Source organism: Homalodisca vitripennis, chromosome 5 (genome assembly GCF_021130785.1).
Source record: "Homalodisca vitripennis isolate AUS2020 chromosome 5, UT_GWSS_2.1, whole genome shotgun sequence".
Classification (NCBI taxonomy): Eukaryota; Metazoa; Arthropoda; class Insecta; order Hemiptera; family Cicadellidae; genus Homalodisca; species Homalodisca vitripennis.
The window spans coordinates 183,002,668-183,146,846 of NC_060211.1; the positions used below are offsets into that span (position 1 = coordinate 183,002,668).

General features: G+C 34.4%; 5 protein-coding genes across 6 annotated transcripts; 3 read left to right on the top strand and 2 right to left on the bottom strand.

The window, feature by feature from the left end:
* The first annotated feature begins 1,833 nt into the window (after positions 1-1,833).
* On the top strand, positions 1,834-10,962 carry LOC124363301 (pre-mRNA-splicing factor RBM22). Its single transcript, XM_046818529.1, is given in 7 exon segments — positions 1,834-2,062; positions 4,735-4,788; positions 6,493-6,612; positions 6,614-6,757; positions 8,291-8,520; positions 9,295-9,438; positions 10,273-10,962. Coding segments are annotated over 7 exon segments (1,356 nt in total). The 5' UTR covers positions 1,834-2,008; the 3' UTR covers positions 10,883-10,962.
* Positions 10,963-12,343: 1,381 nt separating this feature from the next.
* On the bottom strand, positions 12,344-38,296 carry LOC124363771 (cytosolic carboxypeptidase-like protein 5). The gene is given in 10 exon segments (XM_046819033.1): positions 12,344-13,082; positions 18,783-18,944; positions 21,582-21,789; positions 24,097-24,235; positions 25,486-25,676; positions 27,285-27,443; positions 28,449-28,708; positions 37,510-37,519; positions 37,944-38,122; positions 38,219-38,296. Coding segments are annotated over 10 exon segments (1,746 nt in total). The 3' UTR covers positions 12,344-12,722.
* Positions 38,297-40,940: 2,644 nt separating this feature from the next.
* LOC124363302 (histone deacetylase 6-like) lies at positions 40,941-85,202 on the top strand. The gene is given in 24 exon segments (XM_046818531.1): positions 40,941-41,061; positions 41,705-41,812; positions 44,061-44,191; positions 51,158-51,341; positions 54,957-55,062; positions 57,331-57,499; position 57,646; positions 58,696-58,764; positions 58,766-58,810; positions 58,812-58,889; positions 59,859-59,918; positions 61,676-61,765; positions 65,054-65,160; positions 65,940-66,184; positions 67,639-67,720; positions 68,979-69,066; positions 70,586-70,786; positions 72,352-72,509; positions 76,402-76,597; positions 78,478-78,607; positions 80,324-80,973; positions 82,692-82,859; positions 82,988-83,116; positions 83,484-85,202. Coding segments are annotated over 24 exon segments (3,333 nt in total). The 5' UTR covers positions 40,941-40,998; the 3' UTR covers positions 83,559-85,202.
* A 5,880-nt stretch (positions 85,203-91,082) lies between these two features.
* LOC124363303 (jerky protein homolog-like) lies at positions 91,083-92,867 on the bottom strand. Its single transcript, XM_046818532.1, has 2 exons — positions 92,742-92,867; positions 91,083-92,471 (listed from the first exon to the last, which is right to left on the bottom strand). The coding sequence occupies exon 2, from the start codon at positions 92,469-92,471 to the stop codon at positions 91,233-91,235; it is 1,239 nt and encodes a 412-aa protein (XP_046674488.1). The 5' UTR covers positions 92,742-92,867; the 3' UTR covers positions 91,083-91,232.
* Positions 92,868-94,552: 1,685 nt separating this feature from the next.
* On the top strand, positions 94,553-115,263 carry LOC124363304 (cytosolic carboxypeptidase-like protein 5). 2 transcript variants are annotated; one of them, XM_046818534.1, is made up of 6 exons: positions 94,553-94,822; positions 98,795-98,916; positions 102,498-102,617; positions 105,966-106,111; positions 106,562-106,721; positions 114,361-115,263. In XM_046818534.1, exons 2-6 carry the CDS (start codon positions 98,826-98,828, stop codon positions 114,468-114,470), a joined length of 627 nt encoding a protein of 208 aa, XP_046674490.1. In that variant the 5' UTR covers positions 94,553-94,822; positions 98,795-98,825; the 3' UTR covers positions 114,471-115,263. The 2 variants fall into 2 exon arrangements, with proteins under 2 accessions (XP_046674490.1, XP_046674489.1); XM_046818533.1 differs by lacking the exon at positions 114,361-115,263 and adding an exon at positions 114,215-114,350 and having other exon boundaries at positions 94,560-94,822.
* Positions 115,264-144,179: the final 28,916 nt, after the last annotated feature.

The following is a 144,179-nucleotide window of genomic DNA, read 5'->3' on the forward strand; positions in this document are numbered from 1 at the left end:
AACCCCCGTCATTTCCTGCAATTAGAACAAATATATTTAGGCATTCAGGTCAACAGAAACATTTAATGAATTAAAGAAAAATGCAGAAAAGAAAGATATTGAAGTTTTCTTAAAAAGTATTTTAAGCTTCTATGTGGAATTGGTCACACAAATCAAATCTAGATTTGATTTTTTCTGATGAAGTTTTTGATGTCCTCAGTGTCTTGGAGCCAAAAAGTGCCCAAACCTTCAAAGTAAGGTCTTTGGCTCATGTCATTAACAGATTTCCCGTTCTGAAGAAAGTTGTTGATGTCCCAAAAACTCGACAATCAGTGGAAAAGTCATGCTTTGCTAGACTTCAAAGAGCATAAACTTGATGCAAATGAGTCTGCTATGCAATATTGGAAGGCTGTATTCAGTCTAAAGACAGTCGCTGGAGATGCTATGTTTACAGAAATACAAAAAGTGTTTAACTTACTTTTTATACTGCCATTTTCAAAATTCATCTGTCGAACGAATATTCAGTGAACTGAAGCATTGCAAAACCAATGACAGAAACAAATTGAAAAACAGAAACAGTCGTTTCATTGATGGGTACAAGGGAAGGAATCCGAAATAGCGGTGGATGTGTTTAAATTTGAAACCTACCAAGGAAATGCTCACAAGAAATATATGGCAATAAGAAATTAGGCCTTATTATTATTATTTGGCTTTTAAAAAACTAAAACTGTGTTAATATAGCCAAATATATTGTGATTCATATTTTTGGTCATCAAGTGATATATTGTGAAATATAAATTTTGTGTGTATATTATATATATATATATATTTATATATAAATAAATATTTGAACCTGAGTTATAGAGTAGGCTAAACACTCATGGTAATGCTAGCCTTCTAAGGTTTTTAATTTCAAGACTATGTGTGCCTAGCACTTTGCCTGACATTAAAAAATTGTGGTTAACACATTTAAAAACAGTGATCTAGTGTTAATTTTTTCCATAAAGCTACAAGTTGAGTTAAAGGAAAAAAGTGGATTTTTTAGAACAACACATAACAGTTCATGTGAATTTATCATACAAATTTATTAAACTGTACATCAGTAAACAACCTATTTTGGAGGTAGGATATCATGAAAGAGTGTTGTAAGTATTTTTGCTTAACCTTGCATGTTTGGTTTTGGTAGGCCTTTCCTAAAATAATACTTTGTAGGCCTATAGTATGTTCAAACCTAAAGCCTGTGCTTAGCTGGTTGACAGTGAGATTTTAGAAGTCATTTACATATTATATTCCTTTACTCCTTCTTTGAATCACAGCAGGATTGCATGATTAATGTCTGCTTTATCAGTTTACAAGTTTTCTATTTAAAAACTTTGGCATGGATCCAAGCTCATTGAAAGTTAAATTTGTTTTTCTGAAACTAACTTTTTCATGCAAATTGTCTCTGTAAAAAAAGTAAAAAGTTTAATTTTTTTACAATATAAGTTATGATATTATGCTCTAAAATCAACCATATTCAATGCAATAAAAAATCCTGCTCGTTAAGCCAATTTAAGAGTGTCTAACCTAGAAAACCTGGAAAAGTCAGGGAATTTTATATGTTCAGTTTGGTAGACACCCTGCATTTACAAATATAGACTGTCATACGATGTCGATAACACACTTTAGTAGCCTAAATATACTTTTAAAGCAAGGTGGTAATTTGGGCTCATAGGTGGTATTTTTTTCAGGTACTGGTGGGAATTTTCCAAAAGATGGATTGGCAACACTGCTATTGTGGTTCCATGCCCATATGGTAGCAGAACCAGCTACATTTTGGTAGCTAAGAAAGAAAGAAAGAAAGAAAAAGGTTCAGATTTGTGTTGTGGGCTGTCGTCGGTTGGTCCAGTAATTTTGTTTCTTTTTCTTCTTCGTTATAAGCAGTTTTGTGGTGTTAATGATTTCTCTTAGGATTAATAGTAAATAAGTTAGTGAAGTGACGATATTATTTATTAAAAATAGTTTAAGTTGAATGTAAAGTTTGTTATTCATGGCTACCTCAAAGTCAGCTAACACCTACAACAGACAGAATTGGGAAGATGCAGTGAGTGTTTCTGAAATTTTATTATTCCGTTGATTGTAATTCTAATTGACTATAATTATTAGATTTATTCCTTAATTTTATTTAGTTCTAATTTTAGTTTTGTGGTAGAAGAAACTCATAAAGAGGAATAAGAATAACGATTAGTCTTACGTCATGGAATAAAAAACGTATTGCATGAAAATTAACCTCACTTATTTTGAAGATTCCTAATAGGCTTGCATGTTTAGTCCAAATCACCATATCTTTTTAAAAATAGTTATATATTTCATATGTAGGGGCAATTATAATTGTTTTACAGGAAGCTGTATGTATTTCATATAAAACAACATAACCTATATTCTGTTGTGTTGTGATAAGCACAACCTCTTTGTCTGTGATGAACTATTTTGTTGTTTTGTTATGAAACTTTCATCAGCAAAAAGTCTTTCATAATTCAATGAAGTTTATTAAAGTGAAAAACATTTTGGCACTTTTTCAATAAATTCATCAAATGAAAATTTCTGAAATATAGGCCCACCCTTAATGTGTGTTTTTTTTTTTTTATTAAACTGCACAGTTTAGGATTTTGCGGCATTGTATTAAACTACATCCCTTTATTTTAAACAACTTTTTTGAATTTGAATTGGATGCTTTATTGATTATTATGATCTAGGTGGTATTATCACTGTTATTTCAGAGCGGTCCACTGATCAGTTTGGAATGAGCTAAATCCTTGTCCATGTCATGATCATGGTTCATATGATTGTAATAATCTCCTTCACATGTTCCTGTAGATTATGCAAGAGAAACCTCATTTCACCATCTGTGTAACAGCATTATGGCCCTCTCTAGCCTTTTTCTATTTTCTTTTAAAAGCCTTAAAGGCTGTCGTCATATGAAGGGATAATTAATACAGGGTTTGTCCGGAAAGTAATAGGACTGAGTCAATTAAAAAAAATGTATTGAGCAAATCGTTACAATTCTTTAAAAACTTTCAAGATAGGCTCCTTCTGCGTCGATGCAGCGCTGCCAGCGCGATTTCCAAGCATTGAAGGCGTCACAGAAGCCATTCTCCGGAATAGCCTTGAGAGCCGCGGTACAAGCTGCTTATATCTCCTCTGTCGTCTCAAAATGCTTGCCTTTTTAGGCGAGAAAACAAAAAAAGTCTGGGGGGGGCCACATCTGGGCTGTAGGGCGGCTGTGGAAGAGTTGGGATGCCGGCCTTGGTCAGGTAGCTATTCACAAGAAAGACAGTGTGAGCCGCAATTTCTGGTCGCCAGTGAGCACTTTTGGGACCATCTTCGCACACACTTTGCGCATGTTCAAATGCTCCGTCACAATTTCATGAACGACAGATTTCGGTAAATGTAACATCTGGGCAATTAAATGAATACTTAGTCGACAGTCTGAGTTCAAAACTTTGCGCACACGAGTCACATTGTCGGTGTTTGTCGAAGTCGAAGGTCTTCCAGCAAGGTCTTCATCAGCGACCTCTTCCCGGCCCTCCAAAAAGGCCTGGTGCCACCGAAACACACCACTTCTTGCTAAAGCAACATCTAGGTAAGCCTGCTTGATTATATCAAATGTCTCTGCTGCAGATTTACCGAGTTTCACACTGAATCTAATCGTGTACCTCTTCTCTAACGAACGCTGCATTTTCAGCTTGCACCACTCACAAAAACACGTCACTTGAAAATGCCTGTTCTGACTCTTCAGGTGCTCGGAGACAACTGACCAGCCGCTTGTTCGTTAGCTAGGAACACCCTCTACCGAATTCAGTCGTTGCGCGCGCACGCTCCGAAGTACAGTCTCGGCAAAAGAAAATCAGTCCTATTACTTTCCGGACAAACCCTGTATGTAAGATTCACACTAGGAAAGTCCTCTGCTCATATGCTCGTTTTATACTGGGTAAATTGTTAATCCTTTCCATTCTAATGTCATCAGTTTCAATAACAATGTTCTTATTGTTTTCAGTTTTTTTTTCACTGAAAACCTACTGAGGCTAATATTTTTCAAAGATTACTCAACCCCAAACCCATCTCATAGGCCTAATTAATGTTGAACATGTGTTTTACAATGTAAGAGTTATAAGCCAACTGTCACTTTTGACATTCATGGTTGGTCCTTCTAACGATACGTTTGTTAAAGTTATATAGTTAAATTATTTTATTTTTTCTGTTGTAAGTTTCAGGAGTTGTGAGGGGTTCTGTTGTAACTTTGCCCTTCAGCAGAAGCATCCATGCCATGATTTTATTTTCAAAGTTAATTTCCTCAGTCATTGTCTTTGAAACACCAAAAGCAGCAGCAAAAAATCACAAGTATGAGTGAATAACTCAATTCGTAACTAATGAAATTGACTATTTACTCAATCTTAATATTAAACAACAGGTTACATACTAGATCGAGTAACCCACCTGTATGCAATTGCATGCATATGACACTTAAATCAATACTAACTTAGACAGAGAGTGTCTTTTAGAGAAGATAAACACATGATGAGTATACAGATTGCAACGGGCCAAACAGTCTGAGAATGTTCACAGAACAGTTCTTACATCAGGTGATCCACCTGTCCCCTGCAACAAACCGCTCGGCTGACTAGGGCCAAACCTTCAGCATGCGATCTGTAGACCTACAGTATAGTAATTTCTTACCAATTACATACAAATTGACCTGATGTAATTTTGTTTCAGGAATTCCCAATTCTGTGCCAGACATGTCTTGGAGATAATCCGTACATCAGAATGGTGAGAATTAGACCGAACAAACATTAATCTTAAATAACTTTTTGATGAATTAGTACAGTAATACCAAGTCAAATATGTAAGATTACCTAGTCTAGTACTGTTACAAAATGAGGATTGTTATGATTTAGTTTAATCCATGACTAAAAAATTAACAGGTGAAGCACATTATTAACTTTATTCATTTTGATTATTTCTCTAGGTTGTATAACATGTTTTTAAATTTTTTGTTTTCATAACATTTTTTAAATTAAAATTATTGTCTATGGTATTTAGTTGTTTTAGTAGATAAATCAAACAAAGTGTTTAAAATTATGTGACTCCTCATTGATCTTTCACAGGCACTTTAATCACTAAAAATCCCAATATCTTTAGTGGCAACAATTTAATATCTTTGGAGTTCTAACATATTTGCTACCTACTACCTTTATTTTACTTTTAAAACAGACTAATTTTTTGTATTTATGATAAAATGATTTTTACTACAGATCAAAATTATATATGCACATATGCATGATGTTCTGCACGTATACTACAGCATGATGTAACACATATGTTATATACACGCTTTCTGTTATTAAATAGGTTTTATCAGTCGGTCTATTTTTTTGTCCTCATTATTGGGAATGTGTCACATATATAAGTACATTTCTTTTTCCCAATATAGGTCTCTTTGTTTTTATTGGCGGATTGTATTAATAAACGTGCTTTTCTGTTATAGTATTTATAAAATTTGTTAGTAAGGAACAAAAAAATGTACTCATCTTTTGGTTTTGATTTATTCACAATAATTTTCATGTTTACTCCTTATTATGGCTATTACTTTACTTTTACTCAGTAGGCCTGTCTATATCTCCTGTGTGTTTAACTTATAACATAAACATGTTTCTATGTCTTTATTACGTACTATTACAAATGTGTAACAGTTTGGAAAAAAGACATTTTTTACACAATCACAGATTTATGAAGGTTAAACTTCAACAGATTATTATAAGTAGACAGTTCTAATTTAAATTAATAGTGACAGAGAAACAACCTTAAGAAGATCTCAACAAAAATTGCAGTGCCACATTACATCTGCTATGTGGCTTTTAAGGCTTAAAAATTATAACAAAATGATTTCTAGATCCTTAATTGAGTCAGACTGGTTTAACAACTACCCCTCCAGTTGGTAGCCAATATTATAGGATATGCTGAACAGTGGGATGATGCAATGGTAGATTTGGAAGTGTTGATGCCATGCCAATCATTCTGCAGACACCGGACTTTCTCCCTGCCCTAGGTAAATTCCTGGTTGATGGGACTTTGTGTCATTTTATAAATTATTTAATAAACTTTAAAGAGTTTAATATTAATCGGTAATGTCTGCGCACTTTTTTAACAAAAAATTAAAAATTTTATTTCTATACAGGAAGTACTGGATGGATTACGTCTATATACATACCAAACTTGGTAAAAGTTAGTCAATTCATCAGGTCATGAATAATTTTTACTGAACCAAATATTTGAAGTTTTGCAAAATTACAATATTTTTTCATATTACGTACTACGTTTGGCGAAAAGGATCCGTAGTAAATTTGTAACATGAAAAACATTTTTAATTTTAAAAGTTATTTTTTCTAATATAAAAAAATCCTATTTGATCAGTTATATTAACTTGTATTCTTCTGCAATATGTAATGTTAACAGTGTATTCCTTTGTTTTAGACCAAAGAAAAATATGGCAAGGAATGCAAGATTTGTTCAAGACCTTTTACAGTTTTTCGATGGTGTCCAGGTGCAAGGATGCGCTTTAAAAAGACCGAAGTCTGTCAGACATGTTCTCGACTTAAAAAATGTTTGCCAGACTTGTCTTTTGGATCTGGAGTATGGACTGCCCATACAAGTGCGTGACACAGCGCTGCGCATCAAGGATGATCTCCCGAGGTCTGAGGTCAACAAGGAGTATTACATACAAAACATGGATAATGAGGTAACATGTTCCAGCAATATAAGTTATTATTAATAAATTATAGAATGTAAAATACGAGGGAGAAAACATCTAATAGTGCTATATATGTATATAAAATAATATAGGTATCTTTATTTTGTTGTTTATTTGGTTCAAATGCAGAAAATATTGACAAAGGTAGCTATTACATGGTTTTCAATTTCTTTCCAAGTGTTGTAAAATATGTGTTTTTCAATTAAAAATCATAACAAATTTGTGATTACTTAGAGTTATAGTATTCAGTAAAATAAGTATTTTTGGCTCTTGAATCTTTTTTAAATGTGTTTTTCTAAGATAAAATGGATTTCTTTTTTATGTAAGTAAGTGATGTATTATAAATTTCATATTTTTATTCGTTTCATGTAATATTTTTGGAGCTAAAGAATTTAGTCTTGTACAAAACATCATTAATTTTTAAAATAAAATAAGTTATTACCTGTAAGTTCCAAAAAAATAAGGAACTTACAAGCAATGATATAAAAAGTGCACTATGGCCTGAAATGGATCCAGAAAATTTAAGTTTTGTTGTGCCCAAAGGGTTAAAATTGTTATGGAAACAATAACATAATTTATTACTCCATAACAAGTTTATTACTGTGTATTAATTATATTTTATTTTTTAATGCTGATATTTATAACTTATGGCCATCCAGACCTAGTCTTAGATGGTCACATCAGAATCAGTAATTGCTTTATTCATAAGTTTGTATAACAGTGAATAGTGTGTCTTGAATACTAATACTATGAATTTGTTATACAACTAAGGCTAAAACAATGTTTGCATTTTTTTAGGTAATACAATTTCATTTAAATTCAAATTAGATGCCGCGATATATAAGGGGATACCATACAATATATTTTGAGTGCACAAGGACAAAATAAATTTGTTTAATTGTGATTTCATCACAGGATCATTGCCATGTGAAATCAACCAATGGTCTGGACCTTGACCTCTCAGATTTTTTGTAAAAGAATTGTACCTACCCAGACTAGATAAAATGCTAAATTTGACATTTTTCTGCCTTGTGGTTTTTGAGTGACAGGCTTTTTTAAAAATTCACAAAAAGGCAGTTTTTGGTCATGACTCACTTTTTTCTGAACAGCGTAGCTAAAAAACTAAAGCTAAAGAGATGAAATCTATGGCTTTCTGTTCCATTGAAATGCTTTAATTTTAATTTTGTTTTAAATTTAAGTTCAGGGTATGCAAATTTAAAAATTGTTGAATATTGGATAATTCGATAATTGCTAATAATTCAATTTCTTCCTGGAAATTACCTGGTATTTTCATATCTGCATTCAAAAATAAGTTATTTTGAGGAACAGCAGACAAACCGTATAGGACTCCTTTAATGTAAAATAAGAGAATGGAAAAGAAGAGGACCAAGAATTCATCCTTGTGGAACTCCTGCAACGCATTGCTGTAAGGATGCATGTTCTATTGTAGTTCAAAATATTGGTTCTCAGAAAAATGTTTCAACTGTAATTCTACAGTAATTAATTTTGTGATGTTTACAGCTGGGCAAGGTTGATAGTACAACCCCGGCCGGCACTATTGGAAAGACGCAGGCTGCCAGTGACATGCTGATGAAGTTGGCTCGGACCACTCCGTACTACAAGCGTAACAGGCCTCACATCTGTTCCTTCTGGGTAAAGGGCGAGTGTCGGAGAGGAGAAGAGTGTCCTTATCGTCACGAGAAGCCTACAGATCCTGACGATCCCCTGGCTGACCAGAACATCAAGGACAGGTATTTAGACATCATTACATCATATTTTATGCCTTGGCTTTAATCTTTTTTTGATAAGAAATTTAATGGAAACATCATTGAAAGGTTACAATAATATGTAACTCGCTGAAGATGAAGGTTACTTCAGATATAATGATTCCTTTTATCTGAAGTATGTTCAGGAAGGTGCCTTTTATGGTAAAGTAAGTTCTATTGACAAAAATGTAAAAATACAAATTTTTGGACATAACAAATGTATTTTTTTTTTAGATTAATCCGAAAATATAAAAATTAACAATAATACAAAGTTTTCCTTAAAAACTATTTAAATATATTTAAAACAACAAAACGAACATAAACTAACATTTATAGTTTTTGTCAAACTTGCCAATTATGAGTTAACACTAATTTAATACTTAAAACGTTAGGTTTGCATGTAAAATAATTTAAATGAAAATACATTTTAATTTTGTAATTAACATAAACCTATATTAATTAGCACTGTGTTTTTTATGTAGTTTTTTGTCAAACGTGTAGCGTAGGAGGGCTATATTAAAAATCCAAATTTTAATTAAAATCTAAAAAGCACAACCAAGTATTACTGCTGATTTTCAAGCAGAAGTGTCAGTTTTAGACCATATTATAATTATAATTAGATTTACAATGCAAGTTGTGTTATAAACTATTATGCCAATGGGTTAAAAATGCAAACCAGTATGTATAAATCACAGTGAAACAATGTAATAGTATGCTTATGCCTCTGACATATTAACGTAACATGGTTTTCTTTTTCAGATATTACGGAGTAAATGATCCAGTGGCTGAAAAACTTATGAGGAGAGCTTCTGCTATGCCTAAGCTAGAGGTTCCGGAAGACAAAAGTATCACAACCCTTTATATCGGTAACCTAGGAGAAAGAATTGGAGAAAAAGAATTAAGGTGGGTTTTTATTTTACTTGGAAACAAAAGTTATATTTCAAAAATATGTGCTTAACTAATCACCTGTACACATTTCCTTTATTTTAAACACTTCAGGATCAACAAGTGATCTACCGCCTCCTTGTCCAGTATTTGTAACTTCTCATAATCGGACAGAATACATTTTATACTTAGTATTTGTTGATCAAATCCAATATCATTCTCTGCATTCATTTCTCATACAATATGACTTGTGTTTACTCTATGCCAAGGTATTGAAACTGTGGTATGTTGTCTGATTTTGTTCAGTTACTCAAGAGTTCAAGTTTGTCCAAAAATGTTTAGTTTGTCCCCATTTCTGTCACCGGCGTAGTAGAAGCATGCTGGACCTTTAACCCAGAGGTCCGTGGATCGGAACACGGTCTGCTACCATTATTGTAACATGAGGAGGTTTTATTTATCTATCAAATTTAAAATCCAAATTTGTTAAAAGTTAATTTATCTTAAAAGGGTTATTAATTTTATTAAAAATTAATATCGTTTTATGTTTCTAAAGTGTGTTAATGTAATACATGTTAATAGTTTAGTGTATTTTATTTGTCCTTTACAGCCTTAAAGAAATTATAACTCAGTATGTATGGAAAGGATATAGCAGAATATAATATGTCACTATATTTTATTTAATATTGATTTTAAGTTTGTTGTCAAATGTATTTCTCTAATTTTCGAGATCATTAAGTTAGTAGTGAAAGAAAACCTTTTACATGGATATAAATAATAGACATTTTAACAGAAATGCATACAAATAAGGTAAGACTGAAAAGATTGTACTAATCTGGGTGCGTTTTGTTACAGGGATCACTTTTATCAATACGGAGAGATAAGGAGTATAACTCACGTTGCCCGCCAGCAATGTGCCTTCATTCAGTTCACACAGCGGTCGGCAGCTGAGTTAGCTGCAGAGAGAACTTTTAACAAACTGATTCTGGGCGGACGTCGCATGAACATCAAGTGGGGACGCTCACAAGGGCGACAGAACTCTTCGTCTTCTGCTGCGGACAATGCAGAGATCCTGGAACCAGTTCCTGGGCTGCCGGGTGCCTTACCCCCTCCACCGACCGATTTACAAGACAATTTTTTCAATTTGGCCCAATCGGAAATCATTCCTCACCCTCCCCCTCCACCTTTTCTCCCCCCTCCGATGCTTCCCCTTCCTCCGATGCCCCGTCCTCCCACTGGGTTACGTCCTGCAGGGCCACCCCCTCCTTTCTTCTTCCCTCCTCATATGCGTTTACCGCTTCGGGCTCCTATATTTGCCCCACAGCCGCCGCTCTGCCCGCCTGGGACGGCACCGCCCCTTCCGCCTGAGCCGACTCCTCTGGCCCCTCCTGGCACGATACCTATACACTATCCATCTCAGGATCCATCCCGCCTGGGAGCGCCTCAGAAGAGTTCCGTTGAATAGTTGTAAACAAAATTCACTGTGAACTGGCAAATCTAAAATGTAAGTGTGACATCAATAAATGAATCAATTCTCTTCATCAATATACTTGTGTATTATTCTCCCACTATTATATTTGTTGCACTTGAGCATGTTAACGTATATTGATGTTCAAACGTTATTACACCATACATTAGTAAATAAAAACTAATATGACCAACATTTAGTTGCAAATTTTGTTGGAAAGAAAAGGACGTAAAATTAGTAATTTATTTATTAATAAGGCTTTAAATATATTATGTCAAGTTTCAATTTTAACATTATTTCATAAATATAGGTTGTTCCTTTTTAGTACCAATGTCCGGGTAACTGGACGTTTCTTAAGAACTTGTGTAAAATAGAATTTGGTTATTTTTATTTTAAGGAGATTTTTGAGTTTACAATGTTAATATACATACAAGGGCTATTCAGAAAGTAAGGAATGTTTCCACCTGACATGAACGAGACGAGTGAACATCCAACCATTGGGACTGACGATCTGGTCACCAGAGTTGACGTAAACATTCGTGAAAACCGCGGTTTCATAATAACCGACCTTTTTATTGATTTTCTGAAGCATGGTGCAACAATAAACTATTGAACTTGTTCAACTGGGAAGTTTTTCCTTATCCTCCCTACAGTCCTTATCTTGCACAAGTGATTTTCACTTGTTCCCAAAAATAAACACCTGGCTAGCAACACAGCGTTTAGACAACGATGAGGAGCTTCAGGTCCATGTCACTGACATCACAGGTGGCAGAATTCTATGGTAAAGGAATTTCAAAGCTTGTCCACTGCTATGATAAATGCCTGAATTTGTATGGTGATTATCTAGAAAAGTAGTATTTTAGTCCCTGTTTCACATGTATATAATAAAATGTTTTTCTTGTACTTTTTTTAATACCAAATGTTCCTTACTTTCTGAATAGCCCTCATATCTTTTTACAAAACAAAATTGGTCAAGTTTTAACATTTTTTTTAGTCACTGTATATAAATCGCTAAACATGACTCTTTGCGACTTATAAATAAAATTGGTTTTCTTTCTTTTCCCTCCTTTGTTGGGTACCAACAGCACTGCACACAGAATTGTTTTTCTGCATACATTTCAGGGTACCAAAGCCTCTTGAATAAATAAAATAATTAATAATTTAAAATAATATAATCTATTGAATATTATAAATTAGGCCATATTTCAACTAAACCAGTTGTTTATGAAAGCCAAAAGTTATTTAATTAATAAATAATAAATATTTACTAAATGAAAATAAATTAGAAAATTGGCATTATTTCAAATCAACCATCCTAATACTTTTGATGTAGGTACTCAAAAGGTTAAATAAACTACCATGTTAAAATGTGTTAATCATAGTGATCTTTGTAATGTAGTTAATGTGACTAAAATCAGATAATGGACAGCTTTAGGGTTGAATATAAAAAAGACAAGATTGAATTGGTCTTCAATTTAATGAAATAATATAACTTCAATTTAACAATATAAATATAACAAAAATCCATGTCAATATACAAACATTTTAAAATTATGTAAATATAACCAATAAATAATATGTTTAAGGTTTCAATACTTCACTTACATAAATATCTCATCTCGTTATGTATTTGATTATGTACACTGAATTAAATACAAGTACTCTATCTAGATATCATGTATATTTACAAATTTCTATATAAATGTATACACTTGTACTACTAATGTTTAATTCATTATCGGTTAAAATATAAATGGCAGTTATTTTATTTATTGATACAATTTATTTAAACTACAAGTAATTTTGGTTTGAATACTGTAGGTTTCCTGAGACGTGTTTATTTAGGCTTGGGCTTTTTCCTCCTGTCCGTTGTACTGAATCTTCTACTCGAATCGGCAACTGATTTTTTTTCTAGCCTACTTCCGGATCGCCACGGGACCAGAGGCTCTTCAGATCTTGAAACTTTCCATTTTGATTTATTGTCATCTGATACTTTGATTCTCTTTGAATTTTTCTTATTAAGAATTTCGTCGGACACAGGTTTATTCCTACGCAGAACCTGGCTTGCTAGTATAGCTGCGCACTTGGTCCGGACCTTCAGGACAACCGGCAAATTTCTGGACCGGCTGCTCCCGACGGTGTTTTCCTTGGGAGGTTTCACATCGACTATAGGAGTTAGCCTTATACCAAATCGTACCTGAAAAAGGTGAACGTTACAACAAAAATTACTAACACAATAATTACTGTTCACAATACTAATTCTCCTACAGCAAGTCAAAATATTAACAATTAGTGGTTTTGTCAACACATTCACTGCAATAGAAAACGCAGACAAGAAAAGATCAAAAGGACAAAGAATGTGAAAACCCATTTGCCCTTTAGTGAAATCAACCTGGGTTAAAGCCTTTAAAGTTAATTTTAATGTAAGAGGGTGAGCCACAACTGTACTGAACCATTTATAATGAACAAAATGTGTATCAAGGAGCAAATTTCAACTCAGTAATCAATTTTCAGTTATGACAATTAGAAAAGTATATTTACTAGGAAATAATTTCTGTGCTTTGTTTTCTAGCAAATCAGAGCCATTTTCAGTTACTTTTAACCCTTTCAGTACCGATTTCCAAGTGACCGGACGTTTTAAAACGTGCATAAATTTGTTAAATATTTACGAACAAAATGTATTAAACATATAGTACATTATATTTGTATGCTTATCAATTCGCATTAACAATAAACGTTTTTTTCTTATATCTGATAAGCATTTTATTTAGTCCACAAATACAGCTGATCAATCTGTAGCAGTAACAATCAAATGGCCAGTGTCAATGATATTGATCGCAACATTAAAAAATGCTGTAATATTTTAATTTTAAGTGATAATTTGATAAAAATTGGTAGATATGTTGCAAATAAAGTGTCTTAGTGTGCTCGATTTTATTGACTGAAAAACATTGTTGAGTACTTATTTGAGTGTCAAACTAAAAATTAACAAAATGGAAAGAGTTTATCATTGTTATGTTTTATATGTTATGACGTTTCCAGTATATTACAGTATTATTATAAACATTTGTTAACAAAAAAATACAAAAATTGGCCAATAACTAACAAAGTTATTACATTTTATAATAACTGAATGCAGACTGATAAAAATAGCACAGCAATTTTTACTAATACTTCAAAAAAGTCTGGCACTGAAAGAGTTAATTCAATGTTAAACTTTAAGTTCCTTTGTCTTTTTAAGTATATTTTAAATGCTTATAACAATCCAAAACATTTTGTAACTAACAATTTCTTTGTACAGTAGAGCGTCAAAAATCTGGACCATCCATTATCCGTATTCAATTCTGGCTGAAAAGTATTTTGTTTATATATGTACAGATTTAAAAATATCTTCATATATTTTGTAATATTAGTAATCTATTAATCACAGTTGTACGAGGGTCGTCCATAAAGTAACCGCAGTTTGGCCGTGGCGCGATAAGTAGTGGGGGTAGCGCCGCCATTCTCACATCGGTGTGCACAGCCGTTCAGTACGCTTCTAGCTGTGCAAGGGAGAGCATCGTGCGATCGCGCGTTCTTTTGGTACAACGTAAAAACATGAGCGCCGTGATAGAAAATTCCGCCACGTGTGAAGTGCGTGGTGTAATAAGATTTCTGTGGTCGAAAAGTTACACAACAGCTGAAATTCATCGTGAATTGAGTGCGGTGTATGGCTCAAACATTATGAGCGAAGGTGTAGTCCGTCAATGCAATGGGGTCAAACCGCTTCGCCAAGCAAGCCGAAGAAAGCTCGCCAATCTTTTTTCAGCGAGAAAATTGATGGCTACAGTTTTTTGGGATGCTAAGGGCATCTTGCTCGTTGAATTTATGGAGCGTGGTACGACCATTACAGCTGCAGCTTACTGTGAAACCTTAAAACGGCTACGACGATCGATTCAAAACAAGCGTCGTGGTCTTCTGACATCTGGTGTTTTGTTTGTCCATGACAACGCTCGCCCTCATACAGCTCAAAGAACAACAGAACTTTTGAAAAAGTTCAAATGGGACGTTTTTGACCACCCCCCCTACAGCCCGGATTTGGCTCCCAGTGATTTCCATCTTTTCCCGTACATGAAGTGGTGGCTTGCATCTCAGAGGTTTGCGAGTGATGAAGAGCTTCAAAACGCTGTAACATGTTAGGTACGTTCTCAGGCGGCAGATTTTTTTAAAGACAGAATTTTAAAAACTGTTAAAAGATATGATAAGTGCTTGAATTTGTATGGTGAATATGTAGAAAAGTAGAGAAAAGCTGCTGTTTTAACATTTATATAATAAAATTTTTGTATCTCAACTAGTTTATTTTTTATTTCAAAACGGAGGTTACTTTGTGGACGACCCTCGTACATAGATACAGTATATTAGTTTTATATAGCCTAGATAAACTTTACAGGAAATACGACTACTGTATTTTTCTGTAAGTTTAACATCTAAAGCTTGTATTAATAAGGTAATTAATAATTTTATTACCCGCTCCACGTAAACATCATGATTTATGCACGATTGCACATAACTTTTCATTACCACTTTGTCATTACCTCTTTTTTTGGTTCATTTCGAAAAAACGGACATTTCAAAAATCTGGACGGGGTCAGGTCCCAATTGATCCGGATTACTGACGCTCTACTGTATATGAAACGATTTTCTAGATATTTATTGCATATTATAAGTTGAAAAACGGCCATCTCAGTATGTTATTGCAATTCGATATGAAGGTCGTTCAAACTTAAAAAAAATTCACAACTCCATTATTTTTAGACCTAGCGAAAAACAAAAAATGTTCTGGAATGCGTATAATATTTCCAAAACATTTTATAACTAACAATGTTTTTGTATCCAAACGGTTTTTGAGGATTACATACAAATCCAATGAGAATAAATTAACAATATTTCTCCCACAAAATCTACTTACATTTTCAGATTGAGCATGACTACTAAATATTGATAGAACATAGAGAATTGAGATAGATGTGATGAATGGATTAAAATGAGGGGAATTATAAATTTATATATACAGGTACAAGTATCAACTAGTGAAAGTGAAGCGAGTATTAACACCAATTCCTTTCCTTCCAGTTTGAAGAGAAATAACCGTACTCAACAAAAAATCACTTTAAATTTTGGCAAAAACCGTTGGACTTTTGAAACTTGCATACCAAACAATAACAAGGTGAAGCCTCACAAAGACTTGAGGTTAATAGGAATAAACAGAATAAGCGTAAAAAAAAAAAAAACTATTCCATCTTTTGGTGAAAACAAAAATGTTTCTAAATGTAATATTCAATGACAACAGTCTGATAAGTTTGTGTAGAATCAAACTATCTAAACCACAAATCTGTTTCTTTATTTCATAATTCTTTTCAAATTTTGAATAGTAATATATGATATTATAACAACTAATATTACATTTAGTTTGTTTTATACTTTCCTGGTAATCAATAGCTATTCAATTAACATTATTATTATTTTTCTTAAGAATTGTTACAAATTATTAAAAATAGCAATATTATCTAATTTACAACGATATCAACAACCAAAAGCTGTTTCAATAAACTAAACTAGATTACTTGTAAGAAACGTTTATTTAATGAACTTAATTTGGAAAACAATAACAAAATAAGCCCTCAGATATGCAATTTTCTCAACAAACCTATTATAATTGCAGGAGAAATTTTAAAACAAGCCTATATTTTATTTTCTTCAATTTATATAAATTATATTGGTTAATAATTAGTTGAAAATGCTTGTAAAATGCGTAGCGGAATTGATTTCTGATTGATAATGTGGTTTATTTTTTACAAAATCACAATATTTTTATTATATATACAATTAAATAAAAAATATACATTGTAATTAAATTTTATTCTTTACTTTATCATAGGAGATCTACATCTACAATGCTAAAGTGATTTTGAATTGGTTTTCTTATTAATAATGTTTTTATTATATAATCTTTTCCATCACCATCCATTGAGAAAAACATTTTACCCGTATAATACAAATTAATAAAATTTAAAGTGAAAATTCTTATTTTAATTTAGTGATATCATATATATATATATATATATATTAAATTCCTTTATTGAAAAGGAGTAAGGACATACAATTTTGAGATAGTCTAAATGTTATAGTCGAGTAGTTAATTAAGTTAATTACATTGCAAGAAATGTTTACTTATTATATTTTTTAAATAAACCAATAAAAATAATTAACAAGGAACTTATTATTAACAGTTTAAAAAAATTATAAATTAATTAATTATTTGTATTTCCATATATTCATTTCTAGAATAACCTTTAATTAATTTCTAACTTAACTAATGATCTCCAGTAGAAACTTCCAACTAAACAGAATTTATCTAATATATTTAAATAACCTTTTGTGAAAATTAAATGATCTCTCACCTGAGTAAAATTGCTTAGATTGTTGAGGAAGATAATGAATCTGCATTATCTGGATTATTGTCATCTAATGTGAGGGTATAAGCCAAGCTTTCAGAGCCCTGTATGGATAATAACATTCTGAGAAAAAGGCTCAGGTTGATTTGACTAAGATACCTGTCTAAATCGACCTTGTCATTAAATTAGTGTTAGTATTGTTACGTTCACTGTATGAGCTACTAGTTGGTATAAATTGGATTACAAACATTTCCATAAGGAAATAAAGTAATATTAGTGGCTGCAAAAATGTCTTTTTCTTTACAAGTGAAAACACATTCACAAACTGCAAAAATGTACAAATATGAGTGAGTAAGCACAGATTTCAGATAGTTAAAAATGTGCAGTTATAACTAAGTTTAGGCTGCAGCAAGCGTATTATCACTTGTGTATATACACAAAAGAGGTAAAAAAACAGGATGTACTGTTTGTACGCAAAGTTGGTGTTTTACTAGGAGACTGGTTACAACAGGTCTAAGCGTGTAGAAGAGAGCTTAGCTGTGGGAATGGACAACGTACTTCTACCAAGAAAACGTTTTATCATGCCATAGAACGCGTACGTTCACTTGAACATGCCAAAGAGTAAATAGTTAACAATATGTTTTGTTTTTACATTTGTTTACAGTCTCAATTAAAACTTTACTACTTTTAAAACATTAATACTGAAACATTACACAGTTATTTTATTATTAATGTAACAAATTATGATGTTTGAGCTATCCATATGTTTTCTCTTTGTGTTTTATAAAGTCTAAATCTCTTTGACTACTTTTAAAACATAAATAATGGAACATTATTTAATTATTTTATTATTAGTGTAATAAACTACAATATTTGCCATTATTATTTGTTCCATGTAAAGATACTTCACAGTACGTTACAATCTTTTACAACTGATTTAATTTTTAATTTAATTCCTACTTATTATATAAGAGATTTTTTTATTTTACATTAAGATTAAAGCCTTACTTCTACTTTTATAGATAGGTTGTTATTTATATTTGAATGTTTTCAGTCAAAACAATGAAAGGCTTTTTAAAACATACTGACACATTTTCATTGCAGTAATTCTTAAACATCTGCAAACCTAAATAATTAAAACAAATAAATATCGACAATTTACATTGTACTACAATTTATTATAGTTGTTTTCAAAAAGATAAAAGTTCAGATGTTTTCTGGATGCTACAACTACAGCTACTTTTTAGTGTAACAATCAGGGATGGGAATGTTAATAATATAGTTAAAAGTAAATAGATATTACAGAAAAAATACATTCTTTTTCTAAGATTGAACAAGTTATTATAATGAATTATTAGTACATGAATACGCAACTAAAAGAACTGTTTCTATAAACAACAGAACACATTAATTTTCCAAAGCAAGACAGGAGAATGCTGCCAGGTTGTGAGGTTGGAAATTACCTGATTGTGAGGTTTGGGGTGTGGACCCGGATCCGATACCGACACGTACTTTCTCAACCACTCTCTGACTCCACACAACGTCCTGAACTCGGAATTTCCAAGCCGAGAATTCGGGTTAGCTCCCGTAAGATCCAATATAGAGTAGCACAAGCCTTTGCCCACCTGTGTACAACAAAATAATTGAAAAATAGTTTTACATTTCTGTATGTAACTAGTAAATATTTGCTGCTGTTTAAAGTTCACTAAAAATAGAAAAAACTCAACATAAATCAATGTTAACCTAAGATTGATGTTTAAAAATTAAGAAGAAAGAAAATTATATGCTTTAATGAGAAGAATAAATAAATAAGTTTAACACATGTATTTACTGTAAAAGTTTTTTGAAAAAATGTTTAAATTGTAATTAAAAACTAAAAAAGTAGTTTACTTCTTCCTATTTAAACAAAATTAACTAAGGAAAAATTTTTGACCTTAACGTTCAATTTATTTGAAATGGATAAAAGAACTTGTTGGAAACTCCAACAAGTTCTCTAATAAACTACAATTACGCTCATTAAAACCTGATGGAAATTGAATGATTACATCTGATATGCGGAGAAAGCACATTGCTTGAGTGAAGAAGAACTTCACAACTTCATAAAATTAATTTTAACTAATTTTCATTTATAGCTCATATCAATGTAAATCAAATGTTTGGTTACAAATTTTGAGAATTCAGCAAAAAAATGTTGGTTTTTACCAATTACTATGTTTTGAATAATTAGTTTGAACAAATTTTTGTGATTCAATGTTTATTGAAATTAAATAAGGCTATTGCCATTTATACAATTTAACGTAAATAAGAGTCGTTTGACAGGTGTTTGGTCTTCCGATCATATGTTAGTTTGCTTATTTAAACGCATATGTGACAGATACGGCCAAATACAAAATAATTGAATCAGAAAAAGAAAGCGCTCTGTGGTGTAATGGTAGCACATTCACCCGGCAAGTGAGAGATCCGGGTTCGACTCCCGGCGGAGCAAGTACTTTTTGTGATTCAATGTTTATTGAAATTAAATAAGGCTATTGCCATTTATACAATTTAACGTATATATATATATATATATATATATATGTATATATAAATTTATATATATATTATTCAAAAAAGTTTTAATTTGACACTTATTTTTATTAACATTGGTGACTGTTAAAACAGAGTTTTCAAATCTCAAAATACGACTTTTGAATCTTACAAAAATTGATATTGTGTTTCAAATCCCTAATAGATTTTTCTTAAAGGAAGTTTGATTAGAACAAAATTATCAACATACCAACTTCTGCCATTCTTAAAACTTTGCCACACAAAACAAGAATAAGGCAGGAATGCCACGTCATTTTAAAGGGATTTGCAGAAGTTCAGGTAAATATTTGCCTTAAGAACCAAAAATAATTTATAAAAAAAACTTACCCTATGAAATAATGCTTAATGATTTAACAAACATTTTTCTTGAACATGATTATGTGTATAAGATTATACAAGTATCATTTTAAATAAAATTTGTTATTTTTTTGTTATAATATTTGTTACCAAGTTGCTTTTACAAACATTCATTTATTCTACTTTTACTTAACAGATTATAAAATAGACTTTCAGAATATATATGACTTCTTTTGAAAAACTATACGGGCATATATCTGTAATTAATTTAAATTAATGTTTGATCTTTGAATTTTGAATCCTAATAGGTTTTAGGCTAAGCATGATTTACACAAAATCAGCAATCTTAAATGCCCGTCTTAAATGTATACCAGTCTTAAACTGTTGGAGACAGTCTGATAACATAAACAGTAATCCAAGAATATGTCTCTATTTTAAAGAGATATGCAGATAGATATATTTTAAGAACTAAATTGTATCCCCTAACTCATGGCAATGCTCAAAAATAAATTAATATAGAAAATACTAACTAAAAGTAAAATGTTATTTACAAAACTACGAGAATTTACTAATTACACAATATAAAACAAAAACACGTTTCAGTGATCAGTAATTTGCGTACAGGCGATCAGCTGTCGTACACGAATGTACGCACCAGATTCTCGACAATGTATGTTCTTTAATACACAACTGCAAGTAAACTACGGGATTTTATACACAAAGTATAACAAAGTCACGTTTAAGTGATAGGTTATTTAGTGTACTGCTGCTTAGCTGTCGTCCGTGAATGAATGAAGCAGACTCGTGGTGCTACAATTTATGTATTTTTAAAACACAATTTATGACAAAAACACATTTAACAATCTATAATTTGTGTAATGTCGAGCTGCCAATAAGTAATTACACTCTGATGAAAATTGGGTGGATTTTAGATTCAGGATTCGGCTTCGACACATTAGTTTATGTTTTTACTTTTTGTATGTTGTGAAAACTAAGACTCACTCTCCAAATTGGTAAAAGCAACTCTACCCATCCAATCTTTCTTTATTAAATTATGAAGACTTAGGATCAAAGTTACATAAGTAGATGGGAATTCGTTGTTGAAAACCTAGAACTAAGCAAAGCCAAACTGTCTCCAGTTCTTAGTTATTAGAGCTGAAAAGTATAAAAAAGTTGTATAATTGTATTGCAGTTTTAACAGTATTGTATAATAATAATATGTATTTGTCGTAAAACTCATACAATCATAGGCATCAGCTGCATTTACAACTAGTCAAAACATACCATGAATATAAAATGGGTTATTTAAATATAAATCACAAGGTAAATAAAAGCTCAAAATTTTACCATAAGAGGGGAAAGTATTTATAAATAATTACCTCTTCATAAACTTGAGGGTTGTACTTTGGAGGAACTAGCAATGTGCTGCTCCTACGATCCAGAGTATCTCGTTGGGTGGGTGGCAGGACATTCACCATCTGGCCTGTGTTGTAGTTACACTCGAGAGTGTAACTCCTAACAAGCCCTGTAGCCTTGAGTACTGCCACCCGGCCAGACCCTTCCCTGCTCAGCCCCCCGTGCTTGTCCCTGGAACACAACAACATTCACCATCTGGCCTGTGTTGTAGTTACACTCGAGAGTGTAACTCCTAACAAGCCCTGTAGCCTTGAGTACTGCCACCCGGCCAGACCCTTCCCTGCTCAGCCCCCCGTGCTTGTCCCTGGAACACAACAACATTCACCATCTGGCCTGTATTGTAGTTACACTCGAGAGTGTAACTCCTAACAAGCCCTGTAGCCTTGAGTACTGCCACCCGGCCAGACCCTTCCCTGCTCAGCCCCCCGTGCTTGTCCCTGGAACACAACATTCACCATCTGGCCTGTATTGTAGTTACACTCGAGAGTGTAACTCCTTACAAGCCCTGTAGCCTTTAGTACTGCCACCCGACCAGACCCTTCCCTGCTCAGTCCCCCATGCTTGTCCCTGGAACACAACATTCACCATCTGGCCTGTATTGTAGTTACACTCGAGAGTGTAACTCCTTACAAGGCCTGTAGCCTTGAGTACTGCTACACGGCCAGACCCTTCCCTGCTCAGGCCCCCGTGCTTATCCCTGGAACGAGAATAATACACTACACTAATTGATAGTCAAAGTCAAAGTCAAAACTCTTTATTTACATGATCTTCAAGATCAGTAGTTGAGCCAATTTACATAATAATACATTTCGTATACAAAGACAACAAGAATCAAAAGTTGTACACTAAGGGTTGTTCTGTGGTCTCCATTCAAAGAACTCAGTGAATGAGTAGAAAGGGTTGTCTTGCAGCCAGGCTCGCAGATCTTTTCTAAACCGCTGTTGGTCTATCCTCTTGAGGGCTTCTGGTAGTGAATTCCAGATCTTCGCACCGATGTAGCTTGGTTTCTTTTCCGTTGAGGCGTGGGTGTGTACTGGAAGGCAGTAGTTAGTAGCATGTCTTGTATTGTACTGGTGAATTTGTACTCCGCTTCTCACTGTTGATGGCATTTTGATGTGAGCGTAGGAAACTACTTCTAGGATATAGAGGTTGATTACTGTCATAATTTTGAGTTCCCGGAAGGCTTTTCTGCAGGATACTCTCGGTTCCAAACCTTTAAGGCTTCTTCTAACTGCTCGTTTTTGTAGCACAAGTACTCGCTGCAAATTTCCCATTGTAGTTCCTCCCCACACTGCAATCCCATAGCAAAGATGAGACTCAAACAGTGCGTGGTAAGCTATTTTTGCAGTATCGATGTCACTGGTGTTCTTAATTCTTCGTATTACGTAGAGTCCTGTGCTTAATCTACAGCAGAGAATATCCACATGAGGTCTCCAGGATAGCTTGTCGTCCAGAGTAACTCCTAGGTATCGACAAGAAGAAATTTCTCCAAGGTCGGGTAGTCCTGACACATCCTGTTTTTGTCGTCCCAGTATTAGTTGCTGTGTCTTAGTTTCGTTAACAACCAGTTCGTTATTGTGACAGTACTGTATTGCCATGTTTAAGGCCACAAAGCTGTCTATATCCAAATGTTCTGGTCTGGGTCTTCCAAGTAGCAGTACAGTGTCATCAGCATACATGAGTGTATCACTGTATTGTTGGATGGATTGTGGGAAGTCGTTAGTGAAGAGGATGAAGAGTACTGGGCCTAAAACATGTATGTTAAGCTATTCCAGCAAACTTTTCTATCCAAAACTTTGAAGAATTATTATTCTCTCTGTTTTTTCTGATGACAGGTGGAATCAGATAATTGCATCTAAAAAATTTATTATAGGAATACCTTATTAGCAATTCAGAAGGATACTATTTCAAAATGAATTCTTACTTACTTACTTAAGTATAATTAAAGTTACATTTTGCATGTATTTCTTTTATTAGATACACTTTCTTTTGAAGCACAAATAACATTTTTATTTATGAGCTTAGAAAGGTTTTAGCAGCAATTTGCTCGCACGTAATCTTCCGCAAGTGTAAATTTTATGCCAAATTGTTCAGGAGTTGTAATATATGTTTTATTGATAGTATTCTATGTGCTGATTATTTAAAGTAGTATATTCTGAGACATTTTACCAAACCAATCACAGTATGTCGTCAAGAAGATTTAATTTTTAATGAAAACAAAAATAAATAATAAAATGTAAGCAACTGCATTGTCATGATTTCTTGCGTCCAAGAAGAAGGTGCGACCTGTAACATGTTGAGAATTTAGTTTGAAGAAATTCTTTCTATAAGCGTACTTTTCGTTTTCTCGGTTTATTATTTGTAGAATGTACAATACAGAAAATTAACCAATCCTGGAGGATAATTTAATTGTGTTATTAAAGACAAGTGTAAACTGCACCATTAAATGCCTCTGTTATAGAAGTATGTGAGCCTCACCTGAGGTACATGTTCCTCTCAGAAAAATTGCAAGCAGTCCAGTGAAAGTGCTGAGAGTTAATAGCCATCAACTTGGGCAGCAGCATACACTCCACATTCTCTCCTGGGTTCGAGAAGTGGTTTCCATACATAAAAATCCCTGCAATCAACAAAACACAATTGAAGACCATATCTTTGTAAACATATTAATTAATTTTTTTTCTTAACTGAGACAACTTTCTAAAATAATTTCATAACACCAGTGTTGTATTCTTAAACTTTAATTGGCAGACAGTGATACAGATAAGTAATAGAAATCAGAGTTTTTCATCGAACATTACTATTCTTATAACACAAATTTTATACTGTCTAGTTGAGACTAGACTGAGGTCTCAATGATAACTTTTTTTATTCTCTCACCAGGCCATTCTCATTAACACTAAAAGTGTTATCATTGCACTGTGCGATCTTCCTGAACCGCTTTAAAGTGCTATCATTGCACTGTGCGATCTACCTGAACCGCTTTAAAGTGCTATCAATGCACTGTGCAATCTACTTGAACCGCTTTAAAGTGCTATCATTGCACTGTGCGATCTACCTGAACCGCTTTAAAGTGCTATCATTGCACTGTGCGATCTACCTGAACTGCTTTAAAGTGCTATCATTGCACTGTGCGATCTACTTGAACCGCTTTAAAGTGCTATCATTGCACTGTGCGATCTACCTGAACCGCTTTAAAGTGCTATCATTGCACTGGCAATTTACCTGAACCGCTTTAAAGTGCTATCATTGCACTGTGCAATATACTTGAACCGCTTTAAAGTGCTATCATTGCACTGTGCAATCTACTTGAACCGCTTTAAAGTGCTATCATTGCACTGTGCGATCTACCTGAACCGCTTTAAAGTGCTATCATTGCACTGTGCGATCTACTTGAACCGCTTTAAAGTGCTATCATTGCACTGTGCGATCTACTTGAACCGCTTTAAAGTGCTATCATTGCACTGTGCGATCTACCTGAACCGCTTTAAAGTGCTTATCATTGCACTGTGCAATCTACTTGAACCGCTTTAAAGTGCTAATAAATTCAGAAGATTTTGAGAGGTATGAAACAAAAGTCATTGATCCTGTGGTATGCATCAGCTGGTTTAGTCATTTGTTGGCATTTCTTTGTATAGTGCTACAAGGTGATAATGATTTATTCCATATTAAAAAATACAACCAAACTTGAAACTTGAAATACAAACTTGAAATTTACAGTGAAGCTGACAACTTCATAAGAAAAGAAGAGTACAGTTCTAACACTGTATTAACACCATCTTCTGTGCTGTCCGATATGCTTTGTTATAATAAAACATTGGGTATAATAAAGACAAAAAAAGATTATTGTTCAAAAACTGTTATATATACCTTTCTTAGAAGCGTGTCCATGGAGATCTACGTAGAGAAATAGACCTGACTGGAAAGGTTCTGCGCTATCTTTACGAGCCCCAAGAGGAGGAGTGAAGGGAGGTGTCATCTTGCTGGCACCGACTGAGTTAGCCTTGATGTCATCACTCTCATCAGTGCCTTCAGAGTTCGAACTTGAACTGATTGATGATCTGAAAGTAACAGTCAGACACAATATTGCGTTAAGAGAGAATAATCCTCAAACTGTGTCACAGCCTTCATCAGGACTGTTAGTTGTTGGTCAAAATTAAATTTTTTCCAATATTAAAATCCACTGATAACAGAATGTTAAATTTTTTCATATGAAAGAAGGTTCTGACAACTAAAATTTATTACAACTGAGCATAAGCTTGGAATTGTTATTTAGTACAAGTTGACCAACTGCGGATCATTGACGAAATATCTCGTCATGCAACAGCTGGGTCTAGAGGTAGAGCTCCGGCTGCAAAAACATCTGCTTTAAATTTTACCTCATAATAGTTCTAATAATGTCTTGAAGACTACGTGAACATCATTACTATCCTACTGAGTATTTTTAACAATTATATTTCTTTAGTTTCCTCAAACATACGAGTATTCTATAGATTGCAGTTGTATATAGAAGTTGAAAAATTAGTTGAATTTAGTCTCTATTTTGTCGCACTTCTGATCTATTGTTTTCCTCAACTGTTTTTACAACAGCAACCAGTTTTGTATTTTACGCTATCAAATTTAGGTATTGTCATGATAAACACTAAATATTTTTCTATTTTAGTAGTAGGATCTATAGTTATCTTTGTATGTAAATTCACTGTGTTTTCGGCTATAAAAACACTGATTGTGTGATTCTACTGTAAACAAAAGTTACACCACTCTACATTCTTCACTTTAGTTAGGGTTGCCAATTTTCTTGCAAACATTAAAGTTTCACAAAACATGTAAGTTATGTTATCGCATCCATTTGCTTGACTGAAGCTGGTGAATGATTGCGTTATTAAGACATCACAATAACATGGTATGAACATCATAAAATATTGAAAACAACATTCTTCACTTTAAATTAACACGTTCAAGCCCCACTCTATTTCGGGGTATAGCACCAGAAATCCCAACTCAATTTTTTTAGCCTATTGTATTCATTTAGCATTTTAGTTACGGGATATATGTATGTCTTTTATAGAATCATAAACTATTTGACCGATCATTATGAAAATTTGTATGTATATGTATTTTCCCACAGAGAAGGTTTATATGCTATGCCCATTGATGTAACTCACCAGGCAGTGCTGCAAAATATACAAGTTTTAAAGTGCCTGCACATTATAAACTGCAATTACGAGACAGTTACGTATATTACATAGCCAAATGCTATTTGAAGGCACTAAGTTATGATCTTTATTTGCCTTTAAAACAAATTTCTTCTTGAACTTAAAGTTTAAGTGTTAGACTACTTTAAAATAAAGTACATGTGCATGTACAATGGAAATAAAAATACACTTTTGACAGATTTTCTTGATAGTGGCAAAAAGGCAAACTCTACATCGGCATTGGAAATATAATTCACTTGAACCAAAAGTGCTCATACACAAGCAAATCTTACGAAAAGTGTGCAATGCCAAGGGAAACAGCTAGTTAATTGTATAAAAAATTTGTTTTATATAAAAAGTACTCTGATGCTACATCATCACTGTTGTAGATGAAATGTTACTTTTTACATAAAAAGTTCTATTCATAAAAACAGTGCTTTCATACAGATATACATAAAATTAGTGTAAAATCACCTGTTCTCTCCAATTCCCACATTTGCAAGGTTGTTGTTAGACAGATCCAAACTCAATCCTGATACTCTGTTGGAAATCAGATTTAACTTGCCCTCACAGGAACTGGTAATGTCCGCATCAGGTACTTCTACTCCAAAGTGGTGATAACATATCAGGCTCCTGTATCAGAATATTATTACAAATGGAAAAAGTACTTAAAAATGTACCATTTACTCTAATTGATTTTTAGCTTTATAGTTTGCAAAACTAAAAGTGTGCACCTACGTTTGTAACTTAGTTTTACCAAGGAAGATTTTGTTCAAATATTTAACTTAATTCTAATTATTTCATCTGTTACGATTTATAAATTGCTATAATGCTATAATAACATGAAATAATTAAAATTAAGATTCAATAATTTTTAATGAGACAATGTATAATACAAGAATATTATTTACAAATATAATTAGTCTAAGAATTGCATGGTCAGAAATAGGTATTTTGATACTGGTTGCAATGACTTGTGATTTTTTACTTCTTTAAACAAGATAAAATATCGTTTCCAAACATCCAGAACATTCCAAAAGAAATTGTGTTTTGTTAGATCATGGCGTTTGCTGGTCAAGCTGCTGGCATTACCAAACAGTGCAATGAACGGCTGGTTGTTTGGTTGTTGTACAATGTACCAATGTTTGTTTTGTTGTTGTGCATTAACTACTGGTTGGTTGTTATGTATTGATCTGCTGATTGTTTGGTTGTCGTGCATTGACCTGTTGATTGTTTGTTGTGTATTAAACTACTGGTTGGTTGTTATGTATTGATCTGCTGATTGGTTGGTTGTTGTGCATTGACCTGTTGATTGTTTGTTGTGTATTAAACTACTGGTTGGTTGTTATGTATTGATCTGCTGATTGTTTGGTTGTTGTTCATTCATTGACCTGTTGATTGGTTTCACTAGAACAAGATCTTTAGACAGAATTAGCTCACATAACGTGATATGAGTTACTTATAATAATTCTTTATTTCAAAACAATGTTATTTGTAATGTTTGTATAAAAAATACCTAATTTACTTATACATAACTATAAGTCATAACAGTACGTTGAACAGCAGTTTGAAATATTTAATGTAACTACGAGTACATAAGCCTACTTAATAGTTCAACTACCACCACAACACACTCACCTTGCTGCGTAGATGGAAGGATGGAGCAGAGGAGAAGGGTTGTTATAAACTCTGTTCAGATTAACTCCTCTTGTGTCAGTTCGATAATGACCCCTTACAATGCCATCAGGATTCAGCATCGGTATCAGTTTAAATACGTAGCACCTCCGCAGTGCTTGTGCACTGGAATCATCTCTGTTTAGGAGCATCGTTAAGACACCATTCAGAACAAAACTTGAAGGAGTTTCCCCAGGGTGAACTCTAGCACTCAAAAATATCACCTAAAACAAGTAGAGATTTGTTTAAAAATAATAATCAATTGTATTAAAAATTTACTCTACAAGTACAGAAAAACCTGTCATACCCGGCCCTGTCGTGAGGTGGAAGTGAAAGTAAAAATTATAATTTACCACCAAGTAAATGTTAACACAATGTACAATGGTGAATCAACTCATTATTTACCCCCAAAATAACAACATTAACCGTATGTATTATCTGAATAAGTACAATGACTAAAAAGTTACATTATATTAAAATAATAATTAATTCCAGTACTGGTTACCCCATCCGGTTGTGAAAAGAATGGATTTTGGTTATGAGAACCGTGAAATAATATTTAAGAGGCTCGATTAAGAAGGACCACTTCACACTAGGCAGTGAAGACGCCGCCGAACACACTGATTTTAACAAGAGTTCACCAGGTTACACATAATGAGTTTATGAACAGTGCATATTCAAATAAAGTGCAGAAAATAAACAGTTACCTTTGTTTTCATGAGGGGGTAACCATAGTCTGCTGTTGTTGAGGGCCAGGTTGTGATCAGTAAGTGTGGAAATAGGCTGCAGCAGTCCTGTAGGCAGGCGTGAAGACGGAAGATGTCCTTCACGGATTCACTCACGCACAATACGACCGCAAACGAATAGTTCATAACACTGTGGCCAGTCCTGTAGAGCACGGTAGACGCGGGTGTCCGGGAGCAGAGACGTTCTGGTAGAGATTGCCAATCCAGAGCACTGACTTTAATGTTAATGTAAATGTACAACAGAGATAAACTAATATTTAAATAAGAGAGTAACACATGGGGGAGAGAGTAAGTATGGTCAGCAGTGGCTAGAGAGTACATAAGTGCCCCAGGCGGGATCGAGAGTATAACGAGCAAGCGTGCCTACGCTTGCAAGGTAGGCAATTGATAAGTCAAACCGTTGTGATTGGTTGGTGAGTGTACAGTAAACAGCTGATTCAGGAAACAATGGTTCATTGGTCTGTCACTGTACGTGAATATTTTAATCCAGTAAGGAATGGTATTGTAGACACTAGGCCGCAGAAAGAGATATGGAATTAATGTAGTATATACAGTTTAGTAAATAAAGGCAAATATAGAGTATAAGTTGCACAAAAAATATATACATAATTATTATTCAATAAAAGTAGCCTTTTCATATTAGGCAATAAAAAACAAGTTATTTAATGCAATAAATACTTAACATACCGGCCCGCCTTGAATCACCTTGGGATTCAATGAGAGAAAGAGCAACATAGGCTGAAATTACAAAGGTTATAGGCGGTGGTAGAGAGACATTTAATTAATTGTAGAGGTGAGGTTAAGAGAAACACCTTCACTGCTGGACGAGTGAGAGTTCCACTTGAGGTCTTGAGATGTACCACTCGAACTGTACCATCTTGTCCTGGAGTGACATCAGTGACCCGTGCAAGGGGCCAAGAGAGAGCGGGAGTATCCTGATGCACCAGGACGAGGTCTCCAGGTTGGAGGTTGCGGGAAGGAGTGCTCCACTTGAGGCGCTGCTGAAGAGTCTGGAGATATTCTCGCTGCCAACGCTTCCAGATACGTTGGTGCAGCGCTTGAACCAGCTGCCAGTGAGAAAGGCGGTTCGTGGGTATGTCCAGCAAGTTCTCTTCAGGCACGGAAACCAGAGGAGAGCCGATCAAGAAGTGTCCAGGCATCAGTGGGAGAAGATCGCTGGGATCACTGGAGAGAGCGGTGAGCGGGCGGGAGTTGAGCATCGCTTCAACCTGACTTGTGAGCGTCATGAATTGAGACAAAGTTAGTATGTGAAGTCCCACGACACGTTTTTAGATGGTGTTGTTTAGCACTCTTGATGGCACTTTCCCAAATTCCACCTTGATGGGGAGCAGCAGGAGGGTTGAAGTGGAATCGCATTGAACGGTCAGCAGCAAAGTCTTGGACTTTGCGCTGGTCAGCCGTGAGGATTTTGTGTAGGGCATTTTTAGCACCTACGAAGTTTGTGCCACAGTCACTATAAAGGTCTGTGCACAGGCCACGACGAGAAACGAAGCGAGTGAGAGCACCAAGGAAAGCTTCGGTGGACAGGTCCGTCACCACCTCAATGTGAACGGCCTTCGTAACCATACAAACAAAAACACAAATATAGGCCTTAATAATGCGGACAGAGCGTAAATTATGGACCTTGAGCGAAAAGGGGCCACCATAGTCCATGCCGGTGGAGAGAAAAGCTCGGGCTGGAGTAATACGAGCTTTGGGGAGGTCGCCCATGAGGAGGGGCGTTATTTTTAGGCCGATTCTTAAAACATGTGAGGCATCTGAAAATGCGAGATCTCACCACGCTGCGCGTGCAGAGAGGATCCAGACTTGCTGGGAGAGCAGAGAGAGAGTAAGCTGCGCGCCAGCGTGGAGATGTTTTGACATGGACATGGTCAATGAGGAGGTCCACGACAGGGTGCTTCTTGGGCAGGATGCACGGGTGAGACATGTTCGGCGGTGGGAGGTCAGCGTGGCGCAGTCTGCCGCCGACGCGGAGAAGTCCATCCGGACCCTGGAATGGGGCGAGGCGTTGAAGTCTGGTAGAACACGTCTTTCGGTCCCGCAGTAGAGCCAGATCTTCAGTGAAAGCTTCCTCTTGCACGGTCTTGAAAATTCGCAGCTGGGCGGAGTCCCGTTCTGTCTTGGAGAGAGGTCCGAAGTGGCGGTTTGGTGAACGGCAGTTGTGGATAAAACGCAAGACGTAGGCCATCACGTGCAACAATTTCCTCCAGGAAGAGTACTGGATGAGGAGGTCGTCCCACGTAGGCGGTGCTGTGGCCAAGGCAATGACAGGAGTGGAATGCTTCAGCTCCCCTAGCTCCTCCAGAGAGACCGAGTCCAGGCTGGAATCAGGATCTGGCCAGGCCGAGGAGGGGAGACGCAACCAGTCGGGTCCATGCCACCAAAGGGGATGATCCACCAATTGAGAGGGAAGGATCCCACGGGAGGCGCAGTCAGCAGGATTGGAAGCACTGGGTATGTAGCGCCAGCACTCCACAGCAACAAGCTCTTGAGTTTGCGCCACACGATTAGCCACATAGGTTTTGAGGCGATAAGAAGGTGTTTTGATCCACGCGAGGGTCACAGTAGAGTCGCACCAGCAAACAATAGAACCAAACTTGCGGGTGGGAGCTAATTGATTAACACAAAATATTTCACAAGTTGGGCCAGGAGATGAGCTGCGCATAGCTCCAGTCGGGGCAGCGTCACTCTTTTGAGAGGAGCGACGCGAGTTTTAGCCATAACTTGGCTTACGTGCACCGTGTCATTGGAGGTAGAGCGGATGTAGACTACAGCAGCATAGCCTAGTTCTGAGGCGTCAGAGAAACCATGCAAGTCCCAGTGAGTAGCAGCAGAGTAGGGGATAGCACGAGGAATTGTAATAGTAGCAACGTGCTTAAGTTCAAATAAAAAGGCGTGCCATTTTTGGTATATTTCTGGAGGGAGCGGATCATCCCAATCTATGCCAGATATCCATATGAGTTGCATAATATTTTTTTGCGAGCATTATACAAGGTGCCAAAAAACCACAGGGGTCATAGACTTGAGAAATGAGACTTAACACTTTACGCTTAGTGGGGTTTTCACAAGAAAAATTAAAGTTAAACGTAAAAGTGTCAGTCAGAGGGGTCCATTTTAGGCCCAAAATAGAGAAATGAGGCTCCTGAGAGGGTTGCAGAAAAACTGGGATTTCCCGATGATCTTCAGGAAGGTGTTGCAGAAGTCTCGGAGAGTTCGAGACCCACTTCCGGAGCTCAAAGCCACCGAGCCGAAGGAGTTTAATGAGTTGATCTTGAAGTTCAGCGGCGAGTTCTTCAGTCTCAGCTCCGCAGATCAGGTCGTCGACGTAGCTCTGGTGCTTGAGAATCTCAGCAGCATGGGGGTAGCGGTGACCTTCGTCTTCTGCCAATTGATGTAGCGTTTTGATGGCCAAGTAGGGTGAACAGTTCAGGCCGTAGGTAACTGTCGTGAGCTTGAACGTGGACATCAAGTTGGTGGGGTGATCACGCCATAAGATCAGTTGGAAATGTTGATCGTCAGGATGCACCTTGATTTGGCGGTACATCTGTCTGATGTCACAAGAGAACACTACGTTCTGAAGGCGGAAGCGCAGGAGAATGTCACAAATATTATTTTGCAGTTTAGGTCCGGTCAACAGAGTGTCGTTGAGAGAGAGTCCGGAACTGGTTTTGGCACTGGCGTCAAAAACGACGCGTAGTTTTGGTGGTGCTACTTTGTGCCTTAAAAACACCGTGGTGTGGCAGATAGTAGTGGGGAGTGCTTAAGTCAGGAGTAGGGCAGCCCTGCATATGGCCTAGAGAGAGATATTCATGTATAAAATCAGAATATAAATTATAATACTCCACATTAGTGGGAGCGTGGAGCTTGCGCTCGAGTGAATAGAGTCTACTTTCAGCATGAACTTTGGAATGTCCCAGATGAGTACTGGTGTTCTTGAAAGGGAGGCGGACCATATATCGACCCTCACGGTCCCTGGAGTGCGTGGTAGAAAAATATTCATCGCACTGAGTTTCCTCTGCAGACCTTTTACTGGGAGCAGGCAGTTCCTCTTGTGTCCAGAAACGCTGCAGAGAGGCGTGGAGGTCCACCTCAGCAGTCGAGAGAAGAGAGACAGCCATAGTAGAGACAGACTGCGTCAGTGGTGTGCAGGGAGCCGTCCCCATCAGCACGAAACCAAAACAGGTGCCCAGGGCGTGAGGTAAATTGAGACCAAGAGAGTAGGTCTCGTGAGTAAGAATATGTGGAAATAGCGCTCCACCAATAAGCACTTCAATGCCACCAGGGAGGTGGAAGGTTGGATCAGCCAGTATAATATTTTTAACCTTATTCATGACCTCCTGAGATATTTGCACTCGTGGGAGGTCTACAGTGATTTGTGGCAATATGTGGAACGAGTGCGGGGCGGCAACTGGGTGGCCAGCAAGAGTTTCCACGCCAGAGTTAGTTAAAAATCCGCGTGTGTCAGCAGAGGTTTGAGAAAGGCCGGCGACATTAATAGTGGCTGGACGGCGCTGTGTACCCAACAGTTGGGAGGCTTTCTCGCTAATAAAATTTAGCATGCTTCCTGAATCAATTAACGCACGAAAGAACATTAAGCTTGTCCGTTAGAGGCGGTGAGCTTGACAAGAGAAGTACCCAGAAGAAACCGTGGTACTAGGGGCGAGGTCTCGATGCAGTGTGCCATGAGCGTGTAGTGTGGTGTGTTCGGCCGGGCTAGGAGGTGAGAGCGCTGTGGTCGCAGGCGGAGGGCGGACAGCAGGTGTAGGTGTTGCACTGCTCTGCGCAGACCGGCCGCCGTCACGACCGTTCTCCACAACGGTACGAACGCGGTCCGACGTACTAACACTGGACCGTGTTGGCCGATCAGTGAAGTGTATCAAGGTATGATGACGACCACGACATGTTCGACACGTGAATTTAGACTGACATTCACTTAATCTGTGCGTCCCCAAACAAGAAGAACAGCGGTTGTGCTGTTTAATAATCCCGTGCCGTTCTTGAGGTGTCTTTTGGCCGAAGCTGGGACAGCCATAAATTTTATGACCGCTCTGATGGCAATAAAAACATGATGGGCCTTGTTTATAGGCCGAGGAGGGTGGAGAGGAAGCCGCTAACAAGCTCACGTTTTTAAGAGACGATTTGGGTTTATCAAATTTGGGTTTTGACCCAAAATAAGAACTTGAAGCGTTCTTGGGGTCCACAATATTGTCATGTAGACTACTGTCCTCAATGTGGCTGCATTCCAGGTTGAGAAACTCAATTATTTTGTTCAACCGAGGGCAAAGTATGAAGCTCTTCCTTTTTTTCGAAACTGTTCTAGGCGTGTGACCATCCGATTATCAATCTTGCGTAATAACAAGGCTGAGAGAAGTGGGTTGTTACTAGTGATGTCATTGTTTAACGCTTTAAGTGATTGCGTATGTTCGTGAAAAAGATTAAGGAAAGCACGGATATTCTTCACAGATGTGCTGGAGATGACAGGAAGGTCTAGTATTTGATTTAAATGTAGTGTGAGTAGACGCCTAGTATTATGGTAGCGATCCTTCAGCAGCTGATAAGCGATTGCATAATTTTGCTCAGTTATATTTAGCGACTTTATCAGAGAGAGTGGTTCGCCTGAAAGCACGCTCAAGAGATATTGAAATTTCATTACATCGCTTAAGTGCGCATTGTTGTGTACGGCTTGTTCATAAACGTTGATGAACGTACAGAAGTCCAAAGCAGCTCCGTCGAAAGTTTTTAATTCCAATTTCGGTAGCCGGACGTTGACTTGAGGGGAGGCAGGCGGAATAGTTTCGCTTTTATTAGCTTTAGCTTGTCTCTTGGTCTCAATCATAAGCACGTTAGCAGAAATGTAATCAACTAACTCGTCCACGCTCGCTAACGCGGAATAGTTAGGTGTATAGTCGGCATCCACTTTTAATTCCAACTCGTGGCACAAGTCTAATATCGCTGAAAATTCCTGTCTAAGTCTCTGAATAGATTTAGCTCTGACAAGCAACTGCTGAAGTATATTTGGATCGGAAGTCTTCTTAGTTAAATCATAGATACTTTGTATCTGAGAAAAGAGGTGTTCTCGCTTTGCATTGGCCACTTTAAGAGACATCGCCATGTTGAAAGTGTTTGTAGAAAATTAATCAATTTGAGTAAAACTTCAAAGGTGAAAAGTAAACAAAATATTGTCCTCTTGAACTGAGACAGTGATAAAAATAGAAACTAAATTATTTTCCTCTGAAGTATTTTCCCCAAGAAATAAGAAGTATCTAAAACAATATAATACAATGAAAAACAATTTAAAAAATATTTATGATACAATATAAATAAACCTTTTAACACTTTTTGTAAACTTTTATTTTTGTTACTATGTACATTTCGGAATCATTGATTTCATATTCAGGTACCAATTGTTTAGTTTTTTGGGGTAAAAACTCAATAATAATGCAATAAGTAGAGTAGGCTCGTATAGGCCTATAATATAGTTTTGTTTTGAGAAAATAAAATACACTGTTATTATGGAAAAACGTAAACAAGACAAGTTTTTATTAAATAATAAACAAACAATTAAAGGTTATTGTTGAGCTAAATTCAGGTATAATGTAGCAGAGGCTCTGGAAACATTATGCGCACGTACTACATGTAAACTGTCAATGGTAAAGTATGGTAGTGTTGTGACAGTAACCATAAACCATGCATACATATGCGTGAGCAATGTTCAAATAGAAATTATAATAAACAATTGTGAGCAGTAAGTAGCTTTTTTTTCTTTTTAAGCTGAGACTAGAATATAGTGTTGACAAAATAAACATTTAATTTTGCAATAAGGATGCAAGTCCTGCTCAAGGTAAAGTGTCCAATAACCAAGATTGTTTATATTTAACCTGCTTAGAATAATGTGTATTACAAGTAGGGCTGATAACCAACAAGTATTGAGAAGCGGTAACCATTAAACACAGTAATCAGTTCACCTGTGCTGTAACAGTCTGAAAGCTTGTTTGTCAACAAAACAATGCAGTCCGACAGAGCACCACAGCTGATATGGTCAGACGTCACAGCTGATATGATCACAGCTGATATGACTGGAGAGGGGATTGGAAAATCGATATGCACGGACTTTGCAATCGTGAAAGAACCTGAAACCACACTTTGAAATATGCACTGTATATAGCTTATAAGAGTTGAGATTGCACTGATATTCACCAATGGACTAAAGTTCTTATTATCCGGCCCGGAGGACCATGAAAAGAATGGATTTTGGGTTATGAGAACCGTGAAATAATATTTAAGAGGCTCGATTAAGAAGGACCACTTCACACTAGGCAGTGAAGACGCCGAACACACTGATTTTAACAAGAGTTCACTAGGTTACACATAATGAGTTTATGAACAGTGCATATTCAAATAAAGTTTAGAAATTAAACAGTTACCTTTGTTTTCATGAGAGGTAACCTAACCGTAGTCTGCTGTTGTTGAGGGCCAGGTTGTGATCAGTAAGTGTGGAAATAGGCTGCAGCAGTCCTGTAGGCAGGCGTGAAGACGGAAGATGTCCTTCACGGATTCACTCACTCACGCACAATACGACCGCAAACGAATAGTTCATAACACTGTGGCCAGTCCTGTAGAGCACGGTAGACGCGGGTGTCCGGGAGCAGAGACGTTCTGGTAGAGATTGCCAATCCAGAGCACTGACTTTAATGTTAATGTAAATGTACAACAGAGATAAACTAATATTTAAATAAGAGAGTAACACATGGGGGAGAGAGTAAGTATGGTCAGCAGTGGCTAGAGAGTACATAAGTGCCCCAGGCGGGATCGAGAGTATAACGAGCAAGCGTGCCTACGCTTGCAAGGTAGGCAATTGATAAGTCAACCGTTGTGATTGGTTGGTGAGTGTACAGTACAGTAAACAGCTGATTCGGGAAACAATGGTTCATTGGTCTGTCACTGTACATGAATATTTTAATCCAGTAAGGAATGGTATTGTAGACACTAGGCCGCAGAAAGAGATATGGAATTAATGTAGTATATACAGTTTAGTAAATAAAGGCAAATATAGAGTATAAGTTGCACAAAAAATATATACATAATTATTATTCAATAAAAGTAGCCTTTTCATATTAGGCAATAAAAAACAAGTTATTTAATGCAATAAATACTTAACAGGTTGTAAACGATAAAATGTTTTGTAACTAAGTTTTGCATTCAAGGATTATCACACGGCAATATGTCGGGATGGGAAAGGGTGACGAGAGGGATGGAACTTTGTTTCCCCTTACAATGTCCTTGCCTGCACTATTTTTAGTGCACACAAAAATCCTCGTAAAATATTGATATCAATGATAAGAATTATAAATATAGTACATTACTGAAGGCTTCATTTTCAAGACTAAATATCAATCCACATAAATGTTGAAAAATCCATTAGATAACTTTTTGTACGGTTTTGAAAACAGGTGATAAGTTTATAACAATAAAACCTAGGTTTCAATTAAGAAGATTCAGTAGTGTCCTTTTTAATGTAAGACTACAGTTTTCGAATTGTTAGCGAATGTTGTATATGTCTGTATTATTTAACAGACTTTAATGGACCATAGGTGAAATATTAAAGTCTATATTCGTACTATTCGTACAATTACATGTGGTGCGCTTCGGTACTGAAAATATTTAATACATGAACTTAATATTAAGGTTAAACAGCTTACTTTTTTATTTTGTAAACTGGAATGGTCTGAGAGAATCAGACTCGGGGAACAGATGTGAAAGTCTTGGCTCTCTGTTGGTGGTGATATTGTGATATGATGAGATTGTAAGCAGATCTACCCTCCTGCCCTCTAGAGAATAGCACACTGTCTCCCTGTGGTAAATATATGTCGTCTAGCTTTGGTTCTACAACATATACATTCACAAGGCTACGTTATTACGTATCATGTTTCACACAAAACACTGTAGATGAGATGTGAGCAGATCTACCCTCCTGCCCTCTAGAGAATAGCACACTGTCTCCCTGTGGTAATATATGTCGTCCAGCTTTGGTTCTACAACATACATTCACAAGGCTACGTTATTACGTATCATGTTTCACAAATACACTGTATACATAGCAAGAAAAACAGACATATTTCCTAACTAACTTCTAGTAATCTTGAAGTGTAACAATGATTTTACATTTTGCATTAATATTTCACTTAATCTAACCCGTTTGACAAGAAAAACTATCTTTGAATGGTACAAAAATAACTGCAATATCTGTTCTTACAAGTGACTAATCAGCAAGATCACTAAAAGGCACTCTCATTTGTGCCCGTAACATATCGCAAGTTACATGAAAAGTTTTACCAGATACGGTGTTAACCCTCAAAGTGCTAACCATATTTACTTGTAGTGCTACACGGTTTTTAGGAGTTTTGCAAGCACATGTTAAAAATAAACAAATAACTATATAAAAAGTTAGGAAGTACAAAAAATTTAAGAAGTATAAGAAATTATATATCTTTTTACAGCCAATGCAACAGAATAAGAAAATAATTAATTACAATTACTTATCATCGCATTTTGAATGTTATTAACTGTTTTTATGAAAATATTATGCTTACTTTTTCAAATTTAGCACAGCATATAAATTATTAATACTTACTCAAATAAAAAAACCAAGATTAAAAAAATATAACGGTTTGGAAATTTCATTTCTATAAAAAAGCATAGGAACAAAAAATGTGCTACTTGTGCCCACTGAAAAGCTGAAAAGCCCTAAAACCTCGCAATCACTTAAACAAATGAGTTTTATAACATCCAAAAATGGTCCTTTTTAGTATTTTTGACCTGTATTATGATTAAAAAGCTAAAAAATCTAAAATAAAACTCTGAAGGATAACCAAAAGTACTTTAGCTATCAACAGAAAAATTACTCGTTTAAATAGTGACTAGCGTACAAAACGATTCCAGCTGATGATATGCAAAGGTAAAATCATTTTTTAGTCTATCAACAGTATTTAGGAAAAAATAAAGGGCGGCAAAGTGGATAAATTAATGGTCCTGTTTTTTCTAATCTATTATTATACAACATAGATTGAGAATGCCCACCCCCCCCCCCCCCCACCCCCCCCCCCCCCCACCCCCCCCCCCCCCCACCCCCCCCCCCCCCCACCCCCCCCCCCCCCCACCCCCCCCCCCCCCCAATGTTAATCATCGAATAACAGAACTATCAATCAATATCAATGTATCTAAAATACTAAACTAAAGTCACATATTTCAAACTAATAGAAATAGTTTAAACAATTGTGTAATGTCATAATACTAAAAGAATCATTTAATAAAAACCATTAATCAAACAACAAAATTAAGACAGATGACAGAAAAAATTTCATTTAAATAATATAGGAAATGTAACAACAAAACAAAAATCTTGAAACTGAGAAAGTAAATAATCTTTAAGTGTTATTTTGTTTAGTTTTTCTAAGTTAACAATCTTTTAATTTAAAAGAAGTTATAGATAAAGGTTGTGTTTAGAATATGAAGGTCTGTATTACAGTTGGTACAGATGATTTATTTATTGTTCAGATTAATTGCTATTGGTTTGATTATATCGATGTGTATAATAATTCAATACCATTTGATAATGATATAAAAAACCGGGACCGCTTATCATACTCTATATCCAATACCACTTTTGGATTGTATTTTGGAAGTTCATGGAGGAGAAAAATCAACCCAGTCCTGCTGCAATTGTACAGAAATATCTCAAGGAAAGATGAGGGATAATTGATTTTGATAAGGAGATGACCAACTGGTTTCAACAAGGTACTACTTTGGACCCTATACTTTTCTCTACGATGGTGGTATTGTACTTGTGGCTAACAGAATGAGAGCAACTTGTGGGATATCGTGTTGATTCAACATTAAGAGCATTTCTTATCACATTCACAGCATCAGATTGTAATCAAATAGCTTAGGGACTATAGATTGGAATGCACCTGAGAAAATAGAGTCTCTTGTTATAAATGAAGACACATCCAAACACAGATAACTTTCAATATAAATGGAATGTGTTACAAAATTTGCACGGATACTACAGTTTGAACTTTTGGTTTGAACTACTTGGTCTTTTGGTCTTAGAAGAAGTCCGATGGACAGTATAAGGGCTGCTATTAAAACTGAGTGGTTCCTGTCTTAAACAAGAAGTAACAAGGAAGTATTTTAGTAAATAATAGACTGATTTTACTAATAGTTTGAGCTTAGTGTTCTGTGAAGAATTTTCTCCGTCATAGTTCTTTCCAAAGATGTTATATTATTGTGATCTATATGTGTATCACAGAATATTTCCCTCTTATTAAACCATGTAACAAATTTTGTTACGTTTTATTCCAAAATGCAAAATTTAAACTTTTATAACTTGTGGATCTTTTTTATTGGAAACTTTGTTTAAAATGTGTTTTTTAGATTTAGTCTATAAAGGAACAAGTAAAGAGCATTTAATCAAAGGTTGTAACAGCTCAGATCAAAAAAGTATTTGACAAAAATATATTAAATTGTAGGATATAACATTTTTTTTATAAAAAATGCAGTATAAAATATAAAAAGTGATGTAGACAGATAAAAACAGACTTGTGTGTAATCAGAGAAAGTAGAGAGTAGATGAAAGTAAACTTATAAAATATGACCTAGAACTTGTTCACAATAAACAATTTTCCATTTCCTTATTTTGTTTGTTACAGAATTGATGATCAATGCAATATTAATCAATTCTACCAGCCATGAGTAAAAGTCAAAAGAAGTTAGAAGCTCGAGTGGCGAGGAAATCTCCGAGGATTAATCAGGTGTGGTGTAGTAATAAAGATTATTGTAGCGTGCACGAGATTGTTAACCATCAGTAATTAAATATGATGGTACTTTGGTGTTATCTGGAGACCACTATCTCCCTATCTACTATTTGTTATTAAGCTATATAAGTAGGTAAATACTTAGGTACGTATTATAAATAGAAAAAGTTCAAGTTAACATTTACAAGTACTCACATGACCTGAGGTTGAATTTAATACTATCTTAATGGTTGTTTTTCTTCTTTTTTTATCCCAGATTGTCTAACTTTTCCCAACATCAGATCTGGCATGTGATCTGAGGTCAGGAAAATACCAATCGGAAATGCCCCTGGTCATCAGTGCAGGTTTTGGTGGTGCCAAAGGCACCACCAAATTGAAGCTCAGATCATATAATCGAGCTTCAGTACCGTAATTGAAGCTCAGATCATGTGAACGCTCATAAATGGTAACTTTAACTTTGGTACTGCTATTTTTGGTAACATATGTTAAACTAACCTAAAGCTTCTTATTTATATCAAGTAATAATAAGTTGTGGGTAGGGACAGAGTGGCCTCTGGATAATACCAAAGTACCAGTATATTTCAAGTATTGACAATTTAACAGCCAATACATTCGTATTCATTGAAACAATTTCAAACAGTTTCAGGAAGTTGCTCCGTTGGAGTCCAGAGGAAAACAGAATCAAAATCTTCAGAAGTCAAAGCCTCAGAGAAAGAACGAAATGTTCATTGAGGATGTGTATGAGAAGGTACAGTATACTTTGTCACATTTAATATTTGTCTATTGTAGTACAAAGGTAATTTGTGTCTGACATAGTGTTAGTTTTATCAGCTATAATTTCAATATCCATTATGAGTTGTAATTTATTCTCTTTCGTGCTATGTTTTATCCAGTAATTCAAGATTGAATTGTTAATTTTAATATCTTTTTTTTGTATTTTTATTGTTTATTTTAAACAGCTGGTTCAATATTCAACCATGAAAAAAAACAACTGTCTCTCAACTGACAATAATATCTTATGCTTCTGGCTTGTGCAAGCATACTTTTAAAGTGGTCATGCTCACTTTGGCTCAGACGGATTTTGTTGAACAAAGTACTGTTGGAATTGTAACAAAAATTGCAAAATAATTGATATCTTGTGAATTTTTAATAATAATACTGGTGTTTTTTGTTATTTGATTTTTAAATCTTCAGCAGACGACTGGTATATTTTACTGGTAAAGTAAATAATACAATTATTATTTTAAGGTTTCTACATTTTTATTAGAACGTATGAGCAAAGTTTTGGTATCTGTGCTGTACCAATTCTAAAGATATTTTTTTGTAAAACATACAAAATGGGGCTAACAGCTAAACAACATTTCTCAATCTATGTTTATGACATTTTTTGTCTGAAATTATGGCTGTACATGCTGTATTATAATTGTCCCAAGCTACAATCAAGCAAATCCAAAACAATGAATTTAACAATGAAAATATCCGCTAAATATTAAAGGTAACATTGTGCTGTTTACTTACCACTCATCACTATCTCCATTATCAAGCAAGGCATAGATTAATTAAAAATGTATTTTAATACAAGTGGATTGAATTATTATCTACTTGTATTATCTTGTAGGTTTGGCCTTGCAGAATACTTATAGGCCTTATGAGTTGGTGTGCGTTTATTGTTCCCTAAGTTTGTGTACTGTTGAGTGATAAGAGTTACAGTTACCTGTTCCATTTGCTACTTTTTTACCTTCTGTAATGGCTGAGGTAAATATTAGTAATGTGAATGCTCATTTTTAGAGACAAGACTCACATGACTATAACCTAAGTTTTCCGGTTCACACTGAGTAAAAACATTGTTAACACAATTAAAACCTTGAAGTACTTTGGTCTTGATGTGAAGAGCTATCTTAAGTCAACATGTTAAATTGAAAATTGGTTTAAATTTTTGGTTTCAAAAGTTAACATATTGGTTACCAATGATGTATATTGCCCGTCATCTGTTAACATCACTGTAATTACCGATGCTGGCCACTGCTTGTCACGCTAAGTTCATAAATTTTGGAGTTCAAAAACATTCCCAATATATTTGGCATTTGTCTATACTTTTAATAGCAATGGTCTGTTAAAATACAACAGGTTAGATTTTGAAGCTGGTCAACTCTCTCGAAATCGATTGTTGTTTACCGTTTAATCTGTTGATTGTTTGTGTTGATTAGTTGCAGTCTGAAATGAGGTGTTGCGGTAAAATGAAGTCACAGTAAAATTAACATCTTTTTCAGAAGTTTTAGTAACGAGTGAAGACGTATTGTGACCTGTATTCCATATTTCAGTTTTAATGATTAGTGTTTTGTATAGTTTTTTATTAAGTGCATGTTTATAGAGTTAGTGAATTTGACAAACAACATGTAGGTTGTGACTTAGGCGTGCCCACAACGCTTTGGTATGATTTGTTTATTTTAACCTAGTTTGCAGTTATGTATTAGGTTAGTTCTTTACCTGAAGAAGAGATCAGATTGCAGATCTCGAAACGTAGTGTTACTGATTTCTTGTTTCACTGAACGATGGCAAATGTCCGGAAAAATCCTGTTTCCTTCACAATCCTTGTAGCTAGATAACTAAATACTTAAAATATAAGATAATAAACTACAATTTTGTTGTTATATAGATATGGTAGTTTAATACTTTGTATTGACCCTATGCATTCACACAATGATTTCTGTTGGAAATGAAAAATTCTGTACCTGAGGGTATTTGAATTGGTAGTCAATGGGTTAAAGAAATACTGAAAAAAATGTTACAATTATTTCCTAAGAACTACCTGTAGTATTTTGTGTAATTGATTAACGTAGTGGTAGTACGTGTATTTTTTGAGGAAAGTTGCATGCAGTGGATATTTATCTCAGAGGAAAACTGTCACAATACTTGACAATCACTTTAATAACATGTGATTATGTTGTCACTAAGATAGTAAATAGCTATTAATGTCACGTCGCACCTGATTTCAGTCTCAGAGTGCGAAAGATATGATTCGAGGCAGCACAGGGCTTGTGTACGACACTCGTATGGTGAAGCACAGGTGTCTGTGGTACCCAGCTCATCTCGAGTGTCCAGACAGATTCATGAAAACATTAGACAGGTAATTTTATTTACTTTTTGTAGTGTTACTATTAAAATAGATGTACAAAGCAGTAACTTTGGTATGGTATCTTATTTGTAGCATGTTTGTTTTAGAGGTCCGGTTCAACCGTTTAGTACATGGAATATATTATCAGCCTTAATTTCGGCACTAAGATAACAAAGATACAGTAGTATATTAATACTTTGTATTTTTAATGGTTGTTCTGATTTCTGAACTCTGCAAACCTTTGTTTTTCAATTCAAAATATATAAGTCATTCACAAATTATGTGCTGTTTTACATAATTTATAGTCAATAATAATATATTTGTTGATATAGCTGAAAATCTGTTCTTGTTTTTTTTGTACAAATTATGTGAAACGTAAGTATAGTTAAATACATAAAGTTGTGTGAACAAGTAACAATCTATTCCAACTGAAGTGCTGGCTCAAGTAAAATTATCTGGAATTTTTACCATGAGTACTTTGTTAAAACTCCTACATTTTACACCCTTATTTCTTTTTTTGTACCGTAGCACAATACATTTTAAAGATATAAATAATATGCCTACAAATACTTTATAGTTTTTGTTGTAAAGTGTATACTTTTTGAATATTAAAACGATGATTAACTACTGATTAGCATTACGCAAATTGCTGATTGCAGAAACGTAATTTTGTTGTACTTTGTGTATGAAAACCCATAGGTAGGTACCTAATTCACAGATAATCGTAGTTTTGTTAATAGTATTTTACTAGCAGTTCTGTATTTATGTTCAAGTATTGCCATGAGTCTACTGCACATATTCCTGGATGGCAGTTAATCAATAGTATACAACTTACCGTTTGCAAAATGTGTTTTTATTGTACTCTTTGCTTTAAAACCTGTAAATAGGTAACCTAATTAAAAAAACGATCATACTTTTATAGATAATATTTTGATTGCAGTTAATATTTTTAATATTTATGTTCATGCAATGCCTCGAGTTTGCTGCTTCTATTTGTTGGTGACTGATGATTAGTTGGTAATACGCAAATTACCAATTTCTAAAAAGTGTTTTTTATTACTTTGTCTATGGAAAAACGTTAATAGATATCCTAATTAACAAATTACCGCGCTTTTGTAAATAATATTTAGCTTGTAGTTTCTATTTTGTATGTTTACGTTTGTGCAGTGCTACAGGTCTGCTGCGTCTATGCGCGGATGTTAGCTGCTCGACGGGAAGCAAACAGACAATCACTAATTTTAGTTCACTTCACAATTGTTGTAGCCAATACATTTTATATCATCAGACAGTCTCCAAAGCTTTAAGACCGGCTATTATATTTGTAATGTATCGTATATGTATATGTATTGTATTGTATTGTATTTGTAATAATGTATATGTATTATTATTTTTTATTATTGACATTTATATTCTGTTCATAAATTATGTTGGCATTACGGATCATACGATTTATTCAATAAACGTACATTGGCGGAGCAAGTCTTGCGATCCGACTAACCAATCAAATCAAAGCACCATCCCTCTCCAAATAACAAGAGCCTTTCTCTCTCTCTCCTTGTTCAACCATCAACGATGTAACACCACGTCATATGTGTCCGCTCCGCCGGTGTAGTTTGCAAAGTAAATTCGAATATTATTTCACTCCTTACAAGAAATGACATTAATGGTGCAGTGCATAGGACATACAGTTTGGCGGCGACACTACAATATTGATGATGAAATCATACTTAGATTAAAAAACCTAATAGGATTGGAAATTTGAGAACCAGGAATAATTTTTTGTATGATTCAAAATCAGATTCTAGATTTAAAAATTCTGCATTTTTCCATCAGTAATTTATTCCATCAACTAGCTGACCCGGTGAACTTCGTTTTCACTTACCTCTTGGCCATGTTGCTACCTTTGTTAACATATTTACATATGTACTTTATCAATTTTTACAGAGTTACAAAATTCCACATTGATGTGAGTTTCAAAAGTTTTGGACAATATTGGCGAGTACGGCACAATCCAACAATTATCTACATCAAAATTTTGTCCTTTTATCTTCACAATTACAGATCGCCCACCGTCCTCAACTGATTGCCGACGATACAACGGGTAACCATTATTTCCCGAGATGGTTTCAGCAATCAATGCTCTAGGGTATCGCTTAACACTTGCCGTCGTCGACCATACAGGGGGAGTTGTTGAAAAACTCCGCAAGGTCCATGTATCATATGTTTACTTACTACTGCATGCAATTTTGGGTCAAGTGTTTCATCGGGAATCTCGGCTGAAATTATGGAATCAATGTCTTCTGGCCTTAATTTATCAACTAACCAAACTAATATGTGCGCATGTGGCAAGACCACGCTTTTACCACTCAAACAGAGTACATCCAACAACGTAACTTGGCCATACACACGATGCTTTATAATGAAATTCATTAAAGATTTTAATTTTTGCTTAAACACTCTGGCAGTGATGCCATGCCTATCAATTGGTGTTTGGCCGTTTGTAGCAATTCTTTCTTAATTTCCATCCATTGTGGGTTACAGGTGAACGTAATAAATAGGTCTGGACGGCCATATTTTCTAACATACGACATCGCATCTTGCGCGTATTCGTGCATGTGGCGCGGGCTTCCAATGTAAGTGGCCGTCAAAATTGTAATTTTTTTCCACATTTTCTGCATTGCAACGGCATTAATAGCATCACGAATCTGTATGAATAAAAATCATAGAGCTGACTTTTTTGTTGGTTTTCAGCACCTGGAATGAGAAATGATAAACAATGACATTTTTGCATACATTAAATATACACATTTATTGTCAAATTATCATCATTAGCCTATCATATCGGACAAAATGCAATCAATGTATTTGTCGGCACTATAATCGATTTCTGGATCGTAGGAGAATGCTGCTCGTTCCAGGTTCACAGGAGCATTGCGTTTGCGGAATCGGTCAATTTCCTTTTCCCGGGCTCGCTGCTGTTGTGATCGATGTGCCCGAATTCGTTGCATTCTTAGCCTATCCACTTCATTCTGATTTACTGTAGAACGCAAATGTGCCATACCAATACGACTGTTATCATTATCAGTCTCTTGCTGGTCATCAGTGCGATTAGCGCGTGAGGTAGCTCGCCGCACATTCGATCTACTTCAACGACCTAATATGTTAGGTCGTTTTTCTTCTCGGCATTGTAAGCAGTATCTGATATTAATGTTTTCTTGCACTAATATGTTAACTATAATGGCGACAGCTGTTTTACCCAAAATTGAATGCAGTAGTAGTAAGTAAACATATGATATGAGACACTTCGTCATTTGTATTTGTTACAGCTGTAAAACTAATTATCGATACATAAACATAAATCAAACGTTTGACAGGTAAGAACAGTTTGTATGGGAAAATCAAATTGTCGTTTTTAGTATTTTCCTTGCAATTTTGTTATATTTTCTCATCGTTTAAACCTTCCCTGGACTTCCACGAACATTTCAAGACCAAAATTAGCCAAATCGGTTCAGCCGTTCTCGAGTTTTAGCGAGGACTAACGAACGGAAATTCATTTTTATTTATATAGATATGTATGAATAGTTTGTTTATTAAACAAATCTTTCAAATAGGTAGAAGAGAAAAGAAGTAACTTGATAATCTAAAAAAAACTTATGGTCAAATGTATGGTTATTTTATCTAGAGGAACTGTTTTCCGGTTGAAGAGAGATTTATCTCAGTAAATAACTGAAAATAAATAAAAAATAAAAATGAAAATTGTTATTTCAATTTTATTAAGAGAAAATCTGCCTAGTTTAGTTGATCCCAACTAAACTTACAGCCTCTAGAAGCTCTCAGTTTCTGAAAGCTATCAAACTTATATAGAATCATTTCTATTCCATTACGTATTCATACCAATATTGGTTAAAATACATCAAACCACAAATGTTAAGAGCAGTTTTTATAGAAAATGGTTTTGTCCTAGAATGTCTATGTCAATTTTATCCATTACTATATTAGAGTCATTTAAAACTAGTAGATGAAGGTCGTTTAGATCAGGTCAACAGATCAGATTATGAATAATTCATTTGGTACAATTGATTGTAGTTTAATTATCTAAGTTTTTCCTGTTCACATTACATTGAAACATTGCTTACGTAACCATTTTAATCTAGAAGAAAAGAATATTGTCTCTTAAAACTATTACGCACATTTTTTGAAAGTCGCATAAACCTGCTGTATGCACACTGCTTTATTTTTTATGTTTTTGTATAACAAATTATTTTCCCAATTTTTATTCAGTATATTGTAATGTCTATGGTACCAAAAGCCAAAAGTTACAGAAGTAAATTGAAACTAAATAGAGGACTGTAAAGTTTATCAAAATAAATGTAATAATATACTATCATATGTTTTTGTGGGTATACATTTCTTTTAATGTTAAAAAATAACTTTAAAGCCTGACAACGACAAGAAATAATAAAAACTTTTCAATGGCAATCCAAATATTTCAATTCTGCATTTAATTGATTGATTGATTGATTGATTTATTTATTTCCAAAATTTATGTACAGAGTTAAATATAATACATAACAAAAAACTTATAGGAAATTATCCCCACATGGGCATCAGCCTGTGTGTGGGGAAACGAGTTCCTCAGTCTGCACTACCAATAACACACAAAAAACTTAAATTAAAATAAGGAAATGAATTGTCATTAAATAAAAACATTTTTATTAACAAATGAGAAATGAAGATTTAACCTCTAAAATAAACCATACAAGGCCAGAGCATGGAATACATGAGCAAATTCAGTTAATAAATAATCTAAATTTGAAAGGAATATACTTATTTAGAAAATATAATTTGAAGACTTAAAAATGTAATTTTATAAAAAACTTGTAACTTACATAAAAAAAGGGCAATCAGAAAGACTTAATTAAAAATTAGCCGACATATAAGTAGAGAGAGACTTGGACCACACACTGCACACCCACCCCACACACACTAAACACACACACACACACACACACACACCAATCACGCACACGCACACATGCACGCACTACACGTACTCATTGGCCTGCAGTCAAAACGATTGTACAAACTCACCAAACACTCAGACTAACATTGATTGTAATACAAAAATATAACAGAAATTTAATACATAAAAAAGCATATCTAGGTGTAGATTGAGGAAAAATACTGACGAAATCCATCTCGCCCAGCATCTACTAACCATTGACTAATTTTTTGTACGTACTAAAAGTGCAAGGTCTTGGGTTTTTTATAAAGTATGGTAATTTTGAGAAAATTATATGAGCAATATAGTGAGATGATGTTGAATTAAAGGCTTTAACGAGTCTAGGAACAAAAATTCTGTTTTTTCACTTCATGTGAAGAACGCGTAAAATGGCTGTGGTTACTGTGAATGAAAATTGAATCTCGATGTTGAAAAATGTACAAAATTAATGTTCGGATATATAATTGCGAGACGTTAAAAACTTTAAATTCTTCAAATAATAAATTGGTTGGATAAGTACGATTTCGCTTCAGAGCTACTTTTAGCTATAACATATCAAAGCTATAACATATCAAAAATTTAAACCCTAGGGGAAAGAAATACTAATTTATAATAAAATTGTTATGACATAAAATGAGTTCCAAACATTGATCCTATGACGTTTGTTTCATAAAATGGTACTGACACTGAGTCACAAAATCTATTTACAAATTGTTGCTAACGTTTTATATATTTACAATAATGGTAGGCTTATAAAAAATGCTAGGCCAAACTGCAAATATGTAAACGGGCAAACTCATTGGACGGCAGCCCCCTTGACAAGAAGAACAGTCAGTTCTTGATCTTTTAATATTACCCCTGTCACATTTGGTTCCCTTATTTGAACAAACCCAACAATTTTTCACCTTGTTATCAGGTAATTTGATCAACAAAGAAAAACTGAAACTGTGAACATCTAAATACACCTCAGTATTTTTAACAAAAAAAGTCAGACATTAAATAGATGATTAATGTTGATTATTAAATCGCCAATAAACTAAAAAAATACTATAAAACACAATTAAATATATATTTCTTGAGCCAATATATACCTTATTTCAAAACATGGAATCGGTGGACAATAACTTGTTCGCCCGTACGTTTCACGTAGATTTCGGTAGACAAAATATTGTCCGCCCGGGTGAAAATTGTTAAATAAATTCTTTAACCCTTCCCACGCTGTAGACGGATATATTAGAATGATAGACTCTGACCTAAATGGCAACTACAGTTATATCCGATATTATAGATTATGTCTCTTGGGTTATGTTTTTTAGTTCACAAAAGGCCTTTGAAATGCCCAGTGCACGCTTTGTGCTTATCACTGTTGCCAAGGAAGTGTTTATAAACGATCTTCACTCTGCAGTAGGGGGAGGGGAGCAGCCTTTGTTTAACTCTGACCACCTGCTTGTCAGTTCTGCACCTCCTACAGAGCTATAACCAAACATATCCGTGGCGTGTGTATTACTGCTTCCTCGGTTGTCACGAGTGTACGTCTACTATGTATCTCTTTGTTATTCTTCATCGTGTGGTAGTGTCGTGATTAGTTTGAAATATTTATCTTGTTTTATAAAATATAATTAAACTTTAAAACTAAAAATTAAATTTTACAATGAAATTAAAATATATTTGAAACAAACAGTTTTGTAAATAGTTCTTTTTTATTTTCATCAATAAATACACTAGTTTTAAGTAAAATGCCCTGTTTTATACTTTTTTTGCTTTTACGTTTTAAAATTAGTTATAGTAAAAATTAGCTTTGAACTTAAAGAAATAAAATTTTTACTTGTCTTGGCGTTATCTGCAAGTTAATGGATATATTAGTGGGGTGCGTAGGGTTAAATATTTCTACCTTGATGTGGAGAGCCGTCTTAGCCACCAGTGTTAAACCGAAACGTTCGGTACAAATTGTGACAGTTCGTGCCGGATGTTGACAGATGTGAGGAGCTCGGACTGGTGAAGCGCTGTCAACCGGTTGATGTCAGAGAAGCTACCGAGACTGAACTGCTGACGTGCCACACTCAGGCTCACATCGATCGGCTTAGAGAGACAAACAACAACCACGATGTGGACCAGATGGAACAGTTAGCATCTAAATTCGATGCCATCTACATTCACCCAGTAAGTATTATTTTATGATTTAGTTATCTATCAATAGGATCTCGGACATTTGCCTTTGTTATATATTACAAAAAGTATAACACTATATTTTTACCCCTCTTCTTTAAGTGTAAAAAGTAAAAAGTTTGGCAATGGACTGTAGGCTAACTCAAACAAGTGATAATGTAAATAAATTAATATGTAAATCCAGACTACAGAATGAACCGAAACTATGTCACTTCACAGAAGTAAAAGGCACAAACAACAAGTCACTCAAGCACTCAAATCATCTGTCAATAATAAACTTTAAACAAAGAGTATCTATTACCATTGAATTTATTCTTAACATATATATTTTGTTCTTGGAGCCTCTTAACCCTTTCCACTCGGATTTTTTTCACCAGTCTGCCCCCTCAGCTCGTATGTATTTTAGCATATTTTCAGTAAAAACCCATTTTTAGCAAACTGGAAGTCAATAAAGTATATAGATTATTATATTGTATAATAATTTTATTTTATTTGTAATTTATAGCATAGAGATATAAAATTTGATACTTACACTAATAATTTTATATTTTAGCACGGTATGGTATCGTTCAAAACACTCTGCAGGATGAAGACCAGGATTTTTTGAACAGGTTTTACAATAGTAAAGTGTTTCCTTTCTTCCTCCTGGCACCTTTCTATTGCTACAAACAGCACAGTCTTTAGATTTTTTTGTTGGATGAGCTGGGTGTTTGTTTAGCCTTTCTTCTTTTTGTACTGATATTGAATAAGGACGACCCCGCTTCAAACTCATAGGGTTACGGACATGGCCTACAAGTTCAGTGATGAGGATTTCTCTGAAATTCCTGTGTTGAATAGTTTTTTCTCCATGGTTTTGTTCATTCGTGTTTAACAAGAAAAAGCTATTTACTATTCCCACTTCCAACATCCAGAAAAATAGCTTTCTCCACCATTTCAGAGATTTACGGGAAAATTTGTAGGAAGCAATATAGTGGTCTGCTTGGTCCAAGCCACCCATATATTTGTTATACTGACAGATAACTGTTGGCTTTTGTATGTTTATTTGATGTTCCTTGCCTCTTCATTCTAATTCAGCAATAACTTCTGAATCAGAAAGAAAAGATGTACTTGTTAACGACATATCGAGTCACTAATGAGAACGCGTTTGAAAATTGGTTAGGAAACGTGACTACAATGATAAAGCAAAATAAATCATCAGCCGACCAATCGTAGTTCAGCTGTCATTTATTAGTTCCTGAGAATGCTGTGCGATCGCAGCACAAATCGGAAACATTGTAGTCCGCCTAAAATAAAGTAAAGCTGACGTCATTGCAATGTCGGATGGTGTCCGACATACGAGTGGAACGGTAAAATAGCAATGTCGGACGAAGTCCGACACACGAGTGGAAAGGGTTAACTACTACTTGCATTATCTCACAGATTTTCATGTATGTAAATTATACAGATTATAAATTATGCCTACTATTAAATAAATTGTATTTTCTTTTTACATATTGGAATTGGAATTGTTATATATCCACAAGTATCATCTGCAAGTGATCTACCTTTTTATATTAAATTAACTTGTATACATTTGGTACATTTTCGCACTAAATAAGTAAAATCTATCTTTATTTATTCATCTAAGTTGTAAACTAATTTACCATCTGAATTAAACTCATTTAACTAGTTAACAGTTTATATAATAGTGTATGAATTGTAATATTTATACACAACAATTTATACTGTGTGAGTTAAAAGTATGGATACACCCTGTTTAGTTTTGATGGATAAAGATGGAGGGATGGAACTCGGGACACCTTTCTAGGAATTAGAAGTGAACTTTTTAGTCACTGTTACAACTTTGCCTATTTCCAAAAAATGGGTTTTGGGGGGGGAGCTCAAAATTTTTAAATGTGAAGTCCCATTAAGTGACACCTCATTGGAAATGTCTTGATAAAAGAAGAAGAACAGTGGAAACTGCAGCATAGTTTAATTTAACTCTAATGTGTCTGGTGATTGGTTTTAAGTGTGTAAAGTTAAGAAAAATATGATTTGAGATAAAAAAATTTAAATTTTTTAACTGTTTTGATACTCTTAATTTCACCTCCACCAAACGTAGCATGACTGCTGATAAGTTTCGTTCATAGGAAAATCTCCTGTAGCATATTGATTATACAAGAAAAGCTACATTGTGTGCTTATGCAGTGCAAATTGGCTATTAACTCCTGGACTAGGAGGGGGGAGGAGGTTAAAACCTGTGCTAACAAGTTGAAAGTAGAAATAATAAACCCATTTGCTCTACTACAATGTGTTGTATAATAAGAGTAAAATGAAGGCAGACAGAATCAGCATATCTCTGTCTGGCATCTGCATTATACAGTATCCTCTCAGACTGTGATTAGCATATCTATGTCTAGCATCTAGATGAGGGTAGGTCTAAACAATTATTCATCCTGACTAAAGTAGTATACACCTAGTATTACATGATAAATATGTACTTTTATAAACTGCTAAGAATTGCAAAATGAAATTGGAGCTTTATGATTAATTCAAAAAAAATAATTGGAATTCTTTGGAATTAATCAAAGAGAGAGATTTTTTTTTTGGAATTTGGTTTTTTTTTTATTTGGAATTGGATTTGGAATTTGGAGGCTTTGGGAATCGGCCTTTCCTTTTTTTTTAAAAAAAAAAGAAAGAAAGAATGAATTATGACTGAAACTGCATTTATTGAAAAAATTAAGATGCCAAGAGCATTAGATTGTTCTGTAAAGTTCAGATATGTTGAAAATAAGATAAGTTTACTTTTAAGAATTTCCAAGTTATCCTCCAAGTTTTGGATATTAGTTGTAATTTATTTAACAGTAAAAAGGATTAATGAAACATATTTTTTATTTCCAAATTCAGTAACAGAAAAAAATTATTTCACATATAATTGTCAAGATTCTATTCTAAAATACTCTATAAATTAAACCTTTATATTGGCTCTATGAACAATTATCATCTGTATCTTTTAAGAACAGAAAACTAGAATGAATTAATATACAATATAAAACTGATAATTAATAAAATCACCTGACATGCTCAGAATACTTTTAAAAATTTTGGTAAATTAATTTTTTATTTTAAAAATTATGCAGAGTTCTTCGTCTAAGGTCCATATTACTTATTTACTGTGATTTAGAAGATGAAATAAATCTTATTTTTAATATACAACTTTTAATCATTCAATGGATTAATACAACGTCAAAATAAAGTTTACAAGATATTTCATGTATCCAGGCAGAAAAACTTATAATTTACTGGAATGTTGTCCTTCGATTGATACAAAAAACATTGCAACTTCCATATTTTCTATGTACTGTAAGTAAATTGTCCAAAACTGAAAACTGCACTCAAGTTTAGAGTTACAAAATTCAGATATAATAACAATTTTAATCCAGTTGTAGCCTAATCAAATCCAAATTAATTTGGATAATTATTGGCTCTATCTCTTTAATACAGTAACAGTCAGAATAATTTTGAATACAGAAATGAATAGAGAATCAAAAATCAGGTCTGGCCATAACAGTGTTTAATTTTTGTTGTGATAGTTTTAGAAATACATAAACTTGTTTTTGACATTTTCAGGAAACTTTCAACTTGGCTCTATTGTCAGCTGGTTGCACCATACAACTTGTCCACGAAGTTTGCAGTGGCACGGTTCAAAATGGAATGGCTATTGTGAGGTGGGTTGACTATAATTGGTATTATTAAGTTGTTAAGTGAACACTACACAAGTCTGGAGGCAGCTTATTCAATGTCCACTCTTTCAGCTTAGAAGTGGTATTCTAAACAATGTAGGTATCTAAGAAACTACTTTTTTATAGTTTTTGTTAAATTTGAATAAACCATCTAATTGATTAAATGTTAATTATTGTAAAGTAAGAATTTCTTAGATATAAGTTTTAAATATTGTTCACACAAAAAATGTTTTATACAAATGGAAATACGGATAAAATACAATATCCATATTACAACTAAATAGAAGTACTCTACACCACGTATCAGGTAACAGGCTTTACTGAGGTTGTGTGAAAAATTTATAATCTTAAACTCACTTCAATCTTGAGATGTTCTGTGGACAGACAGACAACCATACAGAAAAGAAATTTGTACATTCCTCCAACAAACAAAAGAGAAATAGTGTTAGCCTACCGAGTGATAGCTATCAACGACGCTCAGTTAAATTCCATGGTTGAACATGCACTCATTTTTGTCTATGGAGAAATTAAGTCTAAACATGAAATATAGTATACATACCTTATGGTACATTCACATCATTGCTCATTTAAATTATGTTTCACAACAGTGTTCAAATAATAAAAGTTCCGAGAGTTGGAGGGAGTAACACAACGCAATAAGTGCACTGAAATCAAATTTTGTTCCAATTTTAACATTGATTTTCCACTGAATTATTTCTTTTCTTTTTCTTTTTAAAAAGAAAGGAGGGAGGGAGACAGAGGGTGGGGGAGGGAGAGAGAATTGTATTTAAAAAGTTTTCATCTAGAGTCAAACATAGATACTTAATCTGACAACAAAAAATAAAAATCCCTTTGTAACTGGAGCTAAAACAACAACTAGTTGCTCTCAGAATTGTCAAACTATACGACCAGCTGTAGTTAAGATCGAGAATAAAACTTGGTAATGCTACCGTCCAACCACTGACCAACAAAGTAAAAATGGCAGATGTCACAAAACTTTACAGGCATATGTGGAGTAATCGTGTTCAATGATAATGAAGCATAAAATAATTTTATCCCTACTAATATTATAAATGTGAATGTAAGTTTGTTTGTTACGCTTTCATGTGAAAACTACTTAACCGATCATCATGAAACTTTGTACACATATTCTTGCAGGTATTAGAAGTAACATAAGGTACTTTTTATTAATAAACAAACATTTATGTTTTTTGGAAAAGAACAAAAATCTCAAAATCCAACTACTTCAAAACCATCTAGCGTTGCAGTAATGAAGTTCCAACCCTGAATACTGTAATACTGTCACACTGTATATCGATGGTCACGTTAACATCTAATCCAATCCAATTGATTATAATTTCAGCTGTTTGGAATTCTATGTTTAATGTTATTTTCTTCTGTCATCCAATTGACTCCTTTGCTATGTAATGGAACAAGGCTTCAGATAACGAAATTGAGGCAGAATATACTTGGTGCTACTATTTTAACAGGTGTTGGTAAGGGAGAAAAACTGTTATCATACCTCGGATTCCAATATTCCCACCGATCATACCAATTCCAATTGAAATAGAGTTCAGTTTCCCATCAAGCTTAGCTTTGCTGTTACTATAAACAAAGCACAAGGGCAGACATTGCAGGTAGCGTGAGTGTATTTACACAATTTGCACCTGACGGAAAAACTTGTAATATAGTCATACAAAAATATTCTACATTTATACTCTGTATTTTACCTTTGCTGTAATTCAAAATTGTTTATTTTTGTTGCAGTGAAATATATTTTAACATATGTTGTTGTAAATTTAATAAAGCATATTTAAATTTTTGAAACTTCATTGTGAGTAGTAATTTTCGAGAATTGATAATCCTAGCTAAGCAATAAAATATAGTTATCATATTAATTCATTTCTTAAGTAATGATCTCCGATGCTTATTTAATAGCTTAAATGCGAGGAAAAGCTGTGTATAAAAGCTAGTATTACAATAAAGAAACAGTTATTTTAATTACATTTCCTGTTCTTTTGACATTCTCTGATAAAATAGTGGACATAAATTTTAATGTCTAATGAGTAGCAAATCAGCGTATATTGAACAAAAACACTGTTTTAATCTTAAAGCATCCATTATGAAAAATGTTTTTACTCTGGAGCCGAAAATGGGAACATTTGGAACTAAAATGATTTGTACAAATTATTACTGAATGAACGTACTTTCATCAAACTTGCTAGCATTAATACAATTGAATATTTTTGCAGACCGCGACCGACATCATGCAATGCACAACGAATTCTGTGGCTACTGTTACTTCAACAATGTGGCGTTGGCGGCCCGACACGCCCTGGACAATCTGGGTCCTCTCCGCAGAATTCTGATTGTGGACTGGGATGTTCATCATGGGCAGGCGACACAACAGATGTTCTATGATGATCCCAGGTATACCCGCAAGAAACATTTAGGGTGGAAACATGAGAAAAGTTTATACTCCATACAAAAACCTGTCTTCAATTTCATTTCCACAATTAGATCTCAGTCTTCCAAGTAGTATTAATCACAATCCATTTGAGAATGTGTTGTAGTAGAGTCCGTTATCATAATACATTATAATTATAATATGTTTTGTTATAGACCTAGTAACTTTTTTAGTTTAAAGTTTATGATTGACGATGAATGAGTAGAATGTATAATTGCTATTTAGATGTGTTACAAATAAAAGAAATATGATATTTCAACGACTGGAAGTCTGTCTCTTCTCAGGTGGCAGAAAGTAAAACCTAAGTAAAGTACGCAAAAAAAAGGGAAACAAAATAGAGTTCAACCAGTTTTTTTTTTTACTTTTTTGTGTGTTTAACATATAATTTTAGTATTGTATATGAATTGTATACAGTAATTCCATAAACAAAAAGTCAGGTTTTCGTATAAAGTTTGAAAAATATATATTTTTTATTTAGATTATGTGTAGAGGTATAATTTTCTTTGATAAGTGTATTTGTAAATTCTAAGTTATATTTATTGATTTATTCTTTTGTTTACATTTTTTTATGCTACATATAAACATGTTATTAATATATCTTAAAGGAAATAAAAAGAAACAAAAAACAATTCTTCTATTTAACACCTGAAAAAGAGGTGAAATTGAATTTATTGAAACATTGTGTTTCTTTCATTGTAATGTCTCTAAAAATTGGAACTCACTTAGTTTTTCTATTTTGTTGGTCCTTGTTCTGTTTGATGCCTTGACTTTGCTATCAAGAGTAAAGTGCTTGCTTTATACTGAACCAGATTTTTACTTTTTTGTTAATTTTTGTCTGTTTTTGGGCTTTTGTCTGTTTTGAAAAAGTGTGTATTTTCAAAGATTAAATCATCTGTTTATTTGAACTGTTTTATGATTAAAACATAATGTTTAATAAAAGAACATGACTAATTATTGATTAAAAATTAAGCAAGTTTGTACTACATTGAATAGTTACAATGTTATTTATCTCATAATTTTGCCTGCAGTGATTCCTGCAAATAGTTAGATAGAATGGCCAAAATAAACCGTTTTTTTACTGTACATATAACCTCAATTCAGTGATTAAATTGTATGCCTAATACATTTAAGAATTCATTTTGATAATTTTGTTTCAGAGTTGTTTTATTTCTCTATTCATCGCTACGAGCATGGTGAGTTCTGGCCGAACTTGCGTGAGTCAGAGTATGGACTATGTAGGAGAGGGCCAAGGCGCAGGCTACAACTTCAACGTTCCCCCTCAACGCTGTCGGCATGGCCGATGCCGATTATCTGGCGATCTTCCATCAGCTTCTGTTACCGATGGCCTCGGAGGTAAATATTCCCTTTCTAACTTTATTTTTAATATTTTTCTTATTTCACATGGAGGAATATATAGCTTTTATTTGATTTAAAAGTGAGTGAAATTGTTCAAATGAATCAAATGCCACAGAGACTCACATTAGAAGTCAGTATAGTTAAAATAGTACGGTACATTGGTTTTTAAAATGCTACAAAAAACACGAAGACTACAAATTAAGTACCGTACAAGGAAATTTACATAGATTTTAGATTTATACATGCAAATCTAATATTTTTGAACCTGGTTTTTTGTAATCCGTAACAAGTATGTATGGTGAAGTAGCATAAGAGGGATGTACATCACAATTCAAAATAAAGAATTATTATTATGTGATCAATAAAGAATAAATAAAACAGGATCTTATTTGGAGCCTTGAGGCACTCCTGAATTTGTTTACCAATAACTTTGGTTGACAAAAACAATTTGCATTTGAGTACAATAAGTGTTAAGTTTTATTGGTTTTTCAAAATAATAAAAATAAATAGCTTAAAGATGTTCAATTTAAAAAGAATTGAACATATAAGAACAATAATTATAAAAGTATTACAAAAGAACAAAAACACAATTTTATATTTTTTAGACCAATATAAAATTACAGCTTTACATTCAAGCTCAACATGTGCTATGTTCTGGTATCCAGAAATAGTATTCTATGAGATAAACATACATTTTTTAAGTAATTAGAAAAAAACAACTTATTGCAAAATTATCAAATATATTATAACATTAAATTTTGTCAAGTAAAGTAGATGTTTAATTGGAAAAACTTTTTATAAAGCCAATAATGATTATTGTATAGCCAAAAGTAAGAGAAATAAATCACCATTTTGAACATTGCCTTTTTAGACAGTTTTTATCCTTTGGATTTTTTTTTTTTTTACTTTACTGTTTGAATGTATTATTCTCATTTGTAAATTTTGTAGTAAAATATTTTCCCTCAGTTTCAGCCAGAGTTGGTGATAATCTCAGCTGGCTATGATGCTGCCGTTGGATGTCCTGAGGTATTTTTTTAATTAATTAAAATATGTTTTGTATTGTAATAATACCTGCAACACAAATTGTTATGTTAGTGAAGATGCCAAGTCCGAGATATCTTTAAAATGGACATGTACAGGGTGTTTAGCTTAAAAAAGAGGCCCCAATTGCTCATTAGCTTGAACAAAATTAACTTTTTTTTGGAAATGTATATATTTTTGTGTGAAACAGGTTAAATGCTGTTTTCAAATGTTGGTACAAACTGGAGCTGTAGTGAGGATGGCTGTTTATTCCCTGAGTATTGCAGTTTAAAAAGTGAACTGCATTTACGTAGCAGTGTTACGTTTGAACAAAGTGAGGTTAGGTTGCGTATTATTGTATTGTTGTTTGTTGAAAATGCGTTTAACTGTTGAAAGAATGTGTATTCGTGATTGAAACGTATTTAGTGATGAAATCTCCTGCTTTGTGTCGGGCAACGATTCATGGACAAATTTGAGAAAGAAGTACCAGTTAAAAGTGTAATGTAGAAGTTAGTTTAGAAAGTTTCATGAGACAGGTCAGTGTTAGACAAGCATCGTGACAGTCCAGCGGTCAGTTTTAACGGTGCAGGTCGTACAGGATATCAGAGCATCTGTTACAAGAATCTCCACATAAATCTTTTGCTAAAACTAAGCCTGGGAAAAGAACATTTTCATTAGGTTCAGTCCACACTGCTGTATGGAGAATACTGAAATGTTATCCATACCGAATGCAGGTTTTCCATGAACTGAAGGATGCTGATAATGCCAAAAGGGTTCACTACTGCTGATGGTTCAAGAAATTCATTAGAAGCAACTTGACATTTTAGATCAAGTGTTCTTTACAGATAAAGCTTGTTCCATCTTGGAGGTTATGTCAAAACTGCCGGACCTGGGTTACTGAGAATCCGCACATTTTCATCAAAACTCTCCTACACCCCAAAAAAATAGGTGTATGGTATGCGGTTTCAAGGCGAAGAATAATAGGACCTTTGTTTTTTTGAAACGACTGTGAATGCTGCTCTCTATCAAGACATTATCCAACAGTCCACAGGCTTACTGCCCAACAGGATGGTGCAACTTGCCATACAGCTCACTCTAGTATGGAGATGCTACAGGAGTTTTTTTGATGCAAGAAATAATCTCAACAGGATTGTGGCCATCACAATCACCTGATCTGTCTAGTCTTGACTATTTTGTGGGACTACTTAAAAAGAAATTGTTTACAGGAATCAATCCTCATCCCTAAAGGAGTTGAAGACAAGCATTACTAATGCAGTTAATGAGATAGACAGAGTACAACTAAGAAGAATGGCCAGGGACATGTTGAAACGTGTTGATAAGTGTATAGAAACGGATGGACGTTTTCAACATTTGTTGTAATTCAGTACAATGTAAGTCTGCTGGACTGAAGTAATGCCTTTTGGTGATCCCAGTTCCAGTAGATGAAGTGCAGGAGGTTTTAGTGGGTAAACCTAGGGATCGTAGAGAAAGAGAAGAAAAGGGAGTCCCACACACGGGGAGCTCTAAAGCGAAGACCCTAGGTGCGTAACGCATTTCCTCCTGAAGACCCAATGTAAGTGTTTGTCAATAAATAAATTGTTATTTACACAGATTTGAGGCCTCTTTTAAGTCGAACACCCACTATGAACTGATGGGAGTTTTACTGTACAATTTAATATTTCTCTATAATTCTATCTTTCTAAATAAATAATATAGTTATTCAAACATTAATAATTACATATAATTATTAAAATTTGTTTTAGGGAGAAATGGCAGTGACACCAGCGTGTTATGCACATCTAATATCATCTCTAATGGCACTGGCTTCTGGAAAAGTTGCTGTTATATTAGAGGTAATGTAGGTAATTATTTTTTAATTTGTAATGAACAGTTTTGAATGGTGTCATTATTTTTAATACTATCAACATAAAATCATATTCAGTTAAGGTAAGATTAACAAGATTATAAACATTATAGTTGAGTGTCACAAGAAGTTTAGTATGTTTTAATAACTTATATCAGCTTTCTTCTATAAACTGAAACTCTGAACTGAGCATGCATTAAAGTTGACAAATCTATATCTATATATATAAAAAATGAATGTTTGTGTGTTTGTCCTTTATGGAATCAGAAACTATTTGACTGATCATTATGAAAATTTGTATGTTTATGTATTTCTCCACGGAGAAGGTTTATGTGCTATGCCTATTGATGTAACTAGCCACCAGGCGTCACTGCAAGATAAAAGTTTTCAAAGCACCTGCACATTATAAACTGCAATTATGAGACAGTACGTATATTAAATAGCCAAACACTATTTGAAGGTACTAGGTTGTGATGTATATTTGTCTTTAAAATATATTTCTGGTTGAACTTAAAGCTTGAGTGTTAGAACACTTTAGAATAAAGTACATGTACGTGTACAATGGCTACAAACGTATACTTATGACATATTTTCTTGATCATGGCAACAAGGTAAACTATAAAACGGCGTTGGAAATATAGTTCACTTGAACCAGAAGTGCTCATACACGGGCAAAGCTTATGAAAAGCGTGCGAAGCCGCGGGAAACAGCTAGTATATCTATATATATAAATGAATGTTTGTATGTTTGTCCTTTATAGATTCAGAAACTATTTGACCGATCATTATGAAAATTTGTATGTATATGTATTTTTCCACGGAGAAGGTTTATATGCTATGCCCATTGATGTAACTCGCCACCAAGCGACGCTGCAAAAGATAATAGTCTTTAAAGCGCCTGCACATTATTAACTGCAATTACCTGACAGTTATGTATATTAAATAACCAAATACTATTTGAAGGCACTAAGTTATGATGGGGAATTTCTCTTTAAGATAAATTTCTGGTTGAACTTAAAGCTTGAGTGTTAGACTACTTTATAATAAAGTAAAGGTACGTGTACAATAGCTATAAATATACAGACACTTTGTTGGTCGTTGGCAACAAGGCAAACTCTACATCGGCGTTGGAAATCTAATTGACTCGCACCAGAAGTGCACATGCACGGGCAAAGCTTACGTAGAGCGTGCGAAGCTGCGGGAATCAGCTAGTTATTAATAAAATGTGTTGCTCAATGTGCCAACACATAATTATTGAACAGCTTTTGTTTGTCACAATCATCTCATGAAACCAAATTCTAAGAGAAGGTAATATTGCGGTCTTCAGTGCCTAAATGTATATCAGATTATAGAGCCCATGTTTCCACAATTGCCTCTTAAATTCTTAATAACTGAAAAGCTTTTTTAAAGCAATTAAGTATTTTAAACCACACTCCCTAACCATTATAACCTGATTCCACTGTAAATTGTGCTGGTAGGCCATAAATGTCTATGATATGAATGAAAAATCTCTTAATTCATTTAACCACTAGATTTAACCCTCAGAACGCTAAATATTCAATTTTAAAAAACCTACTACTGTGCTTAATTTTAATTTTTGTTCTAAAGTAATTTTTCCAAGTTTATTTTTTATCGAATATATTGGTCAAATAATATATAAAAACACATTTTATGTTTTTAAAATGTTAGTTAACAAACAATGATTGTTTAGCTGTTGCCTTTGACGAGTGAGTTTACCTGCTTCGAGCGTAGATAGGCGGCAAGTTGAATGCCCAGGCGGTCAAAACCAACAAAAACTAATATTGTGACGGCGACAGATGTTCTTATGCAATACACACTATCAATATCTCCAATGGAACACCAATCAAGCACTCTCATGCATTTGAATGGAATTTTGGGGAACTAATACAATACAATACGATTTCCTTATAATTTCATCTTGGAATCAAAACTATCAGCAGGACCTCTCATTATCATACTAAAATCTGCAAAGAAGAATCAATGTCCCCTCTGCCGTAAATTATTATTAAGTTATTTCCATTGTGTTCTCCAATAAAGTTAAAACTTGGAAATGTTTAATCCCTAAATTAATAAAAAACATCTCATCAGCTCAAAACTATAGTGCTATATATCAATATCTCAATTATTATATTCGAAGAAGTTGAAAAAAATCTGACAGGATCAGCTGATAATATCTGTGACTACGTGTTATTGCATGATCGTTCAGTGATATAGATTTTAAAGACCAAAATCCATCTGTATGACTGTATAGTTCAACTGAGAATTTATTTTTAACTTATCCAATAAAAGTTCTCAATTATTTAAAGTAAAACTTAATTTTTCCCAAATTTTGTGTTCTTGAACTCAGGATAAAGTGTTCTTGAACCTCAGGATTGAGTGTTCTTGAACCTCTGGATTGTGTGTTCTTGAGCCTCAGGATCATGTTCTTAAGCCTAGGATTGAGTGTTTTTGGACCTCAGGATTGAGTGTCCTTAAGCCTCAGGATTGAGTGTTCTTGAGCCTCAGGATTGAGTGTTCTTGAGCCTCAGGATTGAGTGTTATTGACCTCAGGATTGAGTGTTCTTAAGCCTCAGGATTGAGTGTTCTTGAGCCTCAGGATTGAGTGTTCTTGAGCCTCAGGATTGAGTGTCTTGAGCCTCAGGATTGAGTGTTCTTGAGTTTGAGCTCAGGATTGATTCAGGATTGAGTGTTCTTGAGTATTGAACCTCAGGATTGAGTGTTCTTGAGCCTCAGGATTGAGTGTTCTTGAACCTCAGGATTGAGTGTTCTTGAGCCTCAGGATTGAGTGTTCTTGAGCCTCAGGATTGAGTGTTTTTGAGCCTCAGGATTGAGTGTCCTTAAGCCTCATGATTGAATGTTCTTGAGCCTCAGGATTAAGTGTTCTCGAGCCCCACAGTTGTTTTGGACACTTTTGAAAGTTCTACTGATATGGTATTCTTGACCAGTGGGAGAATTAATATAAATATAAAAAGGAAAAAAAAGATAAAGATATAAAGATTGGTGTGTATTCTGCACCCGGTGAGACAGTGAGAATACCTATTCACCTAGATTACACTATGTTTTTATATTTTGTAGTCTAGGTGTCTCTGATGTCGAAACAATGTAAAGAGTTCCTTTTGAGCTTCTTCGTCGCCAAATTTTTTTTGGATTTTTTCAGAATAACTTACTCAATGTTTCAGGAGTCAAGTATGTGACAGCGTCAGACACCTGGAACTAACCTCAATATTCACGTAGTACGTTATATTTGTGTTTAACAGGGTGGCTACTGTCTACGGTCACTGGCAGAAGGTGCAGCTCTCACACTGCGGGCTCTCCTGGGTGATCCATGTCCGAACCTGCCTCCACTCTCTGCTCCCTGCCCCAGGTAGGTGGTAGATGTACTAACAATTCCAGCGTTTTCCCCCTAACATCATTAAATGTATCAAGATGTGCAATAAAAATACAAATGTTATTGATTTAAAAATTACCATAAATCAGGGAAAGAGATTAGGAGAAAATCAGTGACACTTCGTTTTGAGATCTGCAATCTGATCTCTTCTTTAGGTAAATAACTAACCTAACTCATAATTAAAAACTAGGTCAAAATAAACAAATCTATAGCCAAGGTCAACCGATGTCAAGACGACCCACGTCATGAACATTTCTAGTATCGTGAATCGTACTAGGTTTGAGAGCTACAGCCTAACCCCTAGCATACAGTTAAAGACAAGTTGTAAGATAAATTATCAGTACCAAATTTTTTTAAGGAGAGGCTGATTCCCTTTTAAGCCTTGCTCTGACCGTCCTCATGGCCCACTGGTCTGTGCTAGGATTTTATCAAACAGAATAAAGGGGAGAGTCGATACAGTACAAGGTAGATGGTACTGATAAAAAGTGCTTCGGTCACAGACAGGATTTGAACCTGCACTATCTCTAACTCAGACCCAAAGTCCAACATAGACCGCTCGGCCATCGGCACTCCAAATTTAAAGTTTAGGTGCAGACCATCTAGTTTTAAAATGTTACATATATCTTATCAGTTATCAATATTATCAAGTGCTTTTCCAGGAGAGTATTTTGTGTAGGCAACAATTTAGTACTCATTTTATTTCAGATTTTTAATAGAATCTATTGAAAAATACAGAGTTGTGTTACTGTTTCTAGCATCCAGACAACCATACTGAACTGCATCTACAGCCATCGGCAGTTCTGGCAGTGCTTTCAGTGGCAAGGGAGTTATCTGGCAGCAGACCGAGATCCAGAGAGTGAAGGCCAACACTGGCCTGAAGTACATTTCAGGTACAGTGGACCTGCTCACCTGGAAGTGTATCCCACCCGGGATACGTGTCCGGTCCAGTCCCAGGACACAGTAGACCACATCAACCGTACCCTGGATCATCTCATAGCAGGTTTGTGTATATACTAGAGTATCTGCCCATTGCTCTTTAATTGGTTGGACGAATAACCATTTGCTGAAACTTTCCTTAGCTAGCGATGATCAGATTTTAATTTTGTTATTACAGTTCTGAAACCAATTTATCCCTTTTGGTTCCTTATTTATCTCTTTAGTTCAAAAACTAATATTCTCAATCTATTTATTTTAAAGATTTGCAAATACATGGTTTTTTGTTGGTCCTGACGAGTTCTGACATGACATGACATGTCCTGACATCAAATTAAATTGTCAATTGTAATTTTCTAACTATTGTAGGTGTTTTCTATCTTAAGTGTTGCCATTATTTTTCATAAAATATTGCTATATTTAACCACTTATTATGTGTTTTATAATATTAATCTTGCAGAATAATGATCCAGACTTTAGATTCAAGTGGCAGATATTGAAAACCTAGTGTGAAGTTTTGTTTGTAGCTTTATACATCTTAAACTATCTATCAATTGAAAATGTCCATAATTTTGTGGAGAACAAAAAGTTTATTACATACATACAACGATTCATAACATAAAACGTTTTTTTTTTAGAAACTGTGTACCGCACCATCAGTCGATAACGAATAATATTACGCTTATAAACTATACATCAAGATTTCTTATTTATAAACAAAGGAGTACACTGGTACAAATTAATTCTATATCATTTAAGTGTTTTAGTGTGTGTTCTATATAATAAAGTTGGAAAGTTGAACGAAAGCTGTGCTGTCTTGTTCTTTGAAATAATAACACTTGTTCTTTACCACTGTAGTCTGGTAAATACGAATGCTTCTCTTTAGAAAAATATTCAACTATATAGTTTAATCAAGAACTCAGTTCCGTCATGACAACATGATGTATTTTTTACAAACATCTGGTGAAAGTTTCAAAATATTGAATCATTACAGAGTGAAGACCAGAAAACTAATCACGTTACTATGAAAATGTCAGACTCTTCACGGACAATTCCGAATCCGTTACACTTCAATATGTTATAGAGTATTAAATCTACATTGGTTTTACCTATAGTTTATGTCAGAATGCTCTGGTTATCCATTATTTTTTGTCACAAAAGTTTTTGTTTCTACTAACAAGTGGTTTAATAGAACCAAGAACCTGAGCCATCTCATCCCTATAAACTAAAAGATACAAAATTCTATTAACTAACATTATAAAAAGATTAAAAAATTAAGTAAGTCCAAATTTAACCTTTGCCACATTTTCTCTAACACAAAATGTGGTCAGTTAAAACATATCATTTTTACTTTTCCATTAATATTAATATATCAATTTGTTTTTCAAAATAGTTACAGTGCCTCCTTACATAAGTTACTTTATAATAATAACTTCAAAATTACAGTCAACCAGTAAATAAACGTTTTAAGATTGTTTATATTTTTTGTCAATTAAAACCACTTTGTTTGATTTGTTTTAGAAACAAAACTTTTCAAAACAAAGCATGATGTTTGTTTTGTATATGACGCATTAATGATGGAACACAAAAATTTGAAAGACACGTAAGTATGGAATTGTTTTTACAGTAGTTACTTGAATTTTTTTGACACGCTAAAACATGTTTTAATATAGGTAGTGATACGCATGTGCTTAATTCCAATCAAGAAAAGACGAATTTTGTTAATCTTTTCATGTAAAATTTTAAGTCACATTGAATATTTGTTAAATCTCCGAAAGCCTTTTTATCATTTCATTTTATTTGATCAATCAAAGTTTATTTTTCGTTTGCAAACTTCTTAGTTAATTTTAGGTCTCCCACCACATTCATTTAAATACTTTAATTGATTAATTTAAAAATTTACAGTATTTTGTTTGTTCAGTTATATTGGCATAAAGCAGACAGATAAATTAGAACATATTTTTTAAATAACACGAGAAAAGGACATAAAACTGGTAAAAAATTATTACTTATTTACAAATTTTACTTTGGTGTTATTCAATAATTATTTATTTGCTTTCTGGGAGATCAAAAAATAAATAATTATAGCAAATAAATTGTTTTTTGAGTCCATATACATCTCTCACAAAGAAATAATATACAGTAAAAGTTTTTCTCTTATGAACCAATTGTTAACACTATTGAAAACTGGTGAAAAAATTGATTTTCTAGGAAAAATATTTCAACATTAAAAAATGTGTCTGTTTTAAAATATATACGCTTGTTTACATTTATCAATATTATTAAATTATATTCAAAATGATTAATATTCTATTTTTAGTATCTTTGATATTTTAATACATTTTTAAAGTTTAAAGAATTCCTAATTTATTTACAATCACAAAGGTCAGTGGAAACCAATATTTCAAAGAAATAGTAGATACATATAGTAAATACATTTAATTTGATTAAGAAGTAAATAATACAAAAATGAAATTCGGAACGTTCTGATATTTTTTAGCATTTCTTCACATGTCTGAATATCCAAACGTTGGTACCCAAAATGTTAATAATTCATTAATTGATTTTTACATTTGTTACTGTTGTGTGCTAAAATTATTCATTTGGCAACAATTTCTTTATCATTTAACTTGTGAACTAATCAATCATGTGTTGAGTCGTCGTGATTGATTCTATGTCAAATTGTAGTCAGATTCTTTCTTTGTGCTGCTATCTTTACTTGTGAACTACACCACATTATTTATACGTGTCTTATGACTTGTGTCCACTGCCATATAATGATCCAAGTTCTTGCTCTACTGGTAGTAATACTGGAAAAATGCTCAAAATTAAAAGGTTTTGTTTTTGTCTTGTTGTTCCAGGTCACATCCAGAGAGACCTACTCGTATTCTCAGGATCTTTGAGAAGCATTTAGAGTTCAACCTGCACAATAGACTGTTCATGCTGCAAGTAATGCCCACTTTCATCTTGATTACGTACATACTCGTACTTACGCGCTTTCACTCTTCTTTCTAGTCCAGCTACGTCTAATTTTAAGGTCATAATAAATGGCCAACCATAACACACCTATACAAACAACTCAATGTAGAAGTGATTTAAGGACGGATATAAATAAATATTATTTACTCTGTAAAAACCTCTTTTACAGCTTAACAATTGTCAATAACCATATAATTAAAATATTATAAGTAACAATAGTGTGAGGTTGATCGTTAAAAACAATCTACACTATTACTTACAATATACTTATTTCTCTCAATTAATTTCTTGTAAGTATATATAAAACAACTTAGTAGTCCTAAAATGATATTCTTAATCATCAGTAACTTAGAACACAAATTTAGCAATGTAAAATATAAATCTTGTTAAGATACAGCAAATATTGTAACCATTCATCGTAAAATACGTCTGGAATTTTTGACACTGGGAAAATAAAGAACAAAATTCTTCTGTTGAACTGGAAAATATGTAGAATATTATGATGGTTTGAATAAAAACACTCATTTCATTTTTATTCATGTTTAAACCGGCTTTGCCACATAAATTAGTACCTTTCTTGACACAATCTGTGCCTACATACTTGTTTTGTGCTGCAATCATTCATGCTGTGTAAACTTACTTTTTTTGTGCATATAACGTAACTGTTTGTGTCACATCAAGTTTTATTTTTGTTTGTACTTTGAACATTTCTTGATTAGATTATTGGTTGTTTCAGTTATTAAGGTTATAATGTATTGTATATAATACATGATATTATACATTAACACCTTAACGACTTTTGCCTAGTTAATTTGTCGCTGACTTATGCCTAAAAAAGGCCTGCTGACGAGCTAATCCGTTCTGTAACAATGACCCGTTTTATTTTGATCTGTGACGGATGGCTATTCTACTAGTGGAAAAAACATCAAAATAAATAACAGTGCGTAGTTCACTGTTTTGCCCCTAGATGGTGTGGGCATGCTGATTGGCTTACATTGAGATGTGTAGTATTCTCATAGTAAAGCCTGCGCGGAGAATCGCGTTATCAGTGCAGTGATTGTGATGTAGGTTTGTGCACAACTCCTTGCTTTAAGGTTCCCCCCCCCCCCAAAAAACAAAACTATTAAAACCAGTATTCACAATGAGTGGGTGTAAATAATGTGTGAAAAAGTGTTGTACCTCAATTTTAATTTATTTAAAACACACATGTCAATTCCAACAAAAAAGAACAGTTTAAAGTATGTTATTTTTTAGCTTTAAAATTTATTTTTTGAACTTAATATAGACCAATATCTTTAAGTTTGTAATAAAAAACTTTTTGTTGTTTAATAAGCATTTTTTGTTCCATTTTGTCACTTTCAATAAGCCATTAACGGGCTAAACAGGTTAAAAGAACTTGATTTATCACAATCAAGCAATGGGTTTTGCCAAGATTTTAATTCACTTTTTCAAAAGTAAATTAACATTTGACTGTTACGTGTGTTCACAGAGCAGATCTGCGTCTAGGGAAGAATTGCTATTAGTCCACAAAGCAGAGTATCTGAAAGAGATGGAAGAGCTGTGTGCCTCGACTGAACAAATGACAGATGATGTAAAACATCAACATTATGTACTAGAGAAGAAGAACTCAGTTTATGTACACCCCAAGTCATACAAGTGCGCAAGCTTAGCTGCCGGATGCTTGCTGCAGGTATTTCAAATATATTTACAGTTCCTGACCTTCTCACCCAATAAGATAGACTTAGTCTTCTTGAAAATAGCTATTAATATGATGAGATATATGCCATTGTAGGAAATGGAAGAATGAATCACTGCCTAACCTTGAGCTTTCATAAACCTAATTTGAGAGTAAACCAATTATTTCCAACCTTTAAATTCATTCAACTGTTGTTGCTACATAAAGCAAAACAAGCAGGTTCATGACATAAGTGTGATACCTAAAAGAAGAAAATCTATTGTGTTGTGACAATTTCAATTTATGTCAGATGGAGTTTTGTGGATTTAACAAGTTCTTGACGACGTGTACTCCATTAGCTACACGTGATCTTTCACAAGTGATAGGGTACATACCAGGCTTTCGTGTGTTGTGCGCTCCAATGAATTACATGTTGCTATGCACTTCCTTATTGCAGTTTTATTGCTTGCCTGTCTTGGTGGTTTGTTAAATTTGATCCCGTGCTTAAATAAATGCCTCAGACTATCGTGTACCCCGTCGGGCGCACGATTGCTTAATGTTTAAGATAAATTAAATTATTAGGTATCCCTTGAGGTAAACGGAAAAAACGTTGAAAAAACATACTAAAATAATTTTTTGTGTGCAAAATTGCTAAGCCTACATACTTTTCTCGTTATACGTTATACTTAAACGTTTAATGTAAATAAAAAGATTACTTTTTTTGCATTGTTATTGAAAAATTCGACAGGAATAAAAAAGTTCAAAAATAAGCCATTTTTATGAACGTGTTAAAAAGAATTAAGATTTTTATTTACATTATTAATTAATTAAATTTGTGATTTTTCACAGCTTTTACAATGAAAGGCTCAAATTGTAGGTTAAGAAAAGTATCACCATTGGCTGAGTGTGTGTGTAGCTGGAAGATAATACTGATTTTGTTATTAAGTCTGGATTTCCAATCTATTGTTTATCAGGATGTGTAAATTTGGACCTCTGGGGTTTCTAGAAGCTACTAATTGTCACTTCTGCCCCGTTTTCACTGTCGTTTCCATGAAACCATTGAAAGTTAATTTAATATTTGTAAAAGGCTTGACATTTATACAAATACAGATATGTATTTATATTACACTTAAGTACTTTTTTAAGGTGTTAAAAAATAGAACTGTTATATCGTGACAAATTGTTTGAAAACCCTTGCTTACAATTCTAAAGTAAAACTTTAGTAACAATTAGGTGGTAATGATAAGAAGAAGAAACCCTAAAGGGTAAAATCAATTGGTTAGAAAGATAAACCTTGATATTAAAGACGTCACACTCAACCCAGAGTAAAAATGAATTTTGTTGAATTTCTTCTGGTTTAGTTCCTGATCAATAGAGACAAAAAAAAAACAATAAAGACATTTATTTATCCTTCGGCAAGTCACATAACAAGCAATAGACATCGTCAAGATTAGAAACTATTAGTTGACTAATTTGTCACAATAGTGTTTTAAAAAACTTAAGCCTTTATCCTATCGTGATCATTTGTCGATTGGATTAATAAGGGTTAAATACTCAAGTTATACTCTTGACTATTGCAGGTAGTGGACAGCGTTCTGCAAGGCGAGAGCAAGTCTGGGGTAGCACTGATCAGACCGCCAGGTCACCACGCGGAATCGTACGAAGCTTGCGGCTTTTGTGTTTTCAACAACGTCTCTGTTGCTGCAAAATATGCAATTAAAAACTATGGTCTAAAAAGGTAAAACTCCTGCAGACTTTAAAAGTCAAAGTATCTTTATTATATGATCATTAAGAACAGTAATTTGTCACATTATAACACAAAGTTGTTATAATACAATTATAATATAATAGTTGTGAGTTAAAAGTCGGTGTTTAAATGTTGAAGGTCATGTAGTTCTTGCATTTGCAGATTCCAGAAACTCTTCTATAGTGTAGACAGGATGAACAGGATGGGTCCTAGTACAGATCCTTGTGGGACTCCTCTTGTAATATTGGTTTAGGGTGTGATCTGAACATGCTAGTAAGGTTAGATGTTGTATGCTTAATCTCCACAACTTGAGATCTTCCTTTTAGGTAGCTGTCAAACCACTTGTTTTCTAAGCCTCTTACTCCCAAGGCTGCAAGTTTTTTGGAGATAAGATTGTGTCCCAAACAGTTGAAGGCCTTGCTGTAATCTAGAAATAATGCAGTCACAAATTGTCCTACTTCAATACTGTCGATTATGGACTTAACCAAGCTTATTATTGCATATATTATAATAAGCCAACCAAGCTTATAAAGCATATTATTGCAACAGAGTTATTCAGGCCAATAATAAAACCTAAAGCCATATGGTCTGTTATTAAGGATGGCATGAGTACGAATGAAAGGCCTATATGTGATACACATAAACTTGGATTAAAATGTAATGAGTTCAATTATTTCTTTTTAAATAATGTTGAATCTATTGTACAGAATATACCTGGGTCTCGTCATGATGTTACATACTATCTTAATAAGTTAAGTCATAACCAAGGCTGTGATGTTTTTTCTGTTGGTAATGTAAGTGTAGATGAGGTATATAGTGCCATCCTCTCTCTTAGTAATAGTGTTAGTTTAGATGTATATTGTCTCTTAATTCACAAATATTAAAACTTGCTGCACCATATATTGCAGAGGTTATGGCCTATTTGTTTAATCAATGTATTGATAACTCAGTGTTCCCTTTACATTTGAAGTTATCAAAAAGTAGTTCCTTTGTTTAAAAAAGGTGTAAAAACTGATTATTGTAACTATCGGCCAGTGTCCATAATAATACCTGTTATTGGAAAGGTGTTTGAATTGTTGTTGAAATAGAAAAATAGGTGGCTATTTTGAATAACATAAGCTATTTTCTGATGATCAGTTTGGATTTAGGCCTAATAGAGGCACATGTAATGCTATTGTTAAATTTATGAAAAAATTGTATGAATGGCCTAGATGTAAAAAAATACAGGTTTTAGGTAATTTCTATGACATGTCGAAGGCCTTCGATACTATATCACATAGTGTATTATTAGATAAGTTAAAAATATTATGGTTTCGATAAATCTGCTTTTGAACTTAATTAGATCTTACCTATCAGAAAGGCATCAGTCAGTCTACTATAATAATAATTTTTCTTCTTATTTACCTGTACAGCTAGGGGTCCCGCAGGGGCTCAATTTTGGGGCCTACCATGTTTATAATTTACATCAATGATCTATCATCAGCCTTTACAAATGATTATGTAAGTGCCTACATGTATGCTGATGATTTAGCTGTTCAAATTAATTGTAAATATGCTAGTGTAGCTAATCACCTCCTTATGACTTCTAACTCCATAATCGAAGATTGGACAGCTGCCAACTCATTATGTTTGAATAATGATAAAACTCAGAAGTATTGAATTCAGCTTTTAAAACAAGAAATGAGGACAGTGTTAGGTTTTTTTTTAGGCCTGTTCGTGCAATCTAATGTTAAGTGGAAACATTCATGTTGAAACTCTATGTAAAAAGGTTTCTAAAGGTATTTTTATGCTTAGAAAACTTAAATCTTTTGTAAGCATAGATGTGTTGAAAGCTGTTTACTTTGCCCATATTCAAAGTCATTTATCTTATGGGAATTATTGTTGTGGTGGGCATTTTGGTAATGTAAGAAGACTATTTTTATTACAGAAGAGAGCAGTTAGAGTAATGTTTAATGTCAGTAGTAGGACGCACTGTAAGCCACTGTTTAAGCAACTTGGTATTTTAACTATTATTTCTTTATACATTTTAGACTGTTTATTATATATCAAAACTAATTTAGATACAATTCCTACAAATAATTCTATTCATAGTCATTTTACCAGACAAAACAATTTCCTTAGAGTAAATCAGTGCAATTTTCAAACAACTATAAACAGTTTTTGTGAATTTGGTCTGAGGCTTTATAATATGCTACCATACAATGTTAAATTGTCAATGTAAAACATTTTAAAAATGAAATTAGATCTATTTTATGTGATATTTGTGTATAACAATGTCGAAGAATTTGTTAATTCTTAAAAACAAAACAAAAAAAATGTTTTAGGTAGATGTTTGTGTATGTGAACATATTTTAAATTAGTATTTTATAGCTGTATGCAAATGATGCTTATGACACTATTCTCTGTATTATTTGTACAGTTTATGAATAAAGAATCTTTTGACTTTGACTTATGATGGCAGATAAAGTTGATTTTCACTTTTGGAAGCCATGTTGACAGTCGGTAATAAGGCTGCGTCATTAGCTTCTTCAATACAATTTTTTCTATAATTTTTGAAAATGTATAAATTAATGATATAGGTCTATAATTTTTGGGGTCAGTTGTTAGCCCCTTTTTGTGCTTGGAATATACCTTGAAAATTTTAAGTTTCGTAGGAAAAATTTTAAAAACCTGTATTAAAATATTGTTGTTAAGAAATTCTTAGGTAATGCAAGTTTATAATTTGTATCTCTCTGTTCAAAGTTAGGTATTATCTCTTGTATCTTCTGCATTTTGCAATTTATTTTGTTTAAAAAAGTTATTGGGTGTTTTTATTCGCACCTTCACTACGACCTTAGTGTAGCGGGTGTAATAGCAATGTGGGTCCAGTGCAGTCAATGTAATAAATCTGTTGATCACATTGAGTATTAAGAGTGGTTTTAGTATTAATGGCCCTTTTACAAACAGATATTGCGGGGAAATTAGCACTTCCAATAAAATTAGAACATGGTTTCCCTCAGGGATCAATTATTCTTAGTTCTAAATAACTTTTTCTTGTAAATAATTAAAAATAACTCTTGACATTAGGAAATTTAAACTGATATGCATAATACACAATTCTAAACCTAAGTGAATATCAGTAAATGGTTAAGAATTTAAGACTCGAGTCTAATTAAACTCATGTTTGAAACTTTTCTCAGATATATTTAAGAACTAATTTAACAAAACTGATATCTTATAAGTTTCTTGTTCCTATTGAGGATGTTAAAATTAAATTGGGTTTTTGGGTGTAAACACAAATCTTTTAGTATTATATATTGACCATAAGTTGTAAAGAACACTTCTGTAATATATGTTTAAAAGTTTCCTGTGTTGGGTATAGAGAAATTTCAATAAATATTGCAAAACAGCAATATTAAGATTAATGTATTGAGGCAATATATCCTCACTTATTATGGGGATGTTGGAAAATAAATTAATTTATATACAAAGTTCGTAGGAATTATGGAAAAAATACAGTTTAGAGAGTAAGTTAAATCTGCTTCTAGAGAGTTTTTATGCCTTATCTATATATTTTAGAACAGTAATATATTTGCAGGACACACTCTCTCATCTTACTCGTTAAATTAAAATTGTTGTGGCTGTATGTGTAACAATTATTTTGCTAATATTTTTCAGGGATTAATCAAGCCTTGTCCCTAAGACCGTGTGTGACAATCAATGTATCAAATTGCAACTAATGCAGGGTTAATCATGCTGATGCTTTTGGCATAAGCATAGTGAAAGTAAAAAAATTGGAACAACCTTGTAATCCACGTGTAACTTCTTCTTATGCATTCGTATTAATTTTTAAAAAAGTACAGACAATATAGTGTTTAGCAGTAATTATTAAATGTTTGTGCAGGATTTTAATACTAGACTGGGATGTCCATCATGGAAATGGGACACAAAGGATATTCCTGTCAGATCCGCAGGTGTTGTACATGTCCATACACAGATACGATCACGGGACCTTCTTTCCGTGCTCGGAGGATGCCGCAGCTACAGTTGTAGGCTCTGGCGCTGGTATGGGCTTCAATGTCAACATTCCATGGAATCAGGTGTGTGATGAAGTATTTGAGCCAGCTTTCATATATAACATTGACTAAAATCTGTTAGGCATCAGTTAACAAATAATCAGTCAAATGGCAAAAATTTGCGTGCTTTTATTTACCAAAATTACCTGACAACGTGCAGTGTGGAGCTTTCTAGTTTCTAATTTCTTAAATGACTATGAATTTTCCGCTGTCAGTGAGACCATTATTTTCATTTGTATACATTTATAATTCCATAGTTTCATGTTTATTTATACATAGGTGATTTAACCTTTCCCACGCCGTAGACGGATATATTAGAATTGCAGACTTTGACCAAAACGCCAAATACAGTTATACCCGATATTATAGATTATGTCTCTTGGAGAGTTTTTTAGTTCACAGAAAGCCTTTGAAATGTGCGGTGCATGCTCTGTGCTTATCGCGGTTGCCAAGGAAGTATTTATAAACGACTTCATTCACTCAGCGGCAGGAGGAGAGGAGCACCCTTTGTCTAACTCCGACCACCTGCTCGTCAGTTTTGCCTCTCCTACAGAGCCATAACCAAACATATCTGTAGCATGTATTACTGCTTTCTCTGTTGTTACGAGTGCACGTCTACTACATATCTCATTATTATTCTTCATCCTGTGGTAGTGTTGTGATTAGTTTAAAATATTTATCTTGTTTTATAGTGTGATTTAATTTAATTGAAATTTGCTTCAAATAAATACTTCTTTTTTATCAATAAATATGCTAATTTTAGGTAAAATGCTGTTTTATAATTTTTTAGCTTTTACCTTTTATAATTAAGTTATAATAAAAATTAGCTTTCAACTTTTTTACTATTCTTGGCGTTATAGGAAAGTTAATTAATGGCGTGCGAAGGGTTAATATGGCCAGGTTGTTCTATGCTTTTTGACCATGAAAGCAAAGGTGACTCGGAAACGGTTCAAAATCGGTCCTGGATGCTGAACAGCTCACATGTATCGTATAATGAGCACTAAATCAGACTAAATATATTTTATGTTAATTTTTGCTCATAACATGCTTTGTTTTCAGTAGTAGGTATATTTGAAAAATGTTACTTCAATTTTGCATTGCCTTGCAGGTTTTGACTCAGCATACTGAATTTATCCTACAACACACAGTTGGGCTGATTAAATGTGAATGTTGAGTTTAGCTCAGTTCACCTTCCTCTTAGTGCAGCGTCTGGAATCTGATGCTGTCTCAGACTTGACTCCTGGGATGACTACAGTTGCATCGTAGTGACAGTCGATTGTGCACCTGATGAGACAATGAAAAAAGCTATTCACCTAGATTACATATATTTTGTAGTCTAAGTGTTTCTGATGTTGAAATGATGTAAAAAGTTCATTTTGAGTTTCTTCGTCGCCAACTTTTTTTGATCTCATCAAACGACTCCAGATTCCAGGAGTCAAGTCTGTGACAACGTCAGATTTCAGACGCTGCACTAAGAGGAAGGTGAACTGGAGCCGAAATCAACATTCACACAGTAGGGTCAAGTAGTACCTGTAGATTCTAGAAAGTTAATATGACAGTAGAGAGTTAATATGGCTGGTAGAGGGTTAAAATGGCCGGTAGAAGGTTAATATGACCGGTAGAGGGTTAAAGAAAACAGTAATGTTAGTAATAAATTTGTCACAATAAATATATAAAGCAAATTATTTACTTATTATGGTTTTAAGTGCTAAATTTTGACTAGCTGCAAGAATGAAAATTTGATGTGCATAGAAGTAACTTAACCTGTATGCTATGGCAAGACTATTGTACAGATAGTATTATTGTCGTGTTAGGCATTTCTAAAGTACCAAGCAATCAATCTTCTCCTAATGCAATGTGACAATCAATAATCTTGTTCAATGTACACTTCTTTCTGTTGTCAGAAAGGGATGGGGAATGCAGAGTATGTGGCAGCCTTCCACCAGGTGGTTCTGCCCATAGCCTACCAGTTCGCACCTGAGCTGGTCCTTGTGTCTGCAGGATTCGACGCTGCAGTGGGTGACCCATTAGGAGGTCAGTTCTTCCACTGTTGAATTCATCGATGGAAACATTGTCTCGGATAATTTTGATTTAGTATTGGCTTCATGAATACTTTTTATTGGGTCAGAAGGAATTATAATCAAAATGCAATAAAAAGTACCAGAAAGCAGCAACCACTGATTAAAGCAGTCCCATTGCAAACTAGAGAAGACACGTGTTCTCTACATCGTGGGGCCCATTTTGGGAACATGATGAACAACACATATGAGAACCAAAGTATTGGTCATGGTGCTCTAATAAATTGCCCACCTAGATCTTTTTGCCTCTCTGGGTAATGAAAAACATTGCAGCTTACCAGTTGAAAGTGAATGGATTTAGTTGCTCGGATAGTTGAAGCTGATACTCGGATCCAAGACATCCCAAATTTAGATTTATAATTTCATTGACTATGTCAATTACAGCCTGTCCTGTTTAACTGCCAAGCCCGGTATATATCGTACAACTCTAGTTTTGCGAACAACTGCCACGCCCAAGTATACTCGTTTCATATTATCAGTTTTATTTTTGTCTTATCAGCTGTTACTTGGTGTTCTATTATGTTAGAAATGTCTAGAAGATAGCTGTCCAGTTGGTGGTGCAATCTTAAGTGAATAAGGGGGCTAGGGAATCACAGGAATATCTTTGTTGGTCAAAAACTGATTGATAGAGATTACTATGTGACAGGGAGCATTGTCATAAATGGAGCATCCAACGGTCTGAAATGTCCGATCTGACACAAAATAACCTCTTCCTGAGCCGTTCAAGGACTCCTTATTAAAGACTTGGTTAATAGGTTGTCACGGAGGCACAATCCTCCTGATATCACACAAACAAATAAGCATGGTCTTGATTTTTTATTTGCTCATGCAAGCTTTCCTTGGTAGAGGAGATTGAGGAGTGTGCCACTCTTCACTTTGTCGTTTTGTTTTGGGATCATACTTGAAAACCCATGATTTATCACCAGTGATCATATGACTAAAAAAAGTGAGTCATTTTCAATTCTGCCAAGAAGATCAAGGCACACATTCTTATGATTGTCTTTTTGTTCAATTATCAGAATTTTGTACCATCTTGACACACTCATGTGCAAATCTTGTGTCAGAATCTGATAAAGAGTGATCAGATTAGAGTGGTCAGTCGTCGGTCTGACCTCACCAGAGCCCTCACTCGTTCGATATTCTCATCAGTTTTCGATGTTGAAGGCCTCCCAGAACAAGCTTTATCTTAACTAACTCTCAGCCCTCTAAAAATGCCTTATTCCACCAAAAAAACTTGTGCTCTTGATATGAATATCGCCATAAGCTTTTTGCGACTTTTCAAAAGTCAAAGTCACAGATTCACCCAGCCTAACACATAATTTATTGGCACAACATTGCTCCAAACTGTGATGTTCCGTTTTCAAAACACCACACTAGAAAAACTTCACTTATCACATGCTAACGAGTCATGTGGTCACTGGACAAGGTTGAAACTTGTACTGGGTCTTTGGGAGAGACCAAAGTACAAGTTGTGATAAGGAGAAGGTTACAGTGTTGCCAGATCGCTCTCAGTGATTCCAGTCTCATTACTTTTCTGCCACACCTCGTATTCTTACAATAGTTTGTAATAAATAACCAATCAAAAAATTTCATAATATTTTATCTTTGCAATATTCACTTACTTCCTTGTAATTAATGCTTTGTTTATTATAATAACAGTAATTCTGTTCAGGATGCAAGGTGTCACCGGAAGCTTACGGTTTGATGACATCATGGCTGGCTCCCCTAGCGATGGGTAGAGTGATCCTATGCCTCGAAGGAGGATATAACCTGACCTCCATCTCCCACTCGATGACAATGTGCACCAAGGCTCTGCTGGGAGATCCTGTACCCCTGGTGGACCTGCACTTGCCTATCAAGGCATCAGCTGCAACAGACCTCAAGACAGTACTCACTGTTCAGACCAAATACTGGTCGGCACTGTGCTTCAATAAAACCTTCCCCAAAGAAGACGTCCTCGGTGAGGTGAAGATCAAGGAAACCGTTCCCGCAACAAATAACAAAGAACTGGCAGACAGACTTGCAGCTCCAGACATGAATATTGATAAGAAAGAAAAAGAAAACGACCTGCAAGACCTTGAACTTAAGTTCAGTTCTGTGATGTCCATTTCAGAAGATCGTATAGCTAATAAGGAGACAGTGAGTCCAAACAGTTCAGGGCATGATACGCTTGTAAAGCAAGTCCCTAATGAAGAAGGACAGCAACCATCTAGCAGCACTTGTAGAGATGAAACTCCCCAACCAGGGTCTTCTCAGAGCTCCTTGGCCAGTAGAGAGGGAAAGCAGATGTTGATCTCAGTAACCCTTGACACCATCTTAACGGTATGAAGTATTGTTTAATGTGTTCTATTGAGTATTGTTCATACTAACATAAAATTACAAACAGTGTTTATTAAAATAGAGATATCTCTCCCCACAAGGGCCAGAACTTCTTTTTTCTTTATAATTTCTATCTCAAGGATGGAGTTATTTGCACACTGTCAGTCACCATATTGTGAGGGCTGTCTGAAAAGTTATATTTTTTTCCATATAAATACTGCAAAACTTTAGTGCAGTAAAATTTAAAGATACAATGTTTCCATCATTATAGACAGTTTAGACTATGATTTTTATCATAATATCTTTGAAGATGAAAAATTATCATGATTTATTCCAGTCTGATAACTCCCCACTTCCTCCAATGTATCTTCTTCAACCCGAAGTAGAGGTTAATTTACCGCAAAAGAAATGTTCACTCCTGCTTGGTTTATACCTTCCGGTTGAACCTGAGTATAGCAAAAATGATGTTCATTTATATGTGACCAGCCGTATTGATGCCCAGGATTGGCATATCTCTAATCACAAATGTCAAGATATTGGGGTGGAAGGGTAGATTAGGTTTAGTCTATCACGGAGGATGATTGTTAGAGTGGGTAGAGCTCCCTTAGTGTAAAGGCCTAAACATGAGGGGGGGTACTGACCCAAACCTACATTGACGAGAGTCTGGAACAGAACTCTCCTTTTATTTTGTTTTGTTTTGTACTTTTTCCACTAGAAGTGCAGTCTGCACTGTGGTCGTCAAAATGGATTTTGTTGGCCTATTCTTCAGTTAAAAATTCTTTTACAGAATAATAAGGTCTTATAAGGTATTCTTTTAGGGCTGACTTAAATTTTCCTATGTCTTCCATATTTCTTATTTCTTGAGGAACCTTGTTATAGATTTTTGTACAAGTATATCTTGGTCTATTTTGGGCCTGATTAGACTCAACTTATAGGTGCATGGATTTTCTTCTTTTGTCTAGTAGGATACCTATGTACATCTTCATTTTTTATAAATGTCTCAGGATTTCTTTTTACCAACAATGCTTATTCCAAAATAAACAACGCTGGCAGGGTTAATATTTTTAGCTGCAGGAACGAAGCTTTACAGTGTGTCGGATAATATTCCTTGCAAATTGTTCTGACTCTATGTTTTAGTAACAAAAATATGCGTTTGGATACTGGGCTATTTCTCCAAGAAATAATTCCATATTTCATGATGCGGTCATGCTGGAACCTTCAAGTCGAAGCAGCGGAGTACTTTCTGGCTTTTTACGGCCATAAAAAGTCAAGGCTTTGGTTTTCTTCTTATTCAGCAACAATTTATTTTTCCTGCTCCAATCACTCATCTCATTCAGTCCTACCTGTGCCTTATTCCTCAGTGACTCTTCATCTTTCTGATGTATTAAATGGCCGACATCATCCGCAAACAGCCAAACCTTGCCTTCAGAGATTGAATCTGTTAGGTCATTAACATAGAGAATAAAGAGCATAGGACCAAGATTTGAACCTTGTGGCACACCCGTATTTATAATAGGAGACACAGATAAACAATAATGCTTACACATCCTGATTATCTCACTCTGGAAGCAAGTACAAAGGTCCTTATAGGACTAAGTGCAATGAGAGCTTTTTCACAATTTTTTGTCCTAAGTGGAAAAAGGAGATTACTTTCTGCAGAGCTCCCACACTGAATGAATGTATATACCGATTGTGTTTAACATCCGCTTAATGTTATACAGGAACTAGGCATGGATGAAGGGTTCGCAGTACATCCTCGACATGACTGTCCTCACCTCCCAGCCGTCACAGGTGTACCAACTACAGGCATCAGCGTCAGCTCACCTTGCTCGGACTGTACTCCTGACACTGCCACGCAGGAGAATTGGATATGTCTCACATGTTACTCTGTAAGTGTGTTCTGTGGTCTTTACCAATGAATAAATTACAGACTTACCCTGAAATGGAATTTTCTTATTTAATTTTTAATATAAAACTTGAACAGTAGTACGTTTTAGAGCCGTTATATTATGTACAGGTCCGCTGCGGTCGAGTGGTCAAAGAACATATGTTGTTCCACTCTGCTGAGTTGTCACATCCGATTGTACTGGGCTTCGAGGATCTCTCAGTCTGGTGCTATCTCTGCGAATCTTACATCGAAAGTCCTGTAAGTCATTGCATACCTTTGTAGTTAATATCTTTTGTACAGTAATTTTTTTGTAGTTCTTAGTAAACTGTCTTGTTTTTAGTGTATAATATTGACAATGTCAAATGTTTTTCTAACTGTGCTATGTTCATAACCTAGTTTTGTAACTAAATTGATTTACTGTTTGATTAATTTTCAAATTGCAATAAATAATTATTTTCCTCTTTATTATTTCATTAAATGTTGTAAATATTTTCACATGAAGTGGTTTTGAGGTATACATATTTCTGTGATCATACTTGGGGATGTTAATTATTGAGTTATTCATAATTTATTACATTTTTCCAGGAAAATTCTCGAATTAAAATGTATGATTTTTATTTTTCAGGTTCTTTACGAAGCAAAAAATGCAGCTTACATGAGTAAATTTGGAGAAACAATGCCCAACATCTACCCCGAATGACACAGCTTTGTTTACGGAAATGATCAATCTTGTTATATTTGTTTAATTTATTTAAATATTTTTAAAATGTGTTAGCAAATAAGTTTTTACTTACCCAAAATAATATTAAATGCAAGAGAAAAATTATATTGACCTGTAGTGTAAATGTTGTTATGTTTAATATTTTAATATATTTTTACTTTTAACCGATTCCTGCTGTGGCCTGATAACCAATTTAAGTACTGAAAAAAATTACCTTTTACTACCAAATACGTAACGCACAGTTGTAGTACAAATAATATAATATACGAAAGTTCATAGTTCTGTACATATGCCTTTTAATTAGTTTATGAGATTTTATTATAATAATGTACAGTATATGCTTGTATATAAGTTATATAACAATAATGAATGTGATAATAAATGTTGGATTAGAGGTTATTTTTGCCATTCAAAACTGATTATCATCCTTTTATATTGATGAAAATATTTTAAAAAAATTAGATGGGTAATTGTGAAATGAACACAAAATAGTAATTGTTACAATTGTGTCAGTATTGTACTTGAAAGAAGATTATTAGAATGATGTGGAAAACTTAATCCAAAAGTACTTAATCTAATTATTGTTAGTATTTCCTTAAACAGGAATTGTCATCGAGTCTGCCCAACCTCTATATTTTATATTATCACTTGAAACAATACCACCATTCAAACGTTTATGATTTAAAAACATGTATTGTTTAATCAAATTATTTTTATTTAGATATAAGTAGTAATTATAAGCACAATATTATTGTCAAAAATGTTTTTGCTGACAATTAATGTAGGTGTTCATGTATGTGTATATGTTGTGTATAACGTTGATCTCAAAGAGATGATTGGTCAGTTGAAGATTAGCCCAAGTCATATGACAACCCTCCACAAAAAGCACTTAGTTTCCGAATTGACACTGTCGTGAAAATAGCAAAATTAGCTATTTTAGCTGAGTGTTTTATGCATTACTGCTGTAAAACTATAATTTATTTGGTGACAAAATAGTAAAAATTAGTTCAAAATTACCAGAGTGCTATTATTATTATTAAATGTGCAAATAGTAAGAATTATTATAACCTGTCAATTTGTATGTTTAATCAAATTAAACTAGGTACAGAATATTTTATGTTCTGCTACATGAATTGAATATTGATTATTTCTAGTACATTAAAACTGTAATTAATTTTCTTTTATGACAAAATAGTTGGCACGGAAATCTAGTTTGATTTAATAATATAAGTAGTTCTAGAATTTTTTGTTGCAGTAGTGCATATATTTCATGCACTAAAATATATATTAAAATGTCACTAAAATAGCAAATAAAAAAATTTAAAATGTATTGATATCTCAAAAATTACAATATCTTTATTTTTATTAGCTTATAAAATTTCTTTCGGATCGACTGATTTATCACTTCTTTGAATGGGATACCATAAATATTGAAAGACTGTTCTCAAACATATTCTCAACATAATAATGTGTAAACTTGCAGAGTACACAAGAAGTGTCAGAAGTGAGTAATGATATTAATACAACTTTCATACAATGATATTAATACATGTAGTGGTTGATTTAACTCCAATGTAACATAAGGTAAATAAAAATAGAATAAATGATTCATAAAATATTGTATTTATTTTATTACTTGAGCTTCAATCCAGTTTACATCCTTCCTGATCTGTTCTAATATTTTCACCTTTAATATTTGATTTCACACTGAGCTTTATCATTGAAGGTGTAAGTGGCAACAATTGTTTAAACATTACAAGCTAAGGATGTTTTTAAGGGTTTTTTCCCTAGTTCTGGCACACACAACGTTATGTTTTATTGAAATGCAATATCAACATAGCATTTTTATTTATTAATGAAAATTATCTTTTATTAATTTCTCTTTAGAGAATACTTTATTACATAAGTTAAATTAAATTTGTCTAATTACGGAAAACCTATTCTACTAGAACATTTTTAAATACAAAAACAAAATTTGGTATGTTGTAATTCCAATTTTTCGGAGTAGACATAAAAAATTTAAAATAAAAATAAAATAACAAAAAATACTTTTTTTTACTTTTGCAAGAAGAATAATGTAAAACAAAATAAAAATCTACTAAAAGGTAAAATTTATTGTAATACAGTTATAATTATTCAAACAATACCAAAATAGTGCCCCTTTTAAAACTTTATTACTACATCTAAATTGCCTTATATAAAAAGTTTGCAACAAACTAATGGGTTCAAAGTTGGAAATTGGCTGTTTCCTTTGTTTGCTCAATTAGACTTTGAACTCTACTTAGTTTTGTGGGTCCTTTATAGATGTTTTATAAATGCCGTACAATAAATCTTATTATGTACTCTATTAAATGAGGTATTTCTTGCATTCAATCACTTTGATTCTCTGAACCTGTGAGACAATAATGAGAACACCACTTTGTCTGGATTATATTTGTTTGTAGTCTAAGTGTCTCTCTCTGATGTCAAAATGTGTAAAGAATTCATTTTGATCTTCGTCGTTGAATATTTTGGATCCCTCAGATGAATGTTGATTCCAGGAGTCAAGTCTGTCACAGCTTTTCAGGCGCTGCACTAAGTGGAAGGTGAACTGAAGCTGAACTTAACATTCATTTTGATTCTTGAATTGCAAATTCTCTTCTGTATAGTTTTGAAGACACTTTCAAATTTGTGTGAGTTTTATTTGGAATGCTTACATGAACATTGAGCTTATCCTCAGCAAAGTTAATACAACATAAATATAGCGAGAAACAATATTTGTAACAATTTCATTACATAATTTCACTGGAGAAACTCTAGATCACCTTTTAATTTTATTCTTTTCATTTTAGGGTGTTCATACAATGTGTTAAGAATACAGTTCGGAATCAAATTACAGTAAAACCTGTCATATCCGGCCTAGTATGTGCGTTTATATTGGATTTGATTGATTCGAAGTTCTTTAAATTTTTGTTTACTTTAGTCTTTTTAACCAACACTAGAGATGTAACGTACAGGTGTTTTGTATTAATAGAATTTTATTCGTGCTCTTTTTAAATGTATTTCCCCATATCTCAATATCATAAACTAATTGGAAGTAAACAAATTCAAAACATACCACTTTGAGGCTTTCTCATTGCAGAATTCAGACAGTTTTCTAATCATAAATATTACTTTAGATAACTTTAAACAAAGATTACTTTATATGTTCATTCTAATTAAAAATTTTGTCAACGATCAGTCCAATACATTTTGTAGAATAATAAGTTTGTGGAATCTAAATCGTCAATTGCTATTTGAATTTCAATGGAAACTTTTTTGTTTGAAGTAAAATTTACAGCTATTAATTTACATTGACTGTTAAAAAGTTTGTATTTTAAAGTAGCAAATTGCACTGTATTAATAATTTGTGTATTTACTATGATTTCTAAGTCTAAATGTTTGTAAAGTATAGAAGTTTTATCTAGATATACAATTGTCTGCTTAGGATTACTTACATTTCATATGCCAGTAATATATATTGAGAATAACAATAGATCAGAAACAGGCCTGAACCCCGGAGCACACCGTACTTAATATCTGTTATTTTAGATGTGACTTCTGCTTGATCATTTTTTATGATCAGTTTCAAAGAGCATTCAGACTAAAAAAAAGCAATTAGAGTAATCGCAAAATCAAATTTAGAGAGTCATGCAGAGAAGCCTTCAAGAAATTGCAGCTGTTGACTCTGCCGTTCCTCTACATTTTGGAAACAACTTTGTTTTGTATGAGTAAATGTGCCTTAACCAGAGGCTAAGATATACACATGTATGAGACGCGTGGCAGAGCAAACTACCGGACTAGGAGGCACAGAACGGTGGTTTATGAACGCCTACTCTCGCAAGTGGGTGTGCATTTCCTCAACAGATTGCCCAATTCAAGTAAAGGTGCCCCAACGCCTAAGGCATTAAAGACTCGCCTCAAACGCTTCTTGGTGTCTCAAGCATTCTATAATGCGGGTGAGTTTTTGGCATTTGAATGGGAAACCGCCCAATTAGAAGACTGACTCTGCTGTACTAAGTTAGTTGCATTGGCGATCAATGAAAGAGGCATGATTGTAAAGTTGTATGTATGAATGCCTGGAATTTTAGAAATTCCGTATTGACAATTTGCCATACAATGTATATATTGTCGCTGCAATAAAAAAGATTTTGATTTAGATTTACTAATAAATTATTTCCAACAGACTAAGTAAGATCTCGGTAAATAGGTGTCTCTCTTATTCTGTAGTCTTCTAATCCATATATATGTGTTTATATATATATATATATATATATATATATATATATATATATATATATATAATCAGTCAAAAACTTTTTGTAGATTCAGAAACACCACAAATTAATAGAATTACCATTTTTTTTACTCCTTTCATTATTTCAGAGGGAAATTTGGTTATGGATGACAAAATTGGATTTCCCCCTTGTGAATCCATGTTGATGTACAAAAAGTATGCTCAGCTTCTAAAAATCAGTTAACCTATGACAAATTGCTTTCTCAAAAACTTTAACAATAACATGAAGTACAAAATTGGTCTTTAATTAATAAGTTCTAAGCAGTTTTCCTTTTTGAAAATAGTCACAATCTTGGAAATTTTAACATTTTCTGAAAAAATCCCTAATTCAAAACCTGTATTAATTATATATGACAGGATTTGCTATAGCATTTGAAATATTCTTTAATAGATTAGTACTCATACAACAACAACCAACTGCAAAAGTATTCTTTGAGTTCTTTATTATTTTAACATCTTTGTCAGAAGTTGGGTAAAGAAACATGCTGCCGCCAATTCTTAGATCCTTGAAAGAGTAACTCAGATTACTAAAATTATCATCCAATAGTTCAGGGATGCTTTTAAAAGTATTCATTAAACTGACTGACAATAACATTGAGATCAGTTATAATTTCTCAGTGGAATGTTAGCTTGATTTTTTATATTTTTTTCTAAATCTCTGTTCACAATTTTACATGTATCAACTGTTTTTATAATTCAAAATGTTATTTGCCTTGTATTCTTGTTTTCTTTGTTTAAAGGTTATTTTTGACGATGGAAGGATTGTGAAGGAAACAGGATTTTTCCGGACATTTGCCATCGTTCAGTGAAACAAGAAAACAGTAACACTACGTTTCGAGATCTGCAATCTGATCTCTTCTTCAGGTAAAGAACTAACCTAATACATAATTACAAACTAGGTTAAAATAAACAAAACTTACTAAAGCGTTGTGGCACGCCTAAGTCAGGAATCACAACCTACATGTTGTTGTCAACTTCACTAACACTAAAGACATGCACTTAATACAAAACTATACAAAACACTAATCAAAATTAGTGCTTTAGTAAGTTTTGTTTATTTTAACCTAGTTTGTAATTATGTATTAGGTTAGTTCTTTACCTGAAGAAGAGATCAGATTGCAGATCTCGAAACGTAGTGTTACTGTTTTCTTGTTTCACTGAACGATGGCAAATGTCCGGAAAAATCCTGTTTCCTTCATTCTTGTTTTATTTTTCTTTGCATATTTTCATATTTTGCTTTGCATTTTCAAGAGATTTTTAAATGTAAATTATTATGATTTTAAACCCAAAGTGATTAAAGGGAAATTTAAATATTTGTTATGTCAGTAATGTCTAGTTATACAAGAGGTTTAATACTAATCTATTTTTTACTAAACAACAAATATCAAGATTGTAATTTTAAATTTCAACAAAATTAAAATATAGCTTGTTGACATCACAACTCACTGTTATAGTACTCCAGGATTCTTTTCGAAGAAAATAATATAGCCTATTATTCATGAATTTTCTGCATTGAAAGTCTGTGCTTTTGTAGGTTTATTCATATGCTTCAACGTGATCTGATAATCCTGTAATTATGACTTAAGAAATTACATTTTTTATTAATAGGCTACCTTATACAAAGCTAACTGTTTATTCTGTGTGGGTGGTTTATCAAATAACTAAAAATGAATTCATTAATAAAATGTATTAGTTTAGATTTATTGGTTGTAGTGCCTTAAATACCAGTAGTAAAATCTCCTTACTAGAATAGTATTACAACTAGAACCAAGTGAGTCAACTATTTTGGATAGTTTACATATTACTCTGTCAATGTCAGAACTGGGCTGCCCGTAAACACAAAAATAACTATGTGCTTCTCATGGTCCAACTTAGTTATGATTCCTGTAGCTTCAAGCACTTCACATGAAGTTACGTCAAGTTTTTAAAATGATACAGAATTCTTAGTGAAATTGTAGCTCCACCACCTTTAAGTTCTAGAACAAGAATCAGCAAATGTGTATATCCCATTATTAAATTTTAGACATTCAAGAATGTTATCAATTAACCAATGTTCAATGTGTGTGATATCACGTTTATTTCTGAAGGAAACTTACAACACAATCACACTCATAAAAATACAAGTATATGTATTACTTATTGTAACACATATTAAACACCACATTTTTAGTTTCTGTTGCAATTAAAAACGAGCTATTGCATTGGTAGACAGAACAAATATGTTATTGCTCTTTCTACATGAACACTCATCTCCGATCAAAACAAATACCGTAATACGGGGTGAATAGGGACAGTTTTTAAAGTTATTTAACAATATTTTAACATCCAAATGACATCTGACATAACTCACATGGTTAATAGTTGGTACTAATGTCTAGGCATCTAATCACACTCCTCTCCTTTCTCAATCAGTAATACCGATTTTTATATTTATTTTATTAATACTGTCCCTATTCACCCCAGGGTTGGGGTCAATAGGGACACCTATTTATTTTACATTAAAATGCCTATTGGGTGTTACTATGGAGTGTATAGGGACACTTTTATGTTTTTTTTTATTCCATTTTAGTTATTAAACATGATTAGATATTCTGTTAACCATTATTTTGTAAACATATTGTCATAAATAAGGATAAATGATTTTGAAAATCGTTGCAAAGTACAAAGTTTTTATTTGTAAAGTAACAAGTTTTACAGTAGGCTACTTACGTTTCAATGGTTTTTAAATAGGCCTAGATATAAAATAATAAAATTTATGAAAACACACTTTTTACATTTGTTTTGGCCTACTTTAGGGGGTCGGATTCAAAAATATACCGTCCCCTCTGTGAGTGTGGCGGTTTTAAAACTGCCAAAACGTCATCCTTGTTAAATGGGAACTCATCAGGCACATTGGGAAAATAAAAAATATTGTCACATTTACTGGACTGCCGAAGGAATGTCCCAATAAATTCTGCATCTTCGATTCCTAAAACCTTCCCAATAAAAATCTTTACCCCCTTATCATACGTAAATCTCACTTTCACCCAGTCTCCTTCACTGATGCACTCCGCTAAATCTTCAGAACGCTCTTCATCGCTCTTTTCCATATCATAACCTTCTTCATTAGAATCATAATTGGAAAATTCTTGATTGTCTGGTACATCTTCGTTTTCAGATCTTTCATTTTCTGTTTCTTCCTCGTCAGGGTCATCAAAATCTGCAAGAGTGATGCTGCGGCCAGCCGGAATGTTCAGTTTTTTTTTTCGGCCTACTGCTTGTTTTTCACTCCCATCACCATAACGCATCTCTTTCAAGAAAGTTGTTAAACTGTCATTTACACTAGTGCTGCTATTAGCCTAACTGCCATCAACATCTTCATCCTCACACAGCTCAGGGGGCAGCCGGTCCAACACACGTTTTCGGTTAAGAGGAAAAATTCCTGCCTTGTCAAAACCTGCAATGATGTCTTTCTGTAAGTTAGGCTCTAGTTTTTGTAGGGCTTTCCTCACATGAGATGGAAAATATCTCTTATCAAAGGCATTGCTATTCCTTTCATGAAATTTTGCTTCTTCCATAACATTACGCCAGCATTTTTTCATGGGACCAAACAGTGCTATATCCAGGGGCTGCGTCAAATGGGTTGAATTAGCCGGCAGAAAAACAAACTGGATGTTGTTTTGTTCACTTAGCCGAATAACAACCGGTGACAAATGTGAACTTAGGTTGTCACCTATTACAACTTTTTTCCCATTTGATCTGCGACAGTATGGGATGACAACTCTCTGAAACCAATCTAAAAATGTGTTTCCGTCAATCCAACCTGACTTGGTGCGGTTGTAAAAGCATCCTGAAGGTCCACCTTGGCACCTTAAATCGTACAAGTTAGTGGCTTTATAAATTATGTAAGGAGCCAGCATTTTGCCAGAAGCAGTGGCAGCAAACATCACAGACACATTGCTCTTACTTTCGTTCATAACTCGCTCAGGGTATTTACAACCCCTTTTAAAAATTAGTTTGCGACGGCCTGGGTCATCGGACAACGCAGTCTCATCATAATTGATTATCATATCGGGAGGAACATCTGTAACAGTGTCCTTCAACTCATCAAAATAGTCATTGATTACTTTTGGAGATAATTTCGCTCTACTTCTTTTAATGTTTTGGCACATTCTTTGGGACAGAATGGCCTTGTGTCTTGATAAAAACCCATCAGCCCAGTCTGCACCAGGAAAGTTATTTTTAAATTTTAATACATTCTTCCCTTCTCTATCCAAATGATATTTAACAAAACACCGAACATCAAATGTACTCAGAGGATAACCCCATTCACCACACTTAGATAGGCTAGCACTGATTTCTTGCTCTAACTTTGAGTCCAACGCGGTCTGTCCTCCTTTCTTTTTAAAAGTCAACTTTCGTCCACTTCTTGCTTTTTTTGCGTATCGGTGCAGCGCTGATTTTGAGATTTTAAACTGCTCTCCAGCTTTTCTAATAGACATGCCTTTTGCCACGGCATCTAGTGCTCGTTTTATGGCTTCTTCATCAACAGGGCGGTGATGTTTGGCCCTCGGATCTCTTTTATAAGTCCTCGGCATCTGAAATCAAACGACACAGATTAGGCTAAGTCTTAAAAATATACTTTAAGACTGCATAAATATCATTATAAAAACATCTAATAAGCAATTTCTTTCATTGAAGGTAACCTACGCAACAAACTATTTTATGTTAGATCACTTGGCTTTGACCACAAACAATGTCCCCATTCACCCTTTTTTTTCTTCGAAGTACGCTTTCTTTTTGTTTTAAAATTTGTAACATAACAAATTATTATCCTATTTCTACTTATATTACGTTATTTTACTCACCTTGAGGTATTTAAAAAGGCTAGATTATTCTTGTTTCATAGAAACATCAACTTGGTTCACACCACAACAAACTTTTGAGGTTATGACAAATTCCTAAAAAGTCAACAAAACACAGAAGTTGTAAACATAGAGTAATAAATGTCAACAAAGTTTTTTTCAGACACGTTTTCGTAGGGTATGTTATGGCTTAACTATTGACACTTTGTTTACCACTATTTGATAAAAAACATGTATGTAACAAAATAAAACAAAACTTTTTCCGTTTTTGTCCCTAATCACCTCGGCGTCCCTATTCACCCCGTAATACGGTAATACGTTAATATCAAAAATAGGTAACTAAAACCCTTTTTAAAACATTTATTTGCCATACACTGTCTCGACATTAAGCCATCTTCAGTGGACATTAATCTATATAAAGATAACCCTGTGATGTGGAGTTAATAACAATAAATTATACGTTATTTTGCCTTATGTTTTATTTTCAATTGTGAAGTTAAATCTTATAATTATTTTAAATTTATTATATTTATTTAGTTTATACATTTTCAGTATCAACTCATATCTGTATATTGCTTGTTATTGAGCCTATAGCTTCAACTAACTATACATGGCGTTGAAATATTTCGTATAAATTTGCTATATCACCTGACTCACTTTGCCAGAGATTTCAAAATGATGTGCATTCTTATCACACCAGAAATAGTAGTAATATTTCAAGGACGCATTCCAGGCTAGAGAAAACACTCAATAGTCACGTAGAAATGTCTTTTAAAATCTATAATAAAATTAATAAATATATTAAAATTAGCAATTACTTTAACAATCAAAAGTTCTTATTAACAAAATTTTATGAATGGCTGTTGAATAATCCAGTCTATTCAGTTCAAGAATTTTTGCTTTTGGAACAAATAGATATTTTTTAGATAACTATATGCCTATAACTGAAACTTGTGATACATTTAAATTTATGAGCTGATGCAATATTGTTGTATATGTTATATTTAAACTTTTATGTGCAGTTTTATTTGTTATTTGACTTCAGTGTTTTTATGCTATTTTTGTCTTTCATAATAATTATTTTGTCTGTGATAATTTATTCTTATGTATGTTACTTTTATGTGCAATATCTATTTTTATGTGCAATATTTATTTATTTATTATAGCCTAGTAAAACTTAAAACCCATGTCTGTTAGCTAATGATATATTCAAATATTTATAATTTTTTATGTCATAAATTATTGAAGAATTGACTGTAGCTAATTCAAGCTGTAATATGACTTTGTCAATACATATGTATTATGTCAACGACAAAATAAAGATTCTTGATTCTTGATTCTTGATTCTTGAACTAATGTAAATTTTTTTAATGAAACCATTCTCTAACGAACATTCTTAGGCCTGATTCGGTTGCGCGCACAGCTACGTGTCTCCTACTGTAATTTGCTGTTTTTGCAGAAATTTAGTTTTCATGTACAAAATTAGAGCATAGTTTTTTAATATAATTAAGACAGAAATAACTAATAAACTACCTAAGCACTATGAATAATTCATTTTAATATCAATTTCTCTTTCCTGTTACAATAATAGTTCTCAGTATGGTACATTTCAGTAATTGTTTTCTTTTATACTCTTTGAACTAAAGCTTCAAAAATTCAAAATAAAATTATCATAATATATTTTGTTATAGATTATACGTGCTGTACAAATGTAAACGTGGCATAGAGAATTATTTTCCTCTATGTCATAAAACATCTGATGAAGACAGACTACGATAACCTTACGAAAGAAAATGAAAGTGGAATGGGAATTTACATGAGATTGAAAATAGAAAAGAAAGTAGTGGTGGGGGAGGGTATTTGACATTTCACTGATTTGATAAGTAAGTTAGTTGGACAAAATGTATTATCTGGTGTGTCTGCTGTCAATAACCTGAGCTTGAGTGATACTTTTTATCTTGTCTCCTTTTTTACGAAAGGGTTCGTACTGTTGTATTTTAGGAATCAGTTGAACACTGTCCTGTAATTTATTCTCAAACCTTAAGTTGTATTGAAATGAAGGTAGAAAAACGTCATTTCACTAGGTTTGTTCCCTGATTCTATAAGTCTATTGTTTTCGTTTCATTATTTTAATTAATTCAAAATATCAAATTTTATAAATAGCTTATGATGGGCATTTAGTTGAAACACTATATGTTAGGTTATAAGTCATATATGAATGTACTAATTATATTTAGATCTCTGTAACTTAATCATTTTCAGAGATGTAGATCCACAGGTACTTTGGCATTATCCAGAGACCACTATGTTTGGAAGTTTTTCTAACCAGACTCTAAAAACTACATTATTAGAAAGAACACTGTATTTTGACAGATTTAGGCCTGCTGTGAAAATTACATGTCATTATGGCAATTGGTTCCTGTTTTCTGCCTCTCAAAAGTAAATAATGTCAGTGAGGAGGCCACTCTGTTGTTATCTATTATTTAACTATTTGTTATTAGGCTATTGAGATAGTATCTAAATTCAAGCTCAGTCACTTTGCGCTCTTGTAAAGGTTATATTTAACTTTAGTACTACTATAACATAGGTTATGATAATATAATTTAAACCTACTTAAATATCATGTCTTACTGCTATCTCACCCAAAGCCACTGTATATCTATCTACTATTTGTTATTAGACTATATAAGTAGGTAAATACATGTGTATGTATTATTTATAAAAAATTAACAAAAGCTCATTTGAAATTAGGTATTATCTCAACAGATACTTTTCCTTTCTCGCTAGAAATGTGGGGCCTCCGAAGTCTGCACTGATGACCAGGGGCATTTCTGATCTGTACTTTCTCGATATCAGACCATTTGCCAGATTGTCTAACATGACCTGATGTTAGCAAAGTTGGATGATCTGTAATGTGAACTGAGATCAGGAAAGTAAGCTATGGATTGAAAATTCCTCTAGGTAATTCTAAGCAATATATGGGTCAACCTCGATTTTTCTCATTTTACAATATAATGTTCCAATAGTCAATTAGAAAAGGAAATGACTAGAATTTCTTGCTGGAAAGCAGTTATAGGGAGCAGGCAACCGCCCTAATAAAGTTAATTTATACTGAGACACGTACTTTTTGCACTGGACTTTCACTTTCTTCCGGTTACAATCAGTCTTTTCTATCCTGTTCCAACATCGAAACACGTGATCCGTTTCATTTAAGGTCATTTGACCCCCGCAACTCGGACATGTTTTATTACGTGGTAAAACTCCGTGGTCGTACAAAAAATTTCTTAAAGTTACACTATCCTCAGAACAAACTATAAATGACGCTAACGTAAACTCGCACGAATTACACAAAAAAGGATTAACATCCGAACGGCTGCACATCACGATAGCAACTGATTAGGACCGGCCGCCAGTGACTGATAACGCCGCGCGGACTGAAATTAATTCAGTATATACCCAGATCACGCACGATGCCTGCCCGCTTTTAGAAAAAAAATTAACTCGAGTAGTTCCAAATTTGAAGCCTAGATCACGTCAGTGCCCCTGATCACTAATAGGTAATTCTAAGCAATATATGACCATCTGGCGGTTGCCTGCTCCCTATAACTGCTTTCCGGCAAGAAATTCTAGTCATTTCCTTTTCTAATTGACTATTGGAACATTATATTGTAATATGAGAAAAATCGAGGTTGACCCATATATTGCTTAGAATTACCTTCCTCTATTCTTATGATACCATAATCTTAAACCTATTTATATTACGTAATAACAAGTAGTAAATAGGGTCAGACTAGCAACCTTCTCACCAACATGACATCCTTGTGGCAGAAAACAAGAACCTAGTGTCATAATGAAATAAAATAAAATTTTATATATATATATATATATATATATATATATATATATATATATATTTATATATATATTTGTTTGAGGACAACCAGAATACGTTAAAAATGTTGAAATTAAGATTGGAAACCCTGGCCATTAATTTAACTTATAATGAAAGCTCTAAGTATATAATCTATGCACATCTACATGTTGCAATTCAGTAACTTGATATCAAACCAAAATATTTACATATTGATTCAAAAGTTTGATTACTTAACCCATTTTGTAAACCCATTTATTAGTAGTACTCTTTAAATGTATATATATATATATATATATATATATATATATATATATATATATTTCCTTGTAAAATGTGATATATTGGGATCAAAACGGGTAGGGTACTATAAGCGGATCCGGTTTTTTATATCTAAATTGGCAAACGATATTACTTCATCATAACCATCGATATAATCAATCGATACTGATTAATTATTTTAAACGATTAATTAAATAATCTATATCAATAGCTATAAACACTTTCAAATAATACTCCTTAATGTAATATTTCAATTTTATATAAGTAACATTAGATTATTAAAAATGACAGTCAATTTTAGAAAACTACGCGACATTGCTTTGGAAGATGATGACATGTTTTTCATGACTTCAACATGTTGGACTCGTGCGGAAAAACCCATTATGTGAAATTTGTGGGAAAGAAACAACTGTAACTGTGAGAGGAGCAAATTGGCTCTCTGATACAGGAGGATGTTTTGCATATGATCTCTGATCAGATGCCACAAAAGTTTTTCTTTGACAAACCCTTTAGGATTATTTTGCCCTCAAGGGATGATTGGTCAGAGGGGAAGCAACCTCTTCCACCAGCGGAGCTCGAATGGTACACAGACGGCTCTAAACAAAAAGCGGCACAGGCGCTGGAATTCTGGGAGTGAGACCATGTAGGGAGCTGGTGGTTCCTATGGGTCCGTATGGTATTACAGTCACCTTCCTCCAAGGTGGCCTCGGACCTTCTCTCATTAAACAGATCAATGTCTTCCAAGGTCATTGGTCTCATTACGGGGCATGGTCACCTGAAGAAGCATCTACACAGAGTTGGTATCCTTCAGGAGGATCCGCTCTGTGGAAGGTGTAATGAGCAGGAGGAGACTGCTGAGCACCTGCTCTTTGATTGCCCAGCAATAGCAAGAGAGCGGTATGCCATCTTTGGTAGCTTGAACAGGGGTGGCGAGTTTTCCCAGGAGGACTTGATAGGTTGTTTTCGGCGGTTTGTTGAACTGCTGAAGTTGTAGACTGGTAGTCCTCATGGTGTTTCCGGGGTGCGCAAAAGGCCCTTGAGGCTTAAGTGCATGGCAGTAGGCCGCCCCAGAGAAAAAAAAAAAAAAAAATCTTCAGTTTTCCTAATTTTAGTTATAACAATTTGTTTGATCACTGTGAATATTAGATTCATATTTTAATTTAAAACCTATGATTGTTATTGAGAACTATAGATACTTTATATTGATTGATAGTCTAGGATTTGAGATGCGAATATTAGGTATCGATGATTACATTCTTCGATTTAAAAAACCGGGTCCGCTTATCGTACCCTACCCATCAAAACTGATGATTATTACCTCAGTGGCTTACCTTTAAAATTATTACTGATTAGATGTTTGCCAGACTGAGTTAAGCTATTCATTGGGTTTTTGGAAACCACTAATATCGATCTAAAATTACATTACCATTGCCCAGGTTATTCCTGAAAATGTAAACTGTCATTACCTCTAGGAATGTTAGAATAAAAACTAATTAAAACACCAATTTGTAATTTTAATAAGGAAAGAAGGATCCTTGGAAATTATATTTTCATTGCCGTAATCATTCGTGATCACAGCCTCTGGAATTTTCGAATGTTATGTGATAGGTATTTCCTTGAGAGCTCGGGCTGCAGCCAGGTGTACTTTTGTCAGCCCAATATGGCTTTGCATTCCCAGAAGGTCGTTGTAATAAACAATATAGAAATAACCATGTTATGTATAAAAAACTGGGGCAATGGCTGACATCTGACATTAAGACCAGTACAATGTAAGAATATTTTTGCTTGTAAGTAATTTCATAAAAATAGTACATACTTATATTCATGATTTTACAGGATTTTTAACAAAGTTAGAATATTATTTGGTTGAGTGTTACGGTAATAGAAGTTTTATTTGTTGCAGTTTGTCTATATGACAATCCGAGTGAAATATAATGGACATTCACTGTGCTGGTTTCACATTCATATCTAATTTCGATTCTGGTAATTTAGCTCGAGTTGAAGAAGTTCCTATAAATTCAAGTGGTAAGTAAAGCGATTGATTATCTCATAGAAATAGTTTGTTATGAAACTAAGCTGACTGTTATACAAGTTACCTTTACATTTTCAGTTATGTGGGTGTGGATGAACTGATGTGAATGTTTCTGAGGTAACTTAATTCTGAGCAATTACTGGATCAACCGCCCATTTTATTTTACTTCTAAATAAGCTTTTTAATACCAAAAGGTCAGGAAATATAACTAGACGTTGCAAACACGAATTGAATTGAATTGAATTTACCAATTGTGTGTATCGTAGCAAGCGGTATAAAGATAAAATTAACCTAAATTAACTTCTATATCATTACCACTCAAATTTGAACACTAAGTTATTTCATAACAGCGTAACCAATTTACGAGTGGCTGTCAGATATTGGCAGGCTTATATCGTGTGCAGATATTGGCAGGCTTATATCGTGTGCAGATATTGGCAGGCTTATATCGTGTGCAGATATTGGCAGGCTTATATCGTGTGCAGATATTGACAGGCTTATATCGTGTGCAGATATTGACAGGTTTATAGAGTGTGCAGATATTGACAGGCTTATATCGTGTGCAGATATTGGCAGGCTTATATCGTGTGCAGATATTGACAGGTTTATAGAGTGTGCAGATATTGACAGGCTTATATCGTGTGCAGATATTGGCAGGCTTATATCGTGTGCAGATATTGGCAGGCTTATAGCGTGTGCAGATATTGGCAGGCTTATAGTGGGTGCAGATATTGGCAGGCTTATAGCGTGTGCAGATATTGGCAGGCTTATAGCGTGTGCAGATATTGGCAGGCTTATAGCGTGTGCAGATATTGGCAGGCTTATAGCGTGGGCAGATATTGGCAGACTTCTATCATGTTCAGATATTGACAGGGTTATATTTTGTGTCTTAAAGTCTAAGTTATGTACTTAACAAAAATGTGAACAAATTAACCTAAATACTTATGCAAAATCAAATAAAAGTTAGTAATATTAACCTTTTTGTGTATCAAATTGATAAAATCTTCTCGTTCAAAAATACCAATATTTCAAATGCAACAAACACTGCTTCAGTCCAATTTTCACTTCTAGATTGGAATAAAATCCTTTAAAATTTCTATTAAATGATATTTAATTCATAAAATAATTAATTAATAATCTTTAAATTTCTTTTTTGTTGTATTTCTTTAACTTCTTCCAAAAGAAAAATATTGTAAATGTTGAGTTTAGCTCCAGTTCACCTTCCTCTTAGCGCAGCATCTGGAATATGACTTGACTCTTGGAATCTGGAATCACGTTCATCTGAATAGATCCAAAAAAAGTTGGTGATGAAGAACCTCAAATGAATTCATAACATGTTTTTGGCATCAGAAACACCTTGACTAAAAATATAGTGTAATCTTAAGTGAAGAGGTATTCTCAGTGTTCCATCAGGTGCTCAATTGAGTGCACTACGACATTTTAGATACAATCTCTAAGCACGGTTGAGCAACCAAGTTTTCTACACATACTGTAGCTATGGTGGAACGGTTGATTTAATGTGAATATTGAGTTTAGCTCCAGTTGACCTTTCTTTTAGTGCAGCATCTTTACCTTGATTACACAATATTTTGTAGTCTAGGTGTCTGTAATGTTGAAACACTGTAAAGAGTTCATTTTAAGCTTCTTCGTTGCCGATTGTTTTGGATCTTTTTAGATGAACGTGATCTCTGATTCCTGGAGTCAAGTTTTGACTCACATTCCAGATGCAGCACAAGAGGAAGGTGAACTGAAGCTAAACTCAACATTCACATTGAATCAACCCTTCTCATCATAGTTTAGTTTAGAAAAATATTGCTAAAACTCTAAATACACTGGCTACCAAAGCATTGTAGTTAATCTCCTGTAGTCGTCTACTTCTATAAGCTTTGGAAGAAACATAGTATGCGTACAAGAAACCTAAATTATCAAACAGATTAGAGGTTTCTAATAAACCAATGCTGAATCACAGCATTGTTTTGAGAAGTTAGTTGCTGGGAATGGCAAATGGATGTACAGACAACATGAGAGCGTCGTAAATAAAACCTTGTCACTTTGTATGTGGATAACAACACAATCATAGTTATAGTCATATTTGCTATTGATAAAAAACTATTTTTACAGGAAAATGTAACACAAGCAACAAAATAATTAAAAAAAAAACTGTAAATAATATATATGATAAAAACATATCAAAACAAACTCCTACAATCATTCAAAAAGTCCTGAGTACAAGGATATTCTCCATAGATTAAATTTAATTGTAAACACTTCTAAACTTAAGTGTGTCAGTTAAAGGATTTAAGTTAAGCGGCAGAGCATTAAAAAGCTTCACTGAATTGTACAGGACTTGTTTTTGGCAGGAGGATTTCTGTGGAGGTATTATTATACTGTTACTTCTCAGTGGGTAGGTCCAGTTAGAATAAAGGAAACGGTGAAGGTTTTCTACTACATCACAATGTAATATTTACCTTTTACTGGGAGTTTTTTTTTTCTTAAGTTAAATTGTTCTTTTAATTTTTATTTGAATTTGGTTTTTTACAGTACTGAAGACTACAAATAAAATGAGATATTTGTCTATGGCATCGCATCCCGAAGTGGTGCACCTTTGTCAGGGTTTCTAGATCAGTATTCAAACATAGTTTATTCTGAAAAATTAAGCATTGTAGAATGCAGTATACTGTATAGTATTAGGTGTCACTGTCATGATGTAGAATATTTATGGTTTTTTGGTTAGTGTATTTAAAGAAATGATAGTACTTTGGTGGTATTATCTGGAGGCCACAATTTTTCTTACTGGGGACATTACTGTGAAAGAACAGACTTTATTTGACTTTCTGTGAAAATTACATGTCATAATAACAATCGGTTATTGTTTTCTGTGTCCCGAAACGAAGCGATGTCAGCGAGAAGTAGGCTACTCTATTTTTATCTACTATTTGTTGTTGGGCTATACATACGTGCATATAATAAATATAAAAGTCGACATTAACAAGGACTCACGTGATCTGAGCTTGAATTTGGGTTATACATTTTTCACCAGAAGTGTAGAGTGGTGCCCCACCAAAGTCTGTACTAATGACCAGGCGCTAATCAGTACTTTCTCGACCACAGATCACATGCCAGATCATCCAACGGGGTCTGGCGTTGGATAAGTTGGACGATATGGTACATGATCTGAGGTTGGGAAAGTACCAATCAGAAATTCCCCTGGCCATTAGTGTAGCCTTCGGCGACACCCCGCACTTCTGGCGAAAAAGTAGAACATCCCTCGAGACAGTACCAAAATTCAAGCTCAGATCAAGTGAGCGCTTGTAAAGGTTATCTTTAACTGTGGTACTATTAGTAAAACATGTATGATAATCTATTTCTAAATTTACTCATATCGCATAATAATAAGAAGTAGATGGGGACAGAGTGGCCGACATTGCTTGCTTTCGGGAGGCAGTAAACAAGAATTTATTGTCATAATGACATGTAATTTTCACAGTAAGTCAAATAAAGTCTGTTCTTTCTAATAAAGTAGTTTACCAATAATACCAGTGTCAAAATGACTTATTAAAAATAATATTTTCAGAAAGTAGCGGTAATGATGCTGGCACGCCAGACTATGAATTCAACATATGGACTTTACCAGACTGTGCTGGTACAGAATTTGAGAATGGCAATAGGACTTGGTTTTATTTTGGAATGAAAGGTGAGTTTATTGTTAGAAATAAATTTAAAAATAGTTATAGCTTTCTTTACTAAGACAAAGTTTAGGCCCAATTATTTGCAAAAATTTAGCCACGCCAAAAAAATATTCAGTGAGAAATGTGAGCCTAATGTTCAAAGTTTTAACCTGATATGGTAATGAAGACTTTAGATCTGGTGAGCCACAAATAAATAACCAAAACTACTCCTAAGAGCCATACACCTTAAAAATAAAAAAATTCCCAAATACCAAAACCAATTTTTTAAAATAATTCTTATAACATAAGATGTAAGAAAAACGACAAAAACTGTGGTACTGTGTGTGGTACATCTCAAAAACACAGGTCAGGATGCAAGGCAGGCTTCGACGTGCACGTCTTGCGCACAATAAAGCCCTACATCACGATAATAATACATAAACTACACTGTACATTGATTAAAAATATTCATTAACATCAAAATTGAAAAGATAAATACGTGGATCGAAAATGGAAGGGCGAATAAACATCTACCTTACGGAAAGCTACAGGCAGACTGAGCGCGCGTGAGTAGACGTCGTTGGCTCTGCGGGAGACTATGAACAACCGGCCGCCCGCCATTTTGTCGCTCGAACAAGAGCCGTGAACTTCAAAATAGACACAAACGGTTGTCCCTTATTTAAATAAACCTTGTTTAACAGTTTTTACTAATTTTGTTACCCAGAAATGCTTTTAAATAATATATTTTTTTTTAAATTGATTTTGCGTCAGTGGACGTCGTTGGCTTTTAGCGCTAGTTTAGGCATGACGTCTAGTAACGTCATTGGCTCGGAAAGGGTTAAAGTTATGTTACCTAAGAAACTAGAACATATATTTCCTTACAAATCTCTATAATAAATTTTACCTTTTTTAAAACCTCATCTCAATTTCTAACACGTTATAATTCATTTCAAAGGTTAAGTAAAATGGTACTGTATTAAACAGTAGGTAACAAATATTAACTTGGTGATGTTACTTGTTGGCTGATTCATGAGAAACTTGCAGGCTCTGTCTCTAATGGACTTCATATCATTCAGTGTAATATCATACTGGTGTAGACTTAAGATTATTAAATAATTGACCTAACAATTTATAATGATGAAGCATAAGTGTTGTATCTACCTCAAAAGGGACTTATATAATCATTTTTAATTACTCTCAGATGTTAAGTGACTATGATTTTTGTTAATTTTGTTTACCAGTATTTTTAGAATCGTCTCTTTCTAATCAAGAATTAATTTGAGTGTAAATGTGCCTGGTATGAAAGTAACGACCATATCAACTAACTTCCAACTAACAACTGAGAAAGAGGTCAAATCTTTAATCTGTAGTCTAAAAAATAAATCAACTACTGGCGTGGATGAATACTCAATTGTAAAACACTGTGCTGAAAAATTAATCCCACTCCTCACCACAATTTATTATCAATACATCATTTGCTAAGGGTTACTTTTCCTTTCGACTGAATAATCTCTCAAATATACCACAACATGAAAATTACTGACCAATATCACTGATCTCAAAATTTTCTGAAATTATTTAGACATTAGTTTTAACAAGATTACTGGACCATCCTAATGAACATAACTTAATTTCTGACTGCCAGCATGGGTTTAAGAAACAGATCAACAACCACGGCTATCATCAGCTTAGTCGAGACCAACATTGATGGCTAAAAATTACAGCTTTATTTCTCAACTGTAGCAAGGCTTTTGACTGCTTGGGGTCTTGAACTCCAAAAAATTAGCATCTTTAGGAGTTATCGCAAAAGATTTGTTTGCAAGCAAAGATGATTGAAGGTTTTTGAGCAACAGTATACTGCATCTGGACTTACAACCACAATCAAGTCAAATCCACAGCCAATCACAAGAGGAGTTTCCCCAGGGATCTGTGCTGGGCCCTGTATTATTTATAATGTTTACATTATAGTAGTAATATTTATAATGTTTACATTATAGTAGTAATATTTATAATGTTTACTAATGATGTTCCCTCTTTCATACATGAACATGGCACTCACTGCATAATGTATGCAGATGACACAACCCTTCTGATAAAATACGACTTAGCAGAAGAATTTTATTCTAACTCATTGACATCACTACAGAATACCTTCACTTACAGTATAAATAATGACCCAGCACTAAACCTTGAGAAAACACAGCAGGTACACTTCCACAAAAGAAAAGACCATGTACCAAGTATCCGTGGTTAACCAGATTGAAATGGTTACTCTATACGGTAATCTTTCATGAACGAGCATGTAAACCATCTGTAAAAAGATCAGCTCTGGCATCTATGTTGTTAAACAACTGAAATGTTTTGGAACTCAGGAAGCTGTGAAAATAGTTTATTGTGCATTAGTTGATTTACCATATGAGATATGGATTGGTAGTTTGGGGTAACTCTTCGAAACTTCAAAAGAATAATCATTCTACAATCTTTAGCTGGCCTAGATCCTCTTCAAGGATGTTGGCAAGCTATCTTGCATGTCGACAGGCTAAGCCTACAAACAAATGGGGATATCTACAACAATCACACTCGCCACTTCTCCAGATACGTCTTTTACCTCAACATTGGACAGTACTGTATGGGGAAAAACCTTCTTACAAGGGCCGAAAACTCAAAAATGTGCTAACAGTCAACTTCAGGAACTTATCAGTAAATAGACTCAGTAGAGAACTGAAATTTTCTAGTGACAAGACCAGTATACACTCCGGAAGAGTTCCTGACAACACCAAGTAGTAGATAGTCAACTTAAATTTTGTTTGTTTATGACAATATTACTGTACTTGGTGTTCATGTAATAATAAAAATGTTATTGATAACAAATTTAAAATTATGATCTTAATTATTCTAATTATTATTTTTAGCAGTTAACAGCCGGCTCTTATGAAAGAACTTAAAAGTTTGATTACATAACAATAATGTCAAACATCAAACACTTTTAATCCTTAGTTTTGGTTCTAGAGTTATAGGAGATCCAATTTTAAATATATAATTAATACGGATCCAAACGCTTATTAGTTTTTTGGTGCAAAGCTTGTATTGTAATATTTACATGAGAATTTACATAACATTTTGAGATTTCTTAATAACTAATAAAAATATAGAAAAAACTCAAAAGCGAGATGAATATGTATTAAAATTTATATATTAAATTATTATGTATTAAAAGCATATCAATTATATGTTTAAAATGAGTAATTTCCCATAACTCTACCATCAAAAATAAAGCCATTAAAGTGTTTGAGGATTAACTATATTCTTATGGGGTTAAAATCAGGATGAAAACCACTACATCTATCTCTTATTCAATAAACATGTCTGAACAGGTGGTGCTCCATTTGCTCTAGTGAAACTGAACATGGTGAACCTGAACCGACAAACCAAGATGTACAGCCAGGGAATGGCTCCAGTGTTCCGGATATCTCCAGGAAGGAACAACTGGGAAAGAATTAGGGACAAGCCAACTTTCAATGTAAGTTTTTTTTAGATGGAAACTTAAAATGCTTGTAAATTGTATAAATGAATGATTTAAAGTTTAAGGTTTTGTAACAAAATCTTTCATTCAGAGTCTATAATTAATGTTTTTAGTTAATGAAATAAGTATCATTATAATTAATTTTTTTACTTGTTACCGTTATTATTTTTGTACTATTTTAGTATTAGATTAAACATTTTATATAAAAATTCAAGATTTGTGTGAAATGCTCTATAAAGTACCTAATTAGTACACATATAGCTAACAGAAAGTTACAAAACTAATTTTTAACCTTTTAAAGTAGTTTTCTGCTTAATTTACCAAGTTTTTCCGGTTTAAATTGTGTGATATTTTGACCTCACTGTACAGTATTATGTAACATATTAACTTCCTACTGTTATTCATACTATTCCAGGTATGATGAACAATAATTGTTTTATGTTGCAGAATGAAGATAATGTGTTCACCATGAGTTTTAAATATCGCACATTAGAAAATCTACGAGCAGTAACATACTTTGCTTTTACTTTCCCGTACTCTTATTCTGAACTCCAAGCGAACCTGAATCTCATAGACAGTAAATTCCTAACAAGTAACATTAAACCACGTAAGTAATATAGGTTACTGACTGTAGTGTACACTTCTATCTGATCTAGTTTATTTTATTTTATTTTATAGTGTACGTGATTAGTTAGTATCTGATGGTTATCATCGTAGATTGTAAAGGTTGCATTAACTCTTTTAGGTCAGCCACATTGTAATTATTATACACATACTTTTGAAAGGAATAATGTGTAAAAGGCTATAGATACTAGCCTCTACTAAAAAATACAAAGGTGAAAAAAAGGATCATACAAACATTGTATACTTATAAATAGTACTATAAAAGATATATACACCATTTTTCTTATATTTACAGGAAAATTGTCTACCACATAAGAAAATGTTTAATACAAATGTAATTGCGTTCAAAATAAAAACTTATATTAATGTTATAATTGCTTACTTTTTTTGTTTATTTTATGTTTACTATAATAAAAGAAAATATATTTTGCTGTAGGTAACATATCCGACTGCTATTTAGTGCTTTTTTTAGTGCTTTTACCAATGCACTAAAAAAATGTTCCTTAAAAATAATTGTTCTATTTGTGTTTTGAGAGTTTTTATTTTGGTAAATTAATTACAGTTTTAATAAACAGATTAAAACATAAGTTAATTTGTATGGTTTTGTTCTGATTCTCTCTATTTCAGTATCTTTGTGAGTTTCTTCTGGTTGAAGACACAAAATATACTGAACATGTATATGAATACACCATAATACAAAGAGTTTAAAGTTTCTGTGTATGTAATTTCAATAGTACATCACGTTCTACCTAAATTTAGTTTTGAATAACATTCTGTTTATTGAAAACATTAATGATTGATTTGTAATACATCTTTCATTTCCTTCTTACTTGATTATAAAATTGTCATACATAGAGTTCGGTTTGTGTATACTATTTTTTTAAACTCAATACAGCTTGTTTTGTTGTAGTTTGTAAAGTAATCATCAATACTAGACAATTCAGTGTAAAAGAGAATGTTTACATTTTTAATTGATTGTGCTTAAATTTAAGATTGGGATTATCAGCATTTTACATGATCTCAAAGACAAAGATGAATACAAATATTATTTCTTAAAACTTTAGACGTTATACCTATACATGACATGAAAATCAAAGGGCCTAATATCAAACCTTTCATTATTCCAAACTTTATATACATATTTTTTGATGATGTTAACATACTTTGAGAATTTATTTTCTTATGAAATAAAAAAAATCTCTCCATATTGGTATATGTTACTTAAACATAATTCAAACAGTCTCATAATCTACATTAGCATAAAGCTGCTGTAGGAGAATTTGGTATTTCTTGTAGTAGTTCCATGTATCTTTATAAATCATTTAAGAACTTATTCAACATGTGATTTCTTCCTAGAGTTAGCATGATTCATATTTATACTGTCACAAAGAGAAGGGAGACGCATACCATATGGTTTTTTATGTTGCATTCATCTGAATGTGTATGGAACTTGTTATCTGGAAGTTTTGTGTAATTAGTAATTATTTCGTTAATTCATTATTTCAATCATTGTATAGTTATTGTTTGTATATTATAATAATTGAAATTCAAATTAAATAAAACATATTGTTATAAATATTTAAGGAAGTGACAAAATTATTTTTTAGAGATTTTCCCGGAGTTATTTAATTTTGTGCAGACATTTTTTTAAATATTGTGTTAATTTGGAAAATTTTTTAATTAATCTAGTAAATAACCAACCAAATAGAAAAATGCAACTAACAAACAGACTTACCTGTTTATAAGTATTGAACTGCTTGCTTCCTAACTGATACTTGTTTAAAAATAAACTGATGACTTTTATACATAATTTACAAGCTGAAGTTTAAAACTTTAGAATAGAGAAACATTCATGTTCATGTATTATTTCACTAGCTGTGATAAAGTAGAACATATCAGTAATCCTGTTTGCTTTGACATATCACTAATCATCCACACTGAATTTGATTCAGTGCTGTTATTTATATGTGATCGTTATGGCAATAATTTATGTCAGTTTGATATGAACTATTAACAGCAATTATTAGTAAAATACAACGTTATTGCATCCTTTCTGTTTATAGTATGAGAAAATTGTGGGAAACTTTACAGTGTATCAGGGAAAAATGAATAATTTATGTTTATACCAGAATAAATACTTCACAGGCTCTATCGGTCATTGATTAAAAATCTTGTTTGAAATTACACTAGAAAGTAGATTTTTTACGTCAACCACAAAAACGCATATTTATGTTTTGAATGTTTTCTCTATTGTCTTCATAAAAAACATTTTAGGTACGGATTCTTTCTCATAAAATTTTCTGGTAGCTCTGACCAGATTTGAACCCAGAACCTCCAGCACTGACAGTGGTGCAGAGAAAAGCCAATTGACTTTACGTTTTGAAAAAAAAAAGAATAAAGAATGATTTATTTTCTCATTTTCTTACAGGCTACATACATACATCAATACATAACGGTAAATTAATATAATGGAGTTATAATTTCCTAAATCTTGCCAGGTCTGACTGCACCATTACAAAAGACTGGAAATAAAAAATTATTTCTTCAAAATACCTATAAACTAAACTTATAGTTAAAATATAACCTACAACTAAATGCGCTTAGGCCTATATTTTACAATAAATGAGAAAATATAGGGCCTCCAAGGCTAAGCCTGTTTGGAGGTTCCTTATTATATTTTAACACATAAAAAACATCAGCAAACAACTTAATTTAACAATTTAGATCTCTCTTGAGGATATAAATTAATGTATTATTTAATCAAAACAAAATATAATAATAGTTGTAATTAACCTGCTTATTTGAGTTAGATTAGATTTTTCAAATTATTTGAAAATATATATATGGGCCGTGAGGTTACTATGTCTGAATATATAAAACTGAATTTATATCCTCTAGTTCAAACAACCACCTTCCCAATTTAAAAAAAAATACTAATTTGTTATTTGAGTTTTTTATATATTGTTAGGTAATTTATTAAAAATCCACGGTGACATAAAAATGAATGATTTAGTAAAAAAAGTATTGTTTGGTTTTGGGACTCTTATATTTCCTGAATTTCTTAGTTTTAAGCTGTATTCATTTGCTTCTAAGTTGGTAGTATTTATCAAATCATAGTATTGTTTTAATACTTTATATATAAATAACATCTTGATAGGGAAAATCTTAAGCTGATTAAATAATGGTCGTGAGTGTTCAAATCTATGATTGTGGGTTATTAATCTGACAAAGTGCTTTTGCTGCATAAGTAATGAGTTTAAATTTGAGTCATACGCACTTCCCCAAAGAAATATGCCATATTCAATTCGACTTTGTACAAGCGCAAAATATAACATTCTAAGTATTTTTAAATTGCAAATGTTTCTTAAAAAATAAAAAATTCTTATAATATTATTGAGTTTTTTTGTAATGTTCTATATGTGAATTTTCCAATTAAATTCACTATCCATATGAATTCCCAAATATTTTATAATATCCGATTTTTGTATCGTTGAACAATCCATTGTTAAGCAATTATTGATTTGGCTTGATTTCAAAATACAGTCAGCACATCTATAGAAAACAGGTTCAAATATAATGTCATTTTTTCTGAGACTGAAATTGACATATTTTGTTTTTTTCCGTACTTAAAAGCATATGGTTCATTGTGAACCACCACTGAATTATTTCTAGATCTTTGCTCATAGCAACGTGGATATCAGTCCAGCTATCTTTGACATAGCTAAGGGCTGTATCATCAGCAAATGATGTTAGTGTTCCTTGAAATCTGGCATCGCATAGATCATTTATATATATATATATATATATATATATATATATATATATAATGAAAAGGATTGCTCCCAATACTGACCCTTGGGGCACGCCATATAAGATTTTACCCATTTCACTATATGTGGAGTGCATTCTGACACACTGATACCTATCCCGTAAATAACTTTCAAACCAAGAATAAGCTATTCCTCGAATACCACACCTATAAAGTTTTTTTTAATAAAATTGTATGATCTACAGTGTCGAATGCTTTTTTTATATCTAAGAATAAACCACTTATACATTTACTTGAATTTAGGCCATTGTATACATTTTTGGTAAAATTAAATAGAGCGCTTTCGGTATTCATATTTTCTCTGAAGCCAAATTGATTTTTACTAAAAAAATCTGTCTTATTTAAAAAATTAACAATTTTCTTTTTCATGAGTTTTTCATAGATTTTTGAGAAACAAGAAAGCAATGAGATTGGGCGATAGCTATTACACGTACTGCTTAGTCCACCTTTATATATAGGAATTACAACGGCTGTTTTTAATTGTGTTGGAAAAATTCCTTTTTGAAAACTAAAATTGATCAAATATGAGAGAATAGTGACTATTTCTGGTACGACAGTTTTTATTATATATGAACTAATTTCATCTATACCTGGAGAAGTATTATTTTTTAATGAATTAATTATACCAAGGATTTCTTCCTCGCATACAGTTTCTAACAATATAGTTCTTTGTTGGTGTTTATCTATAAAGTAATTTCTTATGTTTAATTTAGAAAAATCAGATGGAACATTATCGGACAATTTTAATCCACTTACTACATTAAGAAAATACTGATTAAATTCATTTGCTACATACTCTGAATCATATTCAAGTTTGCCATTTACATCTAAGACTATGGTTTTGCTATTTTTATTTTTTGGTTTGTAATGTCATTCAAAACTTTCCAAGTAGTTTTTAGTATTGCCTTCACACCTTTCTAATTTATTTTTATAATAATCATTTTTCAATATCCTAATTTCCTCTAGTAGCTTATTTCTAAAACGTATATAATGATTTTTCAATTGAATGTTTTGAGGATGATTTTTGACTAATTTGAATAATGAATTCCTTCTTTTAATCTTGTAACAGATTGTATCATTAATCCAAGGTTTTAATTTCTTGAATTTATTTTTTTGTAATATTGATTCTTTGCTACAACTTATACAATTTTTAAATGTTTTAATAAACGAATCAAAAGCTGACGACGGATCAAGTTTATTGTAAACACAAGACCAATCCTCAGCAGCTAACAGCTGCTTTAGCTTCACATAATTGCCATCCCGGTGGGGCGGAGGAGGGGGCCGGGTCTCCCCCTCCGCCACCCCACCAAGAGCAATGCATACCAAAGAGTGGTCTGTGATACCAGCGTGTATTGTTGTAACATCGATTGTTACCGAGCGCTTATCATATAAACGCGCATAGACATGATCAATGCATGTTGCTGAATCTACTGTAATTCTTGTAGGTTCATTAACAAGACTTTCTAAACCATTTACTGCCATTAACCTTTAATAATTATCTACAAGATAATGATTTTCCAAAATATTTATGTTAATGTCGCCTACAACTAAAAAACTTTTTTCCTTCTTAAAACCATCTAAAATATTAGTAAACTCTTTAATAAACGAATCTATTGTATATAAATATAATCTATATAGAGCCAAAATACAAAGGTCAAAGTTACATAATTTTAATGATATTTTTAATGTGTCAGCTGTTTGCATTTCTACTATTGTTGAATTTATAACAGTTATTGAATTTTTAACATAAATGATAACGCCACCAGCTCTGTAGGTATCATTACAGTTTGAATATAAAGCGTAATTTGGTATTTCATAGAAATTTATTTCTTTACTGTTGATCCATTTTTCAGATAAAATAATTATATCGGGAAAAGTATATCTCTGTTCAATTTCAAGTATAAAAAGATCAAAGTTTTTACGAAGGCTTCTTATGTTTTGATGGATTATTTTTACAGAATGTTGATTAGTCATAATTAAAGATTTTATGTTTATATTTACTTAATAATGAATACAAAATAACTAGTATACTTTATTCATTTTGTAGCAAAGGTGACCTACATAATATAATAATAAAATAAAAAATAACACTTAATGTATTAACATACAAAAGAAATAGATACTGGTACTGAGTTTAACCTTCATACATAAGCTATTTATTTACATTTACCTTTGGCAGGTCAGCCTGGCAAGTTACAAAGTTACAAAAGTATTCTAGTTTGTGTTTACATCAACTAGTTAGATTCAATTGAAATAATTTGTGGTCAAATTCCAAATATTCTTTGATTCAATTTTGTAAATTGAGGATTTGAATGGTGTCCAGCTTAATGTGAATATCAACAGTATTCTGCCTCTCTCTGCATTTAGTGGACATTAAATTTGGACCTCCTCGTGGTTTGGTAATATAGGCTCTAAATTACTAATTTGGTCGCTGAGTTAAATTTTAGTTGTACTCAAATATACTAAAATTACATACTCCTCATTTATGGACAATATTTTCAAACATCTTAAAATTCTCGAAGTGATATCAGTGAGATGTCCAGTAGTGCTAAAATTGAACTATTTGAGGTTAGGTAGATGTTTACCACAAACGACACATAGTATCCATCATTGATCATTCTCAATCTATGTTGTATAATAATAGATTAGAAAAACAGGACCATTAATTTATCCACTTGCCGCCTTTATTTTTTCCTAAATACTGTTGCTAGACTAAAAATGATTTTACCTTTGCATATCATCAGCTGGAATCGTTTTGTACGCTAGTCACTATTTAAACGAGTAATTTTTCTGTTGATAGCTAAAGTACTTTTGGTTATCCTTCAGAGTTTTATTTTAGATTTTTTAGCTTTTTAATCATAATACAGGTCAAAAATACTAAAAAGGACCATTTTTGGATGTTATAAAACTCATTTGTTTAAGTGATTGCGAGATTTTAGGGCTTTTCAGCTTTTTAGTGGGCACAAGTAGCACATTTTTTGTTCCTATGCTTTTTTATAGAAATGAAATTTCCAAACCGTTATATTTTTTTAATCTTGGTTTTTTATTTGAGTAAGTATTAATAATTTATATGCTGTGCTAAATTTGAAAAAGTAATCACAATATTTTCATAAAAACAGTTAATAACATTCAAAATGCGATGGTAAGTAATTGTAATTAATTATTTTCTTATTCTGTTGCATTGGCTGTAAAAAGATATATAATTTCTTATACTTCTTAATTTTTTGTACTTCCTAACTTTTTATATAGTTATTTGTTTATTTTAACATGTGCTTGCAAAACTCCTAAAAACCGTGGGCCACTACAAGTAAATATGGTTAGCACTTTGAGGGTTAACACCATATCTGGTAAAACTTTTCATGTAACTTGCGAAATGTTACGGGCACAAATGAGAGTGCCTTTTAGTGATCTTGCTGATTAGTCACTTGTAAGAACAGATATTGCAGTTATTTTTGTACCATTCAAAGATAGTTTCTTGTCAAACGGGTTAGAGTAAGTGAAATATTAATGCAAAATGTAAAATCATTGTTACACTTCAAGATTACTAGAAGTTAGTTAGGAAATATGTCTGTTTTTTCTTGCTATGTATACAGTGTATTTGTGAAACATGATACGTAATAACGTAGCCTTGTGAATGTATGTTGTAGAACCAAAGCTAGACGACATATATTACCACAGGGAGACAGTGTGCTATTCTCTAGACGGCAGGAGGGTAGATCTGCTCACATCTCATCTACAGTGTTTTTGTGAAACATGATACGTAATAACGTAGCCTTGTGAATGTATGTTGTAGAACCAAAGCTAGACGACATATATTACCACAGGGAGACAGTGTGCTACTCTCTAGAGGGCAGGAGGGTAGATCTGCTCACATCTCATCTACAGTGTTTTTGTGAAACATGATACGTAATAACGTAGCCTTGTGAATGTATGTTGTAGAACCAAAGCTAGACGACATATATTACCACAGGGAGACAGTGTGCTATTCTCTAGACGGCAGGAGGGTAGATCTGCTCACATCTCATCTACAGTGTTTTTGTGAAACATGATACGTAATAACGTAGCCTTGTGAATGTATGTTGTAGAACCAAAGCTAGACGACATATATTACCACAGGGAGACAGTGTGCTACTCTCTAGAGGGCAGGAGGGTAGATCTGCTCACATCTCATCTACAGTGTTTTTGTGAAACATGATACGTAATAACGTAGCCTTGTGAATGTATGTTGTAGAACCAAAGCTAGACGACATATATTACCACAGGGAGACAGTGTGCTACTCTCTAGAGGGCAGGAGGGTAGATCTGCTCACATCTCATCTACAGTGTTTTTGTGAAACATGATACGTAATAACGTAGCCTTGTGAATGTATGTTGTAGAACCAAAGCTAGACGACATATATTACCACAGGGAGACAGTGTGCTACTCTCTAGAGGGCAGGAGGGTAGATCTGCTCACATCTCATCTACAGTGTTTTTGTGAAACATGATACGTAATAACGTAGCCTTGTGAATGTATGTTGTAGAACCAAAGCTAGACGACATATATTACCACAGGGAGACAGTGTGCTACTCTCTAGAGGGCAGGAGGGTAGATCTGCTCACATCTCATCTACAGTGTATTTGTGAAACATGATACGTAATAACGTAGCCTTGTGAATGTATGTTGTAGAACCAAAGCTAGACGACATATATTACCACAGGGAGACAGTGTGTTACTCTCTAGAGGGCAGGAGGGTAGATCTGCTCACAATCTCATCTACAGTGTATTTGTGAAACATGATACGTAATAACGTAGCCTTGTGAATGTATGTTGTAGAACCAAAGCTAGACGACATATATTACCACAGGGAGACAGTGTGCTATTCTCTAGAGGGCAGGAGGGTAGATCTGCTCACATCTCATCTACAGTGTATTTGTGAAACATGATACGTAATAACGTAGCCTTGTGAATGTATGTTGTAGAACCAAAGCTAGACGACATATATTACCACAGGGAGACAGTGTGCTATTCTCTAGAGGGCAGGAGGGTAGATCTGCTTACAATCTCATCATATCACAATATCACCACCAACAGAGAGCCAAGACTTTCACATCTGTTCCCCGAGTCTGATTCTCTCAGACCATTCCAGTTTACAAATAAAAAAGTAAGCTGTTTAACCTTAATATTAAGTTCATGTATTAAATATTTTCAGTACTGAAGCGCACCACATGAAATTGTACGAATAAGGCAAGCATACCCAGCACTTTCTCAATTTTAACATAATAAATACACTGTAGATTTTCTTTTATTAACAAATGTTGATCATATTTCTGTTTTGGGTATCTATCTAACTATATTTATAAGTAGTCAGTTTTTTAATGTATGTAAATATAAAAACAAATAGTAAGGTAATATCAGACTTTCAATTAAAACTTTTATTGGACATAACCCTTTGACGTAGTTCAGTGTTAATATAGTTTAACCCTTCGCTCGCTACTAACAAATCCATTAACTTTCCTATAACGCTAAGACAAGTAAAAAAAAATTTGTTTCTTTAAGTTCAAAGCTAATTTTATATTATAACTAAATTATGAAAGGTAAAAGCAAAAAGAAAGTATAAAACATGACATTTTACTTAAAATTAGCGTGTTTATTGAACCAAATAAAAAAACTATTTACAAAACTGTTTATTTCAAATAAAGTTCAATTTCATTGTAAAATGTAATAAAACTGAAAAGTTTAAGTAAAAAAAAAAATAAAATATTTCAAACTAATCACAACAGTACCACATGATGATGAATAATAACGAGATACGTAGTAGATGTACACTCGTGACAACCGAGAAAGCAGTAATACATGCTACAGATATGTTTGGTTATGGCTCTGTAGGAGACGCAGAACTGACGAGTAGGTGGTTGGAATTAGATAAAGGGCGCTTCCCTCCCCTGGTGCTGAGTGAAGGTCGTTTATAAATACTTCCTTGGCAACCGTGATAAGCACAAAGCATGCACCATGCATTTCAAATGCCTTTTGTGAACTACAAAACTCTCCAAGAGACATTTATAATATCGGATATAACTGTATTTGGCGTTTTGGTCAAAGTCTACCATTGTAATACATCCATCTACAGTGTGGGAAGGGTTAAATGATTTTTAATCCTTAAAAACTATTATGATGGTCGTTATTGAATAATAAATGCCTTGTAATGCATAGTGTAATTTACATCTTGTGGGTGGTTTCTTGAGACAAAAATGCTAAACAGGTATTTTGGATTTGGTACACTTATACACGAATAGACTGTTCCTGTCAACATCCACCCAAACCAACCACCGTTAAGTTGAAGTAGGGCCTTCCACCAGTTTTACCACAGACTAGTGACTCTTGTATAAGTGTACATCAGACCACAAAGAATCACTAATCCCGAACCCACAACTGCAATGCCAACTCTCACATCTGAGAGTAATGCCTTAGGCCACGCAGACATCCTTCATGTCTTGGATGTGCAGATGGTTCACTTATGACTTTGCTACACTTTGATTTACTGCTATAAAGAAAGTCAATGTCAAACACAAGGCGGGAAATCACCGCTATTGCTAATCACTTCCAGAGGGAGACGAGCACATGAATAATCTTAATTTGATTACACACTGTGATGGTGGCGGGGGATAAGGGAGAGCGGCAACGTTGGCCACCGAATAGTTTATGCGCAATTTATGTTTTTCTCAATGGGGGGGGGGGGGCATTTCTACCCATGCATGTGGTCTAGTATCAATATTCTATTTAGAAACAAACTTCGCATGTATTGTATTTTAATTAAATTATTATAAAACAAAATTGGAGATAGATCAAATAATTTGTCACCATGTCTGTTATAACGTATGTAAAACATATAACGTGATATATAGCCTATTTAAATAATTGTGACTATGGAAATGAATTGTAATATAAAAATTAACAATAAAAACAAAGGTAACATTTTAGGAGCAAAAATCAGTGATGCTACCTGAAATAAAGTATTTCAGTCTGCAAGAATCGAACTCATAATAATATTCACCATGGTCCATTAAATAAAGTCTGTTAAATAATACAGACATATACAACATTCCCCCCCCCCCCACCCCCCCCCCCCCCCACCCCCCCCCCCCCCCACCCCCCCCCCCCCCCACCCCCCCCCCCCCCCACCCCCCCCCCCCCCCACCCCCCAGTATACGTAGGCCTATATTGTTATCGTAATTTATGGTTACAGTTATATGTTATTATATCCTTGTTTAAATTATGTTGATTTTTTTTGTGTGATATTATTCATCGTATAATGAAAACATGAAGACGTATTGTGAGTGCTGACTGAGTTATTAATCATATAACTCTAGAGACGCTCACTAATAATCATAATAATTAATTATAATATAAGCTCTATTATTGTCTCGGTAACAATAATAAAATTGCATACAAACGTCACAGAATATTTAAATAATAAAAAGGTAGGCCTACACTTCATTCACTCACGCACAAAAGTCACATGTTTTCCTCTCATTCACTCTCATTTTCATTCTCACCAGACAATCCTGCCACTACTACACCAGAACAATTAATTGCAGTATGACAAATTATGTGTTATTCCTTCCTTTCAGAATGATCTTGCATGTATTCGATAACCAACCCATTTCCGAGTACGATAAGAATTGAGAGGAAGTGGTTGTTTTGAAGAATTATAATTTTGCAACGTTTTGTTAGACCAACTTTTGAGGTTTACAACAATGAATAAATCATTAATTGCTTTCAACTTTCAATTTGTTTTCATTTTCATATGTTTGCAACGGAATACAGTTTGTGCCGTCGAAACTCCGTCACAGTTTTTTAACTCCACGATGAAATTATTACAGCGAACATAAAAGTTAGACTAAGAATACAAAAATTATGTCTCTCTAAATCCATATAGAAACGATAAAAGTATGAAACCAATCATAATATGCTAATATTTCGATATTCTATAAATAAATATTTCTTTCCTTAAACTAAGAGGCAAATATAATACAAATCAGATTTTTGAATAGGGACGGGATAGTGTTTCCGAGGTTGAAAAGAGTACAAGAAGGAAGCTGTTGTGTTGCGTGTCGCTCCTTAGTAACATACTGATGTACAAGTAAAATGTATTGAAGTAATGGGTAATGCGTATTCTTCTAATTCAGGTTGTATCTTGATTATTACCACAGAGATGCGAGGAGAAATATCACCATCAGAGGATATTGGAGCTACCTCATCGTTCTAGATCCTTCTTAGATTTTGTTGTGTCTCAGATCTACAGTCTAATTCGATAGTTCTTTAACTAGATGTTTTGAGTTTCCATGTCTGTCTTAATGATACAGGATGACTCGTCAAGATGGTGAAATCTGCAGACCATCATTGGTCTGCAAGTGACCAAAGACATCTTTCGCCTAAGTTACTATAGCTGAGCATACCTATGATGTAGAGTATGAACTATGATTGTCATTCCTGAATGAGGCTAGTACTGGAGGATAGTTGGGGAAGGTACTTCTCTCAATATCAAGGAACGGCAATATCTTAAAGAAGCTGAGGGATGAACTGGGGAGACGCAGGATGAATGGGGAAAGTAACATCACTATACGTTACTTGAAAGGATCACCCTGTATAACTACCTTCGAGCCAAAAAACTAGAAAATGCTGGGGTAAACCAGTCAGCTTTGGAACTCTATTTCCAAAATGTCAACGGCTTAAGGACAAAGTTTACCTCATTGAAACAATCAATATCTGTTCTGCCATAATTATGATATATTAATACTGGTTGAAACTAATTTATCTGCCGACATTTTGTAGTGCTGAGCTTGGTTTGCAGAATTATAATATATTTCGTTGTGATCGTTCAGAAACTGACCTCATCTAAGGTTAGCGGGGGAGGTGTTTTGCTTGCAATAAAGGATAACATACTATCCCCCAAGAAATCATACCAAAGAATAGATCTGTAGAATGTGTTTATGCTACTGTCAAATTATCATCTAGGTCATCGGATGCTGGTCGGCGGAGTCTACCTTCCACCTAACATGCCCTCAAGCCAATACTTTGATTTTGCCTCAATTGTCGAAGAGCTCTGCTCTTCACCTCTGAAAATTTTGAACCTATCCTGTTGTTGGGACGATTTTTAACCTCCCCAAACGCGGATTGGGATCCTCTCGGCTCTCAAATTCATGATCCTGCGAGCCAGCCAATCAAAAGATCTTGCCCATATCTTCAATCTTACACAGGTTAACGGGTGTTAACAACGACCGTGGAATATTACTGGATCTAGTTTTCTCTTCCAGGATAGACATCAGTGTCCGAAGGTCTCTTGATCGCCTTGTTTCAGGTGGAATCACATCATCCAGCTCTCGATATTGCCGTTCCATGTTTTTCAGACCAGTCACTGATAATAACAGGACCCATATCTACGACTTTAGGAGGAGTGATCTGTTTTGAGATATTTAGAGTGATTCAGGGTTGGCCGTATCCGGAACTGAGCAACGTGATGGGGGATAGTGTGGAGACAAGCATTCATTGATTTTTGTGGTTCTCTCAGTGGGGTGATCAGGGACTTGACCCCCACGAAAGTACTTGGAAAACGCAACTTCCCTTGTTGGTTTTCATTAGAGCTGAAGGCACTAGTCATTTTGAAAAAGAAGCTGCACGTCAAGTTCAAAAAGTCATTAAAAGACTCTGACTACTTGGAATTTCGTAGTGTTCGTGCAAGGTGTAGGACTCTATCCGCCTCCTGTTACAGGGACTATATACTTCGTATTGAAAACTCCATACCAAGCAATGTGAAGGTCTTCTGGGGACACATCAGGAATATGAAACGCAAGTCTTCAGCACTTTCCAACCTGTACCTTGACAACGTGACAGCGGACACCCCTAAAGGCATATGTGACTTGTTTGCTTCTTATTTCTCTTCTGTATACAGGCTCCCTACCAAACACTTCCAGTTCCTTTGGAGCTGGAAACCTCATTCCATCTGTCAGGTTTTTCACATCTCATGTGAAGAAGTGGAGGAGACATTAGCTGGGCTGGATGAAAGGGAAGGGAGCGGGGCCAGATGGGATTCCCCCAGTAGTATTGAAGTTTTGTAGTGGTGTCTTGGCTCCACATGTCACCCAATATTTCAATGCTCTTCTAACTCTGGGCATTTTCCCTAAGAACCTGAAGTCGAGCTTTTATTGCACCTATCCTGAAAAAGTGGTGATCCAGTAAATGCCAAGAACTACAGACCTGTTGCAATTCAGCCTGCCCTAGCCAAAGTTTTTTGAGTCCTTGGTCTTTACGTAGACTTTCATTTGAAGCCGAAGAACATCATCTCTCCAGCTCAACACGGTTTTTATGAAGGGAAGGTCGGCAACAACCAATCTCGTGACTTTGCAGAATGACATTACATCCTCCTTCAGATTGGCGCCACCAGGTCGATTGCGTTTATCTTGATTTGTCAAAGGCTTTCGACAGGATAAGCCACATTCATCTCCTAGGCAAAACTTAGGACTTGGGGGAGTGACTGGATCTCTCTTGATGTGGTTCGAGAGAGTTACCTGGCGAATCGTCTCCTCGTCGTGCGTCATGCCGGTGAGACATCTTTTGCATTTTGAGGCGGTGTCTGGGGTGCCTCAGGGTTCTTCTGCTGGGACCTGCCCTTTTTTCTATCTTCATTCAATGACCTTCAGAATGTCGTCACATCGTCTAGCCTGTTAATGTTCGCGGATGACGCCAAGGTATATAGGGAGATATCCACACTTCAAGACTGCGCCTCTCTGGCAATCTGACTTGGAAAGTGTCGTCTCCTGGTGTGTGCGGGATGGCATGGATATAAATTTTCGCAAAGTGCTCTGTGGTCTCATTCCATCGCTCAGCTAGGGTCAATAGTCTTCAACTACGAGATGGAGGGAACCATACTGAATCGCTCAAGTACAGTTAAGGATTTGGGAGTTATCTTGTCCTCGTCACTGAGCCCCTGAACAGCGATCTGTCTGCAATTACTAGGAAAAAAAATAAAGCCACTATTGCCCTCGGTCTTATATTTAGGACTTCTTCGAGATGGGTTTTCAACCATGGGACACTTCGGGCCCTGTACGTCAGTTGGTTCGACCAATATTGGAATACTGTTCGCCTGTATGGTCTCCCTACCTGTTGGGTCAGGTTTGAACTCCGTTGGAAAGAATTCAGATAAGATTCATCAGGCTGATTTGGGTTGAGACTTGGATTTGCCTACGACGGGGTTCCTGTTGAAGATCTGCAACGCCACTTTGGGCTCCTACCCTTGAGCACCAGACGCCAAATTGCTGACCTGATGTTCTTGAAGGAAGATTTTGTCGTCGTCCTTGTGATTCCCCGAGACTTTTTAGAGAGGATCAATCTTCGTTGTCCCCCGACCATCTTCAAGATCTGTGCAGCTTTTCGAGAGGGAATTCCTCGCTACGAACTATGCGTACAACAGTACAATACCGAGAATTCACAGGTTGGGAAATGGTCTTCCTGCGCATATTGATTTGTTCAGCATGTCCGACACATCATTCAAGAGGGAGGTCACTAAATATCTCTCTGGCCACACGTGAAACTCTGACACTGGAAACGTTATATTTTGCTTGCTGTTTTTTTGTTTTTGTTTTTGTTTTTTTGTTAACACTTTTGTTTATATTTAATGGCATCAAACCCTGCATGTATTGTCGCATATTGTATATTTCACTGAATAGAGATGGTTTCTTGTGAATGTTATATATTGCTTGCTATTTTCTTAACACTTTTGTTCATATATTATTATAATAGCATCAAAATTTGCATGTATTGTAGCATGTTTTATATTTTGCTAAATGGAAATGGTTTTCTTGTGATTTTTTTTTATATATATCAATGAACATAGGCTACGCTAATCTTTATTTTTTTCTTTCGTATTGTATTTTGTTCATATGCATATGTATGTCTCTCAGTAGTATATAAGTAACTCTATATTATTTTATACGCTACCGGTAACTTTAATTAAGTCTTTTTTTACGGTTCCACCTTCATGTTGCACTTGTTTATGAAACTATATTGCTGTTGTAATTTTTCTTTTTATTCACGATGTTGATGTTATTTGGCACTTGTTTTGCTTATTTTTTTGCTTCTGTTTGCTTTAGCATGTATGCATGTAAACTATTTATGTAAGTTGTTTATATCAAGCCCTCTTGTATTTTCTCAATACCTATAAACAAATGTGAAATTGGTGTATAACCGTATGTAAATAAATAAATAAATAAAATAAATAAATGTCCTTTACGTCTGACCAATGAGTGTCTTACCATTCAGAAAAAGAACCGAATCACACCCCTGCTGAAGGCTACAGTTTTATAATCCTGGTGAAAATAGTACAATAGAAATGTGTAATTTATATTCACATCAGTGAAGAGAAGAGAAGCGCCATTGTGAAATAGATGATTTCTTCAAACGGTCATCAATGACCAAGAAAATAATCTGCCCAGGAAAGGAAGTTAACTTAATGATGTTGTCCTTTTGGAAGTGATGAGATCAGGACTCCATTTTATATATTTTTTTAGCGTGTAACGTCATCCAGTTAATATTTTTTTATTATATGCCTACTTGAATCATTTTCTGGCGTCATAAATAAGGTAACCGCCATCACAATTCAATTGTTCTTTGTTCCAATTTAAGTAGATATATTAGAAATCCGGATTATATCCTTCCCTAAGACGCACCATATAGTTCAATAAAATAAACTAAACACCATAAAATGTATTAAATAATTATTAATTCAAGCTGGCATAATCAGATTACAACGATGATTCAACTTTGCCATTCAGAATTTTATCATGGCGATCTGCAAATTTTGACCATTACTGTAACAATGGTCACATGAATAGATCCAACTACCTTCATAAATGTCCTATAATGTAAATAATCATGATAAAAACTCAACCACCTTCATAGCAACCCTATAAATGTCTATTACCGTGTCAATAATAATGTTCAACAAATACCTTCACCTGCATATGTGTCCTCTAAATGTCAATTAGCGTGTCAATAATCACATTCAACAAATCCTATCATCATCCTAAGTGACCTCTAAATGGCAATTATCTTGTCAGTAATCATATTTACTAAATCCATACACCTTCATAGACGTCCTCTGAATGTCCATCAGCCTGTCAATAATCATGTTCAACTAATCCAACCACCATTCTAAGTAGCCTCTAAATGGCCATCATTAGCGTGTCAATAATCATATTCACCAAATCCGTTCATCTTTATAGATGGCCTCTATATTATAATTCGCATGTCAATAATAATGTTTAACAAATCCAATCACCTTCGTAGATGGCTTATAAATGTCCATTAGCATTGCAATGATTTTTTAAATAAAATCCAACCACCTTTCTATGGTGTCTTTAAAAGTCCATTAGCGTGTCAATAATCATATTCAACAAATCCAATCATCATCCTAAGTGGCCTTTTAATGGTCATTAGCGTGTCAATAATCATATTCAACAAATCCAATCATCATCCTAAGTGGCCTTTTAATGGCCATTAGCTTGTCAATAATCGTATTCACCAAATCCAATCACCTTCTTAGATGGCATCTAAATGTCCATTAGCGTACCACTAATCATATTCAACAAATCCATTCACATTCATAGACGTCCTCCAAATGTTCATTAGAGTGTCAATAATCATGATCAACAAATCCAATCCCCATCTTAAGTAGCCTCTAAATGGCCATTAGCGTGTCAATAATCATATTCAGCAAATCCAATCACCTTCGTAGGTGGCATCTAATGTCCATTAGCGTACCAATAATAATATTCAACAAATCCATTCACCATCCTAAGTGGCCTTAAATGTCCATTAGCGTGCCAATAATCATGTTAAACAAATCCATTCACCTTCCTATGAGGCCTCTAATTTTGTATTAGCCTGTCAGTGATCTTGATAATATTAAACTCCAATCACCTTTCTAAACGTCCTCTAAATATTCATTAACATGTCAACAATCATGTTAATAAAATCCAACCACCTTCCTGGAAGCCTCCAAATGTCCATTAGCTTGTCAATAATCATATTCACCAAATCCAATCACCTTCCTAGTTGGCTTATAAACTGCCCTTAGGCAAAGTTAACAAATTCATTCACATTCGTAGGTGGCCTGTAAATGTCCATCTTCGTGTCAACAATTATATTCACCAAATCCATTCACTTTGCAGGTGGCCTTTAAATTTTCATTAGCATGTCCATAATAATGGTTAACAAATCCAATCACTTTATTAGATGGTATCTAAATTTCCATTAGCGTGTCAATGATCTTGTTAATAAAATCCATTCACCTTCCTAGGTGGCAAAATGTATGTCCGTTGCCAATAATTATGTTCCGAACACGGACACTCATAAAATATAAAATTATTACAAAAACGAAGGTGTGTACATAAAATGTTCTAGTGCATTTTGGTACACGGTGTTTACGTTTATATCATAGCTGAATGAACTGTGGTTAAAAATGAATATTTACATGGATTAAGTTCATGATATTACGCCAATATGTCATCACTACTATGGTAGCTAATTCAATACTATCCATCTATTTCCTCCCAGAAGTGTTTGATTGTGCACTAAATCTCTAATAATTGAGCACTGTGACCAGTTGTATATTGGAATATGGTGAACAATCCGGGCCATTCGTTGTACAGTTACATCAACAGTTCTGCATTTGTCATAGCTGAATCACCTGCATTGCGGTGTGCGATGTTGTCTGCAAAAGAGGTGACCTTTGTTTATCAAAACCACTCAGGTAATGAGTGTGAATTATGTAAGTATTCTAACTAAATTAGTAGTCACTATGTATACAAAGGGAACGTACTGAACTTTTGAAGCATGTACAGTGAACCATAATTAATGTGTGGTTATGTTTTGTTATATTACACTCTTAAAAGTGGGTTTCCACAATACTTTGTCAACGATTTCAAATTTATTTGTAACAATGGAAGCGCAAGAACAACCCGCACTGGATCGTCTATGCTGCGGATCTCATGTCAAATTTACAAGGAACATCAAATTTAAAAAATCTGTCATTGCTATCACATGGAGAGCTTTGAATTCCCTTCCAGATAGTAGTAAAGAACTGGAAAGCCGGGTGCGGTTCAATTCAGCTTTAACAAAACCCGTTTTAGATCGGATGACCGCGGCTGCCTAGACTGATGGCATGGACATGTGTGTGTATGCGGGTTGAATGAATAGCTGAGTGAATGGCTTTTAAAATATATTTGGATTGTAATGTAATATATGTTATTATGCAAAATAATATTAGTGTTTTTAATTTAAATTTTAAATAATTTTAAAACATTATAAACAAATGTAAGGTCTTTTTTAAACTGGAGTTATGTTTTGTTTAGTAGATGGTTTTTTAGGTTAATTGTAAGAAAGGCCTTGAGCACTAATTTCACCTCTGTACTTATGTATAAATACAGAAATTATGACTATGGCTATGACTTTGACTATGAAGCACGTTAGTTACAATCCAAATATTCAATTCTATAGTATCTTTCGAATTTTCTTTTGTGTTCCACAAACCTTTACTCATGGATTTGTCTGCGTCTCCCACAATATTACACACAAGCCGTAGCTCTTTTACAACGCCCTTTAAGAAAGACATTTCAAACCTTATTGAAGGAAAATTGATAATTACTAAGAGAATATATTCCCATAACTGAAACCATTCCCGATTCATTAAATGTTGAACTTAGCCATTTCTGGTGATCGTCCAGTTAAAAAGCATTGTTTTGTACTTGATAGCGGAATTATCACTATTGAGTTTGTTTTGATAGTTTTGCTTCTCATATTCTTTTCCCCTATCGGTTGCTTTATTCACTTCTTGGGTCCCTCTTGTTTCAGTCTCCCTTGAGCCAAAGAATCTATTGTTGCTGTTGGTGACTTTGTAGGCTGGTTTTGTGAATTCTTGATTTTGGTTATGGCAGATTACAAAACAATGATATGAAAGGTCATCAGGCTTATATTTAGGGTTGGAATATTTGAAGACCTGTACTCGCCTACAGAATTCACTAGATTTAAGTATTTACTGCAAATAATAACATGGCTATATTTGAGCACAGTAAGTGTCTATTTTACATCACAACCTCATTATTAGTATCTGCTCTGAATGTAATACGATTGACTTTCATGTGTAAGTAGTTATTACCAGATTGTTATTGTTTATTATTGCGCGAATATATGCGGAAGTTCAGACCTCAATCACTGAGCGTCTCTGCAGGAAATGTCTGCAGGAGTCGGTGTTCATTTCTTTACACGACTGTGAAGAACAAACTTGAAATTAATGTGGCATATCGTTTAGGTTTACGACTTGTAAACTGTAAAGACAAATGTAAAGACTGTTTTGTTGTTAAATAATATTTGTAACATATACTTTACTATCCTTACTTAGAATATTGTTCTCTTTGAAAGAAAAGATAAACCACGAATGCACTTCCAACTGTAAACATTTGTTTTTAACATTCTGCCAAAGTTATTATATTCGACCTTTCATTTACACAATACACAGGATCTATTGAGGAACAAAATGTACTAAGCAAATTGTAGAGTGATAAAAATTGATTAAGTATTTGTTTAGGTACAAGAAGAAATTTGCTGAGAAAATTCAAATTTACGAAGACTGTAATTCGCATACAGTTGTAGGCTATATATTTTTAGATAAATTTATATTTCTTTTTGTACAAAATATAAATTATTAGATATGTTTATGGTGGGCAAATTATTTTGTAAGTGTGTGTGGTCGTTGATGACTCTCTGCAATTGTTTCAAAATTTCTGATTTTTTTCAGGTTAGTTCTAGGAAATAATAAATAAATAAAACAGTTCCGAGGCTGTTACCTTGAGGCGACGCCCTGACCCGAGTATAGACCACTGGTCACATCTCCATGTCCGCCCTATACACCGGTGCCTACACCGTACCCCACGGTACACGGATCGCTACTGGCCTAAACCTCGCCCTCCACCCCCGCTCCGCGCCGCCGCAGCCCGGATCGATCCCCATTCAACCCCCCCCTTCGCCCTTCAACTGGAATTAATCACTTTAATTGTAAACACACCCTCTCAATGGGCTGTCAACCAAGTGTGCGAGCGGTGACGGATTTGGTAATTCACCTTTGTCAGTGAAACCTTGATAGTTCAAACAACTTTTCTACTGCAGCCACTAAGAGTGGTCGATCCGGACTCGCTTTCTGTTTAATGTTAGCGAAGACGTTCTGGAGTGCTTCTAACTTACTTGATTTTATCGCTGTTCATTTCAGCGCTTTACACGAGGAAAGCAGTAGGATTATTCTAAAGGGGTTATAAATGTAACGTTTAAAAAAGCATTTAATGTAAATTGTTTCCAGATTTGTTGTTGGCAAACATAACCACAGTACCTTTTAATATAGTTTTGCATTGCTCGATCAGCTCATGTCCGGTTTCTTGCTGGTGAATACTGATAGTAGCGCTCTAGGGGTGGTTTCTGGATTCGTGATTTGACGCAACAAGGCTTCTGTTCGTGTCTTGTGAAAATTATAGTAAAGGTTGAGATTTGTTTCAGATCTCATTTATACAGTTCTAAGAATTTTTCACAGAAATGTTCATTATTTACTCTGTTGTACAAATGAGAACTTAGAGATGAGTATTAGAAAATATTTAGATCTCTCAACGTCTTGTAATGTCCTGTTGTGACGACTGTTGTCTTTGACATACCTGAGGGTTCTGTCCCTCGGGGAATTTGGCTAACTTAAACGTCTTCCTTTATTACAACATTTAAATAAGATGAATCTAATAGTCATTTAAATTCTGTGCAGTTAAGAGTTAGCAATTAGTCTCTCCATCCACTACGACGACATGAAAGGCTACTAAACTGATACAGACTTTAATAGTAGCTTGCCCTACTATTGAGGCTCATAAGCAGGTCGACGGTATTAATCACGACTTTCAGAAGCTCTCTATTCCTCGTTTTGTTACGAACGTTCTTTTGTATTTTCTCTTGGTCCTATTCATTGAAATAAAATCTATATTTAACAAAGAACGGTTGAATTATCGCTCAGTGGATTCTTATCTGAAAGATCTCTTGCTTGTGTTGGGCGTTCCTTAATGGCCCAGTTTGGCACCACTCTTTTTTTTATTAACGCCGTCACATCTCTTTGGTTCTGCGACATTCTGGTGTTGTATTATATCGTTATCACTCTTCAGGTTTACAGATCATATAAAATAGCACGTGAAGCTCTACAATCAGTTTCATCGTTTTGTAAGGTAGTCTAAAATAAACCAACATCCTGCACATTACCTTAGCATTACGTACCTAAATGAGACGGTGTGTGTTTCTCATCAAGAAAATATTGACTTCGTCGCTATATTAATTTTTCTGTACATCAGGAGGAATTCCTTATGTAGGTCACCAGGTCCTTTAATGAAACTCATAGGTCAACAATGTGGCATCGACGTTCGGAACACATAAAGCGGATATCATCAAGTCGAGAATATTAAAAATGAATTTCTCTGGTGGCCAATATCATCAAGCAACCAGTCTGGAAGTTCCCGTATCTAGTATGGTAAATCTGTACGTCAGTAAAATTCATCCATCTGCTTTGTGACCACGAATAGACTTCTGCGTTTACGCACAAAACAGGTCTAAGTGATTCAGACGATTCCCAGTGACCGGTTTTTTCCCACCTTGAAATGTGTGTTGTCTAGAGCTGTCCGCACGAAAATAGCCCCCGCCTACAAACCTTGTCCAACACTGTTGCCGATTTTACGTGTATGGAAAGGACTGATCCATATCAACATCAGCAGAGATATGGCAACAGCGCCTCAAATGATACCGGGCTATTTTGGTACAGGCTGCTTTAGCAGAAGTAGTAGTAGTATATAAGTGCTATCGTTTTTGTTTTTTGCATTTAAAATATATTACAAGACTATGCATCACACGAAAGACGCTTCTTAAATGTGACTTTGGTACTGGGTATTCACAGTAGTGTAGTTATAAATTTCCATTTTCTTAAAATGTTTGGAGAATTAATGCTCCAGCACTGTTCAAACAGGTGACTCTTCCAGAGATGGGGTATTGTTGGGCCATTAAAAAATCCCAGGAACTCATGAATGAATAACAATAACATAAAATGCAAAATACAAGATGGCCTATATCAAAATGTGATTAATAATTAGCTCTTCCTGCCAATGGCGCTGTGTAGCGGGCATAACGGTTATCCAAGGCATAACGGTTATCCCAAGATAGCCAAATCAAACAACGCCGAGCGTGGGTGCTGCTTGGATGGGTGACCGCTGAGCGATCCTGTCCTTGCAAGCAGCCCGCTTGCTCGGCCATTGGTCTCCAGGTTAAAGCCCCCCACACACTATCGAACATGTTGGTCGAGCAGTTGGGAACCCAACGTCTTGTCGAACATATTCGAGAGTGTGTGGGCTCCAACCCAACATGCGCGATGGTTTTGTTGGGTTGGATGCTGGGTACGACAGCACCACCCAACTCCAACCGCGCGCCTGTCATGTTGGGCTGTGTGTGGGGGAACTGTCGAGCGGCTCGACTGGCTAGACCTCAGTTTTCCCTAGTGCAGTGGGCGTAGTACTAGATTTGTTATTTGTTTTTTCGGAGCGAGGCCAGTTTCATAATGTCGTTTAACGATAATAAACCTTTTTGGTGTGAGTTTATTGAACTTTATAGGGAGCAAACGAGCTTTATGGGACATAAAAAGTAAAAATTATTCCAACAAAAATTATCAGAAAAGAAGGATATTCCGTTCTCGTTGAAAAATGCAAGGAAGTTAATCCGGATTGCGACGAGAAATTTGTCAAATCCAAAATCGAAACCTTGAGGGCATCGTTCCGAAGAGAGCTGAAAAAAGGTTGAAAAAATCAAAGATTACCGGAAGTGGTCAGGATGTTGTGTATGAACCATCTCTTTGGTATTTTGATTTACTGCTTTTCATAACAGACCAAGAGGTAGTCAGGAAAGGTGTATCTTCGATCGGCAAAAGATCCAGAAGTATTGCGTCCCTTGAAGAAGATGAAGAAGGAGTGGACGACGTGGAAGCGGAAACGCAGGACGAAATAACCAAAGTAAGTGTCAGTTTAATTGTTACCAATTTACTGTTTATTACTTTCCTTATTTTTACTTAGGATTGAGCGCTAGGTCATTATTTGGACAACACCTCGTACGGTTAAGTTTAGATTACAATAAATTATATTAAAGTTAAAAAACAGCAACAAAACTAATTTATATATATAAAACAGTATAACATTATGTCAATGATGTTTGAAAAATTCAACTTTATTCCTTAATTTCGTAGTTACGTTGCAATAGACTATAATTTTGCCCCCAAGATTAAAAAACTATTTAATAATTATGATATAAAATAAATAATAATAAATAATTAGGATAAAAACTCATATCCTTTGCGTGTTATGTTGTGCAAGTTTTCTAACATTTATAGATATTCAGTCATTTAACTTAACCCCACAGAGGTGTAGCCTTGAGCATTGCTCATGGTGATGAATAAAACGCGTATATTTCCTAGGAATTTCATCTGTTTTGGTTTTACTTCTATCTACCTTCCTATTTATTTTTACTTAGAACTGTCTTCAGAGTAACATACCTCAATATTAAAAATATCGTGGGTGACAAAAAAGCTCTTTGGCACATGTTTGAAGGGTAATATAAGTTAATTTTTTATCTAATAAGTTTACATAATAAAAGTTAAATTTCAAGAATTAATATATTAATCAAAATTGCAATATATAATTGCAATACAGTAATATTTAGGCATACGTTAAAGGGAAAACAAATACACTTTAGTTTTTTTCTAAGTTCAATATAATTAAATAAACTACAACATTGCTTTTTTCCAAAGTTAGCGAATTAAATATAAATAAGACACAGTTATGGTATCTAAACGAATTAGAAAAAATGTACAAAGTTCACCAATATTTAGTTATCAAATTGAAAAAGATAGGACTACATAGCAAAATCAACATATTTTATAATTTTTGTTGTTGTTAACTATATCATCGCACTTGTTTACACTCAATACCGAACTGTCAACGCTTATTAATCATTTTTTCTTGGAAATCAACACTTCCTTCGTTGTTATAGAAACGTTTATACCAACCTCGAACTGCATTGGCAATTGATTGTTCTCTGCCATCCCGCCTCATTCTTTTAAACCCAAGAAGTTCTTGCGTGTTCTGCCTCCACTCACCCTCATTTAAACTGGCCTGCTGAAGTGTCCTCCCAATCTACACTACTTTTGAGTTAGGTAGGTTGGACTTTTCTGGCGTAGAAAATTATGTAAAGTACAACACGCCAAAACAATGATTTCTGCCCTCTCTACACTAACATTCATTGTCGAAAGAAGGACTCTAAATCGAGTCGCTAAGATGCCAAAACGCATTCTCCACCACTCTCCTAGCACGGCACATCCGATAGTTGAAAATTCTTTTCGTCGTGGGTGATTCCTTTGTTTGGATAGGGCTTCATAAGATTTTCCTTCAGAGGAAAAGCTTCATCTCCAAGGAATGTAAAAGGGAGGCAAACGTCTCTCCTGTCATCGAAGCTTGTTGGTGACGGCAAGTGCAATTCCTTATTTTCCAGCAACTCTCCAAAATCAGTTTCCATAAGTACGCCACCATCGGATACTCTTCCATTAGTACCACAATTTACATAGATGAATTCATAATTAGCATTGACCACAGCAAAAAGAACCAATGCTGTGGAACCCTTTGTAGTTGTAGTAGTATGACCCACTTTTCGGAGGTTGACGAATCGCTATGTGTTTTCGTCTATAGCGCCCGACACAGTTTTCAACTTGCCAGTACTTTTGAAGTCCACAGCTATGTTCATCCAGTCCGATTCATTGCAAGGGAAAACTGCAAAAAGTAAACATAAAAGTTAAAAATTATAATATATTAAAATTAACAATGTTATATTGAGGTAATATTGATTGACGTGCTGTTATATATAACTGTTTTAAACCCAGTTTTTGTGTTTTTTACAGGCTCAAGATGACGCATCTACAGGGATACACGCTGATATACGCCCATCACCATCAAGTACACCAGTAAGTCGCCCATCAGTATCAAGTAGGTCTAACCCAGGATCAACTACTCGAACAAACCGAAAAAAGATATCTGATTTTGAAAAGAAACAAGAACGATTTTTGGATACAGCTACGTCTGTCCTAATGTAATCAGAATAAGTTCCGGGCTTTTGGAAACAACGTGGGCTTCCAACTGGAAGATATGGACCGTCAACAAACAAGTAATTGCAGAAAAGCTTATATCTGATGTTTTGTTCCACGGTAAGTTAGGCAGTTTGAAAGCATCTGCGGCCATATTGACAGAACAACAGCCAACCCAACGGAATATACCATCACTTAAACCATTTTATGGACACTAATCAAAACAACAATCCATATCCGTATAGGCCGGCTGACGCTGATATTTCTTACAAGATCAAAATTATCAACATCAGACATTCAGTTTTGACCCATATTATGTGCAAAGCCAAATCAACCCTACTCAACATCAGGTACAACGACAACATCTACAACAACAAGTACAGCAAAAACATGTACAGCAACAAAAAAGTAGATATTTCACCTCAAAAACTGTACGTTGTCCTAAGAATTTTTCTTTACCAGAACCTGCTCAAAGTCAAACGGCAGCAACTAAACCTACCGCAGGTCAAGCACTAGCGATTCAAGAAAAAACTGCTCAACAAGAAGTTCGGAATGAACTCAAACAGTATTTGAATCTACCCGGTGTCAGCGAGGACAATGTATAATAAGTTGCTTTTTCATCTTTGTTTGTTCGTTTTGTTTTATAATAGGCTATTACATTGACAACAGCATCTTTCTGTTACAGCTTTTTTTTTTTGTTATTTGATGACTTTAAATTTGATGTTTTTGAAAAGTTTATAAAAGATAGATTTGAAAATAAATTTTTTTTCTGAAATTATGTGTGTTTTTTTAGACCTAAAAAATAAGTAATAACGTAATAGGATAAATTTGAAGCAAAATAGGTTATTGTCGCTCTCGGAAGATGGTTATACTCATTTCGTACCTCCTGCTTTATTCTCGCGCGACAATAACCAATTTTGCGCTCAAAAAACAATTGTGTAAATTATGGATTATAATAATGTAAGAAGAAAAGAGTGAGTTAAAACTAATTAACAAATATTTGTACTTACCTTTAAGAAATCTTCCTTTAGAACATCAAAAATAGCTGCACAAGTTTCTGGTATATGATTTTTCCTAGTGCTTGCGGAGATATTGCACAACCTAAACTTCAGATTCTCGTAGCTCCTACCACTGGCTAGAAACTGGAGAGTGGCTGCAAGACGTTCTTTTGCCAGGAATTGAGGTTCTCAAAAGGCTATCTTCTTTTTCTATGTGCTCACACAGTCTTCCGAATAGATATTCAAAGCTTTCCTCGCTCATCCTTAGATAATTTTTGAAGTCTTGAGGCTCACTAATGGCAAGTTCAGCAAGAAGCGGACATATGGCTAAAACTTACTCCGGTCCAAAAACCATTTTTTTAGACCACAAGCGTCGATCTTTTTTCTTCTTTTGTCGTTTCAGACAAAAAGCGCCAGCACAAACAGCTACACTTGTCTCGAAATCCATAATACAACTGACAAGACACCCAACCTGCTCGATCGCACGTTCGGACAGTGTGGGGGGTAAACGTCTAACTTGACAGGTTGGGCGTTGGGTACGACGCCAGGTCAGGTTGGGTGAAATGTTCGAAGGTGTGTGGGGGGGCTTAAGTCTTGGAGAGAGCTTCTTAGCCATTACTTTACTTTACTTCCTAGTGACCCACTTTAGCCTCCGCCTGGTGCTCTTGACCTCTCGTACTCGTGACTAGCAGCCTGTGCAGTGACAACGCTTGGGTTCATTTTCTTCTTTCTGGGCCCCAAGCAGTTTTCGGGGATGTTTAATCCCTTTTCTTTTTAATTTTTCTTTCTTTCCTTTCTTTTTTTAGTAGCAGTCCATTGCCATAAGTTGTAATTTACTAATTGTATTCTCACCTGAGGAAGAGAATAGATTTCAATCCTCGAAACGTAGTGTTATACATTTTGTAACCTGTGAGTATGGCGAAATTCTATTATCCTTTCATACCTTCCAAGTATAGTACAAGTACAAGTACAAGTGGAGGAAATCCTTTAAAATATTTCATTCACTGTTACATGTTTTATTACTTTAATTAACTATAAAAGTATTAAAAAATAAAATATTCATCATAAATGAAAATTTTATTGTATTCCATATATAGTACACTTAGTAGTTAACCGGGGCTTTGCACGTATATGAGCACTTGTGCTTTTAAGTGAATTATATTTCCGATGCTAGAGTTTAAAGTGCCTTGGTGCCGTGATCAGGAAAATATGTAAAAATGTTAAATGTTGTGGCCATTGTAGTTTACTCTGGTTTTTGCAATTTTTTTTACTTGTTTCCCGATAAAACATATATATACATAGTCAATACATACTCAAAAGTCTATTTATATTAAGATGGGTTTTATAACAGTATTTAAATGTAAACAAAATTTAGTTAGTAACTTTATCTTTTTTATATAATTCTTATTATTTTCATACTGTCAATGACACCATTTAAGTGTTTGTTTCTTAATAAGTTGAAAATATTTTCCTATTTTGGAACATTTAGAACTGAAATTGGTACATTAGTTCAAAAGCACAGTCCAACGAACTTTCATGTAGCACAGTTCTTGCTGACTGCTGGGAGCCTTTTGAGTCAAATTTTGACCATTTTATATCTTTAGGACATTTTATAAGATAGAGTACTTACCTAATCACTCAAATCTAAAAGCGGTGTGAAAACTAATGGTTACTCCTTAGAAAATGTATAAACAAACTATGCATGTAAACAAATGGAAAACAACGGTTAAAGTAATTAACATAGGTATGGTAGTGCTGTCACAAAAAATGTTTACACAGAAACGTCAATTACATCTGACAGGCACTTTCAATTAATATTTGACAACTTTACAGACCAAGATGGGACTTTACAATACTTTAAAGACCAATGGTGCGTAGCATGGAGAGATTTTCGAAATAAGAACAGGCCTATATTCATACCGGAGACCGTAAGAATGATTAAGTGTAATTTCAGTACAACTGGTTGAATAGTATTGAAATCGAGGGATTTTTAAACATTTTTTATTACAACTTTCCATGGTGATTATTGTAAGAAGTAATACTTCACTCGAACCAGAAGTGATCATAGAAGTGCAAAACCTAAGAAATTGCTCGCGAAGCCGCGGGCAACTACTAGTACGATCATAATTAAGATCAGCTGTGAGTCTATATCGCCTCTGAATGCAGTTGACGTAGACAAGTAAGGTTGAGACGATTGGGTAATTAACACGCGAAGTTGTATGTCGTTTTCAGCCATTTCTCTCTTCAGCGCCCGATCATCTTACAGTATTATCGGCTTGTTTATAAAATATTATGGACATTAAAACTCTATTTACTTGAACATTCGATTGAGTGTGCTCCTCAAACAATGTCGTTCTGTTATTAAGAATATAATTGCTGTGAAGAAGTAGACGAGTTGTAGTCTGTCAGACCTTCTAAACGAGGAAAGTTTTAGTAGTGGATTTTTGTCTCCCAAAAAATATTCGAAGAGAGAGCGAAGCAACTGAAATCTGCTGTTTTTTACGTAGGGGAATTAACGCACAGAGTGTGGGACTCGCCCCGTTCAAATAAGGGAATAACTACTAGACACCCTACGGGTGACGGAAATCCAGGCTGGGAATCTTTTTCAGGATTACTTCACGCTTGGCCGTGTATCTTGCGCCCTAACAAAGTCGTGCTACTTTTCTGGGAGCCTAAGGATCAGTCAGGCAACCCTCATCTTGATTCACGCGAAGGACAACGTGGAAGAACGAGAAACGTCATTTCAGGTGTCCTCGGTTCGTAGAATTATCCTCACCACGGTTTCTGCTGAGACAACACCAATAGAGTAGACAAGCGTTCTTCTGTGCTCTCGAAAGAAGAGCGTCATCATTGTCCTCCGGGCAGTACGCACACCGAGGAGACCCGACCTTTCCCATCCGGTGATGGTACTTCCTAAAGTAGTCGTGTCCCGTTAGGAACTGACCATAGATTACAATAAGACCAATAGATAGGACATCGGGTGCTCGCAGGTGAAAGCCACTGCGGAGCGGCTAATACTCAAACAATATGGCGGCGCGGCGAGAGTCACCCTACTGAGGAGGTCGCCTTGCACCCCGCTCTTCACTTCGCCCATGTCGAGCTTACTGTAGCCACCTGCTATACAAAGAGTATGTACAGGCCAATGATTGTAAACTTATGTACTTTCAGTTTACAAGATCACCTAGAAAGACTGTTCGGGTACATTCGTCCTCGTGGAGGCTTCAATAACAACCCATCATGCAGAGAGTTCACTGGTGCCTTTAAAAGAATTTACTTCATAAAGAGCTACATGAGACGGAAACAGGAAAACACATTGATTCTGAACAAAACATTGAGTTTGGTTATATGTAAAAATAGGGGGGGGGGTTTAGTGCAACCGTCAGAGGCTGTAGAAAAAAGCTCTGTTTAATTGCCGAGTCTGTTGTTAAGTTTAATTTGAACAAAGGAGACATCACTTCAATCAAAAATTTAACTGAAAAGATGACGTCATCAGTAATAAAGAAATGTACAGGAATGGATTTGTTTCTAGGGGACCATTTCCTTGACAATGGCCCGAACAAAGCCATTTTGTACTTCTTATAAAGGCAATAGCTAAGAAATATTTTAAGTTGAGACTACACCATTTTTCAAAGAAATTCAATGAAATCAATACACAAAACCAAACTTAGAAATTATCTCTTGAAAACAGTTACGTTCATGGGGCAATAGTTGGTTCATTGAATTTTAAAGAGTTCAAGTTTTTCAATTGTATTGCATTTTTTGTCTTTGTTTTGTTTGTCATCATGGTTGGAAATGGTCACCTAAAAACAAATCTATTTCTATATTTTCTTTCTTTTTAGCGCAATTTCAATTGAAAAAGGTCAATAAACTAACATTTATAATATATGACTTAAAAAGTTCCTCCTCTTCTCAACTGAGTATTACAGATTAGTTACAATTAACTGAGTTGTAAAGTTGAAAACTATATTTTATTGTACGTTTAAGTAATTTTCCATACTTTATTATAATTAATCTATAAATCTTACTTATTGCCTTACTAATTGTACAAGAAATGTTTACAGACTTAACAAAATATTTTATTAAACCTTTATACACTTTGTTATAATATGTAAACATAAACTTTAGATATTGTGTTTTGGGATATTTTTGAGCTGAAGGATTATAAGGTTTAAAAGTCATGTTTCCCTCATCTAATTAATTTACCCGCATATACAAACTTTGCTCATATTATAGTATATATGCAAAAAATAAATAGCAAATAAACTCTTAGTTATACTTGTTTATTGTATTGACTCAGATTGAATTCCTTCATTAATTACATAACTTATGTGATTTTATTTGAAGTAATTACTGCAAACAAGTACAAATAAAGCGTGTTCTACTCACTTTTTATAATATGCTATAATGTACGATACGAGGAAACAGATGGCCCGGCACGACCGCACGGAGCGTTGAGCTCTAAGCGGTCGCGGCACTCGTAAACTAACGTCTCACAAACAATAACTTTCTGGCCAAACCATAAGAGCTAATAAAAAAGAAAATATGTTCCGAAAACTTCAACTATTCAACAACATTTTCCACCGTTTTTAATCTTGCCTGACCAAAAAACGGCAAAAGTAGCAGCCGACTAACTTTTTTATGTCAAGTTTAAAAATGTAAAAACATAATTCTCGACTTTATTTAATTATTTAAATTGCAAAACAAAATTTTTTGAACATTTGAATGATACCACAGGCATCCATAGCTTATTGACTTCACTCATACAAAGTTTCAAAGTATTTTCTTTATTCTAAGTAGGGTAGATCACGAGTTGATTGAAACGGGGAGAAACTGAATTTGTACACTAATCGGAGCGTAGTTTTGAGTTTCTATCCCACGACAACATGGCGGGACCTGGCTTCACCTGCCCCAATGTTGGCAAGATAGGCATAGCCCATCTATTTTGGTCTTATTGTAATCTATGGAACTGACTGAGGTAGAAGTTAATCTACCCATGGCCACGGTTCATCCAGGCGTTCAAGTCTCTGAAGAGACGAAAGGTCCAACGACCGTCGGTACCCTCGTCCCACCTTTGCTGTCAAATGTGCATTGTTTCTCTTCTTACTATTCCCGACACTTCCGTTCGTCCCTGCTCGGAGTCAAGGCGAAAGATTGTCCGCCTCTCAACGGCGAGCAGGTCGAGGGGAATGACTGCGGCCGCAACCATGAACGCGGTACACGCAGGCGACCCTAAGCGCTGCCCTTGATCATGGGTCCTTCAGAAGGATCTATAATCAAGGGCGCTGCTTTCCACTGAACCCTCAGCACGAACGTCGAAATCTGCTGTCTATCTGTGCCTGAACAGTGAAACAACGCTGTAACAACTTCACTAGGCGGAGTATCTACTCCTTTGCTAAACGCAAGGCTCCCAACTGAGACGTAGTTACATAGATAATGCGTGGTGCCCACTATGCCTTAGCAGTCAACTAAACTGTAACGGGGCATAGTTTAACTCTGAAGAATGCATCTGTACTCAGATTACGGAGCATCCTCCTCTCTAGTGAGCAAGAGGACCGCTGGAGCACAACCAGGCAAGGAAGTTGAGGATGTTTGATGATCTTCCCACGGTAGTATGGACTGCTGGTGCTGCAGCTGCATCGCCGCGTGCTGACAAAGTGAACCGCACTGATGCACTTGTTCAAGTAATTGCTGTATTGAATATTCTACAGACCTTTTTATTTTCTTGCTTTGGACACTGTTTAAGGACATTTACCATCGTTAATGTTACCAAAATGGAACACAATGTTTCGCGGAATAGGATATATCCTCTTCTCGAGGTGTCATAAAACATTAAGGCGTAAAGTTAAGCATACACAGATGTTAAAAACTTATTAAGATGTGGCGGTAGGTTCGCCTAGGTCATGGTTAACAACAGAATAAGCTGCAGGTCAGAAATCCTCATGCATCTGTGTGTCAAGGGTGACTGGACCAAGAACCTTCCATGTCTCTGAGCAGAACACCCGCAGCTCTCCAGAGACGATGATCAAACTGATAGAAAGTGTCCGAAAACCTGTACTACAAAGTATTACTGCTTCCTCACTGATTAGCACAACTCTAGAGAAGTAACACCTTCCACACCATTGGAACAAATGCTGAAGGATCTCCCGAGTTTTGTAATGGTGGGCCAATAACTCTATCGGTAACGATTTTGCCTCATTATCTTTTCAAATGTATTTCGGACTGCATTCCTTAAGATAAAACTATGGGCTGCATTGTCTCATTGACCACAGTGGCGAATTAAAATGAGTGGGTTTTAGGGCTCATAAAAATGTCCCTAATATGTGCGTGTTTTGTTTTCATTTCGTATAAAAGTAAATATTGAACTACAAAAGTGTCTACAAATGTGGATCTTCTCCTTATTCGATGGGACACATTCCATAACTTTCAGATTCCCCAGTTCAACCCCTCACCAAACATCATGCTAAATCCGCCCATGTAATTGAATGAGGTGAGCTTAATCTTCTGCTGACTCCTTATTGGTATATAGTGAAAAACGATCTTAGGACTAAGAGATCTGAAGAGACCTTCCCACTTAGGGCAGATAAAATGCTGATCAAGTAAGAACAAATCTGCAACAACAAATGTCTTCATATATCATTCTTACGACATTCTTATGTGTACATTTTCACCAAACCACGTTTCTCTCACCGGAGGTGCAATTTTTTGTAACATGGATATACTTTCTTCAGTTAGTAATCATAAACTATCTTGATACAGTATTCGCAGTTTCGTTCACCCTTCTATTGGACAGACCGGTTTTATTGGATGAGCATTAGCGAACCAATAATTGTCTCTGGTGATAGAAAAAATATTGTCTGTTTCTCGACACACACAGAATTAGAATACTAAAATTCAATATATATTTATGTGTTAGCGATAAGCGCTGAAAGAATGCAACTGTTTCGCAATACAGTAACGGCTTCAGGCAGGGGGAATATCGGGTTTGTATAATATATAACTTAGATTAAATTTCAACCTAAAAGCTTTGGTAAACAAAAATATTTATGTAAAATAGAATAATTTTTGAACAAATTTCGAATACGCCTGGTATTTAAATATTTATTTGGTATAAACAAGAGTTCTATGGCAATACTCAATTTTACATTTTATAACAAATAGAAAATAGATGGCTAGAATCAGTAGCTTACAACTGATTTTAACATAACAGGGTGACAGTAATAAATAAGACTAAATAAGAGAGTATAATGATGTACAAGATGACTACCAGCTATGAATCCATGACAGGGCTTTATCTACAAAAACAACAAAAGAGGAATATTGTTTTCAATATAAGTTGGAACAATAAAAGGATTGGAACGATCAAGGATTGGAACAATCACAGGATTGGAACAATCACATGATTGGAACAATCACATGATTGGAACAATCACAGGATTGGAACAATCAAAGGTTTGAAACAACCAAAGGCTTGAAACAATCAGAGAATTGAAACAATTAAAAGCTTGGCACGTCAACCCAAGGTTTTAGTTTAATATCTGTTGCCTAGAGATGGATATCCACAGAACGGCCGACATATTTCAAGATTTTGATCGTATTTATATTATTTGGACGTCGCGTTGTGTGAACCGGAAACATTAAATGGCTTCATGAACCTAAAAACTGAGATCCCATGGATACATTTCAGTTACTTCTAGAAGCAAATAACGCTTCCTATTTTCACTAGATCTACCTTCTCCATAGCTCGAGATTTTCGGAATCAGGATTCATCTACTCTTGGACACTATAGTGCTTTTTAGAATGATTTGATAATCTCTACACATTTTTTTGAACTAATGGAACGAAGCAACAAAATAAAAAATATCAGAATTGTGATAATCACACAAAATGGTAGTTATTCAAAAGGATCCCAATATATTGAGTGGTTCGTTTAGTTTATTCCCATCATTTACACACATGGTAACAAACATAAATATAAAATATTTTTCTTTGAATTTATAATAATAATAATAATAAACTTTATTGTGAACAGACAATGCAAACATTGTATCACAATTGTCCTACCTAACCTAATCATTCACACTGACAATACACCATTCAGACATACATTGTGTCACTCACGCCTCTTTCACACGATTTACAGGCCCGGAAAATTTATTTGTTTTTATGGTCTTTGAGAATTTTAGGTTTTAATCATCCCAGCGACCCATCATAAACTCACCAACTGAGTAAAATGCCCTCGAAATTAAAAGAGTTTTCAACTGAGTTTTGAAATGTTTTCCATTTTGTTGTTTGATGTGTTCAGGGAGACTATTGATCAATCTGACACCAACCTGGGATGGTAAATTTCTGAACGCATTTGTCCTGTGCTGTTGGACGCGCAAGTTGTCCCTGCCTCTCGTCCCGTGTTGGTGAACATCCCGTCCCCTAACCAAAGCACACCTTGACACGGAGTAGAGGATCACCTCGAGAATGTAGAGACAGGGCAAAGTCAGAAATCCCAGCTCCCTAAACGCGCTTCTACACGACTCTCTATTGTTTAAATTCAAAATTACTCTTACGGCTTTTTTTTGGAGCCTGAAGACTCGCTCCAGCTTGTGCTGTGCACAACTGCCCCAAAGTCTGATTCCATATCCCAAGTGGGGATAAATTAAACCATAATAGGTCGTTTTTAATACCGTAATAGGGCAGTGCTTTGCCAAATTGCGAAGGGCAAAGATGCCCGATGCAACCTTGGCACAGACATGATCCACGTGAACGTCCCAGGTTAGTCCTCGATCTAGGAACATTCCTAGGAATTTTGTGGATTCCGTTTCATCGAGTGGGAGATCATCCACAAATACTGAAGGTCTTGTTTCAGATTCTCGTTTGCTTAACGAAAATGTCATGAAATTTGATTTTGATTCATTTGTTTTCAGGTTTATTTCAGAAAAAAATTGAATACAGGAATTCAACTCAGAAAAAGTAATTATTTCCAAGTTTTGAAGTGTTTTGGCTTTAACACAGAGAGTCGTGTCGTCAGCATACTGAACCACCTTTCCATTCTGGATCGATGGGTTCAGATCGTTTACGTAAAGCAGAAAAAGAACTGGCCCAAGGATAGATCCCTGCGGGACTCCATGGGTGATCTTTGCTTTTGAGTATAAGGCACCCGAGATCTGCACACACTGCTCTCGGTCACTAAGATATGATCCAAGCCATTTTAGAGGCAGACCTCGTACACCACTCCTTTCCAACTTGTGCAAAAGTATTTCATGATGCACACAGTCAAATGCTTTGGAGAGGTCGAGAAACACGCTGAGCACGTGTTCACGCCTCTCCAGTCCATCGACAACATGTTCTATGAGGTTAGTTACAGCGTCTACTGTACTCCTTTTTTCTCTGAATCCGAATTGGGTCGGGCTGAGAATATCAAAACTTTCGAGGAAACTGCTGAGCTGTTCCAGGAAAAGTTTCTCAAAAATTTTGCTCAGCACCGGCAGAATAGAAATTGGACGGTAGTTGTTGGTTTGTAAGGGATCATCTTTTTTGAAAATCGGAATGACTTTTGCAGTTTTTAATTTTGATGGAAAGATTCCGGTTTGAAATGAACGGTTGATTAATTTTGTTAGTGGTGTTAGTAAATGCCTGAAGCATTGCTTTAACATCCACATTGAAACTCCGTTGATGTCGCAGGATCTTTTGGAATTCAGTCTCTGAATGACACGAACCACCTCCACCTCCGTCACAGGGGTCAAAGCGAAGGATGACATTGGTCCCTGCAGGTTGTGAGCACAAGGACGATGAACTGGTAAAACTGGATCAACAACGGCCACGTTTGAGAAAAAAGTGTTAAATTTGTTTGCTATTTCGAAAGGATTTTTAAGAATTGTTTGATCAATTTTTATTGAGATGTTTTTAGAGCTATTTGGTTTATTAGATTTAGAGTAACCATTTATGATTTCCCAAGCTGTTTTTGATATGTTATCAGAATTTTGCAAACATTTATTAATTTCATAGGATTTGGCAGCTCGGATAACTCGTCTGTAAATTTTCTTGTAATTTTGATAAAAAGTTTTAAAATTCTCATTTTCAGATGTTATAAAAATTGAGTGAAAAAATTTAAGTTTATCCCTTGAGACAAGAATGCCTTTTGTGATCCAGGTTTTTTTGTAATTTTTCCCTATTGTTTTGATTTTTTTCAATGGACAAAACATATCCAAATGAAAATTTAAACATTTATCGAATGCCGTAAACATTGCATCCGGACAGTCAAAATTATTTAAAAAATTCCAGGATTCTTTCTGGAGACTTTTATTTAAAAGTTTGACATTTTGGGGTCGGACGTCTCTCTTAATGCTGAAGGTGTTTTTTTCGTTTACGAGGGGACATCCAGAGACCACAACCTCCTGCGCGAA

What these genes read in the sequence shown, in the direction of transcription:
- LOC124363303 (XM_046818532.1), bottom strand. Translation starts at nt 92,471, where the DNA reads ATGCCGAGGACTTATAAAAGAGATCCGAGGGCCAAACATCACCGCCCT.
- LOC124363304 (XM_046818534.1), top strand. Translation starts at nt 98,826, where the DNA reads ATGGACATTCACTGTGCTGGTTTCACATTCATATCTAATTTCGATTCT. An exon ending in AGTTCCTATAAATTCAAGTG is followed by an intron (nt 98,917 to 102,497) that starts GTAAGTAAAGCG and finishes TAATATTTTCAG; the next exon opens with AAAGTAGCGGTAATGATGCT. An exon ending in AACAAGTAACATTAAACCAC is followed by an intron (nt 106,722 to 114,360) that starts GTAAGTAATATA and finishes TGTATGTTGTAG; the next exon opens with AACCAAAGCTAGACGACATA.